This window comes from Desmodus rotundus, chromosome 6, assembly GCF_022682495.2.
Source record: "Desmodus rotundus isolate HL8 chromosome 6, HLdesRot8A.1, whole genome shotgun sequence".
Taxonomy (NCBI): domain Eukaryota; kingdom Metazoa; phylum Chordata; class Mammalia; order Chiroptera; family Phyllostomidae; genus Desmodus; species Desmodus rotundus.
In genome coordinates, this window is record NC_071392.1 from 139,032,917 (window position 1) to 139,144,485 (window position 111,569).

At 47.3% G+C, this 111,569-nt stretch overlaps 1 protein-coding gene across 9 annotated transcripts; it reads left to right on the plus strand.

Moving 5' to 3' along the window:
- The first annotated feature begins 5,120 nt into the window (after nucleotides 1-5,120).
- On the plus strand, nucleotides 5,121-106,983 carry ABLIM3 (actin binding LIM protein family member 3). 9 transcript variants are annotated; one of them, XM_053926562.1, is made up of 23 exons: nucleotides 5,121-5,276; nucleotides 5,666-5,765; nucleotides 44,831-44,968; nucleotides 50,984-51,167; nucleotides 53,004-53,116; nucleotides 58,863-58,989; nucleotides 62,991-63,084; nucleotides 69,596-69,683; nucleotides 81,391-81,449; nucleotides 83,703-83,774; nucleotides 87,747-87,902; nucleotides 89,433-89,462; nucleotides 89,970-90,099; nucleotides 90,783-90,881; nucleotides 92,257-92,304; nucleotides 94,192-94,326; nucleotides 95,892-95,956; nucleotides 97,226-97,373; nucleotides 98,472-98,501; nucleotides 99,099-99,157; nucleotides 100,856-100,916; nucleotides 102,177-102,257; nucleotides 104,868-106,983. In XM_053926562.1, exons 2-23 carry the CDS (start codon nucleotides 5,753-5,755, stop codon nucleotides 104,918-104,920), a joined length of 1,983 nt encoding a protein of 660 aa, XP_053782537.1. In that variant the 5' UTR covers nucleotides 5,121-5,276; nucleotides 5,666-5,752; the 3' UTR covers nucleotides 104,921-106,983. The 9 variants fall into 9 exon arrangements, with proteins under 9 accessions (XP_053782537.1, XP_045040982.1, XP_053782536.1 ...); XM_045185047.2 differs by lacking the exon at nucleotides 5,121-5,276 and adding an exon at nucleotides 101,633-101,640 and having other exon boundaries at nucleotides 5,283-5,765; XM_053926561.1 differs by lacking the exon at nucleotides 5,121-5,276 and having other exon boundaries at nucleotides 5,283-5,765.
- Nucleotides 106,984-111,569: the final 4,586 nt, after the last annotated feature.

The following is a 111,569-nucleotide window of genomic DNA, read 5'->3' on the forward strand; positions in this document are numbered from 1 at the left end:
CGGGTGGGGTGTGAGTGCAAGGCCCCAGTAGAACCCTGAGGGGGCACCGTCTGACTGGAGCTCCCATGCAGCCCCCAGCACTCTGATCTTAAAGCCACTTCCTTTGTTCCCCCAGAAGCTTCGTGTAAAGACCTCAGGAACCCCTTTGATTTTTTTTAAAAAAACCTTTCTCCACAGAACAATGTGAGGAACAGGAGGAAAAGCATGGCCCCATCACAAAGCCACTATAGTGAGAAAAACAGGCATGTGTCCTGATTACCCCATCTAGGTGTCAGGGCTCTCCAGGGAGGGCACGGGCGCAGGCGTGGGGTTAGGGAGCATCACGCGAAGCTCCATCTCCTGGTGGGAAGTCCACTCCCTCCCCAGGACCTGGGTCTCCGCACAAACCAGTGGTGCCCCTGAGGGATCAAAGGACCCTGCACCAGCCTAGCCAATGGTCAGACCTTCTGCCACACTCCAACCTCAGGACACTCAGAACCAAGAACATTAAAGTGAAAGGAACCTTGAGAGTCGTCTGCTCTAATCCTCCCTTGTAAAGGTGGAAACTCAGCCCCAGAGAGGCTCACCTTACCAGTCAGTCAGGTTGTTCCAAAGTACTCAATAGTGAAAATGTGGGAGCACTTAGTGGGCGCTGTGCTAAGCTACTGTCTCGGCCATTGCTGCTGACACTCGTAGTGAGGTAGGTCCTGCTATGGCCCCTATTGTACATCAGGAACCTGTGGCCCAGAAAGGTTGAGTCTCTTGCCTAAGGTCCCACGGCTATGAAGAGTAGAGCCAAGTCTCTGATCATGACCATTTTATCCCAGAGCCCCTGAGCTACCTCACATCCTGCTGCACCAGGAGTGTAAGCAGGACCCCTGGCCTCCTAGCCCAGGATGCCGCTTCCACCCCAGGCTATCATCTGGACCCCACCAAGCTCCTCCACAAAGAAACCATGACACCCATCACTGGCAGCCGGTCGTGCTTGCCCTCACACCTGTGATTGTGATTCTCCCATTCGCTACTTAGTCCCATGCTCCCTCCACCCCCCACTCCCCGATCCTACACCAGCTCAGGCTGGCTGTTCTTTCTTCAGCCTTAGCTCATAGGTCACCTGTTGAGTGAGACATCCCTCTTTTAGGTCTATTACTGCTCTCTTTTCACTAACTTTACAGATTGTAATCACATATTTAAGTGTTTATTTCTGTATGGTCTCCTCCCCTATGTTTCTGCAAGGCACCACACTTGGCAGGAAATAGACATCCAATTAAAAGTATTTCAATAAATGGATCAATGACAGAATGACCTAAAAAACCTTAATTCTTCTTCAAATAAATGTCTGCCAAAATCTCTCACATCTTGACATTGTCTGAGTGATTTTGTTAAACCTACATAATCCAAAAGGTTACCCTGATCCAAGGTAGTCAGATGTGCGCCCTACCAGGCCTCCTTCTATGCATTACAGTTATCTGTATGTGTAGTGCCTATGTATCTATATATGGGGGTCCCCTTTATGAAAAAATGATTGAACTACTTTATATATTACATTGTGTATATTCTGTAGGTTCTACATATTATATATTAAATGGATTATGTTGCATAAATACCTATGCCCACAAATATACATGATCCTGAATAAGAACATACTATACATATTTTTCTGGAATTTTCTTTTCTTATTTAATCACATACCATGAAAATCTCCCCCCCAACTACCACACGTAGTTCTGTCTCCTTTTAACAACGACATGTCATTTTTCAGAAATAAAAGTACTGAGTCTTGATAGGATATGCAATAGTCTAGGGATAGCCAGTAGAAACATGGGGACACAAGCACCTCTCCCACCATGCCCATGCTTCCTAGGCCCGGGGGTTCTGTGCTGAAGGGGAGGGAGAAGGAGAGCGCAGTTCATGAATGGGCAGGGGCAGCACAGGAGGGGGTGAGCACGGAGCAGGCGGTGTAGGAAACAGAGTGCAGAATGGAGCTGTGTGGGGACCAGAGAAAGGCAAGTAGAAACAAAAGTTGGGCACCTAGGCCTGTGTTAGTAAGTCATAGCAATGAGCGGGCAGAATACTGGGAGGGGCGCTAGAGATGACCCAGTTAAGGACAGGAAGTCAGGAAAGATGGGGGCCCTTTGAGAAGAAGAAAAGCAGCATGGAGTCAGCCCAGTGGCAGCCTGGGTGAAGCTGGTCCTCAAAGTTTCCCTAGTCCCCCTTGAATAAAGTGGAAGATTTGCCTGCAGATGGTTTTGCCACCTGGTCTATTTGTCTGTTTCCAAGTGAGACTTGTTTATCTGCACTCGGGTGTCTTGAAGTTCAAAACAAACTTCCAGACAAAGGGCCCCTCTGCTCTGAGCTCTGAGCTCCATTCTCCTGCAGGGACAGAGCCAAGGCTCTGCTTCCCTGATGACTTTCACAGGTGATTCCATCCAGAGTCCCACCCTCTGCTTCCTCCTGCGTCTTTCCCGCCTGCCTCCGATTGTTGTGGGCATCCTCACCGGTATAGCTTTTTTAGCTTCTTTTAACCCTTTTCTTTCTACCAGTATAATCATGCAGAGAGTTTCCCCAACAGAAGCTATTTGGGGCATTTAGAGTGGTCCAAGGCTCAACGGTCTCCCCAAAGAGCTGCATTCATCAGCAGCCAGCTGGATTTATTATTTTAAAAGCACCCTAGACCAAAAGAACTAGTCAGTTAAGCTCCCTGTCGTTGGAAAATTCTGAGGCACATTTTCATGGCCTCCACTCTACGGAAAGACCCATGGATCTACGTGAGTGGAGGATGACAGAACCGTCTCTGAGGGTAGTTTTAAGTGAGGGATGATACTTACAGTTACCATCCACGTTGTCATTCACCATTACACCCAACAATTTTAATACACCCAACAACTCATGAGGTAGGTATCATTTCGACCCATTTTACAGATGAAGAATTTGAGGCTCATAAAGTCTGAGTATCTCATCCAAGGTCATACAGCTAGTAAGTGATGTAGCTGGGACTGAAAATCAGTGCCTGGCCTCTTAACCAAGCCATTATTGGGTTTACCTAATATTCACACTTTTCTTAGTTAACTACTATCTACCCGCCCTCCCTGCCCGCCCGCCGAAAATAAAACTTATGCTCCAGGAGGGCATGGTCCTTGTCCATCCCATTCACCACTATATCCCCAGTAGCTACCAAAGGCTTAGCACAAAGCAGATCTTCCGTAAATGATTGTTGAGTGAATGAATTAATAAGTGAACACCATGCTTTTATTTGACTATGACTGGAAAATTTCTGGACCCTGAAGCGTTAGGTGACAACTAAACATGTTCACTGAACAGTCTTATTAATTTTACATATTTATGTACAACTTACCTAAACTTTCTCCCAGAAAAAAAAATATATATATCTTTTCCCAAGCATTAGAACCTAGCAAGTTGCACTCAACAAGAGAATCAAATGAGGAACCCCAATCTGCAAATGTACAGGGTCTCTGAAGAAATCTTTTGGAGTGATTTAATATTTATTAATTACTTACTCTGTTCTCAAAGCTATTCTAGCCTCTGCCCTCTTCAGTAGCAAATAGTAGTCTGTGAATCACCTCGGATGCTTGTTTAAAATGCAGAGCAAGTAATCAGAAGCTGGGGAATCTGCATTTTTGAAGATATCTCAGGTGGTTGTTGCACAAACAAAACTTTGAGAACCACTGTGAGGAAGTTCAGGCTTATTCCCCCTCCACTGGAAACAAATCCTATTAAGCTGTCACGATGTATTTCAAATCCGATGACATTTCGATTTCTATGAAGAGTATTTAATCACAATAATATCTTGGGGTCACGGCCATGTGGGTTTTTGTTTTGTTTTGTTTTTTTAGCCTATGGAAGTCAGAAACTTTATATTTACCTAGAAGGTGTTCTTTCCAAGTTTAGGGTAGTTACCTACCCTTACCCTGTCGTCCTAGACTCTGGTTCACACTTAGTCACTCTCTCACAGGACCAAGCTAGAAATGAGAAGACCTGGTCCGGTTCTACCACGAGTCGCTGTGTGTCCTAGGCAGGCATCTCAGCCTCTGACCTACTGTTGCCTTGTCTGGGAGTCGGGGGTGTGAGTGTTCACAGCTTTTTGATTAGACACATGCTCTAACCAGAGTCACTCTATAGGGAGGGATCATGTGTCTTCTCAGGCCTGTTTTTCTGGACTCAAAAGTCATGCTTCTGTGATCATGAATTAGGTTCAGAGGACAAGGTAAGTAAGTAGTCAGGGGAATGTAAGGAACCCCACCCCACTGAATTAATCACAACCCCAAAAATCAGATCATAGGTTTCTATAATACACACCCAGGAGAACTAATTTCAAAAACAAAACACTTTGGACAAGAGCTAGTCGGCCATACAAAAACTGGGTGGACCTGTGAGACTGAGTCACGAGGCCACGTACCTGCTGTTTTCCTCAGATAGGGAAGTGTTTCCAGGCGGGGATTCCTTGACCTTCTGCTCTGAGGGCTGCACAAAATTAGATCTAGAAAAGACCTGGAGCGTTCTGTCAACAAATATTTATTGATACCTACCGTTCACCAGGCACTATTCTAGGTATTGGGGGCTCTCATAGTGAACCCTACTATGTGACAAGACCCATACTTCCCCACTTCGAGTGGGGGAGATAGATAATATACAATTGTAACAAATGAATCAGTGGTGAGGGGCACAAAGGGGAAGATAGGACCATAAGTTAGGAGGCTGGGAGAATCCCCCAGTGTCTCACCAGCTTGTCCAGCTGCCCCCTCCTATACACGAGGAAGACGAGCCAGAGACTGCAGTGACCTGGTCAAGACCAAGCTGGTTAGAAGCAGAGTTGGAAGTGAAAACGGTCTTCCTACAAAGCCAATCCTTTCCTCACAGCCTCTCCCAGTATTACTTTATCTCCCTGTCATCATCCAGCCCTTAAACCCTAAGACCAGGGGAGGGAAACTAGAGCTCAAGCACCCCCTCGTTGGCCCCACTGGACAAGGGTCCCCCCCCCACTCCGCCACCCGCCGCGTCACACCTTAGGACCCAGGGAGAAGTCAGGGTGGGGCGGGGCCTGGACACGCGCCGGCGCGTCCAGCAGGTGGCAGCAGGGAGCAGCCGCATCCGCACCCCTCGCACCCCCCCCACCACCCGCCCCGCGCTGCCACCTAGCGAGCCCGCATCATGGATGTCGAGCTCTCCTATTTCGCTTTGCTCGCCTTGGTATTCGAGACCTCAGACGAGCACCAGGATTCATGAACCGGTCTCAGGGGCCCAGGCAGGGGCCTCTGGCTCCCCACGCTGGCCGAGAGGTGGGTCCCAGGGCGGGTCACTGCTCTCCAAATCCAGGCGGGGACTCCCTGCCCAGAGCAGCCAGCACCCTGCGCGCTGCCCCCGCCCTGCCTCCCTGTGGTCCACACCCCCTTTGGGCTCCAGAGCCGCTGGGCTGGAGTAGCTGGGGGTGCGCGCGAGCAGGCGCTGCCAGCCCCGCTTCTGCCTCTGATTCAAGTCCGAGGGGAGCAAGACCCGGGCGCCCGGGTTCTCCCCGCCTCCTCCTCCTCCTTGCTCTCACCTGCGCTTATTAGTCCACTCGCCTTCAAGGCCAGTGGCTACAGCCCAGACTGAGAGGGGACCGCAGAGAGAGAGAGAGAGAGCACCTGAGGATACAGAGCTGGCGCTGGACTGCCTTTTCACCCCCCAGGTGATGAGTGAGGTCGGAAGATCGGAAGATTTTATAAGCAACCAGAGCCTCCGTATTGAATGAAAGACCCAGTGCAAAGGCATCACCATGAACACGAGCAGTAAGTGGGTCCTCCTCTCCTTTGCCATGGGAACAGGGTGGGGGCGGGAGGTGCAGGAGCCTGCTCCGGGGCTGCCTGGAAGGAGGAAGGAAACCTGGCATCTGGGTGGACACATGGCCCCCAGACTCCTGCTCGATCCTTTCTGTGCTCACCGGTAGAGAACTAGGGGTCTGGCTTTTCATAATAATTTTGCTAATGTTTTATCGGCAGCACCACTTGCCTCTGAAAGGAAAGGCTGCCTCCTTAGGCTGTCTCCTTCCAGCAATGCTTGGGAAGGCCTCAGAAGCAGTAGTGTGGCCATTGTCTGGCTGTGGAGGCTCTGATGAGACCTCTTTGCACACAGCTGGAAAGCCAAGGAGAGCTGGGCTTGTCCTGGAACTGGGAGGAGCAGGGAGACTGGCCCTTCGGTGGGTGGGTCTGGGGACTGTAATATATCCCTCTCCTGAGTGCCTGCAGCCCCATGGGCCTGAGCTAATTTAGCTACATAGCTATAGGCTGTTTAGCCATCCCCAGAAGGAGAGAAAAAGAGACAAATCCTTTGGCCAAGGTCTCTAACTACTGCTTTGCAGAGCCAGAACCAGACATTTTGCTACTGGGCTGGGCCCCAGCTGTGGAAAAACACAGTCAGAAATACAAGGAGGCCCCGTCCATGTCTTGTTGGTGTAGTCCCTTTAACCATGGGTACCTGCGGTGGCATCACCCTGAACGGGAAGTCTGGGTCAAGTGCCCCCTCCTGCTCCCTCATCAGCTGAGCTTGTCTGGGTCATTCAGCAGCAGGTGGGGCCACTGAACTGGGGGACCTCTAGGAACATCACTTCCTTGGGTCTATGACTTTCCTATCAGTCTCCTTTCTGGATCCCATATCCTCTGTAAAATGAGAGGGATCAATTAGAGACCCTTCTAATCTAAGAATCTACAAGTTTCTTCTGGGAAAAAAAAAGCTAAAGCTGAGCAGCAAGACCAGAAAAATCAGCACCTGCTGAGGCTGCGTCCAGGCCAAAACCCACTCTTTCCTCACCTTCCCTCCATTTCAAGGCAGGGAGGACAGGAGACAGAATGAAAGCCACTGACATGGCAATGAACTGTATTTATTCACTACGTAATTGTGTGACTTCTCTCGCTGCCTTCCTTTGTGCAGTACACAGCTCTGCTAAGCAAGCTGGACTCCCTTTGCCTCTTTTAGCCAAAGAATTTGCCTCTTGGTTTTGCCAGTCTGGCACAGTGCTTTGGCTTCACACCAGGCCCAGGCAAAGAGCAAAATTCTGCCAACCCGATTGCTTAGTGAGCCACATGTTTGCATCTGGTGCTTTCAGACAAATAAAGATGGGAGCAGCCTGTCACTTCTCACTATCTCCAGCAAAAACTGTATTTATTGGAGTCCTTTCTCACTAAATGACAGAAGAGAAGGGCAGTTTATCTTTTTTTTTCATGGAGCTAAGAAATAAAGTAACAAGCCACTGCCCTGCGCTTTTCTCTCTCTAGACTGGTAAGGAATTCTCATTCTGTTAGCAACACTGGGTATAAAAACAAAATAGAGATTTTTACCTTTTTTAAAAAAGAAAGAACAACCAATAGAATTGAATACTACAGAAGTTGAGCACTGACAAAAATGCACTGACAAAAGCTGAGGCGTTCCAGCCTCATGTACTTTTTCTAAGTAGGGGGGAATGTGTTTATTTTCCAGGAATGGTGGGAAATAAGTAGAATAGAATGGGGGTCCCTGCGGTCCCCATTAGAGGAAGTGCTGCCTGGGGCAACATCGGAGAGGCTCTCTCGGGGCACAGGGGCGGGGCTCCATCATCACTGAGGCTCCTCCTGACCCTGAGTTCCTGCAGACAGACAGTGTGGAAATCAAACCTCACTGCAGTGAAGGTGTGACAGGTCGGAAGGGCGTGGGAACAGGGTGTTGGCAGGACATCTCTGAGGTGACCTGATCTAAGCAAAACTGCTCTCCCCTTTGGGATGTGAATTTCTTAACTTAATCCTCATGCCTGAAATTGAGCCTAAGAGAAACTCTTATTAGTTTTTCTTTTACTTTCCTTGACTGAGTCCTCACTCTCCACCAGCCACTGTGCTAAGCCTTCCACCTGCACGATCACCCCAAACTCTCACACCCAACCTGTGAGACTGGCATTAGTACTCCAGTTTTAGAAGCAAAATTGTCTAGAGGTTTACAATAACTTCTTCAAGTCATGGAATTAATATTTGGATTATGAAAGATTCTTGGATGCATGACTTTTTGACAGTGCATACCATTCCTAGTCCATGGTTCAAATGTCACCTTTGAAGTGGGGGCAAAGAATGAGCTTATTATTGAGTTCCTAATCATTTCCTCTGGAGAAGAGGAGCGAGCGGCTGAAGTCTTGAGACAGCATGTAAGAGTAGACAGAGCTTGGTCCCTGGAATCAGGTGGTCCTGGGTTCTAGTTCTACTTTTCTCATTTATTAGCTGTGTGGTCTTCAGCACAGTTGTCCCATCTGCAAAATGGGAATGACGGGACCTCCCTCAGTGTGGGATGGAGATGCATGTGATAGCGCTGTGTAAAATTCGGAATGTGGCACCTTGGGTATAGCTGGCAGTCGTGTCGCCGATGGCAGTCAGAGTGTCATCTTCACTGCAGTTATTGTTTGGCTGTTGACTTTACGGCACCAGCATTTTTGGCTCATTGGAATCCTTTCCTCTGAAATCTAGCTGAGTTCCAGGACACCACAGAGCAGGAATTTGGGAGAAAGGGGTAATTTTGGAGATGACGGAATGGGCTGGTGGTTCAGACTTGGCGGAATGTAACAGGTGGTGTTTGGCCTTCAGAGCCAATAAGGGAGGGGAAGGAGGGCTCCTTGTGGGAAGAACAAGACACCAGAGGCATGAGCAGGATGCCCAGGGCTCAGGAACCCCAGGCTAACGCTGAGACCGCATTCTCCCATGGGCAAAGAGCTTCAGGGAATGGAAGGGAAAAGAGCAACCGTTTCTACCTTGGCCTCTGTTGGGAGGGTCTACTGTCCAGCTTTTCCTCCCCTGGCCTGTGCCCGACTTAACTCCAAGGATCTGGCATTTGTCTCCTGGCCTATTGAGGCAGCCTGCTAACTGGTTACCCATCATCCCACTCCAGCACCCTCCCTTCTCCCCATCCACCCTCTGCATCACACTCTGCTTAACATGTGGACCCCATTGCTCCTAACATGTGAAAGGAAACCCCTCAATGAGACCTGCAGGGCCCCAAGTGGTGTGGCCTGGCCTGACCTTGCTCACAGCTGCATCTCATCCACACCGCACCATTCTCCACGTGCCCATCCCATTTGCCTCTTTCCATTCCCTCTAAGCACCTGCTCCTGCCAACTTGGCATGTGCTGTTCCTTCCTCCTGGAAAGTCCTCCCCCTCCAGCACCTGCCCCTCTGCCCACTCCCACCTCCTGCACCCAGGCTCGCCTCCTGTCCCGCCAGAGCAGCAGATGCCTCTCAGTTCACCAGCCCAGCAAACATGCCCCCAATATATGCTCTCCATGCACCTTGACCCTGTTCCTTCAGAGCCTCGTCCTTGTCATCACACACTCATCCATGTGACCACAGGCCATTTTCCTGAACCCACGTAGCAAGGAAGTAGCTGCCACCAGATCCCTTGCTCTCACACAATCCTCAGAGCCATGGGGGCACCACCACCTGAAGTGCGTGTTTTCAGGCATCAATACCTTTTTGGTTACTTTCTATGCCTCCCGTTCCCGTGTTGGCCCCAGGATTTACCAAGCCTCCAGGTCCAAAACCAGGGGAGACTGTTGACCCACAGTGCCAGAGGCCCTGAGCACCAGAGTCAATTCTGTGTCCATTAAACTGCTGTGTTCCTTACTTGGGTTGGAACTCCCAGAGCTCTGAAGGCTATGGCTTTTCTTGGTACAAGACCCAGTGCTGGCTTATTCTTGGGGTTGAAGCATCATGTATACCATGTACGATGATGCCTACAGCCATCCTCCCTCATTTCATCAGCTTCTTCCTGCCCTCAGGCCCCTTCCCGGGTCTCTACCATGGACAGGTATGCCAACAAGTTTTGTTAGAGAGAGTATCCAGGGGTCATACAACCCCCGCAAAAATGTCATGGAATAAGCAACACCATACTGAGCCAGTAAAAACCTGAGCTTTGGGGTATGGATTCCTGAGTTCAAATGCAAGACCTGCGGTATACTCTGTCTGTGACCTTGGACAGGGTAGTTCATGTCTCTGAGCCTGGATTTTATCATATATAAAATGTGAGCAGTAATGCCAATGTATGAGTTGTTGTGAGGATTAAGTGAAATAACATGAGAGACTCACTAGCATCAGATCTCAGGAAATGGAATTGAGCCCGAGGTGGAGCTGGTCACTGAGTAGAGCAAAGTTCTGCAGTGACGGTATCATAAGAGCCAAACCCTCTGGTTGAAAATTAGCCTGTTTTGCTGGAACTGTAGCCAGCACCAGGTTCTGTACATAGGAAAGTTTCGGGAAGACTATTAACTGGTGTTGTATCTGTCATGGGTTGAAAGGGTAATACAGGAAGGTAGGATCCTAGGATACACAACTACCTTAGTTGAGAAAAAGTCTGAGGGCCAGGATTTTGATGGTTTTAAGAGCAGAAATAAGGGGGAAGATCCTATGGAAAATAAAGCCCAATAGCCTAGCACCTGACTGAGTTATAGGGTGAAGGAGAAGAGGAGTCTCTCAGTTAGGGTCCTGGCAGGGAACAAATGGGCAATTTGAGGGGAGCTCAATAGAAGGAGTCTTTGCAAGTGTTTGAGAAGGGTGTAGAGAAGCAAACATGGAGAAACAAGGATGGTCCAATGCTAGGAGGCCAGTATAGCAGCCCATTCATACCACAACTATACCCCAGACTGATAGGGTAAAGCAAAAAACCCAAAAAACTCCAGAGACCCAACAAGCTGTAGTACAAGGACTGCCTGATAGGGGCTGTGGCCCCTGGCCCCAGAAAGGCAACCAGCCCATGGCAACCCCAAGAAAGGAGGCAGGGGAATCAATACCCTGACCTCTTAGATCTCATACAGTGCTCCCATTGGCTCAATCCAACCAAGAGCCAGAGAGCAAGGAAGGCAGTTGGTGGGTCCATCGTGGTCAGCCTCCTAGGGGACCCTGCAGGGCAGGGAAGGGAGCAGAGTGAGTCTGGAGAGGTAGGGAGTTAAGAACTGAAGATACGCAGCAGCTCAAGGAGCACAGTGACCTTCCTCTGCTAATGTCATTGCCAGGTGGGGACTCTTGAGGAAAGGTGCCATTACACAAGCACAGGACAATGCCCTCTAAAGAAATTCTAAATTTGCAAAACTGATAAAATAGAGATAATCGTATACTTTATAAGGACAGAGGTTTGTTTAAAAAAAAAACAAACAGTGCTTCCCAGATGAAGCAGTTGTTGACTAATGATTACTTGAGGCTAAAGGAGGGTTAGAGGAATCATGTAAGGAACAATTGAAAAACCATGTAACAGTATGATGAATAACACAGCTCTGCAAATCACAATGTGATTTCAAGAGTGCTCCTGTCGAATAGAGGAAGTGATATCAATTCTGAACTCCAACTTTCCTGTCTGGCCAAAGCTTTATCACGCTCAGATAACATCTGCTGTGGTGAACGGCCAGCACCTGGCTGATATCCAACATTAGCCAGATATCATTGTAAAAGAACAGAAAACAACCAGAAGTATGTGAGCACCTTTGCCAATTAAATTGTTCTCCTGTAGTTCTTAAGGGCACAGAGTGGGACTAAGTAGCTGGATTCAAATTCCAGCTCTGCCCTTTACTTGCTGTGTGTCCTTGGGCAAGTCACCTACTTTCTCTGTCTGTACCTCAGCTCCCCAGCTCTAATAATAACCACAGGGGGTAAAATAAAAGTGGTTCTCTCATAGAGTTGTTACAGAGAATAAGTTAATAGTTGTGAATTGCTAAACAGTGTCTGGTATATAGCAAGTGTCTATAAAATGAAAGAAATAGTGTGTATTAGTTTGCTAGAGCTGTCATAACAAAGTACCACAAACCGGGTAGCTTAAATAGCAGAAATGTATTATCTCACAGTTCTGAAAGCTAAAAGTCCAAAATCCAGGTTTCAGTAGGATCAGTCCCCTCTGAGGGCCATGAGGAAACATCTGTTCCAGGCTTTTCTCCTTGGTCCATAGGAGACTCAGTTGACCCCAGAGTGCCAGAGGTCCTGAGCACCAAAGTCAGTTTTGTGTCCCATAAATGCTGGGCTCCTCACTTGGGTCGGAACTCCCAGAGCTCTGGAAAGCTATGGCTTTCCTAGGCACAAAACCCAGTGCTGGCTCATCCTCAAGGTTGGGGACATCACACACACCACACATAGTGCTGCCAAGATCCATCCTCCCTCGTTCCATCAGCTCCCTCTGGCCCTCGGGCCCCTTCCTCAGTCTTGTCCCTTTGTTTCGTCACACTGTCTTCCCTCTAAGGGTGTATCTATGTCCATATTACCCCTTTTGACTAGGATACCAGTGGTACTGGAGTAGAGCCCACCCTAATGACCTCGTTTTAACTCGCTTACCTCTGTAAAGACCCAATTTCCAAATGAGGTCACACTCTACAGCACCTAGGGTCAGGACTCCAATGTGTAAATTTGGGGGAACACAGTTCAATCCACAACATAGCATTTCTTAAGTGACCCCAGGAGAAGTCTTCCCCCAGGAGAAGACTTTGCTGTGGATTGGTTTCCCCTGAATTTCAGCCATTCCCCAGGGCTAGTGTAGGGTGCTGATAGTTGATTATTAAACACACAAGTCACAAAGGTTATCTGCCTAGTTTTGATGTTTAAACCCTAATTTCACCACCTCTGAGAACCTGAAGGGAAGAGTTCACATGTAGGAGGTCCCCAGAAGGGAGGAGTGCAGTGGCTTAGTAGTCCACACTCCCCACTGGACCCCCCATTCAGGTCATTATACACAACTATCACTTTTCAATAGTGTAACAGAATTTACAGTCATGGTATTGTTTTTTCAATCTGCCCAGTCCCTGGGAATGTCCAACATGGGGAGTAAGAATTGGATTGCTCATGTATTCCCTCAACAAGTATTTTCTGCCCCCAAACTCCACCCCGGACCTGACGCTGGGCACACAGCAGTGAATGTAGCAGACATAGCTCTTGCCTTCATGGATCAAATAGGCCAGCTGGTGAAGAGCATGACAGGACATATTTTATTTGCCCTACAGCGGGTTTTCAATGAATTTGAATCATTTGCCAACAATGGGATATCGGGAAACCAAAATTAGGATTTACAGCTTCTGTTAAAGAAACAGCCAGAGGATCTCGCATCCCAGGCCCTATTCTGCTGTGTGACAGCAGTCAGCAGGATTGCCTGTTCTCATTGGGGCCTGTACTGGCCTCTAGTGTGCCCTAGTTGCCACCGCTTCCCATTAAGTTGCACAAGAACAGCTTTATATTTGTATGTTACCTTGCTACTGTAAGCATTTGAATTTTTAAACCCCTGTGTAATAGATCCATATAACGTCCAACGTGGAGAAGTGATTCTTCACACAGAGAAGTGGAAACTGCAGCATATTTGTTAATTACTATGAAAGAAAGTCCTGCCTGGAGTTAGCAATTGATTAACACGGCCATGTTATTAAAGTCCTCTTGAAGCGCGCAAAGCCTTACTGCATGTCCGCATTTCCCCAGCTGAGCTATTCCCAGAAGGGAGATATCATATCCTGTTGGATACAGTTGGGCAAACAATGTCCCACCCCATCTCCTAGAGGTCAGTTTTGTTTCCAGGGGAAGCTAGTGGGGGAGGGGGGATAGGCACAGACCAAAGGAAGGAAATTCTGGATAACTGGTTCTAGCTCTAGGCTCCTTTTCCAGGCCAAAGGAAGGTACCGTGGGAGGCTGAACTGTTCCAGAGATTGTTCTGGTATAAGACAGCCTGGTTCAGTTGAGGACATCTAGTCAGCAGCACGAGCTCCATGACAGTGAAGTCAGTTTCTATACCCGCCCAGCTAAGGAGTGGTTACTGAAAAACCACGAATTGACCTCATACGGTTTCTCAAAACCTCTTCTCTGTCAATATGGCGCTCTGTTGAGAAAGAGAGGTGAGAAGGTGGGTAATGCCAACATCATTATTTCAGTGGAGGGCAGATTTTCTTCACTCCTCCGGATGAAATCAGAGTGGCAAATGTCCACAGAAAGCCAAGCACAGTGTCTGGCACATAGTAGGTGTTCAAAAGATGTTTTACAAGTTAATTTATTAATGAAAAGCTCTCTCTCTTTTCCTTTACAATACAGACCTCCCTACTAAGCTCTAGGTTTGTTTTCTGGACCATCTGCTAAGTCTCCCACCTGGATATTCCAAGGCATTTCACCCTAAATTGTAATAAACTTAAATAAACCTATAATTTAATAAACTCAATCTCTTTAAAAAGAATAAAGGGTAAAAAAACTGCTTCAACTTGCTGGTTCCACTTGATTGCTAGAACCTCCATCTACCCAGTCACCTAAGTTAGTAATTAGAAAATAATCCTTGTCTACATTTCCTTTCCTTCACTCTCCCATGTTCAGTATGTGTCCACACCTGGTCATACCTCTCAGACATTACCTGAACTCTTCCCCTTCTCAACTGCCATGACTTCCCAGTGTCTGTGACAACAGGTGTGGCAGCCACTGGAGTAAAAGTGTGGGTGGGTTGATCTCAAGTTCAGTAGGAAGGAACAGAGCCGTGTGGGCTGCTGTACAATGTGATTCCAGCTACATGGATGGGAAGAGGCTGTAGAACTTCTCCACAGAACCCTGATTAGGGTGCATCTGAAGCATTGTGTTCAGAGCGGGCAGTGATCAAGTGGAGCATGACCAGGAAAGAGCGGCCAGGATGGTGGAAGGACTTGAACATGGCAGGCATAGGGCATTGTAGGAGCAGCAGGGAGATTCCAGAGTCAGCCCCTCACATTGGTTTTGTGTTTGCCTGAGAGTATGGGTGATCCTGTGACAATTTTACACAATGCTATTGGACTGAGTCCTGCCACCCAGAAGTCTCCAGCCTCCTTTGTAAGTGTATCACCAGGCAGACAAGGGGTCCAGACAGGGTGCACTTGGCTGCCCTGTTGCTTCCAGTGCTGTGGTTACTGCTGTGTGCTTCTGCAACCGCCCTACTCCCTCTCCTGGCAGAATTCCACACGCTACTGCCTGTATCATTTCCAAAGCTTCTTCCTCACATCTGCTTAATTTTGTGCAAAGCACAGGTCTTTCTTCATGGGCTGTTATCTCTTGCCCTCACCAGCACCAGCAGGGCCAATGAAACAACTGCGTTGCAATAGTCAAATGACACAGTTGATCTATTTTAAGCACCTGAAGCACCCTCCACCGAGTGCCAGTCCTCCCCCAGCAGGCTACTCGTAGCATGCAGGAGCAGGGAGCAGGGGCAGCCAGAGGCTTGCGCCTACACTTTGAAACATGGGGAAACGGCCCAGACCCTGCCTGTCCAAGGACGATCTAAGGCAACCATAAAAGTAGATATTTTCACAGTCGGCATGTGTTGTTCTGGAAGGAGAATTGCCTGTGATGCCAGAATTATATGGCACAAGAACCTCAAGTGGCCATAAGTCCCCCTTTCAAAGGCAGAGACAGAGCCTGGGCCCATTATGTGTAGGGAGAAGGGACATGGGAGGGAGCATTTTAGGAACAAAGAGAGGCCCAACCCACATCCGGGATGCCTTAGCCTCAGATCAATTTTTTCTCCTCCTCCTAATCAGGAGACATTCTTTTCCAGCTATAACCTGTCTGAGTGTAAATGTTTGACATATTTTTTAAATGCTTCCAACAGTCCTACCTAGGCATTGCCCGCATTCCATATCTAAGGAAGGTCCCTATATATGTTGTTTTGCACCATCCTTTAAAGAACCTTCCACAGTCAGGAACTGTTTTATCCAGTAGCTTGTTTTATTCATTTCTGTCTATTATCCTCATTTGACAATAAGCCACATAATGACTCTGTGACAGGCCTGTCGTTTTTGTTCATAGTTGAGTCCTCCAAATGCATTACAGCGCTTGATGCAGTGATGATTGCTAATAAGAGTTTATGTTTGTTGAGCATTTACTGGGTATCCGGCACCTTGCTAATCTCTTCACAGACATAAACTCACTTAACCCTCACGAAAGTCCTAGGGGGTGGACACTAATATTATCCTCATTTTACAAAAGAAGAAACTGAGGCTCAGAGAAGAGGTCATTGGCCCCAAATCTCACATTTAATAGGTAATGAAGCCTTAAATGAATATATGACTAGATGAATTTAATGAGGAATATTTATATCCCCATTTTGCATAAAAGGGAAATGAGATTCAAAGGTGAAGTCACCTGGCCCTGGTCACATGAGCTAGGAAGTAGTAGGGCAGGTGACTGCAACCGTGATGATCTGACTCTGAAGCCTCCTTTCACCCTGTCCTGCTTCCTCCTTTTCACTGTCTTTCCCCATTTTACTGTGATGTGAGGTGGCTGTTGGATGTCCCGGCACTGCTCACCCATTCACTGGGGCAATGACACAAATCCCTGCCCCATGTATGGTGATGTGGTAGGCACTGTAGGACAGGAAATGCCCAGGACAGGGGGTGTGACCTCAGACTACCTCTTTCCAGTGTCCCAGAGGGACAGAGGGAACCATCATGGGTGTTGTGACGGGAGAGTGAAGAGGAAGACAGGCCAAATTCCTCTGGGAAGCCTGGGGGATGCTGCATGGAGAAGACCTTGGGAAGTGAATAAACTCCGGGTAGGTGGAGTAGAAGGGCAGGAAGGGGCGTTCCAGATGGGCTTACTCACTCCTTCTCCCAACATGCATTCCACAACCCCTTTGTTGCACAACTTCTATATCCTGGGCTCTTGGCTCGGGTGGAGGGCGAAATAAACAGATACAGAGTGTTTGGGGAAATGTCAGGAAGTCCAGCTTGCCTGCATTCTATGGGGTATGAGTAGGTGGAAAGTGAGGAAATAAGGCTGGGGAGTTGGGGAGGATCAGATCGTTGAGAGTTTTAAATGCCAGGCTAGAGAGTATTTGTTACAGTCTATGGCCAATGAGGAGCCATGAGAGGTTTTGAGCTGAGCAGTGACCCGACCAGAGCTGTGCATTATTTAGGACCATCTCCCCGGCAACACATACCTGATGGATGAGAGAGCCCAGAGGCAGAGAGAGGCAGGCTAAATGCAGTAGCGCAGGTGTGAGTGGACAAGGGGAAGGTGTGGCCTGCAGAGAGGATGGCAGTGGTTCCGTAGCCCACTGTGCGTTAATGTCGGCCTGACCACGCATGCCCCCAGGTGGGCCCGTTATCTGGTTCTGATTTCTGGGACCGTGCGAACTGATACTTTGAAAACTAGGTTACTGACCAAATCAAGATGCCTACATAGTGTGTTTGATAAGCCCTAGAGCTGTGGAGTCAGACTGCCTGGGTTCAAATTCCAGCTCGGCCACTTACTAGTTTTGCAGTCTTCAGAGACTCGCTGTACCCCCAGAGCTTCAGTTTCTTCTCAAGGTGGGAATGTTAAGGGGTCCCTGAGTGAGGGGCGGCACATAAAATGCTTAGCTCAGTACTTGGCACGTAGGAAACAGTAATGATTAATGGTGGTTAAGTAATGAAATACATTTGTGTTGGGAAAACCTCTTTTAAGTATACAAATTAATCAACACGTGATACTCTTAGGATACAGTCACTTCTTGATCATTCCAATGGGAGAGGAGATAGATGTATGTATTAAGAAGTACTTACTATACATCAGACTATATTCTAAACTTCCCATGAATTGTCTCTTTTGGTCCTAGGCATGAGTAAGAGGTGAAGTTAATGTTGTAGAGGACGTTCTTAATTGAGTAGGAAGCATGTTATACTAGACCAGAGTTGACATGCTTTTGCAGTAAAGGGCCAGGTAGTAAATATTTTGAGCTTTGTAGGCCATACAGTCTCCACTGAATGAAAGAATCCCTAGACAGCGTGTCCTCAAATGGAGGAAGCTGCAGTCTAACCAGAATTTACTTACAAAAATAAAGATGGAGAGTGATTTGGCCCATGAGCCCAGATTTGCTGAGCCCTATGCTAAATGACCTCTAAGATCTCTTGCAACTTTAAGACGTTCCAGTTCAAAATGATGATACAGAAATGCCTAATTCTTATTTACTTCATCTTTGTAACTACAAGGGAAGTCTACATCAAATATAATAGAGCAGGCGCACTGGAAATACAGACACAGAAAGGGTTGTACAGAGCTGTCTCCGTTTCTGTGTTTGCTGCCCTTGTGTTTAGCACAGCCGTAATTCACAGTCGTGTTATATGTCTCTTCTCAAGCGGTCACTAAATGCTAGGCTGTGCAGGCTGCCCTGGGATCTGTTCAGCAGACAGTGCTTGGGCTGCAGAGAATGATACTCAGGCCTGAAACTCTCCCGATTGGGAAAGTACAGACATTCCAGGCTAGTGCTTCAGTGTCCAGAGCAAAGCCTCCTCCTGCTTTGCTCCCCATTCACATTTCTGACTCGAAGCCCTCATTCCCTTGTAATGAAAGACAGTAGCCATATTGTCTGTCCAGCATGTTTTATCGTCCCTCCTTCTGGTTCTTTGCAAGAACGCCTCCCCCCAATTCCATGTAATACTAATGGGCTGTCAATTGTGGTGTTCTGTGCCTCCCCCAGGGGGTGGCATATGACCTAGACTAGCCAATCCATGCTTCCTATCTACCTTAGCCACAAGGATTTGTTCATTAGTGGACATTTGGCCCAAAAGAGACCTGCCAGAGTATCTCCTGAAATTGGATGGGGAGATACTGGGAAGGAGAAGAATTCATTCGATTAGGTTGTTGAGGTGAGAAGATGAGGGTCAGGGGATACTAGTGACCATACTTGTCCAATATGTGAGAAGAAACTGTCTGAAAATAGAGAACATATCTCGGATGATACAGTAAAGCCCCTGCATCCAGCCAGACTTGAGGCCAGACACTACCCACTACACCCCACCCTAAGACCTCCCACCTGCAAAAACTAAAAAAATCCCCTTTTTGCTTAAACTGGTTTCAGCTGGATTCTAAGTAAGGCTATTCTTCCCATAGGCAATTACCTCCTACAATCACCCCCATTTATCAAAGTCCTAGCCATCTTCAGGCTAAAAGACTCTTCTACTCCAGCTTTCTCATATCCACTCCTGAAGTGATTTTATTCCCTCTTCTGCAGTCCCTGGCCCTCACTGAAAACATTCTTATAGTTACAGGTCATTTGCTATAAGTCAACATGGTTTATTCATGTGCATTTCCTAGCACAGGGTATACTGTATTTGCTCCCCACCTGCAAGCCACAGACCACTGGAGAGCCAGAGAATTATTGCTGGAGCTTACAAGTTCACATGTGCACCAAGTTCAAATACATAATATTCTGTCAAATGCATGGGTTTGAGAAAATTCAACACCGCAAAAAGCTGCCATAACTATGACTTAAGTGTAACACCAATATAGAGAGGTTAACAAATATCTATGACATTAAAAAGGAGTCCTCAAATGATACGAATGTGACTACATGGATGTGTGCCCATGTAAAAAATATTGAATTTTACCCTTAAGATTTGCGTACTTCACTCTACGCAAGTTATGCCACAATAAAAAGTAAAAACTAAAATAAAAAATAAAGGAGTCCTCACCCTTGACAAGCCTGTCCCTCATGTCAATGCACAAACATTAATTTGAGATAGGTTATAGACCTAAGTAAACTGAAGCAAAAACTATACAGCTTCTAGAAAAAAAATACAGAATATCTTAGGACTTTAAGGGAAGCAATGACTTCTTAGCACACTTAAAGTACCAAAAATGGGTGAGAAATTCTAATGGCTACTTCACAAAAGAACACAAGCAAATGGTCAATAAGCACACAGAATATGTTCAATGTCATTAGTCAGCAGGGACATGCAAATTAAAAGCACCTTTTTACACCCACCAAAAGGGCTGAAATTCTTCATACACTGTGGTGGGAATGGAAAGTGGCACGACAACCTTGGGAAACTGTGAGTCTCTCCACAACGCAACGTAAACCTACCCATGATCCAGTGACTCTTCTCTTAGGCTATTTACCCATGAGAAATGAAAACATAGACCCTGCAAAAAGATCTGTGCAAGAATGTCCCTGACAGCTTAACTCATAATATTCCACAGCTGGAAACAGCCCAGATGTTCCTCTATAGACAAATGGATAAACCAATTGTGATACATTTACACAATGGAATACTACGAACCAACTGTTGGTACGTGCCACAGCATGAATGAGTCACAAAGGCATGCTGAGTGAAAGAAGCCAGACATAAAAGAGCACATACTATATGATTCCATTGTATGAAGTTCAAGAACAGACTAAACTAATCTGTGGATAGACACCATAAGAGTTTACCTCTGGTTGGGGGAGGAGTGATTGATTGCAAAAGATGGCAGCAAATTATCTGGAGTGATGGAAATGTATCCTATCTTGATTGAGATGCTGTTTACGTGGGTTTATATATTTGTCAAAACTCATTGTAATTACCTATATATTGCATTATTCGTAAATTAAACATACACATACACAGAGACGGGGGGGCCATTAAGAGACTCCTAGGCTTAGAAACAGAAGAACTGACTCCATTTAAGTCTCAGCTCTCCTACTAGCTCTCTGACATCTGCTAGTATCATCAATTCAAAGGGCCCATCTGATTGGCCTTGCTTACCTCAAATGGCTATTTCAACTATAACACCTGTGAAAATGCTTGGTAAACATTTAATCATTGTACATGTCAAGAGATTCCTCTCCAACCTATTTTGTTCAGGTGTTTCCCTGGCCCTGAAACTCCAACCTTGGCCTCTTTGAACTCACCCTGTGCCTTCTAGCCTCAGGGCCCTTGCACATGCTCTTTCTTTGCCTACACTGTTCTTGCCCCTGGTCTTCTTCCATAGCTTCCTTGCAAAACTAACATTTCAGCTGAAATGTTTTACTTTCAGATTGCCTGTCCCCAGCCCTTACTCTGTTCCTTCATCGTACTTGTCACAGTTTGTAATTACCTATTTATTTGTTTATATACTTACTGTGGATCTTTCCCACAGAATTGTAAACTCCCAGAGAGGAAACATGCTTGTTTTATTTGAAATAGAGAGACGTGTACCTCTTCCCCCACCTACTTCCTCCATAGCCAAACTTCTACTTCCTTTCTGCCTTGCTGTCTCCCTTGAAATCCATATTTTTTTCAACAAATAACACGCATCCCCAGTCTTAGCACATAGAAATTAGCCAGTAAACATTGCCAAATAAATTACTGCGCCACCAGGCATGAGCTTTAGTGTATGGACTTTACCTGTTTGTGCTGACTTGGTACTTTCTGCTTCCAGCCAGGTCTTGCCTGGGGCTTGGTGGGTACCAGAAAAGTGACACCTGGGCACTGCTAGTTTCAGGTAGTGTGCTCACTCAGGAAGAGCCTTTGTGTCCAGGGACTCAGGGAAACTTTAGGGTACCTTGTCCTTAGGAAGGCAGGGATGCCTTGTGTAGCTATACTGTATGGCCCCTCTGGGGTTCTGCATCTTTCTCTAGGTCAAGAAGAGTCTGCAGCACAAACAGGCCAGCTATCTAACATACAAGAGTCTCCTCCATCTCTAGGGCCCTCCACATCCATGCCCAGCACCCACCCGGGAGCAAGTGGAATGAATGCCTGTGTCCACATCCACCTTCTTATTCGGCATTTTCAGACTTCTGACCCACCTCGGGGAGCTTTTTGGCCTAATCCCCTCCCTTTCTCTCCCTCTAATAATCACACCACCTTTTGGGGAGAAGGTTCTGGATCTGAAAGCCGTTGCCCTCACTGAGGCCGCTTCTCACCAAGCAGCTGCCCCTGAGTCCAGGGCTCCTGGGCATCACCCACAGCTAATCTGCCTACAGGAACTCTCTGAAACCTTCTGTTTTAAAACTGGAATGTGCTGGCTGACCTGGATCATTTTGGCTTCCGTGACGTCAGCACTATGGGGAAATGCTCTTTGGCAGCAGCAAAGTCCACTTTGAGGGTATGAATTTAGGGAATGCTCTGGTGAAAATGTAGGGGCTTTGAGATAGGGGAGACAGGTACCCCTTCCCCCTCCTACTTCCTCCATAGCCAAACTTCTGCTTTCTCTCTGCCTTGCCGTCTCCCTTGAAATCCGTATTCTGTTCAACAGATAATGTCAATAAGCCCTTTATGTGAGTGGGATTTGGGGCTACTCTGTTTCTCATCTGAGAATCTGTCCTGTGCCAATGAGTTTGGGCCTCTGGCCCACGTTAATTATTGTACAGGGTTCCGGGAGTCTAATGGGGACAGAACGCCTCTTTGGCTAGGAGAGTGGTATTCTGGTAGGTTTTGGTTTTTTTAAGCATTAATCTAGCTTAGAGAGGCTGAGAGAGTGAAAATGCATTGATGTTTGCTCCTTTTTGTCTGAGCTCTTAACTAGGGCTTGAAAATCAAATGTTAATGACTCTCTTGGGATTTTGTGAACTTATATTGGCAATAATCTTTTTCTTTTTTCCTGACATTCATTCCAGGAAATACAAACAATATTTTAGGATGCAGAATGGTGGGAAGTCTAGTGGTGTGTGTGTGTAAGTGTAGGAAAGAAAGCTCCCTGACCTAGGTTGCAGAAGGTGTGGGTTGGAGTCTGGAAGCTTCTCTTCTCTTCCCTAAGCTTCAGTTTTCTCATCTGTAAAACAGGAAGAATTTCCTCTTGTCTGACTCGTATGTTTAATGATGATCAAATGAGGCAATGAATGAAAAAGCCTTTGAGTTAGCTTCCGTTTTGCTAGTTATTAAATAGATGTCTTCTTCACTCGGTTATTCTTTGAGAGAGAAGCCAGCATATATTTGAATTGTTGGGGTTTTTTTTTTCATTGCTTTTGGTTGCTGGCTATGTTTCTTCATTAAAAGTTGATATAACTCTAGACAAAAAATTGAGCACAAGGCAAATCCAGCTTTATTTGGGTTATAGGTCAGTGAGGTGAAGTAAAAAGGGTCAGTTCATTGTGAATCGAGTATCCTTATGTACAGTTGTCCTCATTTCAAGTATTTCACCCCATTGTCAGGCCATGTGTTCAACCATGTATTTCAGTATCTCACCCAGAAAGTGTTGTCTCTATAATTAACTGGTGATAAAAGACATGTAGGACAGTGAGCACAGGATAGAGGCTTTTCTCCTCCCTTCGAGTCTAGAAGGACAGTGAGCAACCGAGACAGAAAGAAAGAGCCCTTTCATCATGCCCATCAGAGCAGGTGACCCGTTCTGGCCGACAGGCCCAGAATTTCACCCCTCAGCTCCTTTTACAATTCCCCGGGTGAATGGTGCCCGTCACCAGGACCCGCCAGGTCTAGTTTGGGGAGAACAGCCTGCACACAGCTCGGTGGGCCTTGCTCCTTATTGCTCCCCCACCCCCATTCAATGCTCTGACACCTTTCAGCTGCCCCTTAGACAGTTTCTATCAGTGACTAACGTGGCAGAAGCAGTGGGGCAGGAGCCCCCAGGACTTCTTCCTGCCAAAGCCATCTTCCTCAACATGCATTTTCCAGGTGTAACACATGTGTACATTTGGAAGTGGGAATCTCGAAGTGTTGAGAGGGAGCAGGATGTGTTCAAGAGAGAAGGAAGACAGTGTGGCTGTCATCTTGCTGGAGGGGAGGAGGGTCTGAGATGAGATGGGGGAGGCTAGCAGGGAGAGGCCTTGCAGGGCCTCACAGACCTTGACAAAGAGTCTGGCTTTATCCCAAGACCAAAGGGAAGGCACTGAATAGTGTTAAATGCTGCTGGAGGAGGTGGGAGCAGGATTAAGCATCATTGCATTTGTATCATCAGATCTGCATTTGAAAGCGTCACTCTGGCTCCTGTATGGAGAACGGGTGGGGAAAGAGGCCAGTTAGGACCTGTTGGGATCCTCCAGGCATCACATGATAGGGCTGAGGCCAGGGGTAGATGGTACAGCACATCTTCTGCTCCAGAGATGTGCCATGGTCTTGATCCCCTGGCAGCCCTTATTATGCCCTTTGTACTATTCAAATAATAACCTGGCATGTATATCAGTTTGCTAGGGCTACCATAACAAAATTCCACTCAAGGGTGGCTTAAACTACAGCAATTTACTTTATGATAGTTCTGGAGACTGGAAGCCTGAGAACAAGACGTCAGCAGGGCTGGATTTTTTCTGAGGCCTCTCTCCGTGGCTTGCAGAATAGATGGCCATCTTTCCCTGTGTCTTTACAGGGTCTTCCCTCTGTGCGTGTCTTGTCTCCTCTTCTCATAATGACAGCAGTCATATGGAATTGGAGCTCACCCTAATGCCCTTACTTTATTTTTTAAATATATTTATTGATTATGCTATTACAGTTGTCCCATTTCCCCTCCTTCACTCCACTCCATCCTGCACACTCCCTCCCTCCCACATTCCCCCTCTATAGTTCATATCCGTGGGTCATACTTATAAGTTCTTTGGCTTCTACATTTCCTACACTATTCTTACCCTCCCCGTGTCTATTTTCTTCCTATCATTTCTGCTACTTATTCTTTGTACCTTTCCCCCCTCTCTCCTCCTCCCACTCCCCTGTTGATAACCCTCCATGTGATCTCCATTTCTGTGGTTCTGTTCCTGTTCTAGTTTGCTTAGTTTGCTTTTGTTTTTGTTTTAGGTGTGGTTGTTAATAACTGTGAGTTTGCTGTCATTTATACTGTTCATATTTTTATCTTCTTTTTTCTTAGATAAATCCCTTTAACATTTCATATAATAAGGGCTTGGTGATGATGAACTCCTTGAACTTGACCTTATCTGAGAAGCACTTTATCTGCCCTTCCATTCTAAATGATAGCTTTGCTGGATAGAGCAATCTTGGATGTAGGTCCTTGCCTTTCATGACTTAGAATACTTCTTGCCAGTCCCTTCTTGCCTGTAAGGTCTCTTTTGAGAAATCAGCTGACAGTCTTATGGGAAGTCCTTTGTAGGTAACTGTCCTTTTCTCTTGCTGCTTCTAAGATTCTCTCCTTCTCTTTAATCTTGGGTAATGTAATTATGATGTGCCTTGGTGTGTTCCTCCTTGGATCCAGCTTCTTTGGGACTCTCTGAGCTTCCTGGACTTCCTGGAAGTCTATTTCTTTGCCAGATTGGGGAAGTTCTCCTTCATTATTTGTTCAAATAAGTTTTCAATTTTTTGTTCTTCCTCTTCTCCTTCTGGTACCCCTATGATTCGGATGTTGGAATGTTTCAAGATGTCCTGGAGGTTCCTAAGCCTCTCCTTATTTTTCTGAATTCTTGTTTCTTCATTCTTTTCTGGGTGGATGTTTCTTTCTTCCTTCTGGTCCACACTGTTGATTTGGGTCCCAGTTTCCTTCGCATCACTACTGGTTCCCTGTACATTTGCCTTTGTTTCTCTTAACATAGCCTTCATTTTTTCATCTAATTTGTGACCAAATTCAACCAATTCTGTGAGCATCCTAATTACCAGTGTTTTAAACTGTGCATCTGATAGGCTGGCCATCTCTTCGTTGCTTAGTTGTATTAGTTCTGGAGCTTTGATCTGTTCTTTCATTTGGGCCATTTTTTTTTTGTCTTGGCATGCCTTTTATGTAAAGGGGCGGAGCCTTAGGTGTTCACCAGGGTGGGGTAACGCTGGTCGCTGCACTGTGATGCTGTACATGGGGGGAGGGGCCGAGAGGGAGCAATGGCACTTGCTCTACTCTCTGCTGGATTTCAGTCACTCCCTCCACTACCCACAATCAAACTGGGCCCCTCTAGGGCTGATTCCCAAGTGGGTGGGCTTGTGCACGCTCTAGGCCCCTGTGGGTCTCTCCAATGAACTCTCCTGTGAGCCTGGGAGTTTCTCCCACTGCCACCTCAACTCCCATGGGTGTTTTCACTCAGAGGTTTGAGGCTTTATTTCCCCGCACTGGAGCCCTGGGGTGTGCAGTCTGTTTCGCTCCCCCACAGTTCCTCCCAGTTTATCTACGTGCGAATGTGGGGCTGCGGGGTCTGCTAGCTGCCACACTGCCTGCCCTTTCCACAATCCACCACCTCGATGTGTCCGCCAGCCGCTCCCTTGCCGAGAGTCCTCTCCACCCTGGCTGCCTGTCTCCGCCCCTCCTACCAGTCTGGACGAATGTTTCTTCTTTATCTCCTTGGTTGTCGGACTTCCATACAGTTCGATTTTCTGTCAGTTCTGGTTGTTTTTTGTTTTTGAATTGTTGTTGTCCTTTTGGCTGTGCGAGGAGGCGCAGTGTGTCTACCTACGCCTCCATCTTGGCCAGAAGCCCCTAATGCCCTTACTTTAACTTAGTCATCTCTTCAGAGACTTTGTCTCCAAATACAGTGACATTCCAGTCCCCAACACACTTTTTTTCTTGGATTCCCTACAAAGGCATTTGGATGACCTTTAGCATTTCTATTTTCTGTTATTGGCCCATACACACACTCACCTACACCCCGTAACCACGTTACGGATAGGAAAAGCTACATAACCACTTGATGGATTTCATTTGGGTTTCGGTCTTCCACCAGATTGTTGAACTTGACTGTGTTGTGATTTCTATTACAGTGTGGGTTAGCCACAGAAATTTCCCATACTGGTTACTGGTTACAAGTCTTGGGAACAAGTCTGTTGCATTTGCCTTCCTTGTGGGCTCAAGAAATACTTGTTGTAGGAAACAGCTGTTAAGTTCATCCTGACCAAAATTTTACTCCTCATTTCATCCCATAGTATGTCTAAATGTTTGTTTAATGCCCACAAGAACATTCCAGAGTGTATAGACATGGGTAGCATCCCTCCTGAAGTAATTTACAATCTGCCTGTGCAATAAAGCAAGCGCAAAAGTGACAATATTAAAGGGTACACTACGCTCTAAGCCAGTGGCTGCATTAGGATCACCTAAGAACTCAGCCCCCCACTCAAACCTACTGAATCAGGAACTCTGGGGGTAGGGCCCAGCAAGCTCTTTTGACAAGATATTCCGGGATTCAGATACATGCTCAAGTTTGAGAACCACTGCTTAGGCATAAGAAGTACATGCCCAGAGGTTTTAAAGAAAGGAAGCTCATATTTGGAGGGAAGTGAGGAGAGGGGGATCTGGAAATATTTCTAGAAGTATGTTTCATAGAAGATAGGCCTTGAGAACTGGGTTGGATTTTCATATTTATACATAGATGATTATATTTACTATAATTGCCATCTGTGTGTTTATGTATTTCTTTTGCAGAAGTAATTAACAGCCTGGACTCTAACTTGACAGATCTGCTAGCTGTCCTTCTTGCATTTTAACTGGCTCAGTGTGAGTTGAGGCTTCCACCAACATATGCTCAGCTATAGAACTGGCAATTATGGTTGGAGGCATTTTGTTGGAGGGTATGTTCCATTCAAAACATTGCTTGAATTGGAGGGGGAGATTCTACCTCTATATTCTGAGACAAATCAGGCCAAAGCATCTTGAAAGCTCATGGTAGGGAGGGATCATCTAGTCTGACAAACCGGCCACATGACCTCTGAGCTGGCCTTGAAACCTGGGTGGCATCAGGACACTCGGCATAGACACACACTTCTTTGCTAGCCCAGTGAATAATTCTATGGCACAGGTGAGCAAACTATGTCTCAAAGGTCAATTCTGGCCACTGCCTGTCTTTGTAAGTAAAGTTTTTATTGGAACACAGTCATGCACATTCATTTACATATTGTCTATGGCTGCATTTGTACTAACGAAGTACAAAATTTTAATCCCCGACTTAAGACTTTGTATTTATAAGAACTCTTAAATTGCAAGTGACCAAAACTCAGTTCAAACTACTCAAGTTAAACAGGAATCTATTGGCTTCTACCTTTGAAGTTGAGGGAAGGTCTGGGTGGAGCAGCTGCTGTTGAGATCCAATGGGCTGTCTGCTCTCTGAGCACACTGCTCTAGTCACGTCCACCGCACCTGGGGTTTCTGAGCTCTCTTCCCGCTCACTCAGGAAGATGATCTTCCTGATCATCTCTTCAGCCTTCACCGCCCATTTCCATTTCACTCCACCCAGTCAACTCTGCTGAGTTCAGATCTGTGTTCTGGTGTGGTGGATCCTGCACCCATAACATGAACACTACACTGGGCGTCAGAAGTCCTGGGTTCTAGTCCTTACTGCTCTATTAAATACAAAAACACAAGATAAGATGTCGACACACTAACGATCAAAAAGCCCTCAATAAATACAGGGGATTGCTTTTATTTTCTAATCAAAGCACATTTAAGCTGGCAAAGACACAAAAGTTTATCTCATCCTGGTGGTCTAGGTGACAAAATGACTTATAAATGTGTTTTATTTGACTCACATAGTGTTCTTTGTTGTTTGTTTAATATTTGAGCCATGCTATAAAAACTGGGAGATTTTACTTTAAAATCCAGATTTCTGGTTTCACTGAGCTCACGTCCCCATGTGACAGGAACCAGTTGAAACCAAGTTGGGGCTGTCCCTGCCCATTTGGTCACATCTCTCACTCCCTTCATCTTTTTCCAGCCCACTCGCTCGTTTGCATGACCTACCTACCCTCTTAAGCACTGAGTTTGCGCTCCCTAATTTAATACAGTTTCCATCTGATTCCCAAGGATCTGATTCCTCTCTGGCAAGCCTGGCAATCATGCAGCCCCAGCCAGCTTCCCACATATGGGAAGTTTGCTACCTAGAAAGGCAGCCCATTTCATCTCAGGGTAGGCCTGACTGTTGGGAAAGTTTTCCCTGTATAATCCATCCTCCTTAGCATCCCAAAATGAGTAAGTGACCTGCTCTAAGTCTCTCATTGTGTTGGAGGGTTAGGAATCAAAGGTGTCAGTATGGCTCACCAAGCTAAATGATCTTTTACTCCACCCGATGGAAGGGTGGGGAGGCACATTTTTTAAAAAAGTCATTCGAAATCAAGCTTATTTTTTACTGAAATATTTACATTTATACATATTCTAAAGAATAGGAGTTAACAAACTTCTGGAAAGGGCCTGGCAGTGAATACCTTAGGCTTTGCAGGTCAACTACTTAACTCTGTAATTTTAGCAGAAAAGTTGCCATAGATAATACATCAATGAATGGGCATGGCTGTTTTCTAATAAAGCTTTATTTAGAAAGACAGACAGTGGACCAGAATTGATTCTTGAGCCATAGTTTGTCCACTCCTGCTGTGGAACCCTGCAGTGGGCCAGCAGGAGTGTGTGTGTATCCTGGGTGTCCCGATGACACCCACCTTGCAAGGGCCAGCTCAGATGTGGCCTTTCCAAGTGGCTTGCCCTGATTCCTCTGTAGGAAGTTATCTCTGTGGCATTAGGATTCCTTTAGTACAAAGTTTTCAAAGTTGTTCCAGGGACCCCTGACAATCCCTGGGACCCTTTGAGTGGTCCACAGGATCAATGCTATTTTTGTAACAATCCTAATAACTTTTTTCTTCTTTCACTCCCATTCTCTCATGAGGGTAGAGCGGGGTCTGCCAGAGCAGAGGTGAAGTAATCACTCTGACAGCTAATGGAATGTCTGCATCTTGTTTTTTTTTTAATTCTCAGATATGATTTCTAATACAGTAAACATCAATAAATGCAACTCACTTAAACAAAAGCTCTTTGAGGTTCACAAAAAATGCTAAGTGTGTAGAGGAGTCCTAAGACCAGACAGTTTCTGAACTGCTGCTACTGTGCTTTTCTTATCCTACAGAATGCTTCTGTTGTAATATGGATTTTTCCAATATTCCCTGCAAGACTGTAATTTTCTTGGAGACAGGAGCTATGCTAACTAATGTGATTTAGTTGATTGCACAGGAATTTATACAACACAGTTTCATTTATTAGAAATGTTTATTGTAAACCTGCTATGGGCCAGACCTCATGCTTGGCATTAGGACTAGAGAAGTGAGCTCAAACATGCTATCCCTGCCTTCATCAAGCTTAGAGTCTAATGAAGGAAATAGAGACTAAGCAAATAATCACAACCGATAATATCAGTACATACTGAAAAATGTAACCAAGGGACAGTGCCCAGGACTGTTCGCACCAGACACAGTGGGGGAGTCTGTGAAGGGCCTTTGGCCTGAGATCTGTGGGATGCAGGGACCCATTTAAAGCAGGACTTCTCAGCCTTAGCGCCACTGACATCTTGAAGCAGATCATTCTTTCTGGGGAGTGGGGAGGGGCTATTTTGTGCATTTTAAGATGTTTGGTAGCATCCCTGGCCTCTACCCACTAGTGCCAGTAACATACACACAAACTCTGTTGTGACAACCAAAATGTCTCCGGCCATTGCCAAATGACCCCGGTGGGTTGAGCCAGAGGGGATTGGGAAATTGACCCTTGCTGAGAGTTGCTGATCTAGAAACACCATGTGGTAGGAAGGCCACCATGGTAGACCCGGTGAGAGATGCTTGTGGCTGGGACCAGGCTGGTGGAGATGGAGAAAAAGACTAACTTTTAGAAAACATAAACCATCTGCCAGGATTGAGTGAATTAAATGTGTGTTTAATTACCTTATTAGTACATTATTTCAGTGCCAGTCGACTTTCTGAAACATTTCTGAAGGTTGGCAAAGACATCAGTGAAAATATACTTTAATACTCAGGATTTTGGCATGTTTTCCAACAGCACTTTAACACTCATTAGTATAAGATATCAAGATTTCTAAAATTCTCATCTCAGTGCCAAAGATTATGTGAGTTATGTGGATCACTCACCCAAGGGTTCCCAGCCTTTAGTGAAAAAAAGACCCTCCGTAGAAGCTTGTTTAAAATTTAAAGTCCAATTCAATAGGTCTGAGGTGGGGCCCAGGAACCTGCACATTGACAATCCACATCTCTTCCCCAGGTGAATCTGGAATAGGTAGTTACCTGATGACTTTGAGAAACATTCATGCAGCAAAAAGTGCCCCCATGGAAGAATTTATTCCCATTTCACTTCCACCATTGACTTCTGCTAATTGACTAATCCGTCTCACCTACCGCAGCTTGTCTGACCTTATTCATCTCCAGAGTGGCTCCAGGAAGCTTTCCCTAACTTCTGGGATGCTCCCATAGCATAGTACCCTTGGCTCCACAGAGTGCCCACAGCAACAATTGACTAAGAGTGGCTTAAACAATCTAGACATGTCTACTTTACAGATCAGAAAGTCCAAAGAGGGACAGATCCAAGGCAGGTTAATTCAGAGCTCAGTGTCGTCCTCAAATACTGGATTCTTTCCAGTTCAGGTGGCTCCCCTTAGAGACCTGCAGTAAGGCTGCAGTTACAGCACTCCAGGTGAACAGCAACCTCCAGAAGCCAAGAAAAGTAGAGAAAACCTTCCATTCCCTTCCTTGTGCCTCAGTGACCAGGAATATATCACATGCCTTTGCCTAAGTCAACAGTTGTCAAAGAATGAGACTATTAGAATCTGTTTCACCAATCAAGATGTCCTCCTCAAGTCTGGGAGAGGTCACAGCCTTTCCCAGGAAATATGGTTCCTCACGGGAGGATAAATAAGAGTGGGCTCCCCCCAGGAGAGAGAGGTTAGCAGATGAAGAGGTAAATGTCTGCTGGAAGGAAGCGATGGCGTCCCTGCCTTTCTCCTCTTCCTCTCTCTTAGCACTTTTCCCACCATCTCCACTGCTGGAGTTTGAGTCACATGAAGGCAGGGACCCGTGCACCTCATCCATGGCTGTGTCCTCACCTAGATGCTCTGGGTCATGTTAGATACATAGGGTCCAGCATAAAGTGGTCCAGGAATATTTGCTTAATTTAAATTGATGGAGTGTGATTTAGATAGAAAACTGTGATTAATTAGGATGTAAGCAGTTGGTTGCAAGTGACAAAACCCTAAGTCACACTAGCTCATTTTTTTAGATAGGGACTACACTATATTGGTTAGTATAATTGGGAAGTTCATAAGCGCAAGGGCTTCAGGCCTGTCAGGATCCACAGACTGAAGTGTTGCATTCAGGGACCTGTTCATTCTTTCTATCTGTAGCAGGCTCTCTCATCATGGGGCGGGGGGTGCAACATGGCACCGGGCACCCCAGACTACCTTCTTCTGGCTTAGCAACCCAGAAGGCTTTTCCAAAACTCCTGCAGAAAAACCCCAGAGAGGACTAGGTCACGTGCCTGCCAATCACATTGGGGCTGGGGTTCTCTGATTGGCTAGGCATCAGCTGCTTTCCAGTCCTGTGTTGAAACAAAGTCAGCCCACCCAAACCCCATGGAATGGGTTCCCCACAGGAAAGAGAGGTTCTTTTGCCAGAAGAAGCAGAAAGCAGATGCTGAACAAGCAAAACAACAGATGTCTACTGCATTTATGGATGAAAAAAAGCTGTTTGCAGGGCCTCATACATGGGCCAAACAAGAAAGTAAACATTTCCCCTGCTCCCCCAGACTATACAAATCCAATCTGAAACTGAATGATGCTTTGTTTCCTAAAGATAAAAAAATAACAACTAACTTTTGTCCTTTGATTTTTGGGAGAAGGACCTTTGTTTTTATAAAACCTTTTATTTCAAAAGAAGTATTTTTTATCTTCCTGTTGTTTTTCAGTCTTTTTATTCTTTTTCTTGGTGAAATCATGTCTTGACTTCTTGGTCTCACATATTATGTATCAACAACCTACTAAAAAATATTAAAATGCCATCTCTCCACGGTGCTTTCCTCTATTTTTTTTTCTTTCTCTCTTTTCCCCTTCCTAATCAGGAATAATTCATAAAAATCTTAGCACTCCATGCTCTGACTGCTTTGGTTCCTTTACCAAACTCTGCCTTATACTATTGCATTTAGGGACATAGGTTCATCATTCATTCAATTGGAAAGTATGAATTGATTGCCTGCCTACTCAGCATTAAATATACAATAAAAAACAATCTCCCTACTCCGTCCTGGAATTCCTTTGAAGTAGGAGATATGTTTGTCTTTATATCTCTGTGATATTTAGATTCATTTTGTTGTTGTCGTTATCATTATTATAGCAATCTTTGGCATAGCACTGACAATATACCAGACTATGTGCTAGGTGCTTTAGGTATGTAACTTCTGATCCTTTCAAAAATCCTGGAAGGTAAATGCTATTATTCCCATTTTACATGTGGGGAAACTAAAGCTCAGTGACATAGCTCCTGGCTCAATCCCATAAAGCCTGTGAGAGGCACAGACTGGATTTGAATCCAGATCTAACAGATTTCATATCTTGTTCTCACCAGCCCACAGAAACTACTCCATACATACCCCATAGCACAATTAAAATTTGCTTCTGTTTTTCTGTGGAGGTTGACCTACAACCTTGCATACGGAATGCAGGCCCCAGACTTTGAGCTGTGAATCCTGTAGTGAGGATAAATCTGCAAAAGCCCATTCTCTGTCCTTATTCCTCTTGGAGACACTGGCAGACACCTTTGAGGCTACATCCCTTTGTTCCCAACCCATGCATTCACAATTTCAAATACATATTTTTGAGGGACTTGGGGCCTTGGTTTCTTCCTTGGCAAAATTGTAGATCGGGATGTCTACTAGAACTTTCTACATTGGTGAAAACGTTCCAATTCTGTGCTACCCAATACAGTTGCCACTAGCCACATGTGGCTACTGTGTACTTGAAATGTGGCTATATGACTGAGGAACTGGATTTTAAATTTTATTTAAATGTTAATTAATTTTAATTTGAATAGCCACATATAACTAATGGGTACCACATTGGACAGTATAAACCTAGAATAATTTTTATCATTCTTTCCACCTCTGGGTTACAAGCAACACTTTTAATGATATGGCATAAAGTATTGCAATGGAGTGGAATAGTAAAAATATCAGGACACATCATGTGTACTTAGAATAAGTTTTGTTTGTGAAACTTTTGTCTCACATGTTTGTGTGCGGGGCCATTTGGCAAAATTAATTTCTTCCAGTGGGTCATGGTCCAAAAACAAGTTTAAAAAACTCTGTCCCTGAGTAATGTCACTGAGGCCTTAAGAGCGACATGCTTACATGGTGCTCTCTTATGCAGCCTGGGGCTCTACAAGACCTCATTTCAGGAGTCTTCTGTTCTTCCAGGTCCTACAGGCATGTGGTGAGCATGTGACTTCTCTCCAATGGTAATTGGAAGTGACTGTGTGGTAATCTATCTGTCTGGATGCACAGATCCCACACTGGTGGCCCACAGGCAGAATCCAGCCCCCACAGATAGGCCTCTTGGGGACCTTGATGTGTTTTTGCAAGACAATTATCTGCTGGAGCACAGTAGCTTCTTCTTTAAGTAGGCTGGTCTTGCCAGTTTGGTTCCCTTGGCTCAATTTTCCACTGACATTACCTGCCTGGCCCCTGAAAGTATTTTGTGTTGCAACCATGTTTAAGATGCATAGACTGTTGGATTTGAAAGGAAATTAAAAGATCACAGAATACAACCCTTTTACTTTATAGATAAGAAAACAGTGGCCCCAAAATAGGGAGTGCCCTGCCTGAGGCTTCACAAGAAGCTGATAGCAGAGTAAAGGCAAGAAGGAACTGGTTACCTCTCAGGGAACAAGGAAGAACCAGATATTAATAGAAATCTTAGTAGGACGGAGGGGGAAGGAAGGAAGGAAGGAAGGAAGGAAGGAAGGAAGGAAGGAAGGAAGGAAGGTAGGCAAAGGCAAGAGGGAGGGAGGGAGGCTGGGGGGAGGAGAGGAGGATGATGGGATGTAGTTGAATGATGGTAAACTACCCTCTCAGGCCTGGGCCTGGCTGTCAGGTCAGATTGCTGGGAGGGGAGCCTCTATTATGCTGTAGTCATGCTGTAGGAGCTTCCAGGGAGTGGGTGACAACAGAGGCCATCAAGAAGAGCCCCACAGAACTTTGAGCAGTGGGACATGTACTTTAGACACCAAAGAGGGGGCTTCCAGGAAGCCTCTGCCCCCTGAAGACTGAGGCGCTTGGGACTCTCTGACTTGTATCACCTAGCCCTCACTTCGGGCTGCCCTCAGGCAAACTGTCCCTGTTGTGAAAAGAAGGTGGTTTCCTCCTGGTCCGGGTGTGGCCAGCATGAAGGGGACCCTGAGCAAGTTCCTCCCCTCACCGAGCCTCAGGGCTGTATCTCTAAAGGTGGGAATGTGGATGACATGGGGCAGAAGATGCCTTGATCACTACTTTGGGGAAGAAGGGGTCACAAGTAGGTGACATGCCTACTGCAGGCCTGACGCACTGCAGCTCTTTGGGCTCTAGGTGCCAGGATCACAACTCCAGTGCCTGCAAGCACCTAGAAGTGCAGGAGAGAAGCTGGCCAGGGGTGAGGCCGAAGGAAGAGGCAGAAACCATGGTGATCTGGAAGGATTTAAAAACAAACACCAGGCCGCCCAAATAAAGAATGACTAGGAGCTTCATCCAATGGAAGCAGCCCCGTCTAGGGGATTTCCCTGAATGTCACTGTGTGTTTGCATTCCTTGCATGGTTCACCGTGGAATCAATATAACCTGGAGGCCATTTCATCGTTTCAATAAAGGGTTCATAGCTTTATTTTTTTAAAAAGTGGAAACCTCTAGACTAGATGTTTGCTCTATGCCCTCCGCTCTGATACCGCAAACCTGTAAGTCAGGGGGACCCCGGGTGACAGCTGATGGCCTTGGATTTCCCCACGATATATCAGGGCTTGATGGCCTGCCAGCATCTCAGGAAGCAAACATTGTATAAGTATTAAAACCTCCGGCGCAGAGGCCAAGGGACTGAGTCACTCGCAGCACGAAGACAATTGCTGGTTTCCTGAAGTTCCTCTATTTCCAGCATGGTTTCCAGGACCCCAGACGAAACCCAAATAGTGTTTTTCAGATAAGCTGCAGAGATGTTGGAAAGGGTGCCACAGGCCCCATGCAAGGCAGCCCTGTTCTCGCTGCTAGGGTGCTTGGGCAGCTCCCTTGGGTTCCCTCATGACCGCTGGGCAAGAGGAAGACCTGCTGGGAAGGCCCCTGAGGAAAGGAAGGGGAGGAAAGTGACCCTCTCCTAGGCCCACTGGTGCCTGTCTGAACACTAGCTCTAACAGGAGCATGAGGTGTGACTCCAGGAAAATGAGTTAACCTCTCTGTGACTCAGATTCCCCGTCTCTAAATTCACTTGGTGTCTGTCTCCTAGAGTTGTTGTAAGAATGAAATGAGATGATAGGTAGGAAGCACTCAGCACAGGGCCTGGGCACATAGTCATTTCCCCATCCACATTAGCTGACTTTAGCTGCTTTTACAGCTCCTCTGTGTCCCTGCCCAGCAGGGGGGCTGGGGGGGGTTCTTTGTAAAGGTAGTATAGGACAGAACAGTGACAAGTGACAAAAGAATACCCTGGGGACTGCCCCATCAAATCTTGCCTATTCCTCAGTCATTCTTACACAGTTCTGTATATCAGGTTCTTAAAACCCCATGACAAAGTGTAGCAAGATGATATTTTTGAAATATTCACTGGTATTTCCATTACCCACCCCTCTTGCCGCCTTCCCTCTATTCAGTGAGTGAGGCCTCAGGGCCGGGATTGGCAGAACAGGACAGAGACAAGAGGGGTCGCTTCCTGGCTTTTCAGTTTCGAAAGTCTGTGCCCCCAGAACAGGAAGGATTTATTACAAAGCTAATATTCCAGAGACAGTCTTAATTAGAGAAGGCAGAAAGGGCTCCTTGACCCCCGCTAACAAAAACAATTCCCTGGCCCAGAGGTGGGGAGGGGAGCCTCAGGGGAAGGAATGAGAACACAGATCTGTCTGAGTCCTTAGAAAGAGGCCCTGTGCTGTGCCAGATGCACCCCCAGGGAGCCGCAGAGGGGTGGGGCAAGGGGCAAACTGGGGGAAACTTACTTTTTGTTGGTCTGGAAGTAGGAACTAGTTGAGTTATATGAAAGAAATGGTTTTTTTCATCTTAAAGTCTTTTATTGAATACAATCAGACATATACCTTTCTTTTTTTACAATTATAAGATTGATACAGAAATAAATGAAAAATTAACTCTATGGCATTATATCTGGACAGCAAAATGCAGTTCTCCTTTTATCCAGTGACTTCACACAAGTGAAGACTGCATCACTCCTGGCATGGAAGGTGGCTGGGCTTCCTTGCCTGTTACACCTGCAGTGGTGAAGGGCCGTTTGGGTCTAGCCCAGATCCTTCTTGCTGGAGCCACAGCATGGCAGCTGGCTGTCAGGCCACAGCAGTTTGTCTGGCCAAGAGCGTACCGTTCTGACACATGTCCTGACAACACACTTCTGGAGAAGGGAGCGTGAGCCATGTTGCCAACTGCACGCCCTGCCATGGACAGGCTGATGAGCCTGGCAGACAGTGGCTGTGGAGGAGCCTCTGTTGCAGCAAAGGTTTCACGATGCTGTCTTGGGTGACAGACTGTGTTAGTGACCTGCTGACACAGGAAACTATGGCCAGGCCAGGGCCATCTGTGCGAGGACCAGGAGATTCCCAGGGTGCTCCTACCTCTGCTTTGCTGCAGCTGTCAGCACCTGCAGAGCCCTCCTCTCCCAAGAACCTGGCATGCACACCTGTCAGGCTGTACCTGTGGGTACCAGGGAAGGTGCTCGAGGCAGGGCCTGGGGACAGCAACACAGCCTCTTCATCATCTGCCATAGATGCCAAATGGCCATTCCCAGTTTCCTGGTCTGCACTGTAGTGCCCTCCATCATTATCCTATATCTTTGTGAAGTATATACACACACATTTTTAATCATCTGGGTAATGGATGGAGGATTACTGTTGGCAGAAAAATTAGATACCCCTTTGAGCCTCCCCCAAGCCTACTTCCTCCCCAGAGGCACTTTTGTGAGGCTGACAGTGGAGCTTAGTGGTGAGAACACAGGTTCTAAAGTCAGACTGCCTGGGCTCGGATCTCTCCTCTGCCATTCACTGACTGGGACCTTGCCTGAGTGACCTCAGCTCTCTGGACCTCTGTTTCCTCCGTAAAATGAAGATAATGATAATATCCCCTCAGGAGTTATGAGCACTCAATGAGATGACATATGCAAATGGCTTGGCACAGTTCCTGACAGTAACCACTCTCTAAACACTGTCTTATCCTTCCAGACCTTTCCATAAGCATGTACCCCTCCTACTTCTTCATTCATGGCTTCATTTAACCCCACTCTGCTTCTGCATCTTGGAACACTGACTCCCTGGCCCACCTACTCTAATGCTAAACCTCGTGTGACTCCAGATCTATGGCGAGGTGGTCTTTCATGGATTCTCTCTCTACCCTTCCACAGCCTTGGGACCCTGCGCCAGCCCAGCTGCCCCTCTAGACTTGCCCTGAATTTCATCCTGTTGTTCTAGAACAGGTGCCCTCATGCATTGATGCGAACAGAAATTTCTGTGTGTGCTCAGATGAACCCCTTCTCCCTCCTGGGCCTCAGCTTTCTCATTTGTTAAGTGAAACCACTGGACTCATTTAATTCATTTTTTAATTTACTCATCAAGTACTTATCGAGCACTTATTATATGCCTGGTACTGCGGGTGCAGCAGCAAACCAGACGTGGTTCCTGCCCTCCTGCCAATCACAGTCCAGTGTGTAAGTAACTTCCCAGTCCCTTACTGTTCTAAAAGCCTGGTCCCAGGTATGCACAGGACAAACATAGATGTAATGACACATGTGACACATGTGTGACCCTTAGAGGTTACCAAAAGCAGCTCTCAGTGTCTCCCTATCAGAGTTTTCAGAAAACAGATTACTCACTTAGCATAAGTAGGCACACACAACAAACACTCGAACATGTCTCTCTGGAAGCAGCAGATGAACCCAAAATACACCACCCCAGGACAACATAAATCATAGCCTCTCATCCCCATAACAGGAAACACTGCATCACACATTCCTCTGCAGGCTATCTCAGCAGCATGTCAGCCACCCACCTCTGCAGCCCACGGAAACCCATAAACAGAGAATAGTTGGAGAGAGGGGAAGAAAGGAGAGGTGGCTTAAGGTGGCGAATGGGCTGCAGCCAAGGGGTGGTTTTCTTGGCGGTCATCAAGGAGGGAAAACCAGAAAACCTTTGCCCAAGATGGACTGGTCCATAAATGGATTTGACAGTGTTCAAGCCAAGCTCAGTGGCAAGTGGTGGGGGTAATTTGGAAAGAATTCCTACACTGCATTGGAGGTAGGAATGCACAGCTTCAGAGGCCCTTTACTTAATTATTGCTAATATTTAAGGCCAAGCTACAGGCCAGGCAGTGTACAAAGCACTTTTATATAATTTAATTAATGTAATACTCGCAAATGACCTGAGTTATTCCCACTCCAGACATGGGCAAACTGAGATGGGTACTACACACTTAATTTCCTCAGGGTCACATAAGCAGCAAGGGGCAGACATGCAACACATGCCCAGCCCTCCTGACTCCAGCGTCCACACCATTAACCTTGTGCTTGTGCTTCTCACCCCTCCAAGCACGGGGTCCCACATCTCTGTGTTCTTACTAGAATAAACAGGATCAGGGTCACGGGCCATGGTTCAATTCCAAACTCAAACGCAAGGTCGCTGTCGGTAACTACTTGTATATACAGACCCCACCCTAACTTTACTGGGAGGCAGCTTTCTACCTGTGAGATGCCTGGGTCCACACTGCGGTCTCCTCCTCTGTGTTTACCGAATCCCTGTGAACACACCCAGGCTACTTGGGGCTCTGATGAAGCGGCGGGAAGCTGACGTGTGGCAGCTGCCGCATGTGCGTGTTTTCCTGGCCCCCAGGCTGTTGTGCGCTTGTTGCTGAGTCGGTTCATTCTCTGCTTGACTTTCACGGTTCAACCAGAAGCCCCACTGTTTTTATTACACTTCGAGCCAATTATTCACAGTTTTTATACTGTCTCCAAGTCGGTTTCGTCACTCTTTTAATTATACCCCTGCATAGCATAGATGCTTCTACCTTTTAAAGACTAGTTTAAAGAAAGTTCTCTTAGAATGTGGGAACATTTTTATCTCAAGGTCAAGTGACCCTCAGGGGAGGAAAAAGTATTGTGCAGGCACCACATCAGTAAAGAGAACAACTTAGGTCATATTGTTTAGGAGAGAGAAAGCAGGCCATTATCTGCTTTTAAAAGTGACTAATAAATCTGATAACATACAACACAGTTTAAAAGTGAGATCGGTTAGTGGAGAGAAGAGAGTATGGAGGGAGAGAAAGAAGCACAGGAAAAGGACTCACGGAGCCAGAATCAATTTTTAATTGAAGGGAATTTTATAAATCATTGTGTCCAAGCTCCTCGGTGACTACAGAGGAAATTGAGGCCAGGAGAAGTTTGATGATTTGCCCAGGATTATAAAACTAGGTGACAGCAGAAAGAGAATTGGAACCCAGGTCACCCCCAGCTCTACCTATGAGAGAGAGACGCAGGAGATGAAGGACCAAGTGACGGAGGAAGAGCCAGGTGGAGGAACTGGATGCTGCCTTCGCCTCCTGCTATGTTCAACTCACCAGGAGGCCCAGCCGCCCTCCCCTTCCAGTATGTTGTTGTGGTCCAGCAATTTTAAATTACCTTTGTAAGATTTGGGGAGAGCTTTGCTTGCAAATCAGTTAGGGAATTAAACTGTATTTGCTTTTAGAATGCTAGAGACTTGATAGGCATGTAAAAGAGGACTGTGTTTCTGACCTTTAATTTTTAATTTCAGGCATTGACCAACTGATATTCTGTCTTAAAAAATTATACTGACAGCCATTGCTGACTGGTTTTCTTGCTTTTATTCTTGGAAAGATTAAGATTGTTCAGTCCTGCCGTGCCTAAAATTTTGCGATTTAAAAAAAAATCAGTATTTATTTCACTGCTCAGAATCTTTTGTTTCCAGATCAAATTCAGGATGGGGGAATGTCTGGGTAATGGTCTCCACTGCAAATTATTTTTTAAAACTCTTCAGGGGTTAAAAAAATTATTTAAGTCTGAAGTGGAATTCCTGAATTAATATGTACTTGTTATTTTTCTATAAATAGAATTCAAGCAGGTTTAATTTCTTTGTCCCCGTTATCGGTGCCGGGTGTTCCACCTGCAAAACTCTTAAGGCTTTGGTGTTCACCACGGCGGCCACTGGCCACATGCAGCTTCTTAAGTGTTAATTTACATTAATTAAAATTAAATAAAATTTAAAATTATGTACCTCAGTCACACTAGGCAAATTTCAAGTACCCAATGGCCGCCATGGTAACATGTGATTGTTACACTGGACAACGTAGATGTAGAACATTTCCATAACCCAGAAAACCCTATTGGACAGTACTGCTTACGGACTAGTAGCTGGGAGTATCTCTCCTAGCTGCCCTCTATTAGCCAAGTAACACTAAGCAGAAGCCAGAGATTCCCTGCACACATTTTAGAAACATACCACAGGATCCACATGTCTAAATGGTTTAACTTCATGGATTATTTCACAGGTGAGCAGAGCTAATGTCCTTTGAGGCTGTGGCTGCCCTCAGGTGTTGATCTCAAGGATAGGCAGGTCCTAACACGTGAGGCAGTTTGAAAATTCATGTGTAAGTCAACTGAGAATTCAAAAGATGTTTGCCCGTAAGACAAATGTCATAAATCACATGACTTTCTGAGATGAATCACTTAATACCTTCTGACATAAAAATTAGTAGAAATAATAGCCAGCAGAAAATCAACAATAAAATTTTAGTGTTTCGGGGTGGGGGGAGGTTATCGATTGGTGGGAAGAAAGACATCCTCCATACATACCTACACACACAGAATTAAGTGGCTGATTTAATTAGCCAAGGATACAAAATCTTACTGGAAATGAGGGGGCTTCCTGGGCAGTAGCAAATGTGACATACCTCAGCATGGCTCCCCTTGACCCCCACAGTTCCTGTCTGTGCTGTCTGGAGAGGGAAAGGTCTTCACACGGCTGAGAGCTCAAATCTGGCTACGCTGCTGCCTTGTGTAGTCACAGCTTACATCAGCAGTCCGGAAGAGCTCATACCAACAATGTGTGCATTTCTGTCCATGGGACTTTTCACACACATAAGGCATTTGTGGGTTTCCGGGCACAGTCAGCATCACCAAAGCAGTACCCTCATCCTGAGGGACATAACAAAGTCAAGGCCAGGGACCCCATCAGTAAATGGACGCAGAAAGCTCATTTTCCCAATCCATCCCCTCACTCCAAACTTTTGCCTTTTTATCTTCATGGTTCAAAGGCTGATTTTTCACTAAAGACCATGATCACAATTCATTTCCCCAGAAAATCAAATCAGGAAAAAATCTAACTGATCTTGGAAGTTGATTCTTGAGCAATAAGGCAGTTGAGTTAGAAGAGGTAAATGGAAATTTGTGCAGGGATTCTGGGGGGACTTTTGGATACTTTCAAGAGCTCTGATCGCTGATGATGATTGTACTATTTGTTCTTATTTTATTTTCAGACTCTCAGCTTTGTTTCCCTCAGCAATAGATGATCACTGCACTGCCCATATAAACAGGGTCATATTTTTCTCACAAATTAGGAGGAGAGGGGAGAATGAAATATTTTCCATGGGTGTTGAGCAGGAATCAGAAAAAGAAGAAAAGGAGATAGGACTATAAAGAGAACACTGTGGACATTCTGGGGAGTCGGGAAGGATTGCTCTGAGCTGTGGGGAGGATAGGATGGTCGAGATACCAGTGGTACCTGTGGACCACTTAAAGCACATTTTGAAATGCTTGATGTGTACTAATCCATTTAATAAGTTAATTCATGATTTAGTTAACTAGCTGACTCATTTAACTTTTGTCTTAAATTTAAAACAGGAAAACCAAGTGGAATAAGGGGCATGAACCCGGTTAGAGAAAGACTGTGTGGATATTATCCCCCAGCTCAGACAGCACAGTCGTCAGAAGCAGCAGTCAGGGCTAAGGAAGTGGCTCCATGCCCTACAGCACACGTGTGATTCAGGGTCCCTATAAGTGGAAGATAATCGAAAGTCCTGCTTTCCTGTTCCTTGTCTTTTAAAAAATGAGGATGGATTAAGTCGGTCACGGAGGTCACCTTTGAAAACCTGAAGAAAGCTATAGGAAAATGTACACACCAAATTTTATATTTAATTAAAGAGAAGTGTTAAACCCCAGGTGTATCAGTCAGGATATGCTGCAGTAAAAAAAAATCTTAGAAATTTTTCCTTGCTCGTGATAGATCTTCATCATGGGTTAGATTCTGATTCCTTAATCAGGGATCTAAGCTGATGCCTCCTGCACACCACCTTGGGTATCTCTGGATGCCGGGCTATGGGGAAGGCTATATGGCAGATCACATACTGGTGCATAGGGCTTTTAATTGGACTGACACACAACTGCTGTTTACATTTCATTGCCAAGCAAGTCACCATGTGCAATGCTTCACGTGCTTAGAATAACATTCAAATTTCAGTGAACAGACATAACAACTACCACACCAGGCCAAGAGCCCCTGAACCAGGTGATTTCTAAGTTCCTTTGCAGTTCAAGGTTCCTGTGAGTCCAGATAACTTATAATACAAGAGTTTAGCCAGGAAGTCTACATGTCTAAATCATAGACACTATGAAGGGATGAAGGGATAAAGATTAGTAGTTACAAAATAGTCATGCGAATGTAAAGTACAACATAGGGAATATAGTCAATAATATTGTAAACTTTGTATTGCCAGGTAGGTACTAGAATTATCAGGAGGAACACTTTGTAAATTGTATAAATGCCTAATCACTATGCTGTATGTCTGAAACGAATATAAAATAATATTGAATATCAAAAAAAATCAGTGAAACACCCAGGTCTAGTTCCTAATTTTTGTCCCTACTTCATCCTAGGACCAACTAGAGAGACCAAATGTGTACCCCTGACCAGTCACACAGGACACCCCACTTGTATTTGGCCACCTAGAACTCCCCAGGCCCATAGCTGCCAGTGAGGGAAAACCTGGGTCCTTCCCTCTTCCCACCAGCAAGCTTGCCCACTGCCTTTCAGACTCTACCAAAATGCCAGCAATGGGGGCCAGCTCCCATCTCTAGAGAGCTCTGAATAAATAGCCTCTGCTTTTCTATAAACAAACAAACAAACAGCAATTCCCCTTTGATCAGGTGGTCATCTTTGTAGCCAGGACAATAGTGAGCCTTCCCCTGATAGAGTATGAGCAGAAGTTCTGGGACTGCTACTTGCACTTTGAGTGAGAATGGAGTCACGGAGGGATTCTCTCCGTAGAGCCACTGGGGTCTGCCTACAAGAGAGAAAACTCGGTTCCTCACTGGCATGGCTGTCCCAAGAGCTTACACATGGCGAGGTTGAACCACACAGCTGCCAATGTCCCTCCCAATGCTGAGGTTTGGGGGTCCTAGACAGGTGCCTACCATGATTAAATCCCAGATGACCAGATTTTAGAATGGTCAAAGTATTACCTCAGGGAAGGGAGAGTTAGAAAAGCAGCCAGGAGAAGGTCAAAGCAAGAGCACAACAGACTCAACGGGCCAGGAGAGCTCTTACACGTAGTGAGATGCCACCCACTGAGCTCCACCCTCTGTGGCTTCAGCCCCTTCGAATCTCCACCACCTCTTCTTCCCCTGTTGACATTTTCTCAGTTATGGAAAGTGCTGTTCAAAGGCAGCTTAAAGGTGAGTTCCCTTGCCAACCTCCTTCCAACCAGAGTGCCCCCCTTTGTGCCTTTTACAGGAAGTCAGTGCTGCCATTGACAACACTCGTTTCCTAGATGTGAAAACTGGGGTACAGAGAGGGGTATAACTTGCCTAACAAAAAGGCCCACTGGAGGTTGCATCAGCCACCCAGTCCTTTGAGTCAATTGCAGGACCCAAACCCCCTTTAAGAAGTCTGGGGCCTGGCCTTGATCCAGAGATCACCCAAGAAATGGTGTTTCTGGATTATTTCCCTTGAAGTGCTCTACTGCCTGCTTTTTTTTTCACTTTTGAATTTGGCCGCTATCATTGCAAGGAAAGTGTATGCTCACTCATAAGTCTCTGCCTGCCTAAGGAGATTTAGGGACTCACATCTTAATGCCACCCCCTTTCCCATGATGCCTTAGATTGGCCTATTCATCCTGGTGACATAGTGAAGGTACTTTGCTATTCCTTTGCACCATTTCCACTTTTTCTTCAAGTTAAGATTATAATAATGTCTTATGGAAAACTTTTTAAAGAATGAGGGCCTTCTGGGTGGTGAATCTCTATATTTCTTTCTACAGTTCCTTATCAGCAGAGTCCTTACAATCCCCGGGGCAGCTCCAACGTCATCCAGTGCTACCGATGTGGAGACACCTGCAAAGGGGAAGTGGTTCGTGTCCATAATAACCACTTCCACATCAGATGCTTCACCTGTCAAGGTAGGAAGCCCAATTTCCTAGCTCCCTTCTCAGATTCCTGGCCATGCTCCCATCCCAGGGACATGCCACAGAGGGAGGCAGAACAAACAGAGGCAATTGAGTTATGTGTAAAGGCTGAAAGAGACTTTCCTTGAGCCTATTATGACAATTCTCCCTTGAGTGGTGTGGCGTAAGGAGGGAGGGAGCCGGGCGGGAAGTGTTGGAATGTGGAAGGAAGCAGGAGCCTGGTCATCACAGGGTGGTAGTGCTGACCCAGGAGGAAAAAGGCAATCCTGCAAGCTTACCTAACACCTCTCAGAAGAGTCCTGCCCCATGCCTAAAAATCAGTTTGAGAGTAAATGAGAGAGCAAGCTGGACTGCCTAAAATTCGACATGGCTCTGAGGTGAACACCTGTTCTATGACGGTGTGACAGTCCCCAAAGGTTAAGTTTAACAGGGGAGAAGGTACGTCTTAATTTCAGTAGGGTTTGTAATTTGGGAGCAGATGGAGCCTGGGTTACCTCTAATCGTTACGGCTTACCTGTGGCTAATTTCTAGAATCCTAGACATGACTGAGCTAAGAACTCCTGAAGAAGAGGGTTAGCTAGCAGCAGGAAGTAAGAGAGACTCATCTGAAAGAGCCCAGAGAGACCTCTGGCCCTTCCTCAGTGTCCCTGACAAATGACTCTCCACCTCCCTGTCTTGAATACATTTCCAAGTTTCTTATTCCTCAGAGCAGTCATTCTGATATTGGATTGTCCTGTGGGTTTGACCCAAAATCTGTAACTTCCACCTGATGGTTCTAGTTTTGTCCTCATGGAGTTTGATGAGCACTTTGTGTGGGCTTTTCCCTGTCACTGCCCTTCACATACTGGTAGCTAGATCTTCCTCATGCCCCATTATGTTGCAGGTCCCTAAACTGGGGCTCATCTGAAATTATTCCAGTTTGTATCATCATTCTAGAATCTTCTTCCTTGATCCATTCTGCCCAAAACAGACCACAGTACTCAAGGTCTGCCAGTACAGCAAGTACTGCACTGATGTGACTGATACTTCCTGAGGAACCACTCCACACCATTGATGTATATTGAATTTAAGGTCAATTAAAATCCCCAGATCTTTTCATTTTAGTGATTGCTCCCAGCCATGTCTCATGTATCTGAGATTGACTTTCTCTGCCATTGAGTAAAATCCAATTTGAGATTGACTTCCTCTGCCATTGAGAATAATTTCTTTCCTCGGGATCTAACTGGACTCAGCACTGAGCTTCCCTAATTTGTTTGTGGAAGCACACATGGGATATATTTTAATTGTTGTGATTTAAATTTTACATTGAGAATTTGCAAACCTCCTTAATGCAAGTTGACCTACAAGAGTATCTAGGTGAGTGACCATTTTTACGTCACCCGGACCTGAGGTCAGACAAAAGGTAAAGACAGTAGAATTGTTATAAGGAGGTTTGAGATATGACTCTGCAATTTTAGCCTTAAGGGAGTGTATTTACTACCTTTTATTTATGCCAGGGTTCAATAATTCAAAACAATCTCTGAGCTCATGATTCTCTGGGTTAGCTGGGCAGTTCTCCTTGTCGGAGCTGGCTCTGCCTCTCCCTGCCTCGTCATGATGACATGGTGGGGCAGCTGGCTGTGGCTGGCAGGCTGTTGGCTTGAGTGGCTCCAGATAGCTTTTCACCCTCCAGCAGGCTGCTTGGACTCCTTTGCATGGTGGTCTCAGAATTCAAGTGCATAAGCAAGAACTTTTCAAGACTCAGTTTGTTCACATCCCATTGGCCAAAATAAGTCAAGTGGCCAACTGAGATTCACGATCACAGAGAAATAAACTGCCTTTTCTGGGAGGGTCTGCACCACTGGATTTCAAGGGTGTGAGTGCAGAGAAGGGGAGAATTTGGCCATTTTTATGGTCCATCACAGGGAGGTGGTAGAATCTCTTTTAATGAGGATTTTAAGGAGGGAAAAAAGAGACTATTATTTTCAATGTCAACTTTCTTAGTTAGAGATGAAACAAATGAGAGGATTTTGTTCGAGGAATTAGTTACTCTAAATAACCTGCTCATTTGAAAAATCCAAAATCTCTATGAATGTCTTTTACAACTCTTTTAATATGCACTACTGTGCTGAAATGAAAGGAAGGAATCTGAAGAGGTGGAAATCAAAAGTAAAAGCAGAAATCCCACTGTGACTGCCAATGCCAAATTTAATTCTGACGATTTATGCTAAACGTTGAAGACCTTGAGCTTTTACCTTGATGGCTACATGGATCATGGAGATCCTGGCCCAAGTGGGACTCTAACAGGAGGCCTGAGATTTCCCCTTAGAAAGCCTCACTCTCAAAGTATAGATGGATGAGAAATAAACTGGCTCTGGAGGAGACAGCACCAGAACACGCCTGTACCAACTCTGGCACTGGGTAGAGGAGAATAAAACTTGTATCAAAATGTCCATCCATAATCCACCCTATATTATTTGTGGATACATCACAGGTGGTAAAAGTCTAAAGAAAAGCAAGGGAATGACAACTCACAGTTTGGGACAATGTGGAAAGGGGCTGCTTTAGGGAGAGGTAAACAGGCTTCCAAGATGCTAGTAATGTTCTATTTCATAAACTTGACAGTGGATACCTGGGAGTGCATTTTATTATTCTTCTTTAAACTGTACATACATATTTTATGCATTTTCTGCATGCATAACATAGTTTACAATTTAAATATTTAAAATACTAAGCTAGATCACCCTCAGGTGCCCTTCTAATGCTTAGATTTTGCAATTTCATAAAACTCAGTCTTGTTTGAAAAGTTGAAAATCAACAGAATTATATAACAATCCTGGACTCTCAGACCTGGATGTGCCCTCAGTTACCATCTAGCCCCTCATTTTACAAATGAGGCAACTGAGCTCCAGGGAGGTGAGGCAAGTTTTTCAAAGTCACACGGCACCTGAGTGGTAGGATAGGAACATGGGCAGAGTCCAGTGACCCCCAGAACAAACAGTACATTTTCCACTGAAACACGCTAGGGCTGTGTGCAGGTCCCCCTTGTAGGCACTGTATTTTCAGTGAGCACTTATTCTGCATTTCCTCAGAGCACTTACAACTTTTCATATTCTGTCCCACTGTCAAACCATATAACCTGCTTTTCTTTTAAATTAGTAGATTGTATGTTTTTGACTCACAGAATAACAATGACTTTCCTGGGTGTGTTGGTTCCACCTCATTTCCACATGGCAGACCCTCTCCATGGCCTTTCCTATTACTTGGATATAGGGCTCTGTTCAGCCTCAGAGACATCTGTCATGGGGCCAGCTTGCCTTCCATCCCCATGGTCCCCACTGTAAGGTATTTCCAGGAGCCCCTGAGATTCTTATCAATCTTAACATCCTTTCTACCAAAAACTTCCTCCTTCAGCTCCTTGGGGGAAAAGGCGGAACTGACTGTTCCAGGTTTTCTTGTGGTCTCCTGGTTTCCACCGGGAGAGGTGGCTCTGGGGGTGGAGTTGGCAGGGGAAACAAAGGAGAGAAAAGAAGGGAAAAAACAGGCGCTGTTTCCAATGAGGTCGTAGGCCATGACCTAACTAATTCCACAGCCATGAAGTCAATTGATCCACCACCTGCACACCTCAGAACAGCCTGTACCTTGGCCTTGTCTGCCCTCCAGACTCGGCATTGTTTGATGTGAGGAATTTTCATGACGCTGATGGGAGAAGAACCCTTGTCCACCTCCCACCTCTACCACTACTTCCACCCATTTGCCCTGCTTCTCTGTGGGGGTGGGCACCAGGGGCCTTCAGCTCTACCTCACATTGAGTTTAAAATGTTGAGGCACATGGTAAGCCCTGAAGGAAGCTCTCCTTCTCCCTAGACTCACAGGATGTAGTGTCAAAGAGCTCAGGTCATTTTACATATGAGTAAACAGAGGCCCCAGACAAGAGAAGGCCAAGTTCATTGTCACCAGAGAGTTAGTGGCAGTGACAAGACTAAAGCCCAGAAGGGCTGACTCCCAGACCACCATGTCTCCTGCTGTGCTGCATGGTCCCCCAGTGCTGTGACGTCTGGGGCTGCCCTCCTCCTCACTCACCCTGGCCCTTTAAGCCTGCCTCTAGCCTGCAAGGTGAACAAACACTTGCGAAAGATTTCTGGCAACCACCTGGAAGTCCCTCCTATTTTAACCTGGCTGCTTTTGCAGAACAACTTTCCTTATTCAAGATGAGGTGGTATTTACTGGCATGATGTCACCCTTTCCAGGCCAGATCCTCACAGTTACAGGCTTGGAAACTCTGTCTCATTGGTTTCCTCACTATTAATCATGCTCAAGAAAGCTGACTCGTGCTAACAAAGTCATCAGGAAACCAATGTAGAAAACCAGAGTGCCTGTTTATTAATGGAAACAAGAGCTGTAACTCTCCATTGTACTAGTTCACATTGCTCTAACCAGCTGCTTCTCTCCCAAAGGCAGTCCATGTAGAAAGTCAAACTATCAGATGGCCACTTGGTGAGTGCACTCAGAAAAGGGAGCTGGTCACAGATTCCAGCGGGCTCTCCAGTGGCCTTCCTTTGATTGTTGACCAGCCCCTTCCTGGCTGGCCCCTCCTCACTTTAGCTGCCGGATCAATACACTCAGCAGTCCTGGTGGCCCTGAGAGCCATTTAACCTCTTGAAAGAAACTTTGCCTCTCTCTGCTCTGCTCCTGATGTGTTGATTTCATAACTCCACTGTCAGGAGGAAATCTCATTTCCCACACTTCTAAGTCCTTTAGGGGAAGAGAGTTGCACATGATTCAGTTCTTCAGACACCTATGATTATATCCACCTGCCCTTCTATTATCTGTCCTATACATCTTCACATTGTCCACCAAGGCTATCCCAAAAGACCTAATGCAATGCCTTATAAAATCACATTGCCTCTCTATTCAAAAGCTGTCAAGGCAGTTGATCATTTTTGCAACTAAATGATGAAGAATCATTATAATCTTCTCTCTACTTTTATGTATGTTTAATTTTTTAATGATATTTTTAATGTTTTTAAAACCTGGGTGGAAAACCATTCATGGCTTCCCAGTATCCTGCAAAGCCTAAACTTCTTCAGCTAGACCTGGGCCCTCCCTCAACTGGCCTGGCAATATTTTCATATATTACTGCCCTCCAATACCTAAAATCAACATCCCTTCCCCAGCCCTATCTCCACACAAATGTCACTTGTAACTTCCTGCCTCTCTGCTTTCGCTTATTCTGTTCCTTCAAAGTTCAACTCAAATGCTGCTGCCTCCAAGAATCCTCTCGTGACCCCTCCCCCATGGACAGTGCTCCTCCCCACTAGCGGAGTTTGCTGCCTGCACCGGCCCATGGCCTGTCATCCATGATTTATGTTCAACACGGTCTTCGCTCAACATACATTATTAGCTCTTCACAGTTTGGGGATTGTGTTTTATCATTCATGTTTGGGACCAGATGTGCCCTTTGTAACTATAATACAGATTATAATCTTCAAATCATCCACCCAATTGCCATTTTAAATTGAGTCCAGTTTGGGATTCGGGGCACATGGTCCCCATACTGCCCTTCACCTAGCACAGAGTCATGCATGTAAAAAGTGCCCAGGGAATTTTGAACTGAATGATTCTTTATCCAACTCATGATACCACCAGCCATGTCACATTGTGGGAGCCACCTGGCCTTAAATTTTCATCCACGTATTGAGAGAACTGTACAACATCAGTGGTCTCAGTCGGTGTGCATCAGAATCAGCTGGGGAGTGTGTTAAAATGCAGATGCATGGGCCCCAGCCCCATGCTGATTCAGGCCCAGGTATCTGTATTGTAAGAAGCCCACCAGGCAATACTGATGCAAGTGGTCTTCAGACCATACTTTAAGGAACACTGGCCCCAAAGACCCATGAGTCTGATGTGCCACCATTCTCTGGCCACTCATGACCAAGTCAGACACTGGCGTTGATCCAACAAGAACCTCATGCTTGCAGACTGTCCCTGGACTCAGCCTGCTCTTGTTTTCCTCCTTGTTTCCTCCAGTGTGTGGCTGTGGCCTGGCCCAGTCTGGCTTCTTCTTTAAGAACCAGGAGTACATCTGCACCCAGGACTACCAGCAACTCTATGGCACCCGCTGCGACAGCTGCAGGGACTTCATCACGGGTGAGGTCATCTCTGCCCTGGGCCGTACCTACCACCCCAAGTGCTTCGTGTGCAGCTTGTGCAGGTGAGTGGGTGGGCAGCCGAGGCCAGGTCCTCTGCCTGAGACCCCAGGGGAGGGAAGAAATGGTCTTTCCCAGGCAATTCTGGGGCTTCCAGGGCTTTATGCTGGACACTTGGATTTCTAGAATCTCAGGGGCAGAAGGATCCAGCAGGCCAATGGGTTTCAAACCTTTTAACAGCTGAACCCTTTCTATCAAATGTGATCTAATGTAAAACACTAGTTTGTCCTGCAGTGAAGGCATAGTGAGGAACTGAGCCCCCATACTCAGTTTCCCATCTCCCAGCAAAAGGCCCAAAGGAACCACTGAGCAGCCTGGCCTCTCAGTACTCAGTCTGGAAACCACACCTCTGGCCCAGGCTCCCACACCTCAGCCATGTACGCTAAAGGAATATCTATTTATAGCCTTCCTCCATGACCCTGGCAAGTGACCCCACCTCCCTAAGACTCAGCTTTTTCATCAGTAAAATGGGCATCAAAACCATCCCGACCTCATTGGATTTTCATGAAGATCAACAAGATGATACATGCAAAGGCCTTAGCTCAGTGACTGGTACATGATTGTGTCTGCTTTTATTATTCTTTTCATTAACATAATGATAATCATCTGGCCTCTCAGAGCATCTGATAGGTGAAGGACAGCTCAACCCTTCTCTCCTTCCCACCCCCAGCATCCCAATCACTTGTTTACTTACCTAACATACATTAAGGGTTCACTGTATGCCAAGTACCACATTAAGGAGATAAAAAAAAATAAATGAAACCTCAACCCTGCCCACAAATATGTTAAAATTTAATGTACTGTTCTGGTTAAGTGATAAGGCCTAAGCAAAACATGATTGGAATATATATAATATGTATTTTTAAATGGGAATGCAATTTATAGATTAAGTATTCTCCCCATAAAATAACCACCTGTTAGTTATCACTTAGAGTTTCTGACTGAGCCCAACAGCACAGTGTGTAAGAAGTGGAATTCATTCATTCGTTCATTCATTCATCCATCCACCTCTTAAAACCTGGGGGCCCTGGATTCACAGATCCACTGTAAATTAGAACAGTAGGGTCCATACAGTATAACATTCTGTCAAGCCCCATAGAGTTGCAGTGCCTCCCCAAGGTCATGCCACGTCCTTTTATCAAAAGTCAGTGCCTGAACTATGATGTAAACACTGCCCCCGACTCCTGCCCCCCCCCAAGCACACCCTCCATTGGCCCACATTGCTAACACAGGGGCAGTGGAGCTACTGGCAGCTCATATCAGATGTTATGCTCAGAGTCTGTATCACAGGCATCCCAAACTTTATGTGCAAGAGTAGCTGAGTGATGGGACTGACAGTGTGGGGATTCTGAATGCAGTTCTCCCTAGTTAGGGAGACAGGCCATGTATGAGCCTGAGACCTCTGAGCTGTGGAACTCAAACAGCACAGAGGCAGAAGAGGGGAGGAAGAGGTTCTCTGAGGACTTCTAAACTTCCTGGATGGTGGTAAGTTCGAGAGTTGAATGAGCTGTCTTAGACATACATGGATAAATCAGGTTGGGACAGAAAAAGTCCTTCTAGGGAGAAGGAACGACTCTAGGAGAAACCACTAACCACTTTGTTCTACTGAAGAGAAAAGTAAGTTCGACTAAGTGCCATGATTCTCCCCATGTTAAAACCATGCAAACAGCCCAGGTGGGCCTCCGGTCTTGGTCCTGGCCCTAACTGGGTGGTCAGTCAGCCTGGCTTATGACAGCGCTTGACTTTATCTGGTGCAGTGAGCAAGTGTATTGTCAGGTTACCAGTAGGCACAGAACCCCTCCTGAGAAGAGGTATTGAATTTCTCCCCCATCCCCTTGCAGGAAGCCTTTCCCCATTGGAGACAAAGTGACCTTCAGCGGGAAGGAATGTGTATGTCAGACGTGCTCCCAGTCCATGACCAGCAGTAAGCCCATCAAGATCCGTGGACCAAGCCGTGAGTCCTCCCCCTGGGCACCTCCCTGTCTGCGGGCATTGCCTCTCAGGGGTCCCTGTCCCAGCTCCACTCACGGCTCCTGCAGGCCTGGAGGGAAGTGGGGGAGGTTCCCACCCTGGAGGACTTCTGAATCATGACCCAGTTGGCATGTGGCCCAGACTGACAAGCTTCCTTAAGCACAAATGCAGGGAGAGCAGCTGCCTGACTATAAACAGTGATGGCCTGTGCCACTGGGTGGGGCTTTTCTGCAACAAACTGGGCCCCTGATCTTATCTCACCTCTGGATCCACGTGCCCAAGGACATCCCAACAGAGTTGACCAAGTGTTTTGCCACCAGTCATTCTCCATTTTTATAAAATCCACTAAAAAAGATACTCAGACATGTCTTACAAAAGAGAAAATATGGGAGACAACCACAAGCGCTGTGCTAGTGTCTCTCAGAGTATGTTCCATGGACCATTGCATCAGCTTCACTGCAGAACTGGTAAGAACACAGACTTCCAGGCCCACTTTGAGCTTATAGGAAAGAACCTAGAAATCTTCATTCTTAACATGCTTCCTGGGTGATTCATTCGCTGTTCCTAAGATTCAGAGTCACCATCTCGGGATGAGGGGGACATCTGCTGCACTATGGTAAATGTTACGTTTTGTCACTGAACCAGAGATTTGGGGGAAAGCTGAGGATCAGGAGTGTACCTTGGAACAGTCATTCTAATTTGTGGAATGTCCATTCCACTCAAGTGTGTCTGGCAGTAAGATGTCTAAATCACTGTTCCCAGACACTCTTGTCAGGCTGCTGACGGCACACGCCCATGCCAACACACACAGCCCCAGCCCCCAGTCTCAGTAAACCACGCTCAGCTCTGCTGTTCTTCCACGTTACATGACATTGGTTGGCCTTGTCAGCAGAATCAATGAAAACCCATTAGCCTCCTGTGCTGCATCACTGTGCCAGTGAGGAGGGCTGTCAGCCACAGCACCAGCAGAGTCAACGTGCTGGGGCCGCCTCCTACTGTGGTGGGTGGGCACGGTACACCCTGTGGCAGCAGGGCTGGCTCTGGGGGGCTCCACTGGAGTCTTCCCAGTGTTGTGAGCTGGGGAGAAAGACCATGGGAAGGCCCCTGCCCCACCCTTCCTTCTCTCAGTCAGATCGGATCCGTATGGCCGGCCCTTCCTCTGATGTCCTTGGTGATACTCAAAGCAGGTGCTGCTCTGAGCAGGTTTTCATTTCAAGGTGGCTGAGTGCACACACTGTTATATTTCTTAACTACTTGAAAGCATCATGCAGAATGACAGCAAAGCCAGGATGCTGAGAGGCAGGACCACAGCCCCGTGACTGATGCTGCTGAGGTGCCTGGAAACCAATGGAACCACTTGTGAGGCGGTAGAGAGAGGGAAGCTGGGAGTCAGGGGCCTGCCAACCTTCTGGGTGATGCAAAGCAGTTGCATAGCCTCCCTGAGGCTCAGGTTACCCAGCTTTGTAGAAAGCAAATGTATTAGTATACAGGAATCAGACTAACATACATCATAGTGTGTTAAATGCTCTCTAAATATAAAGTGAGGTATGCTGTTGACTTAGGGGTTTAATCTAGAAACACATCAAAGGAAAACTGAGATGATTCCTGAGTCTGTCATTATTTCTCTCAATTTGTGTTGTGTGTTTCTGTGTGCGTCAGATCCCAGGCAGGTGAGAGATTCCTCAGCTGAGTGTGGGAGTCTTGTATGTGAGTGTCCTCAAGGAGAGGCTGGCTACTCGATGCCTCAACCATAATTCGACAAATCAGGGGGTAGAGGAAGATGAAAAAGAATGAATAATGGGAAACAAGGGAGCCTATGGGCACTACCCTGGGGGGAGTACCCAGGACTATGGCTCATCTTATTACTCAATGAGTCAAGACATCAATTTGTGGATCTACTGAGCACATATTTCACAGAAATATCTTCTGCCCAAAAGTTGTCACTGTCCACACTGCAAATGACTAGAGGGCATGTTGGGAGGTCTGATGAGTTCCCACAGGGTAGAAGGAACAAAAATCAGATTCTAGATAGTGCTAAGATGAGGAATGTATCACGGGAAAGGAAAAAGAAGGAGAAAAAACATGATGTATTTTTGATGTACAGGAATGTGAAGTCTCTCTGGAAAGTGAATAAAGACTTTCTGGGGAAGCAGGAGTAGTATCTACTCAAAAGTGGTTAAGAAGAACACTCAGGAACTGTTAAGAGAAAAAATCATGTAACTTTCCACAGACTTCACTGTCAAGAATCAGCAACGGTAGCAGCATGACCACCAACATTACCACCATCACCACATCACTACCAATACCATCACAGCCATCATGATCCACCACAACCACCACCACCATCACTGCTGTAACCATCAACACCATCCCCACCATCACCAACACCATGATGAATGTCATCACTACTGCTCACATCAATGGGCTGTTATTTGTGTCAGGCCCTGCACAGATCTCACTGAGAAGAATCAGCAGCAACAGCAGCATCACCATCATCACCATCACAACCATCACCACCACCACTACCAACACCACCACCACCAGCACTACCACCTTTACCACCAATACTACCATCCCTGCTGTTAACATTAATTGTTACTATTGTCACACAATGCACCAAGTTTTCTACATATAACATCTCATTTAATCATTACAACTCTATAAGGGAAATAAGAGTAATTTTTTTATAGATGACAAAAATGAGACTCAAAGAGCATAAATAACTTGCCCAAAGTCACACAGACAGTAATTAATGAAAATGGGTGGGGGTAGGGGAGAGTCCAGGCAGTCTGGCCCTGGAGCCTATTCCCTTAACACCCTCTACCAAAGACACAATTTGTAACTGGGAAGGGGTCTGTCCCTGGCTTCGTTGCCTTAAACAAAGTGGGGAGCTTGCTATGATTCACATAACCCATTCATTTTTGCTGATCTAAGTGAAATGAATGAAGTAATAAAAAAAAAAAAACACACACTAAAAATGGCTGTCTGGGGTCTTTAGAGACCTCAATAAACCGAGGGATTTGGGAGGAACAGGTGGAGGCATCACATCTTCAGCCAGACAGAGGCTGTAATTTTGGAGCACTGAGTTAACCTTTGCGGGGTGGACAGCTGATTCTGCAGAAACCAGCCAGGGAGAAGGTGTGGTGATGACACAAGACTTGTGGGCTCCTGGTTGGGGTGCCTGAGGCTCCACCCGTGGCCAAGAGTGAAAGGAAAAAGAAAAGGGGAAAAGGTTCTGATAAATAGGAAGCCAGACAATGGAGAACAAGTAGTTTAATATGAAAGGAAAAACTGTAGAAAAGCTGTCCCAGAGTCCTCAGCAGGGTCCGCAGGCCTCTGCAGCAGGGATCCTGGCCTCAGGTCAGAGGTTGGAGAAGGCAGACACTATAGCTTACAAACATGAGGACGTGGAGTAATAATGAGAGCAACCACACACTAGGCACATTTGTCCATGCACTGTGCTCAGTCCTTACAGGCCAAATTTCAGCTCACCTTCACACCAATGTTACAAGGAAAACATTCAGATGAGGAAGTTGGGCCTAGCAGTCATACAACTATTAGTAAGTGCAGGAGCTGGGATTCCCCCCTCTGCCAGTAAACCCCTCAGTCTAAACTCTCCACCCAACCTCTAACCACTACACTGTGCTTCCACCTAAATTTTAACTTGAGGTGCTCAGTTCATCCCAGATAGATCTCTACAACTTAGAGAGATGGGACTCATTGCCAGAATGTGGCCATGAAATAATGGAGCTCTTCAAATAAGGGGGTTTTTTTTGGGGGGGGGTGGAGAGGGAGAGAATTGTCTTATTGGCCAATAACATGCCTACATCCATGGAATCCACCAGTGAATTTGATCAGTGGATGGCTATTTCAAGCAAGGAAAAGTGAAGGGTAAGAAATGAAGAAAAGAGAGAAATTACAGTTGTCTTTAAATATTTGAAGGAAATGTCATGTGGGAAAAGAGGTAGGTTACCCTTAGTTGCATGAAATAGAGAGTGTCACAAGGAGTTGGGTCTTGGCTCCATACGAAGAAGGTGGTCCTGACCATCTTGCTTGTCCAGAGGCAAAGTAGACTTTCTCAAAAGGGCTGAGCTGCCCTCCCCTGGAGGTGACTAAGCAGAGGATGGTGCCCACCTGTCAAGAATTCTGTAGATTCCTGCATTGGGTGAAACTGTGACCAAATGACTGTGAACTCTGAGCCCCTATGGAATTATTTACCCTATTGGGGAGCCTCTGGAGACACAAGTACAGTATTTGTGGCCTAGAAAGCTAGACCAGACACCTGAACCCTCAGGTTCTTCTACACCAAGTGTGGGCAAGTCACTTTAGATTCCTGTGTGTCTTTTAAAAGGAAAGGGGTGCCTAACCTCTCTAAACTCTTACATTCTGAAACCTGTAATTACTGGAAAGGGGGTTGAAGGATAGATTTATACCAGGAGAAAAGGAAGGAAAACAAATAAACCCCCAAATGTTTTCCCAGCCCCCCTCTGAAAGCCTGGGACTTGAAGCCTTTTGCAATTGAAGCTGGTCCCACTAGGAAATGTTAGAAAGGGGCTAAGTAGCCAAGAGGTGGGTACTGTGGGAGCTGCCTCACCCACCACTTCATTGGGGCCCAGACCTCCCCGCAGTCTGCAGCAGCACACCCCCCTTCCTAGACACACCAGCTCATCATCCTCTCTCCCAGGACTGGCTCCCAGCTGGATGTGAGGCTTCCAACCAGGCTCTCCCAATGTGGTGTACAGTCCTTCTCCCAACTGCTCCAAAGTGTGCGCTTGTCTTGCAGCACCAAAAGGGACGCTTGTCCTCCAGTAAACTTTGCCCCATGACCCTTTCCTCCTCCAGAGTGAGCCATCCGATTGGCTAGGCCCCAATTCCCAGCATCTCCCAAGTACCCTGGATGCTGGCTCCATTTCTTGCCCCTCCCCAGACATACGTTGATCAACAGGCAGCCACTGGGCTCCCCACATTCTTTGGCCCCAGTACACATTCCAGGGTGATGGGGATGAAGAGTAAGGGCACCTGTCTGTTTTGGGACAGTCTCATCAGACTTTTTCACCTTTGCTGCTTGGGGGGACAAATGTATGGTATTTGAAAGCAGATGGGAGAGGGGCTGGCATGGTTAATTGTATCCTTTGCCTGGGTACTGTAAACCCTGCTCACTTATCCTCATGCTGAGCATGGTGCTAGGCAAGAGAATAGATTTAACCACAAAACTTAGAGTCCTTGCCATTGAGCATCCAAGCCTAAGGATGAGGAAAAATAGATGCTAAGCTTGTCTCCTGGAGCAGTGCTTCTCAGACTTTATTGTGAACTGAGATCTTGACAGGAGGCAGCAGGTCTGGGTGGGCCTTCGCTCCTGCATGTGTGCAAACTCCCAGGTGCTGCAGGTGTTGCAGGTGCTGCAGGGCCCCAGGCCCCAGGCAGCGGCAGGAGCTTAGTTATCTATGCGAGAGCAGGCCAGAAGCAGCGCAGGGTCCTCTTTGGAGGAACAGAGGTCAGGATGACAAGCAGAGAACTTTCTGGAGGAACCCTCATACTACTGTCGAGAGACCAGGACTCTGAGGGCCTTTTCTCTCACCCAGGAGAGCTGTGGACAGGTTCCAGTGCCAGGGTGGGAGTGTGGTGGGAAAACGTGTTCACAGAGAGGTGCCCTTGACTTGGGCTTAGATGATGGCAGTGGTCAAGGAGCCTGGAATGCTCTACTCAGCAGTGTCCTCTTGTGTTTGCAGACTGCGCTGGATGCAAGGAGGAGATCAAGCATGGCCAGTCGCTCCTGGCACTGGATAAGCAGTGGCACGTCAGCTGTTTCAAATGCCAGACCTGCAGTGTCATCCTCACCGGGGAGTATATCAGCAAGTGGGTCTCTCTCCCCCGCCCCACCTGGTTTCCTGGGCCTCCACAGCCCACCAGGCTGCCCCATCTGGCCCTCACCTGAATCTCTAGTAGCAACCTCCTTCATTTCCTTCCAGCTACCGCATTTCAGCCACAAACAGCATCTCACCAACCCTTGGGCCCTCCCACCATGTTTCCTTTGCCTGAGATGCTCTTCTCCCTTCTTCACATGTTTGTTCCTTCCCTCTGGTCTCAGGACCCACCTTCTCCTCAGAGGTGGCCTCATACCATCTCTTACCTCTTCCAGGCCCCAGTGCTGGCCCTTATGGTACCCTGTTTGTTTCCTTCATCCAGGCTAACACCATTTGCTATTACCTTATTTTTCAGACTATAAGACACACTTTCCCCCCAAAATTTGGGAGGGAAATGGGGGTGAGTCTTATAATGCGAATGTAGCTTACCTGGCTCGCTGGGGGTATAGGGGGTGGAGAGGGGGGGATCCTATTTTCCTCCTCTAAAATCTAAGTGCGTCTTATAGTCCAAAAAATACGGTACGTTTTTATCCACATTAACTTCTCAATGGTGATAATAATACTAGCTACCATTTATGGAGTTTTTATTATGTACTGGGAACTTACAGCTGTATATGGATGATCACATTAAACCCCATACCTACCCTTATGAGGTACTTATCCCCATTTAAAAGCTGTGGAAACTGAGGCTCAGAAGAGTAAGTAACTGGCCCCAGCAATAATATTTGATGTGTGTGCTCACCAGGGCAGGGACTTTGTTTTGTTCACTTCTGCTTTTAGCACAACGCCCAATCCATAGTCAATAATGTAGCTGTTGAAGGGATTCAGTCAAGATGAGAGATGATGGGCACACCAAGTTTCCAGGAGAGAGGGCCCAGCTCCTAGTGACCTGCAGCACTGGACAAGCCCCGCTCCCTGTGAGGCCTAGTGACCACATTTATGCACTCAAGTACCTAAAAGAAATTACAGCCACAGACACTCACAGCTTTGATATTTTACAGCCCAGACACTTCCTAGATGCCAGTCTCTGGCCCAATGCCAGGACATGGCGAGCAAGTCAAGTACAGTGTACACAGTTTCTGCTGCCAAGAGAGTTGGAGTCTAATAGGGAGACAAGAGACATACGTAAAGAACTATGACCCCAGGGGATATGTAATAGGGAGCACTCAAGAGAAGTTGTGTTCCTGATGACCTTTTTGCTCAAAAGTGACAGGAAACCTAACTCAAATTCACTTAAAAGCAAAAATTGAAGTTCACTGACTCATAACAATGGGAAGGCCAGAGGCACAGTAGCTTCCAGCATGGCCGAATCCAGGGGCTTATGAGATGTCATCAGCACTTCAGCGCTTGTTCGTTTTCTCTCTCTCTCTCTCTGTCTCTCTCTCTCCTCTGCTCTCCTGTGTGTTGCATTTATTTTCAGGCAGGCCCTCCCCAAGTGGTAAGATGACCAACAGCAACTCTAAGCTTTCTTTCTATCAGCTTCTCAAGCCCAGCACAGAGAAAACCCTCTTTCATAAGAACTCTAACAAAAGTCCCATTTCTGACCAATCACTGTCCAGGAGGATGTGACCCCTAGAGCCAGAGAGCAGCCCTTCTGTGGCCCCAGTAACTGCAAGTGGAGAGGGCTGGCGAGGCACTGCTACCAGCAGAAGGGGAGATGGATGCTGGCCAGACAGCACTGGTCTGTGTCAGAGCTCCAAGGGAAGGGCTGGGAATATTCAGAGAAAGGAGGATTGCTTCTAACTAGCAGGAAGTGGAAACGAGAATCTGTGAGAGCTTCATGAAAGGTGGTGATATCTGAGCTGAACCTTGGAAAGGAGGATAAAATTTGAAAATGCAAAGAAGGAAAGCGTCTAGGCAGGAGGCCCAGCCAGGGCAAGGGTAGGGAGGTGGGGGACACATCCATCCTGTTTGCTGGAGCTCAGGCAGTGCTCAGGTCCAGCAGGGTCCAAGGCTGCAGAGGTGAACTGAGGTCACATCGCTGAGACTATATTGAATGCCATGTTAGTAGGATTTTAGCATTCCCCTCTGTGCTTGCCAAGTAAGGAGTGCCCTTAGTGAGTCGCCAGCCAGTAGTCCTTGAGTCCGGGAGCCTAAGTCAGAATTCTCTGGGGGAGTAAGGGTTTGCTCAGATCTCCTCTCAGAGAGGCCCAGCCTGGACTGCCCACCACACCTCAGGCCTCTGCAGCCTAGCTCCGGGCTCCTTCGTCCGTCTGCCAGCAGAGTGGAAGGTAGTTAGAGGCACTGACTCTGATGCCCAGGTTAGAAGCCCAGCCTGCATGACCTCAGCAAGACACTTAATCTGAGTCTCAGTTTCCTCATTTGTAAAAAATGGAGATAAGAAGATGTTATAGGGTAGTGTTGTACAAAGGCTCAAAGATCTGTGCTTCGTACCTAATAAGTACCTAGTAATATTAATTTTATTTTCTGCTTCTTTTTAGAATTATGTATATTTCAAATTCCCCAAGGCTTTACCAACCCAAATGAGGTGGTACTGGCATTTATACCCAAAGTTTGCTGGCTCATTGTCCCTATCTCCTGACAAATGACTTTATCCCCCTGCAGAGTCACCTCCCACGCCCACAGAGGGTAGAAGGACTAGAAGGGACGGGGGGAGGCACAAAAACAACAGACCCACAAACAACAGCCTCACCTCCAGGCCTTGCTGTGCATCGGTCGTCACTGCTGCCTCTCTTTCAGGAAAACCCCGACTGCCCTGCTGCCCAGAGTGGGCTCCCAGCCATCCTGACAGGGCAACAATTTGGAGATGGAACAATAGCTTGCTTGTCCCTTAGGTGTTTCTGTGTGTGAGCCGGTACTGTTACACCCAAAGTGGGGAATGTCCCTCTCTTCTCACAGCACTTTAGATATGTCAGCAGATCCAGTCCTTGGAGCTAGGGAGGGCCCAGAGCTGAACTGAATGCCCGGATGTGCCCAACTCCCTCCATGTTGGCCCTTGAGAGCTGAGCCCCACACATCCTCCTTGAAGACCCCTTTCTGTCACCACCACAGGGATTCCTCTGCCTGCCACTTGCCAAGTGCTTGCTACAGGCCGGCATTGTGCTGAGCCCTAGGACACGCTGGAGTCGTGTCCTTTGATCTTCACAAAAACCTGGCTGAGAAACCAGAACTCCTGCGTATGAGTCCAGCTCTAGGTCCAAGGAGTTGGCTCTTCCCCTCCACACGATGGGGGTGCTGACAGTTCTGACTTCACAGGGCTGCCTTAAGGATTACATGAAATAACCTCTGTAAAACACCATCAGAGGGCCTGCCACACACCAAGCGATACACGTCAGTGGCTGTCATGGTGGGTAGTATAAGAATAATTAACAACAATCTTGTTACTGCCTGACAAGTTATAAGCACGGGGAAAAATGGAGTGCAGAGGAGGTGGCTGGGAGAGGTTCCTGTTACCTACTGACCCAGGAGCACAGTCAGATGGTTCTTTCATCACAGGTGAAATTCTTAATTAGAAGAGGAGCCCTTAAGGATATGCAAAATATTGATCACATTGATTACCTCCTGGTTTTCCTGGAAGAGAAACTGGGGGTGCTGGTAGGAGGGTCAAGACTTTTTCCTTTATGCCTTTGTAATGTACCAAAGGCAAATACAAGTATTATCTGTGGTAAATAAAATAACTCTTAGTAAATTTTAAAATAACTTTTTAGAAGAGCTCTTTGGGGTCAAGGTAAGAGAATTGGTCTGGAGAACTGATGGGGATGGGGAGGAAGGAGAGTGAAAAAGGAACGCCTGGCCAGCAGCAGACCAGTGGTTCCCAGGCACGGTCAGGGGGTTTGTCAAAATGCAGATTCTTGGGTCCCTGTGGTTATCTGATTCCATAGATCTGAGGGGTGTCTGGGGAGTTCGCACTCTCAACAAGCTCTCCAGTGCTTCTAATCTTGGCCCAGTCCCCATCAGCTGCAGGTCTTGGAATCTCCACCTCACCCTCAGGCCCCCCCAACTTCCTCTTCTTATGTGGATTTCCTCTTGCAGGGATGGCGTTCCATACTGCGAGTCCGACTACCACTCCCAGTTTGGCATTAAATGTGAGACATGTGACCGATACATCAGCGGCAGGGTCTTGGAGGTGAGTGGGTACAAGTAACTGTGAAAACATCTGAGCAGGATAGCCTGTGGCTCCAAAAAAGTCATCACTGAGGATGAAGAAAATCACTCCACTCTCTTCTTCCCCCTCCCCCACTTCCTCTGCCCCAGGTTAGCTTGTTGGTTAGCTTGTTACTTGACCTTGAGCAGATAACTTTACCTCTCTGGGCATCCCCAAAATGAGAAGCTGGACAAAATTATTCCTGGTTCAAAAATACTGTGATGAGAATATGAGTAATCTATGAAATGCAGGTTGATTACTACAGACTGAAAATTATTATTTTCCTCCCAACCATGCTAGAGGATGGGAACATTTTTTAATTTTTTTAAGCATTTGGTGAATGTGCTGATTTAAGAACCAGTTTGTCTAGTAGCCTGCTCCCTAAGCCCTTCTCTGGCTGGCCCATCACCATGGCAACAGCTCTCCTCTGCCTCCAGTGCACAGCTTGCTCTGCCAGTGAGAGACAAGCTGCATCACCCTTGATGAGCCCCTGTCTGAGTTTCCTGTCCACTGGCCTTCCTCCCCACACCTGTGGGCCCAGGAAGCCATCTATGCTTTGGGACGACCTACCTTAATGAATTAGAAACAGGAAAGAGTTTGGTGTAAAGGAAAAACAATAGCCTAATAGCAGGAACAGTTGGGTTCTAATATTCACTCAACCACTAACTCATGCTCAGGTTGTGGGTGAACATCTTTGCTTTTTTAGGCCTGTTTTCTCATCTGACAGTGGCTGGGGGACAGCACAGTGGGTCAGCCCTTGCGAGCATTCTGACTGATGTGGCCAGCTGGTTATGGTTATGTGGAATCAGCATTGTGTAAGGGAGGACTTTGCGGCCCCATCTGGGTTCAGCAGGAGAGATGATCAGGACAGGACTCTCTGAAGAGATGCACTGGAGCTTAGCCCCAAGGATAAGGAGGCTGCCATGTGAAAAACTAGAGGAAGGGTGAGCTTAGCCTATTCAGGGAACAGGGAGAAAGGACAGTGTGCTACAGGAAGCCACTGGGAGAGTTTTAAACCAAGGAGCAACATGGTAAGATTATGTTTTTAAAAGATTGTAGGGAGTCAGAGAGCATACGATAAGCAAATGCGCAGAGCTGATAAACTAATAAGTATTTCCAAGGGGCACAGGAGTGCAACATGGAAGATAAGCCATGAAACAGGAGCACAGGGTTCTGAGGGCTCAGTACCAGGGTGGGGAGTTTGTGTGTAATTCACTTGGCAACAGGGAACTGTGGGAAGACCTAGCAGAAGTGACCTAGTTAGAGCTGCACCTTAGAGAGGATGGACATGTGCTAAATCTGAAGGAAAGAAACTGGATGTGGGAGACCAGCGAGGAGGCCACGACCCCACAGGAAGGACTCAGGAGGTATAGTGGCAGTGGAAAGGCCAACCACCCTCCTCCAAGATGAGGGAAGTTGAATTCCAACTTTGCAACTGAGAGGCAATTTGGTAGCCAGGAAGATCAAAAGAGAAGAGGCCAATAGTTGCACCAAAGTGTCAAGCCTGGGTGAGAGGAAGTGTGGTTTGCCCTCTGCAGAACGGGGGGGGGCAGCAGGGAAAGAAGCTGATCTGGGCAGAAACACAGTGAGTTCATTTGGGACAGGTTGTGATTGAAATTCCAGGAGGGTTTCAAGAAGACAGTCAGAAATGTGGATCAGAGCTCAGAGACAAAGTTCAGGCCAAGAGGGACCTATCGAAAAAGGCTTGGATTTGCACCATGGGAGTCATCAGGATTTTGGAGAGAGAGGGAGGGGGCCAAAGGCAGCCATGGGGGTTAGTGACTTACAGGTGGCAGGAGGAGACTGAGGAGTTATCAGACAAAGAGGGCGAGCAGTCATGGGTTGGGGGTGGAGAACTGGGCAGGGGCAGTGAGAGGCCACATGAGGTCATTCACATGGTGGTCAGATTCTGCAGAGCAGTGAAGGGCTGTGCGGGCTGAGAAAAGCTGTAGCTGTGGGGAAAGCTGCCTGCAGGAGAATCATGTGTTGGTTCCGCAGGATGGTGGAGGAGAGGCGTCCAGATGGTAGTGGGGTCAAGGGTCAGTGGGATAGGAGACCATCAAGGCAGACTTTCCTTTCAAGGAGGAAGAAAACTTTGATTACACGAAGGGCCATACATGGGAGTTTGTCCCAGCATTTCCAAGCTGCTCTGAAACTGTCAGCAGTGGCTCCTTTCCTGCCCGTTGCTGCCTTTCAGCATCTGTCTTTCAGCATCACGGCAGCCTCCTCTTCTCAGGAAGTGGCTGTGACTGTGTTTCAATTGATTCCACTTGTCTGAGGATCCATTAGCATCTTGGACATATTGATTTTTTTTCTTAGAGCTGGAAGAGACTTTTAGCAATCAACAGTTCACCCTCTTCATTTTACAGATGAGAAAAGTGAGCCCCAAGACATGTGATGCTTTTCCAAGGTCATAGGCAGTATTTCTGGTAGAGAGAGAGCAAAATCTGGCACTCCAGGCTCCTATATCCCACACCGCTGCCCACAGCTCTCAGCCACTCAGGGGTCTCTGAAGTAGCATTATGTCATGAAAAATGCATCGTTGGAGTGAAACAGACTTGGATCCCAATTTTACCACGTGCAGCCGTGAAACCTTAAGCAAGTCACTCTCTCTCTGAGTCTTAGAGCCTTTCTCTATCAATGGAGAACACTACTGTTATTTAACTCTCAATGGCAATATATATATATATATATATATATATACAATTTCACATTAACATTAACATAATGGATATGTTAGTGCGAAATAGCAGAAAATATATATATATATCTGCTTCTGGTTCCTGGCACAGAGCACCTAAAACCCTTCTTATTTCCTAAGGGATAAGTGCACTAGGAGCAGCTTTTGTTCTAATATTTAGTCTTTGATTCCCAACACCAAGCTCCTAAATCCCTTGGAATTTCCTGGGAGATAGGAGGGCCTTTGTTCTAGTGAGGTGACTCTTGGTGGGCCCCTAGACAGGATCCAGTCACCAGAAAGACTAAGCCATGATTTGACACTTGGAACTTTGAACCCCACCCCACCTCCTCCCAGAAGGGGAGAGGATCTGGAGATGGAGTTAATCATCCTTAACTCAGTGGCCTTGCCTACACAGTGAAGCCTCCAGTGTCCCAAAAGTACAGGGTCCAGAGTGTCCAAGGCAATGAGCAAGTGGAGGTGCTGGAAGAGTGGGCCCACAGAGGGCACTGAAGCTCTGTCACAGACCTCACCCTATGTATCTCTTCCATCTGGATGTTCACCTGCATCCTTTATCATGTCCTTTTATAATAGACTGGTAAACGTAAGTATGTAATAGATTGGTAAACATAAACATGAGTTCTATGAGCCATACCAACAAATTATAAAACCCAAGTTGGGGGTTGTGAGCATCCCTATTTACAGTCAAAAGTACAGGGGACGACCTGGGACTTGAGAATGCTATCAGAAGTACGTGTCAGGAGAGAGGGGTCAGGCTTGTGGGACTCAGCCCTTAACCTGTGGGGTCTGACTCTCTCTCCAGGTAGATAGTGTCAGAATTGAGTTTAACTGTAGGACACCCGGCTGATGTCACAGAGAGTTGCTCAGTGGAGGGGGGAAAAACTTCACACATCTATGAGTGTGGTAGTAGTGTGAGAGTAAGGGAGACACACACAACTGTGTTTTTCCTTTATAGATAGTCAGGACTTTTTTTGGTTGTACGTGCAGAAATTATACTCAAATGGCTCAGGCCAAAAAGGAAATTTATCAGCTCCCATAATAAAGAGCCCAGGAGTAGTGCTGGCTTCAAGCACAGCTGGATCCAGGGCTCAAACAAATGCATTTGGACTATCTCCCCATCTTGGCTCCACTTTCTTCCATGTTGTCTTTATTCTCAGGAAGGCTCTCCTTCATGATGGGGAAGTTGGAACACCCATCAGTCACACCAGTCCAGGCTTACATCCTTCCTATTAGCCAGCATCCCCAATGGAAGGAGAGCTTCTCTTTCCTAATAGCTTGACAAACACCCTGGGACTGACTCTTACTAGACAATCCCCAGCTCATCCCTGAACCAGTATCTGGGACCAGAGTTAGAATAGACTTGTTGGTGAGGTCAACCCTACTTAACCACTGGGGCTGACATGGGGAATGGGAAGTCCCATCCAGGAAAGGCCTGATGCTATTTCTGGGAGGAGGAAGGATGTTTGCCAGGAAAAAACAACAGTTGCCCACTACAGGTCCCAGAACATTGCCAGGTACACAATAGGCACTTAATTAAATTCTGTTTCCCCTTCCCATTCCCTCCCCAGGCCACCCCCACAATCCCTTCCTCAGTGACAGAGCTGCATGTGCTGAGTGCTTGTCACACTCTTTCCTTCATAGTCTGTGCCCTCGCCAAGGAGAACCACACACCTGTGCCCTTGAGCTGCTTTTCGTAACTTTGTGTGTGGTTCTTCGTCCCCTCTGACATGGCCCCATTTTTCAGGTATTGGATCCTCGCCCTATTTCTTCACTGTTTTCATGACTCCAGTTTGTTAACAGACAGAATATCTCATCTTGTCTCACCAACTTGGTCTCCCTATGCTCTGGCAGCCTCCCTCCCCCTCGCCTCAAGTTGTTTTCCTGCCATCCACGGCCAGGGTGCTGAGATGGATGCAAAGCCTCTTTCCGCGGGGGCTGGGTGGTGGAGCATGACATTTAGGAAGATGCCAAGCTTCAGTTTTGCCAATGTGCTCTTGCTACCCTGGGGAAACAGGTCTATAATTCAAGTGAAAAAGAGACACAAAGTAGGAAGAGGCCACTAATTAAGCCGATTACCCCTGTCATGGTGCGGGGGAACCAGTGCTGTGAGGTCTCAGCTTAGGGAAGCTGCAGGCTCCTTCCAGAGTTTGCACACAGTCTGCCGTGATGATGATGGAGCCCATCATCACTGGATTCCATCACTGGCGGAGCCACACAAACCGCCGAAACTAAAACAAGGAATATTGAAGGAGTTTTTTCCTTTTTAAAAAATCTGCCCTTTTCACATTCTTACTAAGTATTTAGACCAAATCAAGTATTTTCAGAATAGGCAAGCCTATGCCCAAGCACCCCCCTGAAAAAAGGTTTGGAAATAGGCTTTCAATTCAGCATTATGCAGTTACAATTTTTAAATTGGAAGGAACTCATTAGCATCAGATCAAGTGATGGCTTGGATGTTAGGGTGGTGATTTAACAACCTTCCCCAGTATCCATCAACTTCTCCCAGGCATACCCCCCCCCAAAAAAACCCTTGCCCTTACATGAAAAATATACCTTCAGAACAAGCCCCACCTTCTAACCCAACCACGGCACCGAGCCCCTCCCACGTAGAAATCCTGGAGCTGCCCCTGAAGGGCCCCTGGGCCCACCCAGCCCTCTTGGCTGTGAATGCAGTGTCAGAACCATCAGCCAGAAGTGAGAGCTGGGCTGGCGACTGGGTCACAAGAGTCCAGCTCCAACCCTGCTACTGGCTTCAGGGAGACCTCACGAGTCACAACCTTCTCTGAAGCTATTCCTTCTCCTATAGGAGAATCTGCACCTGCAAGTCATTTTCATTTTTGCTTTAAATAATAGCAGAGAAGAAGCATAGCAATAGGGAAGGGGGCTCACCCAAGGCCAGCCTAGGGTGCATGGAGGATGGGGGTGGAGGCACCGAGGCACCCAGGCACAATGATCACGGGAGCGGCCTGTGGGTCAGAGGCTCCCAGCAGGCCCTGACTTTGCAGGTCCCTTTATTTGTCCACTGTGTGCTAAGGTCTGTCCTTCTCACGCCACTCTCACAATTTATGTCATGCCTGTGAACCTCAGGCACTCTTGCTTAACTAACACTTCAACTTGTCTTTAAGTTGGCTCCTTACATGTAAGAAGACTTAAACTTATATAGCATAACAGGAAAACCAGGATCACTTACCATATTGCTTGTAACCAAAAAATAAATATAGTTCTAGCTAGATTCTATTGCTGTGGAGGCTCCAAGTCTCACACCTGTTCTCATTTTTAAAAAGGTAGATTAGGAAGTTTGGGATAGATGTTAAAGGCATACTGCACCAAACTGGTACTTTCTCCTTGGGGGAAAAAATAGTTTTTTTTTTATTTTTCATTGATCCAATGTTATTAAATCCTGGGTTCATGTACCATTTAAAATCATCTGCTGTCCCACTAGTGGTAAGGGTTCCAAGAAAGGGCCCATGGTGGGATGTCCTCAAAGCAAGATTGTTTCCTTATCTGGAAAGGAGGTGGGACTAGTGGCCTCCAAAGGGCCTTTCTACTGCAAGAATAGTACTGCAGGTGTCCAGGGAAGTCCCCTGAACTGCCATAAGGGACCCGTGCGGTAGAATTACCAAGTTTCCAGAGTGGACTTTTAGATACTTCTGGACTCCCCTGGGCAGACTCCCATCCAACCGCAGGGCCATGAAGACACCACACTAATATGCCCAGGAAATGTTCAAACCCAACCTGCCCCAGCACACAACAGCCCCAGGTCTGACTTCCTAATTCTCCTTTTTACTTCCATAGGCAGGAGGGAAGCACTACCATCCAACCTGTGCCAGATGCGTACGCTGCCACCAAATGTTCACGGAAGGGGAGGAGATGTACCTCACAGGTAAGCAAACCTGACACTCTGTAAGCCGTTCAGATCTACACATGACTGGAAAGAAGATACAATCTCCTTTTATTTCAGTGTTACCTTTGCTTTTGGCTTATCCTCAAATTTGCGATTAACTCGCCCCTCTCTGGGTGGTTCGGGAAAGTTGCCGGTGTGGCTAATGTGAAGTGACATGTAATCTGCCTTCCATCCCTGTATGCCTCCACCAGCTGCTTGGCTGGCCTGCTTCCCTGGCAGCGCTCTGAGCAGGCTCTCCCGGCTCTGCCTGGGGGTGGGAGGTTGCACTGAACAAGGCCAAAGGGTCAGAAAACCTCAGAGGGATGCCTGAGTTACAAAGCGTCTGCAGCATCTCCCCTCCCTTCTCCCCACACCTCTGAATATCTCACACCAGGCTGCTGCCTGCTCTTCCCATGGACTCTCAGGAGGTACAAAAAGGAATGGGAGAAAAACAGCAGTCTCTTAGAAGGAAATTGGGGCTGCTTTCCCTACACCCCTTCCTAGAGTCCAGACCCCTGGCTCCAGGATTCTTGCAACAGTCTCCTAACCAGTCTCCAGACTCTGTTCAACCCCCCATCCTCTGCCCAGTCCATCATCAGGGGACATCACAGTGTTATTCGTCCAGCCCTGTTCAAAGGTCTGCGGGGCCCCTCCTTACCCACCAGTTTAACCCAGCATTTAGGGCCCTCTCGTGAGGTCTCAAACTGCCTGTCTAGCCTTGAACTAACCCAACACTTAAGCTGCCAAATTTCAATAGTTTCTCCATCCATTCAACAACTATTTCCTGAGCCCCCACCATGTGCAGGCTCTGTGCTGGGTGCATAGAGGTCCAGCCATAGCCCTGCACCCACTGCCGTACAGCCCAGTGGGAGTGGGTCACAGTCCATCATCATGCAAGTAAGTGTCACCCTGGAAAAGTGTTATGAAGGGGAGAAGTATGGGACAATGAGAACACAGCATGGGGGTGAGGAGGGGCATCAGGAAAGGCTCCCAGAGGAAGAGCTGGGACCTGGGATCTGAAGGATGAGTGGGTGTTAACTGGGCAAAGAGAGGAGGGATGGAGTATGCCAACCTGTGGGGACGGAATCTGCCAGGCTCTGAAGTAGGTAAAGAAATGGCAAGTGTTGGAGACCTAGGGGAGCCAGTGTGGCTGGGGTGCAGAGGTAGGTGGGCAGGGGTGCACCAGGTCTGTCCCTGTGGCAGGCATGGTGTGTGTTCAGCCCCTCAATGAACTCATGGCCCTCATGCCTCCAGGTTTTGCTTCCATGCCTTGTCTTCAATAGAACACTTGTCTTCCCATGCCCTTTTGAGAACCCTATCATTCTAGATCCAGTTTAGTCACTACGCACTTCATAAACCCCCAGGTGCACCCGACCCCACCCACAACTTAACACACTCCCTCCTTCCTGAGTCCCCACACCACTTTGTTCCCCTCCAGCTTGCATTAGAGTCTTGGCCTGCTCCCCCAGAGTCCTTGCTCTTGACATGGGCCCCTCAGCCCTGACAGTGGCCCCACAAGCTCTTCAGGTGTTCATTGTTGGCTGAACCGCTATGATTAGTCATCTCCAGATGTGTGAGTAGCTGTGTTGGGAAGGAGTGAGGGCCCCTCCTTCCCGTTTCCCTACAGTGCAGATTGCACAGAGTGTGTTTTCTGACCAAGCTGCTTATAGCCACAAGCACCCAGGTCCAGGAGTTCCTGCAAGATGGAACGGGTCCCTTTGCCTAGGGCAGGGTTTCTCAATCTTGGCACAGGTGACATTTTGGGCCAGATAATTGTTTGGTATGGTCCTGTGCATTGCAGGGTACTTTGTAGCACCCCTGGCGTCTACCATGAGGTGCCAATAACATACCCCCTTCCCACTGTGAGAACCAAAAACATCTCAGATATTGCTAAGTGTCCCTAAGAGGCAAAATTGTCCTGTTACGAACTGCGGGCCTAGAGCTATTCAACAGACTCTCTTACCATCTGCTCAAAGGCTGGAGCAGAAATTCCTGTGTTGAATTGGGTTAGGTGACCATCCCTAAGATGCTGTGACTCTACAACTTACCCGTACTTGTATGTATAGTCACACAGGGGTTAGAGGTGGGAGGATCCCAGAGGTCACTTGAGACTGTAAGGTAACAACCCCCATTATTTAGATGGGAAAGTGAGGCCCCGAGGGAGGAAGAGAACTGTGTGAGAACCAGATAACGCAGGGGCAGAGCAGGATTGGCCTTATAACTCCCCCTCCAGGGGTCTCTGCATCTCGCCTCCTGGGACCCAGGTCCTGTGTGCTCTCTCAGGTCTCTGAAATGACTAGACCGCCCCCTTCCCATCAGTATCAATCCCTCGGTGTCTGGTCCCTGAATGGTTCCTGCTGCAGGACCCTGTGCTACATGCTAGGAAGCCCATCCGAGTCTCCGCAAACAGCACGGTATCTATATGGACCCTGACCACCTTGGGAATCTGGACTTTGCACTTGGCTTGAAAATTTGTTGCATGGTATTCCTCTCCCCCTTCCCTGGTGAACGCATTTCCTAGGGTTGAAACTGCCTCCGCATTCACATCTGCAGAGTAATTAACATCGTTACCTTCCTGCCTGAACTTCCAATCCTAATCTTTCCCCATTTGGTGCTTTGAATCCCAGCTCCACCACTTCCTAAGTCTTGACCTTTAGCGAGTCTCTTAACTCTCCGAACCTAGGCTTCCTAGCCTGTCAAAGCAGCTTTTAACAGTCCCTGCATATAGAGGTTTGCTAAGTTCCTGACACTTGGTAACCTCTTAGTTCATTCATGTAACAAATATCTATTGAGCATCACCTGAGTGCCCGGCATTGCAGCAGTGAGCAGGTCAGACGAGCTTCCTGCACTCCTGGAGCTCCCAGCTTCACGCATCAATGTCTTCTGAGCCCTGCTTTTGACCAGAGCTTTACGGAATGCTGAAAGAGTTAAGTGGTACAGTGAACAGCTTTGTGATCGTGAGAGAGAATGTACAATCAAGCCTTGGGCATAAATGCCTCCAGGAGGCAGGAGATATTCTCGGTGAGGAAGAAGCCCTGTCACCCTCCCCCTTAATTATCCCCATCCCTACCCTCCTGGCTCCGAGGAGAGTGGGAGTAATTGCAGGGCTTTCAAGGACCTAACTTGAGAGACGCTGAGTGGTCCTGGAATGAGTGGGGCAAGGCTGTCCAATGCTAGAGTCATGCGACTTGGGCTGTGGACGTTTGGGGGAGGGGTGTCGGCCACAGGCAGGGGAGGGGGGAGGGCAGGTTCTGCTGAGAGCTGGGCCTGAGCTGGGCTTGGACACTCTCCCTCGATGGGGCACCAGAACCTGAAATGATATTCCCCAGAAATGGCAAGAAAACTGTCCTCCTAGGCAGCACAGGAGTGGTACGAATTGGCTTAGAGCCAGGGTTCTTGGGTTCAAGGGTCAGCACTTTTGTTAATGGCCTGTGACCTTAAGAAGTAACTTCTATCTCTGGATCTCTTCCTTCACCCATAAAATGAGGATAATTACACTGTCTTTCGTTCATACTGAGGCCCCCCACTATGTGATAAGCTCTCCATGACGTGCTGGGTACTCAGAGGTGAACAAGGCAGGTGTACTTGCTTCCAGGGTGAAGTGTACTGTCAGGAAGGGGAGACAGACTTGACTCAAACAGAAGTGCAAATATCCAGTGACAAGCTGTGACAAGTGTTGTGAAGGGGCAATTTGGGAACAATGGAGAGTGTTTTAAGGCTCCTGATGCAGTCAAGATCTTGAAAGTGAGTAGGAGGTGGGATGGTGAAGAGGGGAAGGAAGACTGTAGAGACAGAGAGAATAGCAGGTGCAAAGGCCCACAGTGGGAGGAAGCATTGCATAGTGGAGAAACTGAGGCAGGCCCACATACCCAGTGCTCCGAGAACAAGCACACTCCACAAAGTCCTCATGAATATTCGGGGAGCTGACTGTGAGAGTGCTCACATGGGAGAGGCTGTGTGAGGAAGTCTGCAGAGTACAAAACCCCAGCCTTGTCGGTTCTACAGCCAGACACCAAATGCACGGCGCTGGCAACTGGGCCTCAGGAGGTTCTCTTGGCCACGTTTTTGGTGCTCTGCTTGATGTGCAATGGCTTTCTGAAGGGTTGTAACTGGGAAAAGTCTGACATCTGTCTGGGTGAGAACCTCCAAGGCCCCAGGAGACAAGAGCAAGTTTCCCCTTATTTAAATTCTGTTGTACATTCAGTCTTTTAACTGTTTTTGTAAAGATGCCAAATTTCTAATCTGTTTGTTGTCCAAACCCTTCATTTGGGCTTTACCAGGGAATTAGGTCCCTGATTTGGTGCCGCAAAATAACAGCCGAATGCTGCAGGTTCAGAGCAACACTTACGCGAAAGTCACAAAGGTAACAGTGGCTGGGCCAGTGGCAGTTCCTCTAACCCCAAAACGTGGTTCATGAGAGACTTTGCTCCTGTTCTAAACGTGCCTATACACAGGAGAAAGGGAAGATAGAACTTTTTTCTCTCCTCCTGTCTACACTAAATGCCCCTGTCCTGAGGACCTGAGAAAAGAGTAACACTGGAAACAGGCAGGCAGCTGCCCATTTAAACAGGTCCCTAGTATCATTTGTGTAGTTAATTCATCACACCAGCCAGAAAGTCATTGATAAAATGCAAGGACAAACTGTGCTCCGCTAAGGAAAGTGTTATAACAAATTATACGTCCTGCTGAGAATAATAATAGATAAAATGCCATCAGGTGATATTTGTCGAGCACTTACTATGAGCCGCACTAAGTTTTAAATGCAATATCCCATTTTATCATCTCAACTGTGTGAACCAAACAGTAATATCTGCATTTTAGAGAATAAGAAAGTTTAGAGAGGTCTATGTCCCTGGGCCAAGGTTAGCTAGCCTATTTTGCTAGGGTTTGTTTAAGTCAGTTTTCTTTTATTTATTATTAAAATTCTTAACCTGTTTCAGAGTTGGCCTTCTGAACTGGATGAATCCCCTGAAATAACTTGCCAAAGTTTGCATGTAGGTGTTTTTCTTTAAGCAGAGGGCCCTCGCTTTCATCTAATTTCTGGATGTCCACGGCCCGCAATAAAGTGAAGGGCCTTAGTTCTGTGTTAATGCAAATCCAAAACAGTGCTCTGAAAGCTTTCTTTGATAAGTACACCAAACCCTTCTCTTGTATAACTGAGTCTGTTTCAGATCGCATGTGTTTTTAATAGTTCAGATAATGCAAGGTCCTGGCACCAGGAGGTGTGTCTCTCTGGCACGGTTGGATCAGTGTTTTGCTGGGGCCTCGTCATCCTCTGACAAGCACCACAGAGGAGGCTCGCAGAGCTGCCAGGTGTTCAGGAGCGGTGTTGCCCATTGTTAGGGATTGTGAGATGCCGGCCCTCAGTCGTAACCTACGTGTCTCATCCCACCACACTTCAAAAGGCACTAGCCTAATATTGGTTGCAACAATTTACTAATTTAGCATTGTTATTTTTAATTGGGTCTCTCTACTGACAGCTTAGGTTGTAGGAGTTATGCTTAAAAACTTATGTTTTCTCAATCCTGCTATAATTTAAGATTCTTCAATATATCCTGCTACTATGCTAAAGTGATATTTCCTAAAGTCTGACTCTACTAATTAAGCACATTTCATTTTAAACAGGGTATATTTTAATTTTTAATGAGCTGCATTTTCTATTTTTAGGGTTACCAAACATCTTGAATCCTATAATATTATAGCACAGTAGTTTTAAGTTTGTATTTTAAAGTCTGTTTCCAACTTGCTCCTCCCGAGCTGCCGCTGACTCGAGACAATATGACCGTTTTCTCACCATTTACGTGTCACATCCTCTTCACCAGCCAGTTTGTCCATGTTGATTGAAATTAGCTCCAGAGTAGCAATTTCCCTGGTTGCTTCCTCTCTTCTCTGGGAAACAAAATTGCCTGCTGGGCAAGTCAAGAACCTGTCAGATACTAGCATTTTGACTCAATGAGATGTTTTATTAGTCTGGACTTTTTAGGTGGCAGAAACCCAACACAAACAACATTAGGAAACAGAGGACTGACTGAACAGCTCACAGAACTGAGAAGCCCCAAGCAGTGGCACAGCTGGGTTAAGAGAGCCATGGTATCAGCAGGTGGTGGCTCCCCTGCTGATTTTTGTGTGTGGCCTCAGGACTGGCCGCCTCTGTGTGGGGGGACGAATGGCATGGCCAGCCCCAGCCACAATGGGTGCAGAGGGGCAGTGTTCCCTGCAAGCTTCAACAGAGACACACCAGAGAGACTCCAAGAAGCCTGATTTCGGTCATATGCCAACACCCAGGCAGGGCGGGGAAAGAGCAAGGGACAGGGCAGCCAGGTATCTAAGCTCCCTAAACCCCAATTTGCCAATCTGAGAACAGGAGTAATCCCAGGCCCCATGTCACTGACCTGTTGTGAGGGTTAAAGGAGTGAATGCATGGTGGATGCTTAGCCCAGAGCCTGGCCCCACCAGCCCTGCCAGTCTGAGCTCATGATCAACACCCAGGATGTCAAAATGGCAATTCCCCATGCACTAATAAATGCTGGCTTTTGTCAATGGCATGACCATTATTAATAACGCTTAGCATATGTGCTCATAAATGTTATTATTATTTATCAAGATTATTTTTATCATTATTATCATATTAGTTAACATTATTATTTTTTAATTAAGTACTGTTGTTATAAAGTGTATAGCATAAGCGCTGGCATAGGCTCTCTCTAAATATTAGTTATAATAATAACAATAAGAATAATAAAAATACTGAGTGCCTGACACATACTAAGCACTCAATACATTTTATTGACTATCCTAATGGGTATTTTCAGCAATTACTATTTCCTGTGAATTACTCGGTACTGCCATTCTCCTTTCCTCATCGTCCCACTTCATATCCTCCATGGTAACCAGCTTCATTGTAGCTAAGCAGGTTTGCTCCTCAACCTCTTCATTAAGCTTTAAGCCCTCTTGATCATGTCAGCTGCAGGCAAGCTGGTCTTTTCCACCTTTCCTGAGGTGCCCTCATCCCTGGGCACAAGCCCAACCTCCCAGAAGGGCACGCTGGCAGCCAAGTCAGGCTTCTGCTTAGTGACTCCACCTGCACAGCTTGCTGCAAGCCCCTCACTCACCCAGGCCCCAGCTCTGGGAGTTGGAGAATAACCACTACCCACCACCAGGAAAGCAGCCTTTCCTTACTGCTTTCCCCTTACCCACACTGGATCCTGGCAAACAGAGTTTCGGTGGGGGAGAGAAAGTAATAATAACAAAAACAACTAACTCTTCTATTGTGCCAACTCAAAGGCAGCCACTGTTCTAAGTGCTCTGCGTGTACAGTGGTCCGCTCTCATCTGCCAGGCATACGTTCCGACACCCTGTGGATGTCTGAAACCGCGGATAGCACGGAAACCTATATACACTGTTTTTCCTATACATGCATACCTATGAAAAATTCACATAACATAAAACTAACCATTTTAAAGTGTGCAGGTCAGTGATATTTAGTACACTCACTATGCTGTGAACTACCACCACTGGCTAGTCCCAGAAACATTTGCCTCACCCCATTACGCAATTGTTCCTCATATCCTTTCACCCTAATGCCTGGCAACCACCAATCCGCTTTCTGTTTCTACATATTTACCTACTTTGGGTATTTCATATCGACGGAATCATATAATATGTGGCCTTTCGTATCTGGTGTCTTTTACTTCGGATGATGTTTCCTAAGTTCATCCATGTTGTAGCATGTAGCAGTGCTTCATTCCTTTTTATGGTGGAATAATATTTCACTCTATGGATATACCACACTTGTTTACCTGGGCAGGGATTTTAAAGGAGCCATCCCAAAGTTCTAGCAAGTCTATGCCCAAAGGCAGTGCTGCCCACATAAGGCAGAACTCAGAAATTTCACCCTATTGTGGCCAAGAGAAATCCAGAGAAGAAATCTGCTGTAAGAGAACAAGCTGATGAAGATTAGGGGTTGGAAATTCAACCGCCTGCTTTAAACTCCTTAAGTGAGGGAGCAGACCAGGAGGCAGCCAGCAGGGAGGGTCCCTGGCCTCCTGCAGGGTCTCAGAGCATTTACATTAAAAAATACTTAAGAAAACACTGTGCCCAAACAGAACCCTCAGTGGGCCAGCTTCAGTCACTGCTCTCTCTATGTGTAACCCCAGAGAGGCATTCTGGGAGACTATGGCACCAGCTTCAGTTTGGGCATGAAATATCCACTAATGCAAAAAAAATGAAAGAGTTGGCAAATGGAATTTCAGCATCCAACAGAGAGGTGAGCGGGTTCCCAAACATGAAGTAAGTCCCAAATGTTACAGGCACTATAGCCAGTCAGATAAGACTGCATGCTGACCCTGCTGGGAATCATGAACAGCCTTAATACCTGGTGCAGGACAGTTTTAGAGAACAAGATCTCTATCTCCGATTCAGCTGATATGGAAATGGCTAATCCTTCACGTCCATAACCTTTACAGAAGGTTTTAACTGCAGAACCTGGAAATGTGGGTGACAGTCTCAGAGGATGAGAGGGTGACTCATGGAACCAGGAGTCGGACAAGCAAAAAAAGTGTTGAGTTTTTACAGGAAGTTAAAGAGTCCTATCTTGTAAAATTGATTTCTTTATCCCATGACATTCCAAGGGAACAAATTTGGAGTGTTAACCACTATGTAACCCTGTAGTTCTCCAATTTACAGTCATAATCATCTGGAGAGCTTGTTAAAAGTCACAGATTCCCGGAGCCCACCTCCAGGAAATTAGCTATAGGGGCACCTCTGGAGACCCAGGAATCTGCATTTTACCAGGCTGCCAGACAGGTGGTCCATGAGTCATACTTGGACACACCCCAAACTAGTGAATATTCTTATAGACACTCAGTCTGAAATCGTAGCTGTCGAATCAGAGTCCAGATTCTACCACTTGTCCAAATCTCTGAGCCCAGCTTAGAGAATTCAACTGGCCTAAAATAGCATATCACATTTCTTTTGTTTATTCATTCACTCAGTGTCAATTAATTAAGGATCTGCTGTCCCTGCAGGTATATCTGTAGATAAGACAGATATGCATCCTGCTGCTTATAGAACTTATATTCTAGTCAAGGTCATTGGATAGGGGTAAATAATTATCTTTCTATACAGAGAAGCCTGTTAAGATGGAAACATAAAATATCCATGGTTGGGAGGGATTGTAAACATCTGTGAGAGTAAGTACCACATGATGCATCTCCTCAACAACATCCCTACTGAACATTCACACACCCAATATGCGCTTAAATACTTCCAGGGACAGGAAGCCCACTTGCAGCATGTGCCCATTCAAACTTCAGATATTAAATTTTATTTCCCCAAAACTTTTGCCTTTGCTCCTTGTTCTCCTGTACAAGACATGATGAATGAATTCACCCCTCTTCCCACAGAGAAGCATTAAATATTTTTTTTAAATCCTTTTAACTCTTCTGTTATGGTTACATCATCTTCTGGGTATATATCACTGTCTTTAAAACACAAAGGTGGGAACCAATCAGTCATTCATCTGTTTCTTCATTAAACCCGCGTGAGCCAGACACTGTTTTAGGCCATGGGGATAAAGCCCATAGAAGAGAATAACCTCCCCTTCAGCCTGGGTGTTCCCTTTCTGTCCGTGCCACACTGGAGAGCTATTAACCAAAGGCAGAAGTCAGCAGACTACAATTCATATGAGTCTTCATGAACAAATAGTCTTTTCTTACCTTCATTTATCAAAGTTTATTGCTAACTACCAACAAATTCCTCCCCCTCTTTAATTTAAATGATAGTCTGCTAACTCCCAAACTTCTTTTTTTTTCATATTCAATTATATTTTCTTTCTCCCTTTCAATTCTCAGCCCTCACATCTTATAAACTTGCTTTCCCGCGTACGGAGTGCTGAAGCCATTTGTGGCTCAGCTTTATTTCAGAACAGATATGCCAGTGACACAGAGAGACCACCTCATCCGACCTCCTCCCTTTCCACATGACTTCCCCCCATGAGAATTTGTGCCTGACCCTTTACCTTTCCTATGCCTCTTTCACTTAATCTCGTGACCCTAGGCATCTGTGTCCACCTCATCCACTTCCTACAGTGACATGAAACATGTGCTTCCTGCCAGAGCCCCAGTGTAAACAACTCCTCCTGGTGTCAGCGGCAACTCGGAGAGGGCCCGGAAATGCTCTCTCTAACAACTCCCTGAAGCAAGGGTCCCCACCCACCGCTTCGTAGTAGACACACCCTGAGGTTGCTGGATCGAGCTGCAGACTCAGAGTCCCCCTACTGGGTTCTGAGAGCCACTGCATCTCACGGAGAAGGAATTAAACTCCTGTTGAATCATTAGGGAACACCCAAGAACATCAGCAAACAAGAATCTAAGATCCCTATCCCACAAAAGACAAAATGTCACTAAAATTAGAATTTTGGAGATAAAGATAATCTCCAAGACCATCCAAACCCCACCTCGTTGTTATTCAAATGAAAAACCTGGAACCTATTCAAATGAAAAACCTGGAACCCATAAGGAGGAGGTGTTGGGGCCAAGCCAAAACAAGAACCCAGGGCTCCCAACTCCAGGCCCATCTTCCCTGCACTGCACTTCTGGGTCTGATTGTTCAACCTTAAACCACCCCCTGTCACTCAGCCAGTACTCCAGTCCTGGGGCTCCAGGCAACAAACCACAATGGTGAGTATACCCTTAACAAAGTCAGACAAACAAATGCCATCTGGGTGCTCAGGAATCTAGCCATTTGCTGGCTCCTTTCCTTCTAGGGCTGGTTACAAAAGGAATGGCACCAATGGGATAATATGTTCCTATTTTTTTCTTCTAATCCAGGACACCTGTTCCTTCTTTGGGGAATGTGTAATATTTGGGGATCCTTCCCAACATGTGACTGGCCACCTGTTGTTCATGCCTTCCCAAATTGGCCTCTCAGTTTGGGACTGGCCAACTGGCTTCTCACCCACAATAAAATACAATATACTAAATTTGAAGAGTCTGCAGTCTCTTAGGAATTAGCAGGTCAAGACAATGCTCTTAAGCAAAATATACATCCTGACACTTCTTCCCCTTAAATGTGATAGCCCTGGGAGACTGTCATAAGTCTTTGAAGAGGAAGGAAGGCTGGAATTCACCACAGTCTGTCACTTTATTTCACCTCCACTGCCATTCATTTATTCAGCATACATTTATTGACCACCTGCTATGTGTCACTCACTGCCAATTGTCCACTCATCTATTCACCCACAAAATTTACACAGACTCCTCTATCAGTGACGTCCTGTGCTGGATGCTACGGGAGATCCAGCAATGAATAAAGCCCAGCTCCTGCCTAGAAGGAGCTCTTAAGTTAGTGGCGGTGATAAATCCGCAGGCTACTATGATTTAAGGGCAGATGTGTTGAGAGAGAAACAAAAGAACTATGGATCACAGAGGAGAGAGAAGTCACTCTCAGCTGGCAGGTAAGAAAGTTTGCAAGATGTCATGTGAGACGTGACCCCTAAGGAATGAGTAGGATTTTCACGGGCAGAAAGACTGCGTGGGTGGTTGAATCCATGCAGAAGCAGAGAGCCAGGAAAACCAGGGACCCTCCTGGTTGCTTTGTAGGGCAGACAGGCTATTGAGGGAGTAAACGAAGGTGGGGGAGGTGAGGAGAGACTTCAATGCTAATAGGCATGACAGGTTTCAGCCTTTGTTATTTTCCTGGCCCCTAGGTTCTGAGGTTTGGCACCCAATCTGCAAACAGGCAGCCCGGGCAGAGAAGAAGTTAAAGGTAAGCAAGCCCACCTACTTTTTGCAATGGTTTGGGGGCACTGTGCTTTAGTAGGAGCTCATTCTTCAGTGTGCATGCTCCCAAAATGTGTGCCTGTATCCTCGGATTTCCTTAATGGTAACATCCATCTCAGGGGGCTTTTGAGGGAGTTAATATGGATGTGATAACACTGTGAAAACTGTACAGCAACATCTTAATGTGAGTTTTTAAGTATTCCTGGGGTGAGGCTATATCCTAACCATGGCTTCCCAAGATGGCAGCCTCCCTGATGTACCCCAGCCTAAGCTCATTTATTAACAATAATGGTTAATATTGTCCCAGGGATTGAGAGTCTGCAAAAGATCTTCACAGTCACTGTCTGATTTGATTTCTTTAACCCTGTGGGGCAGGTGGGGCAAGGAATTTTATCTTTGCTTTGCTTGTGAGAAAACCAAGGTCTAAGGAAGGCAGTGATTTGCCCATAGTAATGCAACCAGGCAGAAACACAGCCAGAGTCTCCAGGAACATGCTGGTCCAGCAGAGGTCCCATGTCCCTCAGAATTGCTCTGCTCTGACAAGCACCAGAGGGCCATGTGACTTCGGATTCTTGATCCAAGAACTGCAAGGAGGGGCTCACCGAGTTCCTGGGTCCTTGGTGCTGTGGAGGAGATATGTGGAGTGTGGGTTGGAGGATACTCTGTGACCTCTAAGATGCCCCTACACTCTGGCCCCCAGATACCAACTTGGTCCCTTGGGACTGTATTAAAAGTTACCTGCTAGAGTCTCAGCTAAAACCACATGTGTACAATGTCTGACCAGCTGGTGAAATGTCTTCTCCTTTGCCATCTCATCTATCCAATGTAAGTTTTGGGAAAGAGCCAGTTTATTGGTAGATAATTTTTTGAACAATGGGTTTTTTTTCTTGTTTCTTCCAAGGCTTTTCTCCCTTTTAAGGTGTAAAAAGTCCTAATCATCCCTTCCTTCCTCAATTGCCTCCTCTTTAGTGGCATTTCTCAAATTTCAGTCATCCTTCTATAGCCCTGATGCTTTTTGCCATATCTTTGTGCCACCTGTATCATTAGATACTTAATATTTTTCTTGTTCTTTAAATCAACTCACTACTTTTTACTTAACTAAATTTATTTTAAAATACAACTTTATATTACCAAGTGGAAAACCAGTATTACTTGGTGTAAACAGAAGAAAACCATAAAATAAATTCAATGAATATGAAACAATTCTTAAGGATACATCTTGGAAAGTCTAGCTAGATCATGTTGCCTGCAATCTCTTTGTTAAAAGAAAGAAAAGGGTGGCGTGTTGGGGAATTAGCAATTGTCGAGGCAGTTCTGAAATGTATTGGCATCAGACTAAGACTTCTTCTTGATCTGAGAGGATTGAATAGAATTTTACACTTTACTCGCTCACTCTAGGACTCTGTATTATCAAATGTTCCACCTAAATGTATCTCCCCAGAGCCACACTTGTTCATAATACACACTTTGGGAAACACTCCTGTATAGCCTGCTTAGAAATCTTTAAATGGTAGGACGAGAAATCTGAAAGGGAGTTTAGCAATCTGAGACCAACCCCTTCATTGTACAGGTCAGGAATCTGAGACTCCTAAAATCACATAGTACATTATTGGTCCTTGGTGTCTAATCTGTTTACTTTTTAACCACAACATGCTGCCACTCTCTGAGAAGCCCGAAGATTGACATAGCGTTGTTCTGCTAAGGAAGCCATTAGTCCATCATTTCTATTGTTTAGAGAAAGATTTTTTTAAGCTTATCACTTAGGTTGATGTCAGTTTGCAGTGGATATACCATAAACAATCAGTATATTATGCAATTACATGAAGCTTAACTTACTTTTATATTTTGTACAATACAAGCAAACTAAGGAATGAGAACTAACCAATTTTATTCATTTAAAGTAAATACATTATTGACTGGGATTAATCCAAATAAAAAGTTTTATGAGTAACTTCCTATCTAAGAGGCCAGTAACATATGTGTGTGTGTGTATAAACAAATTCAAACAAATTCATATTCAGGCCAACAGCCTAAAATCTTGTGTATGTCTGATTACATTCACGCAGACATCACTCTAAAAGGCAGAAAATAAAGAAAAAGTGCAGAAATAGCCAGAGAGTGTTTTTTATAGTATTGCTAACATCCCCTGAAAAACTGCATGCGTATACCCCGTCTCCCCCTTCCCACCAAGTCAGAGCACAGCTAGCTTCTCACCCTTCTGTTTTCGTCTCTCCCACAGCACCGGCGGACGTCTGAAACTTCCATCTCACCCCCTGGATCCAGCATTGGGTCACCCAACCGAGTCATCTGCGTATGTATCACTTTGCAGCCACTGAAGTGATTCCTTATCCCCCAGCCTGGAATCTAAAGAGGTTCCAAGGGCAGCTGTCAGGTTTCCATCCAAATGATATCTACTGTTATCTAGTGTGGCCTGTCACATGCTGGGCTCTGTGCTGGGTCCTGAGGATACAGTGGGGGACAGGGAGAGACACGGCTCCTGCCCTTGGGGAGCACACAGCTTAGTAAACACAGACTTACAGAGATAATGTTGGGATCAGTAGGAACATGAGCAACTAGCGCAACAGCAGGAGCCCTTGACAAGCTCTGAAACAGTGCATCCTTCCCCCATTACTTGCCTGAGAGAATGGTAAGAGAAAAATTTGGGACCAGAGCTCTATCCAGAGTGGGTATTGGATGGGATGTCAATGTGGAGACAGTGGTGTGTGATAAAGAGGCAGAAAGGAGGAAGAAGCCACATGAATGTGGAAACGCATCCAGAAAGGATTTGCAAACATAAAGAAGAGCTTCCTAATCATGTAAGTAGTCCAGGGATGGAGCGAACCTTGGGCATGAGTCTGAGCTCTCATCCCTAGAGGCATTCAAACACAGAAACACTCTTCATTGCCAGGGATGTAGCAAAAGGGGCAAGAGTTGAGTCAGAGGATCTCAGAGGTCCCTTGGATATGTAATTTATTCATTCATTTATTCCTTCATTCATTCAGCAAATGTATGCTGAGTGAGCGTCTACTCCCCTACATACCGTGCTCTGCACTGGGGAGATGGTGGTGAACTGCACCGACCTGCAGCATAACACGGAGTTCATAATTCCATGGATAATCAGGGGCAGTTCTGATAAAGTGCTAGGAAGAAAAAGTACAGGGTGCTCTGACAATGCTGCAGATGATCAGAGCGACCTGACAATCTAGGACCAGTTGGGAGAAGAATTGGAAGAAACATTTAAGCTCAAACCTGAGGGATAAACAGAAGTAAGATAACGGAGGTAGGGGAGGCAGAGCCAGAGGACCATGAAGAGCAGAGGAGGGTCCTGAGAGTCCGGCTGACTCCAGACTATTTCAGCCCTTCTGAAGTCAAAGGAGCCAAGAAGACCAGAATGTGGGGAAGGAGGTGTCTAGAGCGGGAAACACTAATGAGAAGCTCTGGAGACAGTCCTCAACCCAGCCAGCCCCAGGTGGGCCCTGCCCATCATTGGGAGATCATTGTTTTGCTCCAAATGCACATCCAGTGTCCTCCTTCATCACTGGACAATACCATTGGTGGAACTGTTTCCTTTCCTTTCTTCCTCTGTTCAAATGAAAGAAAGAAAAAGATGTAACAGTGATCATTGACTGTAACTTCAATATGGGTCAATGCGGCCATGTGGCTCCTACAAAGATAAGTGACTTTGATCATGGGCTGTCCTCATTGAAGATTCCTGTCCAGAACAGGAGAGATGATTGTCCCCCTGGTGCTATGAATGGGGCCAGACCACAGTGGGATTAATGGGCTTAGTTTCAGAGCCTCTGCCATGAGAAGGTTGTGGACCAAAGCGGGGCTGTCTCCAGGAGAGAGTTACCAAGGTATGCGAGTTCAGGGTATGTCGAGGCTGCACTATAATGCCTTGCATCCCTGGCTGGTCTCCCCCGGGCTGCCGAGGAGCCTTGCTAACCTTTGTGAAGTAAGTTAAGCACTGATGCTGTTCACCCTGGAGGCCTGGAGAGAGCTCGTAGGGCTGCCCCTGAGAGAAGCAGCTCCACTCCAGATGAACAGCAGCAACAGGGACACCTGCCACTGTGCCCTCCAGCTGGGGGCTTATACATTGAGATCAGTCACCCCCACATCCAAGCATAGGCACGTGTCTGCCCTTCTGTATTCTCCTGCTCTCCCCTTAATGGCACCTCACCTTCAGCTACCCTGGGGAACAAGTGCACATGTCACGTGAGCCGTGTTTTAAGTCAGACCATTCCAAATATGGCTTCCAAATTTAGGGAAGAAGCCATCCAACCACTTTTGGGACAGGTAATAACAGGCAGAAAGATAGAGTATTGGTTTAACTTTCATATACTGAGGTTTGGTATTAAAATAGAATTATTAATGTACCTGGAGGGGACAGGTTCTTTCAAACTTTGTTCCGTATCCCACTGACTACTAGAATCATCTCCAGGTGACTGGACTTGGACCAGCTCCACTGGTCTCTTCCTTCCTTTCTGGCCAATTATGTCAGAACCCCTCTGTCCAATCACTGTAAACTCACTTATAACCTGTCAGCAAGGCAGCTGTAGGAAGAAATATAAATTTAGTGGTTCTGAGGTTTGTAGTAAAGTGCTCAGATGAATATCGATGGGTTGAAACAAGTTTGCAAGATGCCAAGAGCTCTCAAGGTCAAGATCTAACATCCCAGAATGAAAGGCAGCAGCTACTTCAGCCAGTAGACTCTCCTAATAAGGTGCCCTCTACATCCACACCCCAAACTGGCACAGATGCATTTGCAGAGGATGCCCACAGAGGGTGGCACCAGGGACTATAGGAGTGGGGAGCTGTCACCACCCTCAGTGCAAAGGGAAAGGTGAGTAGTGCTGGAGCTGTGGAAGGGAAGTCCCAGACAGGAGTCATGCCCAGTCAGCACCGGGCAGAGCAGGTGCAAGGGGGACAGGTACACGGCCTCTTCACTCAACTCCCACTCTACAGATGCCCCATTTTGGCCAAACCCAACTGAACGAAAGGAGCCTGTGATACAGTCCACAGGGTGTCAGAGCCTAGATCGGGGCAAGGAGGAGGCCTGGGGCAAAGGGGAGTGAATAGCACAGTGACCAAACAGCAGTGGGATGGGACAGGGATGGAATAGTGAAGGACTTTGGGAAGTGTTTGAAATACCAATACTTCTAAGGTCTTTATAAAAATTGCTCTCTATGGTAGTCTTGGCCCTGAGACTTAACTGGTCCTCAAAGCATTGGGAGAACGTTGTAAGGATAACATAGTTCCCTTGGATTCCCTGTGTCATGGCCTCTCTTGCCTCACCTCGGGACTTTGGGAGCCACAGTAGTTAATGGGGGGACAGACCCTGGTTAACCATAGTGGAAACCAGGCCACAGAAGGAACCACTGGAGGATGCGGATATGGAAAGCACAGCTTCAGGAACCACGAGACATGGGCTGACCCATGAGAGGGGAAGTGGTCTCCTCATCCATGCGGTTCTAGAAAACTGAACTCAGGTGAAGTCAGGAAGTAGTTAGAGCCTCGGTTCAGTTCGGTGTAAGGAGCAGTTTTCTAGGTACAGCCCCTTGACAGCTGTAAGCCAGTGAACTCCCCACCCTGGTGAACTAGAAGAGTCCACCAGGGAGGGCAGGTTCTCAGGTTAGACTGGCTGGGTTTGAATTCTGGTTTGGCTACTTATTAGCTATGTGACCTTGGGCAAGTTCATTAATTTCTCTGTGCCTGTTTCCTTATTCAAAAGTGCAGATAATATTAGTACCTCCTATTAGAGTTGTGATTTGTATGGACTAACAGTCCATATAAGGGACTTAGAACAGTGTCTGGCTAATAGTAAGTTCTCACCAAATGTTAGCTAGTGTTTTCTGTCATGATTGTTTCTGTCTTTACCATCTTCACCATCTTTTTCAAGGATGCTGTGAATGGTGTGTCTTCATTCTGGGGGGTCAGAAGACTGTCAGTACCTAAGCTGTATAGTTCAGACTAGATTCAAACCTACTAGCTAAGTGCTGAAAGCTGCAGAACTTTTGGAGCCTCAGTTTCCTCATCTGGAAAATAGGAATAATACTGACACTTCACAGAGTCACACATCATATGCATGACACAAGCAGCGTTAGCCGTATTGGAATGGATGGCTTCTCAGACCTTATTCTGACATCCTGTGAGTCTTCCATCCTAAAGCTTTGTTTTTAGTGGAAACTGGAGAAGCACCTTCTCCCTGTGCCTGGGTTTTGTTTCCTCTCTCCTTTCCTTCTTATCTTTCTGCTTCTTTCCTGTCCATTTCCTTCTTCCCCAGGCTAAAGTGGATAATGAGATTCTTAATTACAAAGACCTGGCAGCTCTCCCCAAGGTTAAATCCATCTACGAGGTACAACGCCCCGACCTCATTTCCTACGAGCCTCATTCCAGATACACGTCTGATGAGATGCTGGAGAGATGTGGCTATGGAGAGGTATGGCATCTTGCCCCCTCTCTCTGGGGCTGTTGGAGGAGAGGAGGGCCCATGGGGTCCCCAGTCCCCTCTATCACAGACACCTTGCCTTCCACAATGTTGCTCCTGAGACTCTTAAGCTGGAGTTTACAGTCAACGTTTAAAAACTAGGTGCTTTCATCCAAAATTCAGGCTTTTCTTGAAAAATTAGAGGTGACGACACCACACCAGTATTTCCACCATCCAGAGGTGGGGAGCAATGCCCTGCTATGGGCTTCCAGTTTTCCTGAGTCCCCACCACTCCCTGAGAGCCCTGGCATTGAAGCTGAGAACGTGTGACTACTTATCACTGGAACGATTGTTTTTCTTACACTGGAGAAGTTTTACACACAGCCCATAGCTCTTGTCCTCTGCCACACTTAGTGATTATGTGGGTTGGTGATCCCTGGTTAGTAGGTTCTCCGGTTTTTGCACCTGGCTTTAAGTCCCTGTGCTCAGAACACGAGAGAAACTCTTATAAAAACTCAGCATCAGCTGGCTTTTGAAATAAATAAGTGGTTGCTGGACGAAGGAATGTTCTCTGGAGAAGGCAGAGCGGCCTCCTCCATCCCAGACTCCTGAGCTAAGATCATTTGCAGCAGAAGGATCCCAGGCCTGGGGGGCACAGACCCAAGTTCCTGTCCCTGTTCCACCACTGTCCCCTTCCTCTCTAAAAGGATTGGCTTCCATCTGGTTTGAGAGCCCAGTGCCGAGACTCTCTGGGTTCTGGCCCCTGAAATGGACCAGGAAAGGGGACCACACGTTTGGTAGAAGCTGATTCTCCTGAGGGCAGAGAAGGCACATTAGGCCCCACGAGCCCCACCAAGCCCTGAAGTTTGTTTTGTTTCACTCACAAAATACCTTTTAAAAACGTAAATTAGTTTCCAACATTTAAACATTGGGAGATTTCACATAAGAATTTGCCTTTCCAACTTGTCTTGGAAACTTAAGAAGCTGTGTTAATGTAGGGCTGGCATCCCAGCCTGGTCCTGAGGTGCTGGGGCTGAGCTGCCCTCTGTAGATGGGATGTTCCATCTCGAGCTTGCCACGCCACCCACTGGCCCAACTCCCGTGTCGATGGCACCATGCTGGCCCTTGCTTGGCCCTACCTTTGCATCCCCTACCCTGGGCACTACCCTCATGAACCACAGAGGGGGCATGAACTGGTAAAGAAACAAAGAAGTGTCGTGAAATGACTCTGAGCTTGCAGTGGGGAAGTCTGGGTCCAGGGAAAGACTGTGCCACTTCCTCCCTGAGGGGCCCCGAGCTATTCTGCTCCCCCTCTGGGCTGTGGGTTTCCCATTTGCAAAAGGAAGGCACAGTCTCAAGGTTTCCTACTACCTGTCAGCACTGTCAATATCCTGGTACGCTAAGTGAGGGTGTTACCTGGAGAGGGAGGCCGAGGGGCAGCAGAGGACCCTTCTTTGATGAACCATTTAACTGATGTCCATCCCTCTCTCCTGCCCTCTTCTGTCTTCTTTCACGTCTGCCTTCCAACTCTTCGCTTCTAAGTCGCTGGGAACATTATCTCCCTACTCCCAGGTAATTAAGCCAGTTTAGGGAGACCTTTTATATAATGGTGTCTCTTTATGCTGACCAAACAGGCCCCTGATTCACCCCCCCCCCAACCCTCCCAAGGGACCTGAGCCCTTGACCCAACCAGGGCGGTGACAGGCAGACAGGAGCATGACCTGGAGGAAGTGGTGGTGACATAAAAGGCAGAAACGATTGGGAGCGAACCCGATGTGCCCTTTCTACCCAGAGATGACCCCCGATGCTTCTGAGAACCTTGGCCAGGATTCCAGGAACCTGACCCACAGGTTCCATTCAAGGGCCTCTGAGTGATGGGTGAAGGCCCTGAAAATTCTGTACCCTTCCTTGGGCTGCGCTTGTAACCCAGGGTGGAGGCCTCTGTATTCAGAAGGGCAGCACCATGCTTCAGCCCCTAGAATCCCGATTCCCTGTCACTCCCCCATCTGCCTAATAGACCCTTGGGCCATAGGCCCACCTCATTGGTGGCCTTGCTCACACACCCCCTTCTTCCCCCAGGACATCTACGAGAACCTGGACCTCCGGCAGAGGAGGGCCTCCAGCCCAGGATACATCGATTCCCCCACCTACAGCCGCCAGGGCATGTCCCCCACCTTCTCCCGCTCACCTCACCATTACTACCGCTCTGGTAAGGAAGGGGGGAGCCCCCAAAGGGACAGGAAGAGCCAGGGGGACAACACAGTGGCTTAATGTCCCCAGCTGCAGAGACAGAACAGGGCTTCCCCAAGATCTCCATCACAGAATGGCCTGTGGCCACCCTGGTGACCAGCTAGGCCTCACTGAGTCCCTGCAGATGCCCTTGGCAGGGGAGAGGAAGACAGGCTGTGGGAAAATGGGTGGTGAGCTGCTAAGATAGGGGAGTGGCAGGCAGCCCAATGGTCCTAGCTGGAAGAAGACACTTCAGTCTCATCCTTAGGCCTGTCCATCCAGAGGATGGAACCAGAGGACCAGAAATGGGGTTGTGGCCTGGCCTTCACTCAACAGCCCAGCCCCACCCAGGCCAGTCAGGTTGTCCAAAGCTAGCCCTGAGGTTGCAGGTGAAGCAAGTAGAACAATTAAGGGAGGGGGTAGGTGGGGAGGGTGGGGTGAAAATGCCTTCCTGAAGCTTGGTGGAGTTGACTTTTACCACCCACAAATTCTGACTTTGGGGTGGAGCAAGAAAACAGTGCTAAGCCTGTTCCTGCCGACAGTGCATGAGCGCACAGCCGCCTTCCCGCAGTCATCACCTCACTGCTGCCTGAACCACCACCGCGTTAATGCCTGTTTTCTCTGCCTCTCCTCTCCCTGGGGACTGCTGCCTGTGTACTCCAGGGCCTGAGAGCGGCCGGAGCTCTCCATACCATAGCCAGTTAGATGTGAGGTCCTCCACTCCAACCTCTTACCAGGCTCCCAAGCACTTTCACATCCCAGGTAGGCTGCCAGCCCAGAATGCCCAGCATGGGTGCATGCTTCATGGGATCGCCAGGCACCCTGCACTGGCACCTAGGAGAATCTGGTTCCTAGGGACCCACCCTAACCCGTCACTCTAAGTAATCCACCCTCCAACCCCAATATACCCCACAGTCTTTAGTCCACTCACTCGATAGAATCAGCCTTGGTCAGGAAGCTGCCAGGAAGCATCCCAGGGAAGTGCCTGGGATGTCTAGGGGCCGTGATGGGGCACAGCTGTGATCAGGCTGAAAGTAAAGGGCTTCTGCATCAAAACTCTTGGGACCGAATCTCCATCCTGCTTCTTATGTGTAAGCTGGTGACCTCAGGCCAGTTACTCAGTTTCTGTGAGCCTGTTACTCCTTCTCTACAGCCAGGCACTCCTCTGGAACCTGAGACTGCAGTTGTGCTTAAACCAGCCCAGATCCTGCCTTCATGGTGTTTATGTTCCAGTGTGGGGAGGGAGGTCATCAATGAGTAAACAAATGAGTAAAAGGGTGATTTCGGGCAATGGCAGGTGCTGTAAACATAAGAAAACAGGGTATGTGACAGAGAGACTGGGGTGGGGGAGGCTGGGCTAGGTGAGGTGGTCACTTCTTGGAGGCAGTGACATTGAAGCCAAAAGATGAGGAAGAAGCATTTTTGTGAAGATCCCAGGGAAAAACATCCCAGCAGAGCAAACAGCAAAGACAAAAGCCCTGAAACACTGAACTGGCTGCAGGCCAGTGCGGCTAGAGATAGTGAGTATGAGGGACAGTGATAGGTGACCCTGCAGGTGCGATTTGGACAAAATCTCATTCTGAATTACGGCAGAGCTGGGCCTAGACTAGTCCCCCAACTCTGGGCCCAGGTTTTCCTTCCTCTCCCACTTTCCCCTGGGAGCTCATCCTGCTGTTTCATCTACACCTTTCTCCACTGCCCCAAAGAAGTCCCATCCTGTCTGTTTTTGAGGAAGTAGGGGGGGATCATGCTGAACCATGGCTGCAGCATTCTGGGCACTTTCACGTGGAATGAGGTGTGGCCTCTGGATGGAGGCAGGGGACACCTTCCTGCATGGGGTCCTGCTGAGCACGTGCCCACCTTTTGCCTGCATGCCCACCATTCAAGTCCCAAGTCCCTTCCTCAGGACCATTTGAATCCACCCATTCCTTTCCTCTCACCCTTCTTGGAACCCAGTGGTATGAGGTTGGAAGTTCAGCTTTGGAAGGGGAAGTCCACCAGGGAAAAGATGGTGGACACTTGGGAAAACTTGCTGACCATCTCTCTCTTCTGAGATCAACTGACCAACTGCTGTCTCCTTTTTTCCTGTCTCTCTCTCTCTCTCCTCCCTACTGTCCCTTCTGGGTCTGTCTGGCAGCTGGAGAAAGTAACATCTACCGGAAACCCCCGATCTACAAACGGCATGGTATGGTCGGAGACAGAGAGGGCATGGCCAGGCAAGGGATGTGGGGCAGTTAATGTTTTTGCAGATGGCTCTGCATGGGTCACCAGGAGGGACACATGCAAGGCTGCACCTTGGTCCTTCTTGTTGACCACCCTCTCATCACTCCAGGTGACATTGGAGAAGAGTTTGGTGACATTTTAAAAGGGCAAGGAAGGCCTCATATCCCCTAAATCCTTTGCTACCATCCCCCCAACTCCCCACCCTTCCCTAAGTCCCATGGCTTCCGGTGTCCTAAATTCCTTGTCAGCGTACCCCTGGGAGAGGTGCACCCAGGGCATTGACACCCAGTCACTCAGTACTGCGAACTGATGGCTCTTGCAGAGGCATTTATTGAGCCTCACTTGAATAAGTACATCTCTTAGTTGAGGATGCCGAGGCACAGCTGCCACTCTGTCACCCTTATATGCCTACGGGTCTACTGGATAACAGAATTAGTGGAGCATGAGCCATCAGAAGCAGCTATGTGTTGAGATCTGAACTCACCAAGCTGGTGGAAGGGGCAATACAAGTATTAATAGCGGCTCTGGGTACTGATAATTTAGACAAACATCCTTAAGTTTGGAGGGGCTGGGCAGGGATCGAGGGGGTCTGTGAGCATATGCATGTCTATGTGTGGGTACAGAGGTCATACTATGTGCCCCAAGTGGACACAGAAAGTTACCAACCCTGAGAAAGTTAGTTTGACTTTATATCCAGAGAGGGCCCCCAGATCCAAACCCCTCGGGACTGCGTGGGACTTCCCAGATGGCCCTGAGGGGCAGCACCAAAGCGGGAAGTCTGGTGTATAGATGGTTTGGGTGGATTAGAGGGCAGATGAACGAGCTGAATGAGATTAGCTGGGGTGGGACCCACATCAAAGAGAATTGGAGCTTTGGGAGCAAGTGCTGCTGGGACGGGGGAGGCGAGTAGCCTGGAGCTGACTGAGGGTGATCCCAGGACCTCTGCAGCCCTTGGCTGGCCAGAGTATAGAGTTTGCCCCTATAGCTTCTCCCCTGAGGAACTGTCTTGAAGCCGCACTCACTTCCCCAGGCCTCTCTCTGCCCAGGTCAGCCTCTTGCCAGTCATTGACACATGCTAAAGTCACTGCTCCAGAAGGTTTTGTGGCTGCGATAGGTTGGATGTTCATCCCATGCTATGGAATTCACATGGAAGCTTGAAGTTGGATGGCACCTGAGCCAACAGACCAATCTAATGCTCACAGAAGGGGAAACTGAGGCAGGGAGGGGCAGGATTTTCTCAGCGTTACAAGTGAGTTAAATGGCAGAGCTGGGAGCAGAACCTAGTGCTGCTGACTCCCGTCCAGTGCTCCCTCCTTCAGGCCACATAATCTCCCCAGGAAGGATTTGGCATTTCAGGCTGAGAAGGCTGACCTGATTCAACATGCCACATTGCCTTGCTGGCCAACTCCCACAATAGGTGTGGCTCAACCACAATGAGGCAGGCTTCTAGAGGGGAAGGAAGACTAGGGCAAGGGCTCAGCTGGGACACGTCTAGTCTTACTTGGAGAAGACATGGCCTTAGTATTTGTTCACTTAGGACCACACTGGGGAGTCCATGGAATGTGGTAGAAGGAGTCCTAAGCTAGGGGTCTGATCCAGTTCTGGTCTTACTTGCTCTGTGGTCCTGAGCAAGCGCCTTCCCCTCCCTGGTGTTCAACTTTCCAAGTGTCAAATGTGGGCCTCGGACTCAGTGCTTTTCCAGCTCCAGTGCTCCACATCCCAGACCCTGGCCTCAAAGTGGCCTCACTCCCCTGGGCTGGAGGCTGGCTGAGACATGGAAAAGAGTGTAGACAACACTAGTCTAGAATGCTCTGCCTCCCTGAAGCTCTCTCTTTTTGGTCCTTTGCAGGTGATTTGTCGACAGCAACCAAGAGCAAAACAAGTGAAGACATCAGCCAGGCCTCCAAGTATAGTCCAGCCTACTCGCCAGACCCCTACTATGCTACCGAGTCTGAGTACTGGACCTACCATGGCTCCCCCAAAGGTAGTGTGCCCCACAGGGGAGACAAGGCCAGAGCCCTATCACCTACACCAGGGACGCAAGGGGCCAGGACAGTCACCCACTCCTTCACTTGATCAGTCATTTATTCATTCAGCAAACATTTTGAGGGCCAGCCATGGGCCCTAACGAGGCACTGACAAACAGACTAGGCCATGTCCTTGCCCTTGTGGAAAAGACTCAGGTCCTAACTAAAGAGGGATGTGATATATAGGAGGAGATAAACAGGAGGTAGGAGAGCTGATGACAGGGACATGCAGTCCAGCCTAGAGATGACAAAGCCTGCTCAGATGCAGACTCTGGTGCTACAGGAAGAGTAAGGAGGAGGCAAGCCCACTGAGTGTAGAAACACATCTGGAAAGACCCAGGATGGGAAGGTGGGTTCCACCAGGGGAAAGAAAGGCTGTCATCTTAACCTTGAGCTTAGATTGGGGTGGGGGAGGTGATGAGGAGCCAGATCCCACCAGGCCTTGTGGGTTTTGGGCTTTACCCTAAACAGCAGGAAGCCATTCAAAGTGACGACATGATCAGACTTGTGTTTGTAAGACACCACTTCAGCTGTGGGGTGGACACTGGTTTAGATGAGTGAAAAGAGAGGATGTAGGCAGATGGGAGGTGCTTGTGAGAACCCTGGCAAGAGGTCCTCATGGTCCTCAAGGTGCAACCCCTACCAATCAGGCATCCCAAGCTGTTTCTTTCCAGTATGGCGAGGAATTTTCATCAAGTGCCATTTTGATTCAATACATACCTTTATTAATTGACTGTCCATTCTAAGCAAAGCTTCCGAGGAGTTGAGATGACACTACCCCTTCCCTACCCTCAACAAAGTCTCCACTTAGAAAGGAGATAAGACACCACCCCAACTGTAACCCAAAGTAGACAATGACAAGTGTCCATAAGAGGTAAGTGTTCAGAGGCTGCACAGGCAGGAAAGACCACACCCAGCAGACGTGGGGGGAGAGGGGGAATCATAGATGACACTGTTTCAATCACAAACATACAAACAAAAAAAAGAAAGAAAAACCACTTCCAAATGGCTGAGGCCAAATTAGGGATTTTCTTGATCATGTGTCTGAAAGTTTTTGTGGCACAACAGGATCTAGAGGTGAGTGGACATCATCAGGGCTTATCCTGTCCCCTGTGTTGGGTTGCTCCATTCTCAGGCTGACTCTACCCTCATCATAGCAAAGTGAGCTCCAACAGGTCCAGGCTTACCTCCTACTGGGCAGAAAAAGGACTTTTCTCTCCCACCAGCATCAGGCAGAGTCCCAGCACGGTGGCTGGTTAGCTCTGTTTGGGCAGCAGCTTCATGTGCACCTCACAGCCCAAGGATGGGAAGGGGTGCTGGGCATCTCCATTCAGGAAGGCCCATGGTGGAGTCACAGGTCATTCATCAAGTGCACCTGTGCAGGGTCACTCAGCCAGAAAGTGGTGGCGCATGGAGGAAACCCCCACCTGTCCCAGCTCCTCTACTGCCCCTTGTGCCCTCCTCCCAGAGCAGGCCGAGAGGGGCGCACACGCAGGAGCTGACCCTAGCTGTCTTTTGGCAGTGCCCCGAGCCCGAAGGTTCTCATCCGGAGGAGAGGAGGACGACTTTGACCGCAGCATGCACAAGGTGAGCCAGCCACACCTACTGAATGAGATGCTTAAAGGGTTTGTTTCTAAGAATGTTTTCATTTGTGAGTGACAGAAACCAAATTCAAACTCACTCTTTGGTGGAAAGAAGAAATGGCAGAACTGAAAAGTCAAATGGTCGGATTATCTTTGGGTATAACTAGATCCAGCTGCTCAAGAAACTGCCATGGGGACATTGTCTCTCTCTGTGCTTGTGCGGGCTTGCTCTGCATTGGCCTCGTGTTCAGGCAGGTTCTTCTCAAGTCGTGGCAAGTGGGTACCAGCGGCTCTCATGCATGGCTGGTGGGAGTGGAAGGTGGTGCCACTGCTGGGGAAAGTTTTGGTGGATCCTCAAAAAGTTAAATGTAGAGTTACCATGTGATCCAGCAATTTCACCTCTAGGTATATACCCAGAAGAACTGAAAACTGGTTCTCAAACAGATGTGCATACCTGTTCATAACAGCACTGCTCACACCAACCAAAAGGTGCAAGTAACCTGAATGTCTGTCAGCTCACAAATGGATTTTAAATGTGGTATAATGGAATATTATTCAGCCGTAAAAAGGAATGAAGTCCTGATACATACCACAATGTGGATACACCTCGAAAACATTATGCTTAGTGAAAGAACCCAGACACAAAAGACTGCATATTGTACAATCTTGTTTACATGAAATATCCAGAATAGGTAAATCTGTAAAGACAGAACCTAGATTGGTGATGACCAGGGACCAAGAGGAGAGGGAAATAAGAAGTGATCGCTTAATGGGTACAGGGTCTTTTTGGGGGGGTGATAAAAATGTTTTGGAACTAGAGAGGTGGTAGTTGTACTAAATGCCACTGAATTGTTCACCTTAAAATAGTTAAGTTTATATTATATGAATTTCACCTCTCTAAAAAAATTTTCTTTTGAAAGATGGGTGCTAGCAACTCCAACCAGAGTCCCGGGGAAGGTGCTCCCAGCACAGCTGCAGTCGACTGCCCATCACTCCACCAGTCACTGTGGCCAAGGCAATGTAGTCCTGTTGCTGGCCAAACCTGCTTTTTGTGCCCACTGTCAGAGTCCCACCCAGGCCAGAGGGCCACTTGTGAAAGAGAGGTGAACTCCCAAAAGGAAACATGGGTGCTGCAAGGAGGGAGGGACACTGGGAAGGAAAAATGACAGAGGGTCACCAGAGAGAGTCCAATCACTCAGCCGCTCCTAAGACTGTTCCACCTCAGTGCTCTTTGCTTCCTTCTGACTTCATCTTGCTTCTCCTTCACCCCCAGCTGCAGAGCGGAATTGGCCGGCTGATTCTGAAAGAGGAGATGAAGGCCCGGTCCAGCTCCTACGCAGATCCCTGGACCCCACCCAGGAGCTCTACCAGCAGCCGGGAGGCCCTGCACACAGCTGGCTATGACATGTCACTCAATGGCTGTAAGTGCTGTTGGGTGGGGGCTTTTACTGTCCTGCTCCATCAATGAATCTGAACTCCTACAGTTTCTCCTGGTTCTAGAATACAGACTTGGCAAGGGGCTGTACGGAACACTAAGTAAGACCATGCTCTGCCCTGAACAGTTGATTCTGCTTCTTGGGCATCTGAAGCAGTGACTTCCAATCATCTTCTAATCGTTTGAATGGCTCAAAGATATAAGGCACTACCTCTTGAGGTAATGAGCCTCCTATCACTGGAGGCACACAAACAGAGCATTGGGTCAAGCACTTTGCCCTGAGAGTCTCTCACTGTAATCTCTTCCCTGTTCCTGGGCACATGCATGTGCCGTCTACCTCCTCTCCTTCTTACCCCTGTGGGAGCCAGTCCTGCCAGGAAATCCTATCTCAAGTCAATACTTGGTGGATAATAACCTGGTCAAAAATAAAATCACCTTGACATACTTGTCAATACTTGATGGATAGTAACTTAATCAAGGATAATTGACTCTGGGTGAGATTAAAGATGATGGGGCTGTAATGATAATATAGCCAGTTTTATTCAGTGTTTCCTATGTGCCAGGCACTGTGCTAGTACCTTTCTGTGCTATGTCATATATTCTTTCTTCACAATCACCTTATAAAGGAGACATCTTCCCTCCCCATTTTACAGATGAGGAAATGGAAGCATGATTAAGAAACTTGTAGAAGTTAGGTATCTACTAAAAGCAAGCCAGGATGAACCGAGGAGCCTGGTTCCCTGTTTGACCACTGAGGTGCTGTTTTTAACCCCTGCTTCTGGGCTCTGTGCAGTATGCCACCAGTGTTGCTCAAAATGCGGCTCCACTCAGTGGCATCAGTGCAGCAGATATCACAGAGCTCCTGCTATGCACCAGGTGCTGGGCTAGGAGCTGGGAGGGGGCACGAGGATGGAGTACAAGTACAATGACTGGAAACTGACCAGTGGGAAAGGACATAATGAAAGAGGCCCCTCCTCCCCTCCAGCCAGGGTGGCCTGGGTATGGGAGTCATGTCTGTTTGCCCCATGAACTATCCACATGTCTGTCTCCATGAACACTGATCTCTGGCTCTTCTCTCTTGCAGCCCCTCGTTCCCACTACCTGGCTGACAGTGGTATGTTCTGCCTGCCCTACCTTCAGCCCAGGTGTCCTGTGAGGACCAAACTGAGCCAGCACAGGTCTCCCAAAGCTATGATAAGCAGATAGTGTGGATGTCCCAACACAGTCCTCCTCTTCTCAAACAGTCCACCCCATTGTGTTTGTCAGTTGGTAGGCCTCAACTTTTGGTTCTAGAACCAGGGTTGACATGCCCAATAGCTCCCAGCAGGAAAGAAAGAGTATGCGCCTCTTCCACCCATGTGAGAGCTCACCTGTCTGAGTTTCAAGCTCAACTCCAATTCCAGAGCCTTTTGTCTAGAGCCACCCTGTGGCCAGGAGAAGAGTGCCTCATAAAAGGCTAGATGTGTGCAAGACAAGGCCAAAAGACTGTGTGAATGGGTGCTTGGGGTAGGCCTAGAATTCTGCCAGGGGGAGGCACCCCTAAGATGATCAGCTGTAAGCCTGGAAAGCAGTGGAAGGATCTGGAGGCCCCTGACTATGGCCGCTTCACCCCGGAGTTAGGGGGTAATTTGGCCATTTGCAGCCAGATGAGCTTAGGGAGAGGGACCCGTGGCCTGGGGCCCCTAGTAACTGTTTTGCTCCTTCTCTTCAGACCCCCTCATTTCCAAGTCTGCCTCCCTGCCTGCCTACAGAAGAAATGGGCTGCACAGGGTAAGAGAGGCCATGTGGTGCCATTGCCCCCACAATGTTGGCAATTCCAGCTTTAGTTTGCTGCTGTGGCACTTACAGTGATTACTGAGGGGTGGAACCCTGGCAAAGGCCTTGGGACTAGAGGTAGGCTAACTGAATGAATCCAAGGCAATGATGGCTCTCCTCCCTGTAGTGTTAAGGTTCCCCCATGGGAGGGGGTGGCGGATGCCTGGCACTGTCCTAAGTACTTTACAAGTGCTAACTCATTTACCCTGCAAGGGTAGTTAGTATGGCAGCATGGAGGGGGGGGCGCGGGGGGCGGCTTGCTCAGTCTCACACCGAGTAAGTGAAGAGCCAGGACTCAAGCCCACAGCCACACCTGACTGCCTGCTCCACTTGCCTGATGTGGCTTGGAGCCATCTGAGTTCTTTGGTGGCCTGCAACATAAAACCTTCACGGAAACAGTGAGCTGGTTTAGGGACCAAAAGGGAATAAAAAATATCTTATTAGCAAGAGGAGGGGCTGTGTGACTGGACAGGTGATGGGGGAGAGCAGGAACATTGAGGCAGATGTTTATTAACTAAGCACCTACTAAGTTCCAGGCACTGTTCTAGGTGCTGGGGTCCTGTGGTGAATAATGTTGCTGCTCCCAGGGAGCTTGAGTTCAGGCTGGGGAGACAGGCAACCAGCAGTTTGAAAAGGTGTGATTTGCAGGCAGGTGATAGTAAGTGCTGAGACAGAACTCAAAGCATTGGGGCAGGGAGAGAAGGCAGTCGGCAGAGGATGGATTTAAGCAAGGCCTGAAGGCTCAGAGGGCCCCCACTGCTTTAATACCATCAAGAGCCATCCAGATAGAGGGAAGCATAGTGTCAAAGGCCCTGAGCAGGGAGAACACATGGCTGGCATGGAGTGAGCGTGGGGATGAAGCCCGACGGGAGGGTCAGTAGGGCCCTGCACGCCGGTAAGGACTTTGGAGGGTTTCCAGTATCTGTGCCATGTGACCTGACTCAGATGTATAATGGGATCCTCCACTGCTGTATGGACTAGAGACTACAGAAGGACCGAAGTGGAAGCCGGAGACTCTATGGCAGTGTCAAGCACACAAAAGGGATGTGAGCACCACTGGGGAGTGGCTGCTGGTGTTAATAAGCCTGCCCTGCCGAAGGGAGAGGACACAGGCCCTGTCCTCCACACATTCTGAGCCTGGACAGTCGTTCACACAGTTATTTATTATCAGTATTTTGTACACACCAGGCAGCACTGCAGGTGCCTGGAATACATCAGTGATCAAGCAAGACAAAAACCCCTGCCCCTTAGAGCTTCTACTTTTGTAGGGAAAACAGGAAACAAGTGGTAAATAGTAAATGAGTCAAATTAAATAGAATGTAGAAAGTAGTAAGTGCTATGGGGACAGGGAGGGAAATGTTGAGCCGGATAAAGGAGATTGGGAATCTGAGGAGAGGGCAACTTGTGTTTTTAAACAGGGTTGCCAGGGCAGGTCTCATGAAAGAAAGCATGGGATGTAATTCGCCAACAAGTGAACATTTACTGAGTGCTTATTATGTGCCGGGCCTAGGCACTAGAGATTTGGCAGTGAGGTAAATCACCCCAACTTGAGACTGAGGATTCTGCGAGGGCCCAATGTCCCACATGCCCTGGTAGTTTTCTGGAGATAGGTGAGCCTGCCTCAGGCCAGCCCTGGCTCTGTCTCCCCTGCAGACACCCAGCGCAGACCTCTTCCACTACGACAGCATGAATGCCGTCAACTGGGGCATGCGAGGTGAGTGCGGGCCTCCCCCCCAGAACTCACAGGGACGTCGGGTGCCCTGCTCATGGCTGCAGCGTGACCCTCAACAAATGACTGTTACACACTCGGATCCCAAGCTGGGCTCCAACCAAATACCAAGTTCCCATTCCCTTTCACTTCCCAGCCCCTCCCTTTTCCACTCCTCACCCCTTATCCTTTCAAATCCCTGGCCTTGGGTGATCTCCAGGCCATCTGTTCCATCTGGGTTCCCAGAACCATCCAGAGCACTGCTGTCCCGGTACTGCTGAGCTAGAGTTGCCTGTCAGTTCTGGGTGCAGGGAAACACTCAGAGCCAAAGCACATTGTTCCCAGCAAACATTCCGTGAGCTTTGGGCTGTCTGCCAGGGATGGTCTTCCGCCAGCCTCCCCCAGCTCTGACAAGCAGGCTAGGCGGCAGGACAGCTCACCAAAAACCTTGGAGGATCCCCCCAGAAAATGGAGGGTCTTTCCCATGTGGTTTAGACTCATCTTATTTCTCCTTTAAATATCTCAAAGGTCACTTTTCCCCTAAAACCATATCTCTGGATCAGCCCAACCCCTCTCTCCAGCCACCCATGGTACTCCTACCAGCCTTGATTTGGGATGAATTCAGCAAGGACAGGGTCTCTAAGACAGAGAGGCCAGTACAGTGATGCAAAGCAAAGACCAATGTTTCCACTTGTGTGTGTGTGTGTCTTTTCTCTTTACAGAGTATAAGGTAAAGGAGAACCACAGACCCAGGAGGTCTCTGAGACACTAGGAGCTGCCACACTGGGGACCGGCAGGAGAACAATAGCACTGTCTATGCAGGAACGGGGACATCGATAAACAGCCCCGGGGTTCCTCTTAAGGCCAGCATATCCAGTTCCCAGGCCCACTTTCCCTGAGTCCTTCCCCATGACTCTTGCCTCCTAAAATCAGACAGTCCCCCATGGGTCTCAGAGACTTTCTGGAGGCTTCCAAATCACCAGATTTGAGATATTTGCATTCAGGAGGCCTTGTGCCCATATTCATACCAAATGCCACCAAGCTTATCCCTAGCAGATCAAGGGACTCTGGGACCTTGCCTTTTGGGAAAAGGCAGCTTGAGGCTGCCAGGCAACCCCAAGGAAGGCAAACCCACACGTCCCTCCAGTCTTTAATCACCAGCCCTTTTTGGGTAGAGGAGGGAGCCCAGACATAAAATGTGGCAGAAGGGACAAGCCCACTGCTCTCACCCAACCTGCAAACCCTACCCGCTTCCTTTTTCCCTAGATCTACCCTTACGAACTGCTGCTGGTGACCACAAGGGGAAGAAACCGACTGCCCAAGGATGTGGACCGGACACGTTTGGAGGTCAGTGGAGAAAACTGATCAGGAGCCTTTGGGTTCAAAGGGACTCCAGCCCTTGCCTGGTCTAACCCAGCTCAGGAGGGGCCAGTGATATGAATGGCTTTAAGGTCACACAGCTTGTTGAAAAAATGGAGGCTCCACCCCAGTGCCCTTAGCCCAGGACTGTCCCATGATGCTCTGTGCTGCCTCCTCAATTCAGTTAGCATGTGTGCTACACAGGTTCAGTGTGTCCCACCTGAGGTGACACTTCTGCAGACATAGGAGGTGAGCTAGACTTGGTCCCTGCTCAGAGGCCTGTCATCTGGTTGATAAGAAGAAATTCAGCACTGGTTTTAGGCAGAACTGTATAGAAAACCAGTGCTATGATGAGGAGGGTGGGAGGCAGCACTGTGCAGAGGTAAAAGTATAAGGAGGTCTCGAGTCCAACATCCTCGCTTCCCACTCTGATCCTGCCATCCCTAGGTGGGCAGCTTGGCCAAGTGACAACTCTCTAAACCTTAGTTCTCTCCTCTATAAAGTGGGGTGATTGTCATGCTTCCCTCAATAGCCTAGTGACATAATGAAACAATACGCAAAGAGCCCTTGGCATTGAGTCAGGCAGTGTCCTGGGGAGTAAACACCCTGCCAGTGTGCGATCACTCTGATTCAGAGAAGACCACTAAGGCTGGGCAGGATGACCGGCTTCCACCAAGAGGAAGGATTTAGCTGGACTTGCGGATGGGAAGGTTTGGATGGGTGGAGAGAGGGAGGACAGCATCATGCAGTGGGAACAGCATACATAAAGGCACAGAGGTGGCATGGGGCCTTTGAGCCACCCAGTACATTTGGCGTGTAGTTCCAGTCCCTGGTCACTTCTGACGCAGGAGCACACTCTGTCCTTTCCACGCCAGGGCCCCTCCCCACCTCTCTCTGGAATGCCCTTCCCATCTCGCCAGCCTCCTCCCTCCTCAGGACTGCCTTCTAGTTAGTGATGCCTGTGGCCCAAACCTCCCCACACCTTCCCCAGGATGTGTCACTCACCTCTTCCTCCAGCCTCCCCCAGCCCTCTGTCTAGTGTGCAGATTCATTTCCTCTGCCTGCCAAAGATCGTCTGTCATCTACCACATGGCCTGGACTGGGAGAGGTGTCAGGAAATGTTTGCAAAATCAAATGCAGGCTTAGTTCTGAAAGGAGGCTCAGCGTTCCTTGGGTCAGGACAAGCACCACCTTGACCTGACAGCCCAGGAATTCACCCAGCCTAGAGGGAGAGTTGGGGAAGTAGGAGGGGGATATCAGTGGCTCAGGAAGCTGCATGAATCCTTCCAGCTCTAGCATGCTGGGTTAACAGCAAGGAAGCAGATGATTCGGCCCACATGTGGAACTGGGGCCTCCTTCCAGGGTCTGGCAGTGAAAGTCTGCCAGTGCTGAAGGGTACAGCACCCGTGGCAGCTCAGGGAAGCACCTGCATTAAGGGATGGAAATATTCATCCTAGAAGACCAATTGCTCTCCTACACCCTCCAGGATACCCAGAAGCTCAAACCTGGGAAACACAACCTCCCTAAGCTTCAGAATCACCAATTCTGATGCTTTTTAAAAATACCAACACAGGGCTCCACCCTAGACCAATTAAACTACAGCCTGGGGAAGGAGCTCAGGCATCAGTGTTTTTCAGAGGCTCATAGGCATGTCTGACATGTTGCCTGAGCTGAGACCACTGGGCAAAGGACACTGCCATGGCCCCTGCACCAGTAGACTGCACTGAGTCAATTAGCTAATATAATTGCTACCCACAGGTCATCTCAGTGATTCCAGTAAGTTTTCAGGCAGGATATATGCCATCTATTTTTCTCCTGAAACATAATTTTAAATTTTATTTTGAAAAATTTCAGAAATCCAGAAAAGTTGCAATAGTAAAATGAATGTCCATCTACCTTTCACCTAAATGCACCAACTGTTAACATTTTGCCAAATTTTAAGTGCCATGTATTTCTAAATCTCAAAGCTTTTGACAATAGACCAACTTTCTAGACTGCTCAGAAGGGGAGAGAACAGGCAGAGCAGTCAGGAGGTGGGGTTGGGGAACCCGCCTGGAATTCAGAACATTGTTTCATTTTATGGCCTGTTTGTTCTCACATAAGAAAGAAATGAAAGGCCATTTCAGTGTGTGGATAAATATGAACAGTAGTGTTTTTTCATTGACTGGCCTGAGGAACAGCCATCCAGATCATTTGTAAAAATATTAATAAGAGGAAATACACCCTAAAATCTTGGCTACACCTCCCTTTTCTTCCAAAGGACAGAGGACTTGCATTAATCCATACACATTCCTGAACACAGAATGAATGCATGGAGCAGGGATGCAGAAAGGTGAGGTCAACCAGGATGCAGCTAGGGCACTTAGGTGAAGCATAAGTCGCACCTGAATCTTGAGCAGGAGCAGCCTCTGCAGCCAGACCAGCTCCAGAAGTCCCTCCGATGAAAAATTCATTCACGCATTTATCCATTCAACAAATATTTGTCATACACCTGCTGTGGGTCAAACACCATGCCAGGCACCGTGACCCCTCCTGCCCCCAGCCTGGAACTCACGTCCTCAAGCTGTTTTTCCTCTGCCCCCTCCCACTTCATTTTAGCGCCACCTATCCCAGGAAGAGTTCTACCAAGTCTTCGGCATGACCATCTCTGAGTTTGACCGGCTGGCCCTCTGGAAGAGGAATGAACTGAAGAAGCAAGCCCGGCTGTTCTAGACAGAGGCTCTATAAATATATATGCGTTTATATAAAGATATATGTAAAGTCTCTATACTGAAGCTCAGTATAATCCCCTTGTGTAATGGGACAGGCTGCCTGCCATGAGACTTGCTTTTCTGGACTGTCAGGCAAGCTCGCATCATCAAGATATTTTTATGCTCCTTACTTTCTCTTTTCTAAATGCAATGGGTTTGGGAAGGGATTTGAGGGGACGCCCATCCTTTTACTGGGGATCCTTTTTATACTGAAACATCTAACATCTAACTTGAGTCCCCCAAGTTCCAACCCTTTTTCCTAAAGGAGGTGCCCGAATGAGTCTCTTCTGTCTGTTATCTGGCTCTATTCCTCAGTCTCCAGGGTAGATGCCGACCTTGTGGTATTCATACCTTATTGGCCCCAGAGGGGCCCTCCCATGGGAGGATCCACAGCCACTTCCCAAAGACACTGAGCACCTTTCAGAGCCCTTGTAGAATTTTCTCATCACCCACAATTCGGAGTTCGGTGCTCTCTGGGGGAGATGCAGTTAGAAGTGTGGGGCTCAGACCAACTCCTCATGGCAGTAAACAGAAGTGGGCAGGGCTTTGGTTCTTCAATCCTTCTTCTGTCCTTGATCCTAACCTCTCCCTGGTCCAAGTCTATGACTCACGGTAGGAAAAGAAAAGTCACTTCCTTTTCTTCCACCACTTGCAACTGGCCCCTTTGCCTGGCCCTGACATGGGGAACCAGAGGGAAGGAGTGGGAGCCAGGAGCAGAAAACAGAGCAGGGTACCTGTTAAGAACTGGAGCTGCAGGACCTCTTGGGACCCTCCTCTCTCCCTCACTGCTTCTAGCACCTCCCAACCCTTTCCGCTTTGGAGGGGAGGTCCACACTGCCGCTGTATTCTTCAGCCTTACTACGATCTATGTGCCTGACAAATCAACACACCACAGGGCTAACGTTCCCCGCATAGCTCTAACCGAACAACTAGACAGACAACCTCTAACATCCCTCTCAAGGTAATGTAGGCCATGTTCCAAAGAGAAGTTCCTGGTGTGTGCCTGCTGGTCCCGGGACTGGCAGGATAACCCAGCCAGTGCCTGATGCCCACTGCAAAGCTGGCCAAGTTTCACTGCAGAAACTTTCTGAAGAACAGCTTCTTATGAGATTCCAAAATGAAGCATTGGCCAACACCACTCACGATCATCCTAGATTTCCCCAGGGGCTGCTTTTCCTGCCTCCTTGCCTCCTGGAACAGGAGTGAATGCTTAGCCTCCTCTTGTCCCCTTTCTAGACCTTCTACCCTGAATTGGTGATGTTTGGTGGGGTCTGTACCTTCCTGGAGATGCCTTGAGTCAGGCAATTTTGAGGTCTTGGAGGAAAGATGACTAAGTGGAAATGACAATTATGACTCTCAAGAGGCTGGTGATGTGACATGGCAAAGGTAGAACTGACTTCAACAAACCCTCACTGTGCACCTGCTGATGCTAAGCACTTGCTGTATACTGAGCTCTGAGTGGGGGAGGGAGGTGGGAGCCCTGAGATGATCAATGTGGACCCTGGTCTGGGGGGCATGCCTACCGACAATGGGTATCGTAAGGTATGTACTCAAACACGATGGATGTGAGGCAGAAGTGATGGGAGATGTCATAGAAAATGGTTGTGACATTACTGAAAAGGCATATGCAGTTGGTGCAGATGAAGGAGAGCTTTCCGGAAGAGACTGCGTTTGAGCAAAGTTCGGGAAATGTCTTTGTTAGCTGGGAGGAGACTATAACAAGATGAAAGGATACCAGGCCAGAAAAGAGGTCTAATATGCTCTCATTTAAAATATCAACCCTCTTTGTTACTTCTTTTTATGGCCAATGTCTTTCAACTCTCCTGACCCTTTAGAAATGTCCCCAGCCAGACACAATCATTGAAACTGCCTCATTATCACTGGTTGAGAACTTGGCACGATTTGAAGGGCTTTTGTTATTGTTGTTGGATATTTTTGTTTCCCATAAAGACATATGATTTCAACCCAGACCTGTGTCCTTCTGTTGTCTGTAGTGGGAGTGGAAATGAGTGACAAGGGAAGAGGCTGTACCATGCACATTTTTTCAAAATAAAAGAGTCCAGAGAGTGGCTCTCCCTTGGCCTTAGTTTCTCCTTCTGTAGAATAAGAAAACTCAACGAGGTTAGCATCACCCACATTGATTCCTGCAGAACATGGGGTCCTGCAAGATGGTTGGGGATGTTCCGATGACAAATAAGAGTCTATAATCAAAAAATAATAACAATAATAGTAATAGTTCCTCATTATTAAGTACCAACAATGAGCCAAGTTCTGTGTGGAGGGATTTATATCCACCATCTCATTTAAGACTCTGTAGCAGCCCAAGAGATAGTCATTACTCTTATCTCTAGCTCACAGATGAGGAAACAGTTTTGAAGAGGATACATAATTTCCGTGGTAAAGCCAGGAACCAAGTCCAGCCTGCCCTACTGGAGGGACCAGCTTGTCCACTCTTATCAGTCAGGATGTTTTCAGCTCCAAGTAAAGAATGCCTTCTTATAAGCAGCTTAAACAATGAGAACACAGATTGTCTTGTACAAACAGAAGTCCAAGGTGCAGGGCTAGTCGATTAAGCAGCTTAGTGATTCCATCAGGAGCCCAAGTTTTCTTTCGCATCTCTTCACTGTGTCCTCTGGTGTGACCCCTCATGTTTACAAAAAGCTGCTGTAACTCCAGCTATCATGTCCTCACACAACCACATCAAAAAACAAAAGCAAAAAAAAAGGAAAGAAATTTTACTTTCCCAGAACTCCTCAGTAGACTTCTCCGCAGCTCCTGCTGGCCAGAACTAGGGCATAGGCCTGTGACCTTGCTGCAGAGAAGACTGGGAAACTGAGCATTGGGCATTTCCAGCCTCTCTAGTGGGAGGCAGGTGTCCCGCTGACGAAGAAGAGAAACAGGGCAGACAAGGAATAGCCTATGGGTAAGTGCATCACAGTGTCTCTGCCACAGCCACTGTCCCTCCCCTTACAGACTCACAATGCATACGGCCAAAAGTCCTGCAGTTCCTTTATTTAATCCAGTGATTCATACACTATTTTGATAAAACTATGTATAAGAAATGTTAGACTTACTGTATTTCATCTAGTCTAAGATAGACACTTTTTTCACACTTTGACATCTTTGAAGAAATGTGGCTCAAAAGTGTCTCTTTTCCTGACCTCTCATTCTATGAGTCTTCTAAGTATCACCCCACCCCAGCACCTCCAGACAGCTGGCTCAAATGTGTGAAAGGTGCTCAGGGATGTTCCTTCGCTCCCTGCCTGTGCCTGCACCCAACACATGTTTACTTATGTGGCGCAGCTGCCAGGCAGGAGCACTGAGGGTCCTGCAACATGTAAGGCAGTGTGAGCTCTCGTGTACCTCTGGTCTAGAGGAGAACACAGGCCGTAAATGAGTAAACAAAACAAGAGATGGTACCTGAAGGTAACTGTCCAGAGAAAACAAACAGGGTGCTGGAGAGAGGAACAGAAAGGACCTCACTTCGCATATTTACTGAAGGATGAAGAGGGGAAAGTGGGGGTGAGACCACTCTAGGCACCGAGAACAGCATATGCAACAGCACCCGGGCTGGGATGAGCTTGATGTATTAGAGAATCTAAAAGTGCCCATGAGGACAGAGTAGAGCAAAGGAAGCAAGTGAAGTGGGGAGTGCGATTAGAAGAGGGGGAAAGGCAAGCAGGGGCCAGAACGTGCAGAAGGTCTAGAAGGATGCCTCTTATGCATTCAGACTTTGTGTAGATTGTCAGGCTTGCACAGTGGTTGTTAACATACCAGACACGGATATGGAGAGGAACGCTCTGAGCCTCGCTACTGAAGTGTGCTCCCCAGCCCGCAGCACTGGAATCGCCAGGGCGCTTGTGAGAAGTGCTTTGTCCCATTCCCAACCTATTCAGTCTGCTTCTGTATTTTAATATGATAATAATCATTAATACTTTAGTGACTCACATGCCCAGTGAAGTTTGAGAAGTACTGCTCTAAACCGTTCATGGCCAAACACAACACCGTGTTGTGTCAGACTTTCTGAAGTTCTAGAAAGGTGCCCATTCCCCATGCACGTAACCATTTTGGACACTTGGGGGCAATCTTACATTAATAAAGCAGAACACAATGAGAGGGTGGGACAGAAATCACAGGAGGTTAGAGCTTAATGTCAATACAACGGCCACCTTTTGCAGCCAAGGAAATAGGCCTAATGAGGATTTGAGCAGACCAGGACCAGCAGACAGAGCCACTGTGCCTGGAAACGCTTGTCCTCACCAGGCACCTGGCACAAAAAATGGGGACCGGCTGCGGAAGGTGTCAGCAGCTGCAGCTAGCCACTGAACAGAGCCAAGCATGGAGCAGAAGGGCTTAAAATTTAAGGAGAACAAAGCACTGCTAAAATTCATAGCAATTAACATGGCAAAATTATGCCAACTCTGCTAATGCTCCATATGGAATTAAGTTTTAAATGCTTCATTCCGTATCAGACTCTGAGTTGCTAAAAACCTTGACCACACAGTGATAAACACCTGCTTTTATATACACAGCTATGAGCTGCTGCCAAGCCATCCAGAGCCCCAGAGCGAGACTCTTTTTTAAATAAATAAAATCCAGAAGCCTTGAAGAGAAGGGCCAGCCTCTCATTACCACCCAAGAGCTTACCTGCCTCTTCATTGGGCCTGGTCCAACTGACATGGGAGGGCACAGGCAGGAGGAACCAAAGGCCTGCAGTCACCCCCATGACTGGCCCTCAAGGCAAATTAGGGCCAAGTGTGCAGACAGACCAGGCCACAAAAGTCAAGCGACATCTATGCCCACGACCAAAAGTATTTCCTTCTCGGGGGGGAACTATCCCACTGTTTCCCAAATTTCAGCCATTCAAATACCACCCTCACAATTTTCGTAAGATCATTTATTTACTCAGTGCTACTTAGAGAATATTTTTCTTTCAATTAACTCACACCTAATGTTTCTATTTTAAGTAATATCATTAAAATTATGAGTTTATAAGAACTGGCTATATGTTTTAAATAAAAATTTAGACAAATTCATCAAATCTTTAAATATTTTGGCCTGTGTAACATCTTGGTGTATCTCACATCTTCACCAATAGTCTGAATGCCACACTTCGGGAAACACTGTTCTCTTTGATAGAAGTGGGGAAGGAGAAGACATGGATTCCCTCAATTTCCTCCTGACAACTGATCTTTGGGGAGCCCAAGGGCTCAGTAGTGGAAGATGCCCCAGAGAGAAGAAAACAGAAGCTGCTCTGATGATCCATCAGGGCCAGGTTCATCCCCGCCCACCTCAGGGAGCCTGGACTGCCGTGCACCACCAGCTGGTTCCGGGCACCATTCGACAGGGAGCCCCTGGGCCTTCCTAAGGTTTTCACTGGATACCATGCCTTCCCCTGCTGCTCTGGGTTGTAAAGCCTTTGCCTTTGTGGGCACCTCTGTGAGCTTTTTCAGGGACATTATAGCACCATGGCCAGACTCAGCCTCACCCTTTACCAGGCATAGGTTATGGGCTGAATTGTGCTTCCCCCCTAAAAAATCCCTATGTTGAAGCCCTAACCCCCACTCCTTCAGAATGGGCTGTCCTTGGAAATAGAGTCTTTAAATATATGATTAAGTTAAAATGTGGCTGCTCAGGTGAGCCGTAACCCAATCTGACTGGTGTCCTTGTAAAAGCAGGAGGTTAGGACACAGGGAGAGACACCAGGAATGCATGCATAGAGGGAAGACCATATGAAGAGGCAGCAAGAAGGCAGCCATCTGCAAGCCAAGGAGAAGGGCTGCGAAGGAAACCAACCCTGATGACTGCTCACTCTTGGACTTCCAGCCTCCAGAACTGTCAGAAAATAAATGTCCATTGTTTAAGCCACCCAGACTGTGGTATTCTGTTATACAACCCTAGCAAATTAACACACCATGTGCAATTAGACTTGCAAAATGGAAATAAGAGCACTTATTTCATTGGGTGGCAAGCAAGGAATGATGTGCCTCAGAGACAGCACCTGGTTGATCCCTCAGCATCTCCCTCGTTCTTAGATCAGATGGTTACCCAGGCTGTCAGTGCCCCCTCTGGGCTGGTGAGAATCATAGGGAGAGCGGCCTGCCTTTGTCACCTGGAATCTCTGCTACAAAGGTGTGCAGGCCTGGAGCAGCAAGGCCCTCTTTGCCAGATAGGAAGAGACACTGTGAAGGTGAAGACTCGGCAGAGAAAGGCGGGAGATTGAGAGAAAGCAGTGACTGCTCAGTTTGCATTCCTGGGGACCTGAGCTTGCCTTAAAACCAACTTCACCCTTCCATTCCCCTGTAAACCTTTGGAGCAAATAAATTCCCTCTTTGTTTGAACTGCTTTGAGTTGTGATTCTGTCACTTGCCATCAAAGGAGTCATGAAAACCACACTGGCTTCCAGAGTGAATTAACACTGATGGTGGAGCCTCGCCCCAACACCTTCGTGGTCTGTGTAAGGGAGAGTGATGACAGTTTAAATAGTGCAGGCATCTGCCCCCGAGGGATCACGGGATTCAAGGTCAGACTCACCAGGGCAGCCAAGCAA

Bases quoted from the DNA above. Each gene is read 5' to 3' on its own strand.
- ABLIM3 (XM_045185047.2), top strand. The intron at 89,463-89,969 runs GTAATTAAGCCA...TTCTTCCCCCAG, and splicing joins CATTATCTCCCTACTCCCAG to GACATCTACGAGAACCTGGA. The intron at 102,258-104,867 runs GTCAGTGGAGAA...ACTTCATTTTAG, and splicing joins TGGACCGGACACGTTTGGAG to CGCCACCTATCCCAGGAAGA.